Below are 144,179 nucleotides of genomic sequence, written 5' to 3' on the forward strand. Positions count from 1 at the left end.
AAATAAACTTAAGAAACAGTGCTTTAATCATTCTTTCTTGCATGGGAAGAAGATTAAGTCAGATTTTCCACAAAACTTAACTTTTTCCAAAGTAAAATCTTGATTTAAAATTGCAATTAATAGGTAAGATGCCAATAGGTCAGTTGGTTTATCTTTGGGGTTTCTATCTTGTTCCACTGGTCTATATTTCTGTTTTTAGTGCCAGTACCATTCTGTCTTGATGACTGTAGCTCTGTAGTATCATATGAAGTCAGGAAAATTGATTCTTCCAGCTCCCTTTTTCTTTTTCAAGTTTTCCTTGGCTATTCAGAGTCTTTTGTGTTTCCATACAAATTGTGAATTGTACATTCTGTGCCGACTTTCTGGAGAGGTTTATCATAAATTGGTGTTGAATTTTGTCAAAAGCTTTCTCTGCATTTATTGAGATGATCATATGGTTTTTATCTTTTAATTTGCTAGTGTGGTATATCACATTGACTGATTGCATGTATTGAAATATTCTTGCATTCCTGGGATAAAACCAACTTGATCATGATGTATGATCCTTTTAATGTGTTGTTAGATTTTGTTTGCTAGAATTTTGTTGAGGACTTTTTCATCTATGTTCATCAGAAAGGAGACAAGAATATTTGATGGGGAAAACATATTCTCTTCAATAATGGTGCTGGGAAAACTGCACAATTACATGTAAAGAATGAAGTTAGAATGCTCCTAACACCATACAGAAAAATAAACTCAAAATGGATTAAAGACCTAAATGTAAAACCAGAAGCTATAAAACACTTAAAGGAAGACATAAGCAGAACATTCTGACATAAATCACAGCAAAATCCTCTATGACCCACCTCCCAGAGTAATGGAAATAAAAACAAAAATAAATGAATCCAAATTAAACTTAAAAGCTCTTTCACAGTGAAAGAAACTATAAACAAGGTGAAAATACAGCCTTAAGACTGGGAGAAAATAATAGCAAATGAAACAATTGACAATGGGTTAATCTTCAAAATAAACAAGCAGCTCATTCAGTTCAATACCAGAAGAACAAACAGTGCAATCAATAAGTAGGCAGAAGATCTAAACAGGCATTTCTCCAAATAAGACATATATATGGCTAATAAACACATGAAAACATGTTCAACATTGCTCATTATTAGATAAATGAAAATCAAAACTATTAATAAAAGGAGGTGTCATCTCACAACTTTTGAAAGAAAAGCTATGATCAACCTGGACAGCATGTAAAAAACAGAGACATTACTTTGCCAACAAAAGTCTATTCAAAGCTATGGTTTTTCCAGTAGTCATGTATGGATGTGAGAGTTGGACTACAAAGAAAGCTGAACACCAAAGAACTGATGCTTTTGAACTATGGTGTTGGAGAAGACTCTTAAGTATTCCTTAGATTGTAAGGAGATTGAACCTAAACCAATCCTAAAGAAAATCAGTCCTAAATATTCATTGGAAAGACTGACACTGAAGCTGAGACTCCAATACTTTGACCACCTGATGTGAAGAACAGACTCATTGGAAAAGATTGTGATGCTGAGAAAGATTGAAGACAGGTGGAGAAGGCGACAACAAAGGATGAGATGGTTGGATGGCATCACCAACTCGATGGACATGAGTTTGAGCAAGCTCTGGAAGTTGCTGATGGACAGGGAAACTTAATGTACTGTAGTCCATGTGGTTGCAAAGAGTTGGACACGACTGAGCAACTGAACTGAACTGATCACCCCCCACCAGTCAGAATGGTCATTATTTAAAAATCTACAAACAAACACTGGTGAGGGTGTGGATAAAATGGAACCCTATTGCACTGTTGGTGTGAATGGAAATTGATACAGCCACTATGGAGAACAGTATGGAGATTCCATTAAAGAACAAAGAATAAAAGTACTTTTATTTTTATTAAATAAATATGACTCAGAAATCCCAATGCTGGGCACATACATTGAGAAAATCATTATTCAAAAAGACACATGTACCCCACTGTTCATGATAGCACTATTTAAAATAGCTAGGACACGGAAGCAACCTAGATGTCCATTAAAAGATTAATGGATAAAGAAGTTGTGGGATGTATACTCAATGGAATATTCAGATCAGTCACTCAGTCGTGTCGGACTCTTTGTGACCCCATGAATTGCAGCATGCCAGGCCTCCCTGTCCATCACCATCTTCGGGAGTTCACTCAAAACCATATTCATCGAGTCAGTGATGCCATCCAGCCATCTCATCCTCCGTCGTCCCCTTCTCCTCCTGCCCCCAATCCCTCCCAGCATCAGAGTCTTTTCCAATGAGTCAACTCTTCGCATCAGGTGGCCAAAGTACTGGAGTTTCAGCTTTAGCATCAGTCCTTCCAAAGAAATCCCAGGGCTGATCTCCTTCAGAATGGACTGGTTGGATCTCCTTGCACTCCAAGGGATTCTCAAGAGTCTTCTCCAACACCACAGTTCAAAAGCATCAATTCTTCGGCGCTCAGCCCACTTCACTTTCCAACTCTCACATCCATACATGAAGACAGGAAAAAAACCATAGCCTTGACTAGACGAACCTTTGTTGACAAAGTAATGTCTCTGCTTTTGAATATGCTATCCAGGTTGGTCATAACTTTCCTTTCAAGGAGTAAGTGTCTTTTAATTTCATGGCTACAGTCACCATCTGTAGTGATTTTGGAGCCCAGAAAAATAAAGTCCGACACTGTTTTCACTGTTTCCCCATCTATTTCCCATGAAGTGGTGGGACCAGTTGCCATGATCTTCGTTTTATGAATGTTGAGCCTTAAGCCAACTTTTTCACTCTCCACTTTCACTTTCATCAAGAGGCTTTTGAGCTCCTCTTCACTTTCTGCCATAAGGGTGGTGTCATCTGCATATCTGAGGTTATTGAGATTTCTCCCGACAATCTTGATTCCAGCTTGTGTTTCTTCCAGTCCAGCATTTCTCATGATGTACTCTGCATATAAGATAAATAAACAGGGTGACAATATGCAGCCTCGACGTACTCCTTTTCCTATTTGGAACCAGTCTGTTGTCCCATGTCCATTTCTAACTGTTGCTTCCTGACCTGCATACAAATTTCTCAAGAGGCAGGTCAGGTGGTCTGGTATTCCTATCTCTTTCATAATTTTCCACAGTTTATTGTGATCCACACAGTCAAAGGCTTTGGCATAGTCAATAAAGCAGAAATAGATGTTTTTCTGGAACTCTCTTGCTTTTTCCATGATCCAGCAGATGTTGGCAATTTGATCTCTGGTTCCTCTGCCTTTTCTAAAACCAGCTTGAACATCAGGAAGTTCACGATTCACATATTGCTGAAGCCTGGCTTGGAGAATTTTGAGCATTACTTCACTAGCATGTGAGATGAGTGTAATTGTGCAGTAGTTTCAGCATTCTTTGGCATTGCCTTTCTCAGTCATAAAAAAGGAACACATTTGACTCAGTTCTAATGTGTTGGATGAACCTAGATCTATTACACAGAGTGAAGTAGCTCAGAAATATAAAGATAAATATCAACATATCTGCAGAGCAGCAGTGGAGACACAGACATAAAGAACAGTCTTGTAGACACAGAGAGGGAATGGAAGGGTGGGATGAATTGAGAGTAGAATTGAAACTTATACATTACCATATGTAAAATTAGATACCAATGGAAATTTGCTGTATGATGCAGGGAGCTCAAGTCCAGTGCTGTGTGACAAACTAAAGGAGTGGGATGGATGTGAGGAGGGAGGGAGGTTCAAGAGGGAGGAGACATACATATACCTATGACTGATTCATGTTGATATATGGCAGAAACCAACACAATATTGTAAAACAATTATTCTCCAAATAAACATGAATAACTTTAAAAAAAAAGTAAAAATATTAAAAATAAAGTTGTAATTCATAAACTAAAGGCCACAGGACTGGAAAAGGTCAGTTTTCATTCCAATCCCAAAGAAAGGCAATGCCAAAGAATGCTCACACTACTGCACAAGTGCACTCATCCCACACACTACTAAAATAATGCTCAAAATTCTCCAAGCCAGGCTTCAACAACACGTGAACCGTGAACTTCCAGATATTCAAGTGGGTTTTAGAAAAGGCAGAGGAACCAGAGATCAAATTGCCAACTTCTGCTGGGTCATCAAAAAAGCAAGAGAGTTTCAGAAAAACATCTATTTCTTCTTTATTGACTATGCCAAAGCCTTTGACTGTGTGGATCACAATAAACTGTGGAAAATTCTGAAAGAGATGGGAATACCAGACGACCTGATCTGCCTCTTGAGAAACATATATGCAGGTCAGGAAGCTACAGTTAGAACTGGACATGGAACAACAGACTGGTTCCAAATAGGAAAAGGAGTACGTCGAGGCTGCATATTGTCACCCTGCTTATTTAACTTATATGCAGAGTACATCATGAGAAATGCTGGGCTGGAAGAATCACAAGCTGGAGTCAAGATTTCCAGGAGAAATATCAGTAACCTCAGATATGCAGATGCCACCATCCTTATGGCAGAAAGTGAAGAGGAACTCAAAAGCCTCTTGATGAAACTGAAAGAAGAGAGTGAAAAAGTGGGCTTAAAGCTCAACATTCAGAAAACTAAGATCATGGCATCTGGTCCCATCACTTCATGGCAAATAGATGGGGGAACAGTGGAAAGAGTGTCAGACTTTATTTTGGGGGGCTCCAAAATCACTGCAGATGGTGACTGCAGCCATGAAATTAAAAGACGCTTACTCCTTGGAAGGAAAGTTATGACTAACCTAGATAGCATATTGAAAAGCAGAGACATTACTTTGCCAACAAAGGTTCGTCTGGTCAAGGCTATGGTTTTTCCAGTGGTCATGTATGGATGTGAGAATTGGACTGTGAAGAAAACTGAGCACTGAAGAATTGATGCTTTTGAACTGTGGTGTTGGAGAAGACTCTTGAGAGTCCCTTGGACTGCAAGGAGATCCAACCAATCCATTCTAAAGGAGATCAGTCATGGGCATTCATTGGAAGGACTGATGCTGAAGCTGAATCTGCAATACTTTGGCCACCTCATGCGAAGAGTTGACTCGTTGGAAAAGACTCTGATGCTGGGATGGATTGGGGGCAGGAGGAGAAGTGGACAACAAAGGATGACATGGCTGGATGGCATCAATGACTCGATGAATATGATTTTGAGTGAACTCCCGGAGTTGGTGATGGACTGGGAGGCCTGGCGTTCTGCGGTTCATGGGGTCACAAATAGTCGGACATGACTGAGTGACTGAACTGAACCGAACTGATCCTAAAGTTCCAAACACAGAAGCTACTATGCATTCTGTGTTATTAGATTTGTGCAGGGTCAATTATAATAAAAACTGTTTTTATTGAATCCTAACTGTATTCTAGGTAATATAGGAAATTTCCATGAATTTTATAATTAAATCCTGACAACATTTAACATAGGTACTAATATCCCTGTTTTAAAAATAAGGAAAATGAGGCATAAAAAGACTAAATAACACATCCAAAAATAATGTTTCTATTAATGGCGCTAGGTTTAGTCTGAGTCCTCTCAACCTCCCTAAGCCCTTTGCTATACTACCACTGGTGGCCCAAATCAGTTTGTCTTTTGGACCTCCTAAACATTGTCTTATATGACTATAAGTATTATTCATATTCTTATTAACTTTCTATAATTATTTAGAGAATAAAACAACACTGAGTCCACAATAATGTTTTAATTGTTTTTTGTTCACATTATTGGCATTAAGAAATGTACAAAACAAATGTCCTGGGAAAATTGTAGACGGCCCTATAAATTCTTACATATTGCAATTCTCTTCTATTTAGTTGCACTGCAGAGGTTTAAAAATGTTCTGTGACAACTACATAAATGGGAAGGAGAAGGAGCGGAATTCTTGTATGATATTGAAATTAAGTTAGTACTAAACCAAGCAATTTTTTTTTATAAATTTAGGATGTTAAATATAATCCTTAGTATAAATACAAGCAATATTTTAAAATTTCATAAAGGAAATAAAATACTTTAAAAAATTATAAAACATTACTTAACCAAATTAAAAAGGTCTTAATGGAGAAAATTAAGGACAAAAAATGTAAGACTTACAGAAAACAAAATGCAAAATGGCAGAAACAATTCCTTCTTTATCAGTAATTACTTTAAATATAAATGGACTAAAGCAGTGGTCCCCAGCTTTTTTGGCACAGGGATAGATTTCATGGAAGACAATTTTTCCACAGATCATGGTAGGAAGACGGTTTCAGGATGATTCAAGAAGTCCAAGCATGTTACATTTATTGTGCACTTTATATTCTTATTGACAGCTCAACTTTATATTATTATTGATAGCTAATGGAAGTGATGGAATTCCAGTCGAGCTATTTCAAAACCTAAAAGATGATGCTGTGAAAGTGCTGCACTCAATATGCCATCAAATTTGGAAAACTCAGCAGTGGCCACAGGACTGGAAAATGTCACTTTTCATTCCAATCCTAAAGAAAGGCAATCCCAAAGAATCTTAAGTACCACACAATTGCACTTATCTCACAGGCTAAGAAAGTAATGCTCAAAATTCTCCAAACCAGGCTTCAACAGTATGTGAACCAAGAACTTTCAGATATTCAAGCTGGTTTTAGAAAAGACAGAGGAACCAGAGCAATCAAATTTCCAGTACCTGTTGGATCTGTTGGACTGATGCTGAAGCTGAAACTCGAATATTTTGGCCACTTGATGCAAAGAACTGACTCATTGGAAAAGACCCTGATGCTGGGAAAGATTGAAGGCAGGAAGAGAAAAGGATGACAGAGGAAGAGATGGTTGGATGGCACCACTGAATCAATGAACATGAGTTTGAGCAAGCTCCAGAAGTTGCTGATGGACAGGGAAGACTGGCGTGCTGCAGTCCATGGAATTGCAAAGAGTCGGACAAGACTGAGCAACTGAACTGAAATCATTTTATTGTTACATTATGAATAGAATATAATAATTGTACAGTTCACTATTATACAGAATCAGTGGGAGCCCTGAGATTGTTTTATAATGGAAAGTAGTTGTAAATACAGATGAATCTTTTCTTGCTGACCCACTGTTCAACTCCTGCTGTGTGGCCCAGTTCCTAACAGGCCATGGACCAGTAATGGTCCTTGGCTCAATGCTAGGGGACCCTTGGATTAAAGTCTGCAATCAAAAACAGAGATTAAAAAATGAATTAAAATTTATGATACAGCTATATCCTGTCTACAAGAGATTTACTTTAGATCCAAATATTTCAACAAGTTGAAAGAAAAAATAAAAAAAGATGTTCCATACAAATAGTAATAAAAGGAGATTTGAGGCAGCTGTATTAATATATTAAACAAATCAATTTTAAGTCAAAAATTTTATTAAAACAAAGACATTATATGCTGATAAAAGGATCAAATCCTCAAGAAGACATAACAATTATAAAGACACATGAAACAACAAATCTCCCAAATACATGAAGCAACATTGACCAGATTGAAGCAAGAAATAGTTCTACAATAATAACTGGAGCTATCAAAGTCTCAATATAAATGATAGTTAGAACATCTAACTAAATTATCATTAAAGAAACAAAAGATTTGAACAACACTCTAAACTAATTAGACCTAATGAATATGTATAGAATAAATTACTGAATGATAGCAGGATACACACTTCTGTAATGTGTAAATTTTAATGTGTAAATCTATCTGGATATTCTCTCAGATAGATCATATGTTAGACTACAAGTACCAATAAAGTTTACAAGTATCTTCTGGGACCACAGTGGAGTAGAGTTACAAATGAACAAAGAAGCAAAATTATGCAAAAATTAAATAGAACACAAATAAATAACCAACAGGTTAAAAAAAATCACTAGAGAAACTGGAAAAGAATCTGAAGTGAATAAAATTGAAAACATAGCATGCCAAAATTTATGTAATGCAGAAAAGCAGTTCTCAGAGGAAAGTTTATAGCAGTAAATGTCTACATTGTAAGAAAGGAAAAATCTCACATCAAAAAACTAAATTTATACTTGAGAGAACTAGAAAAAGAAGAGCAACCAAAACTAAAACTAAGAAAATGAAGGAAATAATTAGATCAGATATTTTTTAAATAGATAAAGAAAAAAATCAATAAAACTCAAAACTTGTTCTTTAAAATGACCAACAAAAACTGACAAATCTTTAGACCAACTGCTTAAGAAAAAGCAAGGAATGAACAGAAATAAAAATAGACTGATAGCTCCCCCTCCCCCAAGACTAGGAAGATTCAAAGATGCTCACTTTCACTACTGCTATTCAACACTGTATTAAAGTTCTAACCAGAGCAATTATGCAAGAAAAAAAAAAGTATCCAAATAATGAAGAAATAAATAAAAAATATGTATCCACAGATGACATAACTCTTTATATAGAAAACCCCAAGAAAGCTACATAAAAGATACTAGAGCTAGTAAACAAATTGAGTGAAATTGAAAGTTACAAGGTCAACACATAAAAATCAGTTTGTTTTCATTCATCATCAGTGAATAATCCCCAACAGGAATTAAGACATCAATTCCACTTACAACTGCATCTAAAAGAATAAAAGCTCTAATAATAAATTTGACTAAGAATGTAAAAGCTTTGTATGCTTAAACTATAAAATATTGTTGAGAGAAAATAAAGACAACCTAAATAAATAGATGGTCATGGGGCCCTGCATAGCCAACATCATATTTTAAAAGACAATTTAGAGGACTCACGATTCAGAAACAGGAATGAAAATCTTAAGATACACATGAAGACAAATGGAATAAAACTGAGAATCCAGAATTCAAACTGTATATCAATGGCCAATTGATTTTTAAAATTTATTTATTTTTAATGAAGATTACTTGCATTACAGAATTTTGTTATTTTCTGTCAAACCTCAACATGAATCACCCATAGGTGTGTGTGTGTGTGTGTGTATATATATATATATATATATATATATATATATATATATATCCCCTCTGTTTTGAACTCCCTCCCACCCTCTCCTCTAGGTTGATACAGAGACCCTTTTAGTTTCCTGAGCCATACAGCAAATTCCATTGGCTATCTATTTTACATATGGTAATGTAAGTTTCCATATTACTCTTTCCACACATGTCACCCTCTCCTCCCCTCTCCCCATGTCCATAAGTCTATTGTCTATGTCTGTTTCTCCATTGCTGCCCTGTAAATAAATCATTTACTACCATTTTTCTAGATTTTGTATATATGCATTAAAATATGGTATTTATATTTCTCTTTCTGACTTACTTCACTCTGTATAATAAGTTATAGGTTCATCGACCTCATCAGAACCGACTCAAATGTGTTCCTTTTTATGGCTGAGTTATATTCCATTGTGTATACTTACCACAACTTCTTTATCAATGCATCTGTTGATGGACATCTAGGTTGATTCCATGTTCTAGCTATTGTAAGCAGTGCTTCAACGAACAGTGGGATATAATGTGTCTTTTTCAATTTTGGTTTCCTCAGGGTATCTGCCTAGGAGTGGGATTGCTGGGTCATATGGTGCTTTTATTCCTAGTATTTTAAGGAATCTCCATTGCATTTTCCATAGTGGATGTATCAATTTGCATCCTGACCAACAGTGCAAGAGTGTTCCCTTCTCTTCACACCTTCTCCAGCACTTACTGTTTGTATACATTTTGATAATGGCCATTCTGACCAGTGTGAGGTGATATCTCATTGTGGTTTTGATTTGCATTTCTGTAAAAATGAGCAATGTTGAGTATCTTTTCATATGTTTGTTAGCCATCTGTATCTCTTCTTTGGAGAAATGTCTGTTTAAGTCTTTTTCCCGGTTTTTAATTGGGCTGTTTGTTTGTTGTTTTTTTTTTTTTTTTGGTATTGAATTGTATGAGCTGCTTGTATATTTTGGAAATTAATCATTTGTCAGTTGTTTCATTTGCTATTATTTTATCCCATGCTAAGGATTGTCTTTTCACCTTGCTGATAGTTTCTTTTGGTGTGCAAAAGCCTTTAAGTTTAATCAGGTCCCACTTGTTTACTTTTGTTTCTTTTTCCATTACTCTAAGAGGTGGGTTTGGAGAAAGCAATGGCACCCCACTCCAATACTCCAGCCTGGAAAATCCCATGGATGGAGGGGCCTGGTAGGCTGCAGTTCATGGGGTCACTGAGGGTCAGATACGACTGAGTGACTTCACTTTCACTTTTCTCTTTCATGCATTGGAGAAGGAAATGGCAACCCACTCCAGTGTTCTTGCCTGGAGAATCCCAGGGATGGGGGAGCCTGGTGGGCTGCTGTCTATGGGGTGGCACAGAGTCAGACATGACTGAAGTGACTTAGCAGCAGCAGCAAGGGATGGGTCATAGAGGATCTTGCTTTGATACACATCATATAGAATGTTCTGCCTATGTTTTCCTCTAAGAGTTTTACAGATTAGGTATTTAATCCATTTTGAGTTTATCTTTGGGAGTGGTGTTAGAAAGTGTTCTAATTTCACTCTTTTACATGTAGCTGTCCAGTTTTTCCAGCACAACTTATGGAAGAAGCTCCATTGTATATTCTTGCTTCCTTTGTCATAAATGAGATACCCTTAGGTGCATGGGTTTATTTATGGGTTTTCTATCTTGTTCCTTTGGTCTATATTTCTGTTTCTTGCCAGTACCATACTGTCTTGCTGACTGTAGCTTTATAGCATAATCTGAAATCAGGAAGGTGTTTTCTTCCAGCTCCATTCTTCTTTCTCAAAACTGCTTTGGCTATTCGGGGTCTTTTGTGTTTCCATATGAACTGTGAAATTTTTTTGTTCTAGTTCTGTGAAAAATGCCGTTGGTAATTTGATAGGGATCACATTGAATCTGTAGATTGTGTTTGTTAGTATAGTCATTTTCACAATACTGATTCTTCCTACCCAGGAACATGGAATGGCTCTCCACCTGTTTATGTAGTCTTTGATTTCTTTAATTAAGGTCTTATAATTTTCTCTGTAGAGTTCTTTTGTCTCTTTAGGTAAGTTTATTCCTAGATATTTAATTCTTTTTGTTTCAATGGTGAATGAAATTGATTCCTTAATTACTCTTTCTGAGTTTTTGTTGTTAGTATATAGAAATGCAAGAGATTTCTGTGTATTGATTTTGTATCCTGCAACTTTGCTAAATTCACTGATCAGCTCTAGTAACTTTCTGATGCTGTCTTTAGGGTTTTCTATGTATATTATCTTGTCAACTGCAAACAATGAGAGCTTTATTTCTTTTCCAATCTGGATTCCTTTTATTTTTCTTTCTTCTCTGATTTCTGTAGCTAGGAATTCCAGAATTATGTTGAAGAATTATGGGGAAAATGGATACCCTTATATTGTTCCTGATCTTAGGGGGCATGCTTTCAGTTTTTCACCACTGAGAATACTGTTTGCTGTAGTTCATCCTATATAAGCCTTTAGTGTGTTGAGATAGGTTCCTTCTATGCCCATTTTTGAAGAGTTTCAAACGTAAATGGGTGCTGAATTGTGTCGAAGGCTTTTTCTGCATCTACTGAGATTATCATATAGTATTTATCTTGTATTGTGTTAATATGGTGTATCACATTGATTGATTTGAGTATATTGAAAAATCTTTGCATCCCGGGAATAAACCCAACTTGATCATGGGGTATGAGCTTTTTGATGTGGTGCTGAATTCTGTTTGCCAAAATTTTGTTGAGGATTTTTGAATCTATGTTCATCAGTGATATTGGCCTTTAGTTTTCCTTTTGTGTGTTGTCTTTGTCTGGTTTTGGTATCAGGGTGATGGTGATATCATAGAATGAGTTTAGAAGTGTTCCTTTCTCTGTGATTTTTTGAAATAGTTTTAGAAGGATCGGCATTGCTGCTGCTGCTGCTGCTAAGTCACTTCAGTCGTGTCCGACTGTGTGACCCCATAGACAGCATCCACCAGGCTACCCCATCCCTGGGATTCTTCAGGCAAGAACACTGGAGTGGGTTGCCATTTCCTTCTCCAATGCATGAAAATGAAAAGTGAAAGTGAAGTTGCTCAGTCATGTCCGACTCTTAGCAACCTCATGGACTGCAGCCTACCAGGCTCCTCCGTCCATGGGATCTTCAGGCAAAGTACTGGAATGGGGTGCCATTGCTTTCTTTGCTCTTCCTTAAATGTTTGGTAGAATTCTCCTGTGAAGTCATCTGGTAATAAGGTTTGTTTTTTGGGGAGATTTTTGATCACAGCTTCAATTTCAGTGCTTGTAATTTGGTTGTTCATAATTTCTGTTTCTTCCTGTTTCAGTCTTGGGAGATTGACGTTTTCTAAGAATCTGTCCATTTCTTCCAGGTTATCTATTTTATTGTCATATAGTTGTTTAATAATAGTCTCTTACACTCCTTTGTATTTTTACATTGTCATTGTAACATTTCCTTTTTCATTTCTAATTTTGTTGATTTGATTCTTTTCTCTTTTTTTGTTGATGAGCCTGGTTAAAAGTTTTTTCAATTTTAGTTTATCTTCTCAAAGAACCAGCTTTTTGTGTGTGTGTGTGTATATATGTATATATATATGTGTATATATATATATATATATATATATATATATATATATCTTTACTATTGTTTCTTTCAATTTTTTAAATTTATTTCTGCTTATATCTTTATGATTTCTTTCTTTCTACTAGTTATGGGAATTTTTGGTTCTTCTTTGCCAGTTGTTTTAGGTGTAAAGTTAGGTTGTCTATTCAATATTTTTCTTATTTCTTGAGATAGGAATGTATTGCTATAAACATCCCTCTTAGAATTGCTTTTAGTGTGTCCCATAGGTTATGAGTTGTTAAGTTTTCATTGTCATTTGTTTCTAGAATTTTTTTTTATTTCCATTTTGATTTGTTCAGTAACCTGTTGGTTATTGAGAAATGTGTTGTTTAATCTCCATTTGTCTGTGTTTCTTACAGTTTTTTCTTTTCCTTGTAATTGATATCTAGTCTTATAGTGTTGTGGTGGGAAAAGAAGCTTGATAAGATTTCAATTTTTTTTTAATTTACTGAAGTTTGATTTGTGACCCAAGATGTTGTCTATCCTGGAGAATATCCCATGTGCACTTGAGAAGAAGATTCTTCTGTATTTGGATGGAATGTACTGAAGTTATCAATGAGTTCCATCTCATCAAATCTATCATTTAAGATTTGTGATTCTTTATTAATTTTCTATTTTGATGATCTGTTCACTAGTGTGAGTGGGGTATTAAAGCCTCCTACTATTATTGTGTTACTGTCAATTTCTCCTTTTATGTCTGTTAGTGTTTGTCTTATATATTGAGGTGCTCCTATGTTGGGTGCATAGATATTTACAATTGTTATGTCTTCCTCTTTGATCCCTGGACCATTATGTAGTGCCCTTCCTTATCTCTTCTGATCTTTATTTTTAGGTCTATTTTGTCAGATATGAGGATTGGTACTCCAGCTTTCTTTTGCTTCCCATTTGCATGGAAGATAGTTTTCCATCCTCTCATTTTCAGTCTATATGTGTCTTGAGGTCTGAAGTGTGTTGTAAACAGCGTATATATAGGTCTTGTTTTTGTATCCATTCATCCAGTCTGTGTCTTTTGGTTGGAGTATTTAATCCATTTAACATTTAAAGTAATCATTGATATATATGTTCCTATTGCCATTTTCTTAATTGTTTGGCATTGATCTTGTAGATCTTTTTTCTTCTGTTGTACTTCTTGACTATATTAGTCCCTTTAACATTTGCTGTAAAGCTGGTTTGGTGGTATTGAGTTTTCTTAACTTTTGCTTGTCTGAAAAGCTCTTTATTTATCCATCAATTTTGAACGAGATCCTTGCTTGGTAAAGTAATCTTGCTTGTAGATTTTTCCTTTTCAGTACTTTAAATATATCCTGCCATTCCCTTCTTGCCTGCAGAGTTTCTGCTGAAAGATCACCTGTTAAACGTATGGAGTTTCCCTTGTATATTACTCGTTGCTTCTCTCTTGCTGCTTCTAATAGTCTTTCTTTGTGTTTAGTCTTTGTTAGTTTGATTAAATATTCTTTCTTTGTGTTTAGTCTTTGTTAGTTTGATTAGTACGTGTCTTGGCATATTTCTCCTTGGATTTATCCTGTATGGGACTCTTTGTGCCTCTTGGACTTGAATGACTATTTCCTTTTTCATGTTGTGGAAATTTTCAATTATGTTCTCTTCAAAAAGTTTCTCACACCCTTTCTTTTCCTCTTTTTCTTCTGGGACTCCTAGAATTTGAATGTTGCTGCATTTGATATGGTCCCAGAGGTCTCTAAGACTATCCTCAGTTCTTTCAATTTTTTTTTAAATCTATTATGCACTTCAGATGTTATTTCCACAATTTTATCTTCCAGCTCACTGATTTGTTATTCTGCTTCATATATTCTGATATTGAGTATTTTTAATTTCAGCGATTGTGGTGCTTGTCTCTGTATGCTTCTTCTTTAATTTTTCTAGGTCTTTGTTAATTGATTCTTGCATTTTCTCTATTTTGTTGTCAAAGTTTTTGATCACTTTTACTCTAGTTATTCTTAATTATTTTTCAGGTAGTTGGCCCATTTCTTCTTCATTTATTTGTACTTCTGTGTTTCTAGTTTGTTCCTTCATTTGTGTAGTATTTCTCTGCCTTTTCATTATGTTTTTTAACTTAGTGTGTTTGAGGTCTCCTTTTCCCAGGCTTCAATGAAAGTTGAATTCTTTCCTTGAAGAAGGTTAAATTCTTTCTTCCTTTTGGTTTCTGCCCTCCTAAGGCTGGTCCAGTGGTTTGTGTAAATATAATATAGGGTGAGATTTGTGCTGAGTTTTTGTTTGTTTGTTTGTTTTTCCTCTGATGAGCAAGGCTGAGTGAGGTTGTAATCCTGCCTGCTCATGAATGGGTTTGAATTTTTCTTTCTTTTTTTTTTTTGTTCTTTAGATGACATGTCCTGCACAGGGTGCTACTGGTGGTTGGGTGATGCTGGGTCTTGTATTCAAGTAGCTTCATTTGTGTGAGTTCTCACTATATGATACTCCCTAGGGTTAGTTCAAGCTGGTATTAGAAAAGGCAGAGGAACCAGAGATCAAATTGCCAACATCCACTGGATCATGGAAAAAGCAAGAGAGTTCCAGAAAAACATCTATGTCTGCTTTATTGACTATGCCAAAGCCTTTGACTGTGTGGATCACAATAAACTGCGGAAAATTCTGAAAGAGATGGGAATACCAGACCACCTGACCCACCTCTTGAGAAATCTGCATGCAGGTCAGGAAGCAACAGTTAGAACTGGACATGGAACAACAGACTGGTTCCAAATAGGAAAAGGAGTACGTCAAGGCTGCATATTGTCACCCTGCTTATTTAACTTATATGCAGAGTACATCATGAGAAACGCTGGATTGGAAGAAACACAACCTGGAATCAAGATTGCCAGGAGAAATATCAGTAACCTCAGACATGCAGATGCCATCATCCTTATGGCAGAAAGTGAAGAGGAACTAAAAATCCTCTTGATGAAAGTGAAAGTGGAGAGTGAAAATGTTGGCTTAAAGCTCAACATTCAGAAAACAAAGATCATGGCATCCGGTCCCACCAGTTCATGGGAAATAGATGGGGAAACAGTGTCAGACTTTATTTTGGGGGGCTCTAAAATCACTGCAGATGGTGACTGCAGCCATGAGATTAAAAGACGCTTACTCCTTGGAAGGAAAGTTATGACCAACCTAGATAGCATATTCAAAAGCAGAGACATTACTTTGCCAACAAAGGTCCATCTAGTCAAGGCTATGGTTTTTCCAGTGGTCATGTATGGATGTGAGAGTTGGACTGTGAGGAAAGCTGAGGGCCAAAGAATTGATACTTTTGAACTGTGGTGTTGGAGAAGACTCTTGAGAGTCCCTTGGACTGCAAGGAGATCCAATCAATCCATTCTGAAGGAGATCAGCCCTGGGAATACTTTGGAAGGAATGATGCTGAAGCTGAAACTCCAGTACCTTGGCCACCTCATGCGAAGAGTTGACTCATTGGAAAAGACTCTGATGCTGGGAGGGATTGGGGGCAGGAGGAGAAGGGGACGACAGAGGATGAGATGGCTGGATGGCATCACCTACAAAATGGACATGAGTTTGAGTGAACTCCGGGAGTTGGTGATGGACAGGGAGGCCTGGTGTGCTGCCATTCATGGTGTTGCAAAGAGTCGGACAGGACTGAGCAACTGAACTGAACTGAACTGAACTGAGGGTTGGTTCTCTTGTAGTCTACCGTCTTGGAGTCAGTGCTCCCACTCCAAAGGCTCAGGGCTTGATATGTGGTCAGGAACAAAGATTCCACAAGTGCTTTGTTATGGCATTGAGATTAAAAAAAAAATATCCAAAAAACAGAAACCAAAGATGAATCCCACATAAATGGCAGTTACAAAATCAGGCAAATAATAATTAAAATAATGGAATATACACATATACATATACACCCATGAGCAAAATCAAAACAGTTCAACAAAAATAAAGTACAGTAGATTGACCTGGTGAATAAAGGAAATAAAAATTTTATTTACCAGTTAAGAACAAAACTAAATAAGCACAAACTGGAAAACAAAACTAAAACAAGGTTTTAAGTTAGGAATAAAAAATGAAAATAAAACTAACAAATATGTTGAGAGCAAAGGAAAGAAAGAAAGAATAGATATACAAAGTTAAATAGAGGTAGATGAAGAAGATTTATATTCATTAAAGATTAACTTCAAGGGGAAAAGAAGAGTGAAAAGGCAAACGAAAGAATAAATATATTAAAAATATAATAGTTTAAAAAATTAAAAGTTACAACTATAAATACGAGAAAAGAAAAAAAAAAAATGGAAGAAAGAAAAAAGGATAAAAAAAGGAAAACTCAAAACTTCAAAAGCCCAACCTAGAGGCAGACAGTAAAAAGTGTCCATAGCGCGGCTGAGAGGAGCCACCCCACCTCCGAGGTCAGGGTCAGAAGCCAGGAGGACCCCAATGCCCGAAGAGTGGTGGCCAAGAGGAGTTACCCCACGTCCGAGGTCAGGGGCAGCGCCTGAGAGTACCAGACTGCAACGGTGCAGGAACGGCTGAGAGGAGCTACTCTGTGTCCGAGGTCAGGGGTGGCGGCCGGGAGGAGCTACCCCATGCCCCAAGCCCGAGGCCAGGGGCGATGGGCGGGAGGAGCTACCCCACGCCCCTAAGCCCGAAGCCAAGGGCGGCAGCTGGGAGGAGCAACCGCAGGTCCAAGGAGCCGAGGCTGCGTGGGCGCAGGAGGGCTTAGAGGAGCTATCCCACATTGAAGGTCAGGAAGGGTGGCAGTGAGGAGATACCCCTCGTCCAAGGTAAGGAGCAATGGCTGTGCTTTGCTGGAGCAGCTGTGAAGGCATACCCCACACCCAAGGTAAGAGAAACCCAAGTAAGACGGTAGGTGTTGCAAGAAGGCATCAGAGGGCAAACACACTGAAACCATACTCACAGAAAACTAGTCAATCTAATCACACTAGGACCACAGCCTTGTCTAACTCAATGAAACTAGCGATGCCCGAGGGGCAACCCAAGACGGGCGGGTCATGGTGGAGAGATTTGACAGAATGTGGTCCACTGGAGAAGGGAATGGCAAACCACTTCAGTATTCTTGCCTTGAGAACCCCATGAACAATATGAAAGGTAAAATGATAGGATACTGAAAGAGAAACTCCCAAGGTCAGTAGGTGCCCAATATGCTACTGGAGATCAGTGGAGAAATAACTCCAGAAAGAATGAAGGGATGGAGCCAAAGCAAAAACAATACCCAGCTGTGGATGTGACTGGTGATAGAAGCAAGGTCTGATGCTGTAAAGAGCAATATTGCATAGGAACCTGGAATGTCAGGTCCATGAATCAAGGCAAATTGGAAGTGGTCAAAGAAGAGATGGCAAGAGTGAACGTCGACATTCTAGGAATTAGCAAACTGAAATGGACTGGAATGGGTGAATTTAACTCAGATGACCATTATATCTATTACTGTGGGCAGGAATCCCTCAGAAGAAATGGAGTGGCCATCATGGTCAACAAAAGAGTCCGAAATGCAGTACTTGGATGCAATCTCAAAAACGACAGAATGATCTCTGTTCATTTCCAAGGCAAATCATTCAATATCACAGTAATCCAAGTCTATGCCCCAACCAGTAACGCTGAAGAAGCTGAAGTTGAACGGTTCTATGAAGACCTACAAGACCTTTCAGAACTAACACCCAAAAAAGATGTCCTTTTCATTATACGGGACTGGAATGCAAAAGTAGGAAGTTAAGAAACACCCAGAGTAACACGCAAATTTGGCCTTGGAATACAGAATGAAGCATGGCAAAGACTAATAGAGTTTTGTCAAGAAAATTCACTGGTCATAACAAACACCCTCTTCCAACAACACAAGAGAAGACTCTACACATGGACATCACCAGATGGTCAACCCCAAAATCAGATTGATTATATTCTTTGCAGCTAAAGATGGAGAAGCTCTATACAGTCAGCAAAAACAAGACCAGGAGCTGACTGTGGCTCAGATCATGAACTCCTTATTGCCAAATTCAGACTTAAATTGAAGAAAGTAGGGAAAACCACTAGACCATTCAGGTATAACCTAAATCAAATCCCTTACGATTATACAGTGGAAGTGAGAAATAGATTTCAGGGCCTAGATCTGATAGATAGAGTGCCTGATGAACTATGGAATGAGGTTTGTGACATTGTACAGGAGACAGAGATCAACACCATTCCCACAGAAAAAAAATGCAAAAAAGCAAAATGTCTGTCTGGGGAGGCCTTACAAAGAGCTGTGAAAAGAAGAGAAGCGAAAAGCAAAGGAGAAAAGGAAAGATATAAGCATCTGAAAGCAGAAGAGATAAGAAAGCCTTCTTCAGCAATCAATGCAAAGAAATAGAGGAAAATAACAGAATGGGAAAGACTAGGGATCTCTTCAAGAAAATCAGAGATACCAAAGGAACATTTCATGCAAAGATTAGCTTGATCAAGGACAGAAATGGTATGGACCTAACAGAAGCAGAAAATATTAAGAAAAGATGGTAAGAAAACACAGAAGAACTGTACAAAAAAGATCTTCATGACCAGATAATCACGATGGTGTGATCACTGACCTAGAGCCAGACATCCTGGAATGTGAAGTCAACAGGGCCTTAGAAAGCATCACTATGAACAAAGCTAGTGGAGGTGATGGAATTCCAGTTGAGCTATTCCAAATCCTGAAAGATGATGCAGTGAAAGTGCTGCACTCAATATGCCAGCAGATTTGGAAAGTGCAGCAGTGGCCACAGGACTGGAAAAGGTCAGTTTTCATTCCAATCCCAAAGAAAGGCAATGCCAAAGAATGCTCAAACTACTGCACAATTACCCTCATCTCACACGCTAGTAAAGTAATGCTCAAAATTCTCCAAGCCAGGCTTCAGCAATATGTGAACCATGAACTTCCTGATGTTCCAGCTGGTTTTAGAAAAGGCAGAGGAATCAGAGATCAAATTGCCAACATCCACTGGATCATGGAAAAAGCAAGTGAGTTCCAGAAAAAACATCTATTTCTCCTTTATTGACTATGCCAAAGCCTTTGACTGTGTGGATCACAATAAACTGTGGAAAATTCTGAAAGAGATGGGAATAACAGACCACCTGATCTGCCTCTTGAGAAATTTGTATGCAGGTCAGGAAGCAACAGTTAGAACTGGACATGGAACAACAGACTGGTTCCAAATAAGAAAAGGAGTTCGTCAAGGATGTATATTGTCACCCTGTTTATATAACTTTTATGCAGAGTACATCATGAGAAACGCTGGACTGGGAGAAACACAAGTTGGAATCAAGATTGCTGGGAGAAATATCAATAACCTCAGATATGCAGATGACACCACCCTTATGGCAGAAAGTGAAGAGGAATTCAAAAGCCTCTTGATGAAAGTGAAAGTGGAGAGTGAAAAAGTGGGCTTAAAGCTCAACATTCAGAAAACGAAGATCATGGCATCCAGTCCCACCACTTCATGGGAAATAGATGGGGAAACAGTGGTAACAATGTCAGACTTTATTTTTCTGGGCTCCAAAATCACTGCAGATGGTGACCGCAGCCATGAAATTAAAAGACGCTTACTTCTTGGAAGGAAAGTTATGACCAACCTACATAGCACATTCAAAAGCAGAGACATTACTTTGCCAACAAAGGTTCGTCTAGTCAAGGCTATGGTTTTTCCTGTGGTCATATATGGATGTGAGAGTTGGACTGTGAAGAAGGCTGAGTGCTGAAGAATTGATGCTTTTGAACTGTTGTGTTGGGGAAGACTCTTGAGAGTCCCTTGGACTGCAAGGAGATCCAACCAGTCCATTCTGAAGGAGATCAGCCCTAGGATTTCTTTGGAAGTAATGATGCTGTAGCTGAAACTCCAGTACTTTGGCCACCTCATGCAAAGAGTTGACTCATTGGAAAAGACTCTGATGCTGGGAGGGATTGGGGGCAGGAGGAGAAGGGGACGACAGAGGATGAGCTAGCTGGGTGGCATCACTGACTCGATGTACCTAAGACTCAGTGAACTCCGGAAGTTGGTGATGGACAGGGAGGCCTGGTGTGCTGCGATTCATGGGGTCGCAAAGAGTCAAACACGACTGAGCGACTGATCTTATCTGATCTGATCTGATACACCCATCAGCAAAATCAAAGCAGTCCAACAAAAATAAAATACAATAGATTGACGCGAGGAACAAAGGAAACCAAAAATTATGTCTTCTGGAACAAAATTAAATAAACCACAAACTGGAAGACAAAACTAAAGCAAGGTGCCAATTGGGGAATGAATCAAAAAAATAAAACTAACAAGTATGTTGAGAGGAAAGGAGTGAAAGAAAGAATAGATATGCAAAATTAAATAGAGGTACATAAAGAAGATTTATATGCATTAGCATTTAACTGCAAGGGGAAAAGAACAGTAGGAAAAGCAAGCAAAGGGATACATGTAGAAAAAATAATAATAGGTTTAAAAATTAAAATTAAAAAAAAGAAAAGAGAGAAAAAAAAAAAAAAAAAAAAAAGAAAAGAAAGGAAATCTCCACAGAGTTGCAAAAGCCCAATGTAGAGGCAGAGGTTTCGAACAACAACAAAAAAAATGTGTCTGAGAAAGAAAAAAAAAGAAGCTAAAAAACTTAATTCAATTTCATAGTGCCAATAGAATCGATAACTACAATGGCTAGGAGGCAGGGAGGAAGAGAAAAAGAAAGAAATATCCAAAAGAATCTTCAGAACAAGTCAAAACATAAGAATAATAAATGTTTTTTCTTGAGTCACTGCTGTCAGTGTCCTTTCCCTCGCTGTAAGTCACAGTCCACCTTACCTGCCTAGAATACTCTCCAACACTGTGCTGATCTCTGGCCCTGCTATGGGGGCAGCTCTGATTCTAATCTAGTCCTACTCCTGTGTGTTCTTGCTGCCAATATCCATAGCTATCAGAACTAGTGTATTTTCTTTTGTGGGAGGTCTTAATGACCTTTTTATATATTCCATAGACACAAAGTCTACCTAGTTGATCGTGTGGCTTTAATCTACAGTTTGTACAGCTGGTGGGAAGGTTTTGGGTCTTCTTCCTTAGCCACACTGCCCATGGGTTTCAATTGTGGGTTTCTTTCCACTTCAACATGTGGGTCATCCACTGGGATTTGCTCCTGAGGCTGTCCTGAAGGACTTGGATTTACCCCTGTGAGGGCCAGGTGTGGAGGTGGTACAGTTGCTTAGATCACAAGGATTCTGTCAGCACCAGGTACTCAGGGGAGTTGGTGGCTAGGGCTGCAGGAAATATAGTGCTCTAGAAGGGTATGGCAACAAGTATTGGCCAATGCACTCCAGTATTCTTGCTTGGATAACACCCCTCTCTGATAGAGAAGCCTGGTAGGCCACAGAGTTGCAAAGAGTTGGACAAGACCGAAGCAACCCTGCACACATAGTTGCAAGACTTTTTTTTTTTTGCCTGTGTTAGCTCTGCCCCAGTGAGAGTTGAGCATGAAGGTGACACAGCTGCTTGGCTTGCAGGGACGCTGGCAGCACCAAGTGTGCAGAGACATAGACTGCCTCAAACCGCAGGCATTATGGACCTACCAGTGTCTTTTTTCAAGTCTCTTGTAACTGACAATCAGAAGGCCTCTTTGACCAGTCTTTCTCCATAGTTCTGCCCATTCATGTGGAGGGCTCCCTTGCCTGGGGTCCTTCTCTGTTGTTAGGTGCATCAGGCACATAGAGGGACCCCCTTGGCTAGGGTCCTACTTTGTAGATCTGCACATCAGGCACCTAAAGGGGCACCCTGTGTAGGGTCCTACTCTGTAGTTCAGTGCAACAGGCTGAACTACAGGCTGAACTTGATGGGCCAGCCTCTGTATTGTTCAGCTGCCAATCATGGAATGTGGGGAGAGAGAGGCTATGGTGATGACTCCACCCCCTATGCGTGACACAGCAGTATAGCCTTGCTTCCATGGCTGCCTGGCTTTCCTACACTGGCATTTCTCACCATGATCTCCTCCCTCACATCCCCTCAATCCACCTCTCCACAGTCAATACAGCCCTTACCCCCAGATTACTCCACAATCCCTAAACTCCAGCTCCCAGCTGCTGCGCCTTCCATGGGACCAGCATTCCTGTCCAGGGTATGTATGGTTATTGCAAGGACTGTCTGATTCTCACTCCATTTAGGCTGCTGCAGATTAGCTGTTTCACTTTCACCCTTAAATGTTTCTCCTCTGACTCAGACAATTGCCCGATGTGGGGATCAGACCCCTGCTTCAGTTCCCCCACCTGCCGAGGGCAGGTCCAGTCCTACTAACACTCCTGTTTTTTTTTTTTTTTTTTTTCCCTAGTTCCTTCATCCTAGTGAGATTTGCATGGTTATATATATTCTTTTCCACTCGTCAGGTATTCCTGTCCACTCTCAGCCGGTGTTCTGCATGCACTTCTGTGTCTGAAAATGTAGTCCTGATGTATCCATGGAGAGAAATGTACTCATGTCCACTTACTCTTCTCCCATCTTGTTACTCTGACTAGTTGACTTTTGACAAGGATTCCAGTATCATTCAATGGAGACAAAAGAGTGTCTTTAATAAATAGTGTTAGGACAACTAAATTTCCACATGCAAAAGATTGAATTTAGATTCTATTTCACACAAAATATACAAATATACAAAAATAAACTCAATTGGTTATTGACTTAACCTAAATACAAAAACCAAAATCTAAAACCTCTTACAGGAAAACAGGGGTAAATCTTCATGGCTTTGGATTTGGCAATAGATTCTTACATATGACATTCAAAGCATAAGCAATAACAGGAAAAATATGCATTGGACTTCAACAAAATTAAAGAATTTGTGTATCAAAGCACATTATTAACAAAGTAAGAAGACAATTGACAGAATGAAGAAAATTTAATAAACCATGTATTTGACAAAAGGTTACATACAGAATATATAAAGAACTCCTACAACTCAATAAAAACAACAAAAATTTTAAAATGGACAAAGAATTTGAAAAAAATATACACATAGCCAGTGAACTCATGAAAATGTGTTCAACATTATTAGCCATTAAGGAAATTCAAATAAACTTCACAATTAAATACCATTTCACATCAATTAGGATGGAATTAATTTTTAAAAATTGAAATAAAAAAGTTTTGGCAAGGAGGTGGTGAATTTGGAGTGAACCCTCGTGTATTACTTGAGAATGTAAAATAGTACAACTGCTATAGAAATGGCTTTGTGGTTTCTCAGAAAGTTATATGACAGAAATATATGAACCAGAAACTTCACTCATAGATAAACATGCAAAGAAATTGAAAACAGGAATTCAAACCGATATTTATATGCCAATATTCATTGTAGCCTTACTTAAAAAAAAAAAACAAAAGAGCTCAAAACAACTCAAGTGTCTGTCATCAGATGAATGGAGAACAAAATATATAGAGATAATTAATGAAGTACTATATAGCCATTGAAAAGAATGATGTTCTGATCATGATAAAATACAGATGAATCTTGAATACATTATGCTAAATGAAATAAGCCAAGCAGAAAAAAGATATCATTGTGTGATTCCACTTGCATGAAATATCTAAAATACACAAGCTCATAGAAACAGAATAGATTAGAGGTTACTAGAGACAACAGGGAAGAGGAAATAGAGTTATTGTTTAATGGCGCAAAGTGTCTATTTGGAGTAATGAAAAAGTTCTGAAAATAGATAGCATTGATGTCTACACAATATTGTGAGCATAATGTCACTTAATTTTTACTTAAACGGTTAAGTAATATATATATACATATATATTAATAAATACATACAAACTTAAAAGTTCCTATATAAGGAGAGGAGACATATATCTACAAAAGTTAAAAAAATGCACTCTATCAATTATTATTTTGCTTTAAGAATTAAAAAAAAGAGGCTGATTCCAAAATTAAATATGTGTCAACACATTTTCTACCCATTGGAATTCTGATTAGTGAACAGTTTTTCATTTGACTTTATATATCTAACTCAAACAATATTATATTGTCAATATTTGTAGTTAAGCTAGTATATAAAATCACTTTTAAGATACAGAACATGTGCCAAAGAAATTCTTCTCTAATAAAAATTATAAATTTTAATCAATAATATAGTTGTATTTAAAATAAATGCAATTTGTATAACATGATCTTTTACAAAATCAAAATAACAAAATTAAAAATATAAAGATGGAAAAAATTAACGATCAGGAACTAAAAATTAAATGAGAATTTTTGCAGCACTAAGTTTTGGAGACAGGTGAATAGCTATAAACACATGAGCAATAATTAGAAAAAAATGATAATCTGGGTATCTGATGCTAAGTATATATTCAAACATTTTCTGTATATATGTACATCTATTGTCTTCTGCAATTAGAAATAATTTTTCAAAATAGTATTCTTGAGAGCCTGTAAATCATCAATTACAAGGAAAGATTGAACTGTAATTTATTAGATTCTACTCATTAATGTTGGAAAGGAGACATACATTCTGGAAAGATTTTCAACTGATATTAAGATAAAATGAATTTTCTGTTAACTCTATTAGCTAAAACTTCAATAGACTTCAAAGATATCTTTCACCTCTTCTTTCAAATTTTTCACTCAATCATTCAACTAGTCCTGTCAATTCTCCCTTCAGATTTTATTCTACTGATTCCTTGCTTTCCATTCCCACTGTCATTGCTCTTATTTCAGGTCCTTATTATCTTTTCTCTAGACTATCACAATAGCTCCATTTCCTTTCCATATAATTGATCTTTCCCGTTGGAAGCAGAGTTATCTTCATAAATCAACCATCTGAAGATGTTGCTCTGATGTCTAAAACAAGAAACAGTTACTCAACTGCCTGGCTTAGTTTGCAAACTCTATCATTTTGGACCGTTTATATCTCTGTTATGGACTGAATGTCTGTGTACCTTCAAATTTATACATTAAAGTGTAATGGTATTTGAAAATAAAACTTTCTGGAGGTAGTTTGATTTGTTGTTTTTTAGTCCCTAAGTCATTTTCAACTAAGTCATGTGCAACCACAAGGACTATAACCCACCAGACTCCTCTGTGTATGGGATTTCCCAGGCAAGAATACTGGAGTAGATTGCCATTTCCTCCTCCAGGAGATCTTCCTGACTCTGCATCTCCTGCCCATGGCTCCTGAACTGAAGGCAGATTTTTTTTTACCTCTGAGTCACCAGGGAAGCAGGGATTAGTACTCTTATAACAAGAAATCCAGAAAAATTGCTTTCTCTCTCTCTCTGCCCCACTACATGTGAGGACACAGAAGTAGGCATCTGCAAGCCAAGAAGAGTGCCCTTACTGGGAATTGTATTGGCCAGCATCTTTATCTTGGACTTTCCAGCTTTCAGGACTGTGAGAAAATATATTTCTGTCATTTAAGTAATCCCATCCATAGTATTTTGTTATAGCAGCCTGATCTGACTAACACAGACTTCAGTACAAAAGATAAGCTACTGCTGTAACAAATACATAAAATGTGGGAAAACTAGGTAATGGTAAAGGCTGGAAGAGTTTTGAGGTGTATGTTAAAAATATGGATATTAAGGACGATTTTAGTGAGGTTTGCAAATGAAGAACATGTTTTTGAAAACTAGAGGAAAACATCTTTTTGAAAACATCTTTGTTATAAGGTGACAAGTGATTTGACTGAACACTATCCTAACATTTTGTGAAAGCAGAAATTTTGACAAATGAAACTGTATATTTAACTGAGATGTCAAAAAATGTTGGAAGAGTAGATTTGTTACTTCTGATTGTTTATATTAAAATGCAGAAAAAGTGAGGTGAACTGAAGAAGGAATTTCTAAGCAAAGAGGAACAAGAATTTGAAGAATTGGGGAAAAAAATCCCAGCTTATCATTATTATAAAACATGAGAAAGCTTGTTCTGAAAAGAACACTGAGTGTGGCTGAACAACAATTTGATAAGGAGATTATGGGTGTGACTCAGGCATCTCAACAGAAACCAGGAACAAAGATGAAATTATACCAGCAAAAACACTATGAATTTGAACTAAAGGAAATGAAGAAAGCAGGACAGAATAAAAAGGTGATTCAGAGATCATCAATATTCCTATTTCTACCACAGGCATTTGGGAAATCTGGCTTCTCTTTGTTTTCAAAAGGTGGGAACAAATTTCCTGTTTCAATACACCAGGAAGATATCATCCAGTGCCCCATAGTTGGGACTTCCTTGGCATGTAGCCAATTGGGTGGGCCCCATGTAGAAAATAGAAGGGATGGAGCTTCACCCACAGACCCATGGGAATAAAACTGCTGCTCCAGTGGGCCTACAGGACAGATTATCAAACCAAAGAATATTAACCTTGAGTCTTAAGACCTAATGGGAAAATGTAGTCAAGATGTTGGAGTAGGAAGAACCTGAACTTAGCTCCTCCCACAGGTACACCAAATTACAACAATTTACAGAGGAGCTATCAATGGAAATCAGTGGAATACTATAAGAAAAGATCTTCCACAACTAAAGTTGTAAAGAAAGAACCATAAGGACATGTATAGGAGGAAAGACACAAGGGATAGCCAAGATCCATACCATGAGGTAGTTCAGTTTAGTTCAGTCACTTAGTCGCATCCAACTTTTTGTGACCCCATGGACTGCAGCATGTCAGGCCTCCCTATCCATCACCAACTCCCAGAGTTTACTCACTTATGTCCAGTGAGTTGGTGATGCCATCCAACCATCTCACCCTCTGTCGTCCTCTTCTCCTCCTGCCTTCAATTTTCCCAGCATCAGGGTCTTTTCAAATGAGTTAGTCCTTTGTACTAGGTGGCCAAAGTATTGGAGTTTCAGTTTCAGCATCAGTCCTTCTGATGAATATTCAGGACTTATTTCCTTTAGGATGGACTTGTTGGATCTCCTTGCAGTCCAAGGGAATCTCACGAGTCTTTTCCAATACCAGAGTTCAAAAGCATCAGTTCTTTGGTGCTCAACTTTAATAGTCCAACCCTCACATCCATACATGACTACTGGAAAACCATAGCTTTGACCGGACAGACCTTTCTTGGCCAAATATTGTCTCTGCTTTTTAATAAGCTGTCTAATTTGGTCATAGCTTTTATTCCAATGAGCAAGTGTCTTTTAATTTCATGGTTGTAGTCATCATCTGCAGTGATTTTAGAGCACCAAAAAATAAAGTCAGCCACTGTCTCCACTGTTTCCTCATCTATTTCCCATGAAATGATGGGACCAGATGCCATGATCTTAGTTTTCTGAATGTTGAGTTTTAAACCATCTTTTTCACTCTCCTCTTTCACTTTCATCAAGAGGCTCTTTAGTTCTTTTTCTCTTTCTGCCATAAGGATGCTGTCATCTGCATATCTGAGGTTATTGATATTTCTCTCAGCAATCTTGATTCCAGCTTGTGCTTCGTCCAGCCCAGCATTTCTCATGGAGTACTATGCATATAAGTTAAATAAGCAGGGTGACGATATATAACTTTGACATACTCCTTTCCCAATTTGGAACCAGTCTGTTGTTCCATGTCCAGATCTAACTGTTGCTTCTTGATCTGTATACAGACTTCTCAAAAGGCAGGTAGGGTGGTCTGGTAGTCCCATCTCTTGAAGAATTTTCCACAGTTTGTTGTGATCCACACAGTCAAAAGCTTTGGCATATTCAATAAAGAAGAAGTAGATGGTTTTCTGGAACTCTCTTGCTTTTTTGATAATCCAGTGAATGTTAGCAGTTTGATCTCTAGTTACTCTGTCTTTTCTAAATCTAGCTTGAACATCTGCAATTTCATGATTCACATACTGTTGAAGCATGGCTTGGAGAATTTTGAGCATTACTTTGCTAGCATGTGAGATGAGTGCAATTGGGTGGTACTTTGAGCATTCTTTGGTATTGCCTTTCTCTATACAGTCAGTAAAAACAAGACCGGGAACTGACTATGGCTCAGATCATGAATTCCTTATTGCCAAATTCAGACTTAAATTGAAGAAAGTAGGGAAAGCCACTAGACCATTCAGGTATGACCTAAATCAAGTCCCTTATGGTTATACAGTGGAAGTCTGCAATAGATTCAAGGGATTAGATCTGATAGACAGAGTGCTTGAAGAACTATGGATGGAGGTTTGTGACTTTGTACAGGAGGCAGGGATCAAGACCATCCCCAAGAAAAAAAAAGCAAAAAGGCAAAATGGTTGTCTGAGGAAGCCTTACAAATAACTTTGAAAAGAAGAGCAGTGAAAAGCAAAGGAGAAAATAAAAGATATATCAGGAGGTAGGTGATCCACAAACCCAAGTATGATTACAATTGTACAGATTCTTCCCAAAGTGTAAGTGGTCTAAGCCCCACGTCAGACCCCCGCTAGCTTGGGAGTCCTACACTTGATAGATGTAACTACAGAAAGTCTGGTTTTGAAGGCCAGTGGGGTTTGTGAGACAGCCAGAAGGTTGTGGAAAATAGGCTCTGCTCTAACAGGGAAAATACAAAATTTTGTGTGCTCTGAGACACAGAAGAAGTAATGTGAAAGGAGCTTATATGATCCACTCACTGATCTTGAAGAACCTCCCGGAGAGTTAGGAAGCAACTGGCACTCACTCTGGTGACATAGATGCTGGCAGCAGCTGTTTTTGAAGCTCACTCCACCACCAGGGCACTGTTGCTTCCAAGCCCCATCTTGGAATTCTCTCTTGAGCTCATTAGTGCTGGGACTCATCCCCACCCCCCAGATAGTCAACACTAGTCGCCAGTCCTGGGATGTAACAGGAGAAGCAGCTACCTGGGCAGGGACACAGCCCCCACCCACAAGTAGGCTGGATGCCATAGGACCAACTGAGCCTCCAGTCATGCTGGGACCTGACTCTACCCACTTTAAGACATTATCCCCCACCAGGGAGCTAATACAAGAACTGGAATTCCTTGGGCACTGATCCCATCTACATATGGACTGAAACCAACTCTGGTACCTTCAAGGCCTTGTGGTCAGAGAATATGGACCTGGATTTTCACCAGTGGGCCAGCGCTAGCTCTAGGACTGAATATCACCCTGTAGGCAGCCACCAGGCCCAGAAAACCCTGAGCACTAGTCCTGAATACCAGCAGGCAGACATTGGCAACAAGACCATTGCAGCACTGCAGCAAACTTTGTCAGTATGTGGTGAACTCACCACTGGACCTGCACCAGCCTTACCCACCAGCAGCCTGACACAAGCTGCTGGACAGCTGGGCTCAGCAGTCAGGGACCCTAAGACATAGCTCTGCCTGGAGACTGACCTCACTACTAGTGTAAGGACATCAACACTTAAATACCCTTAGCTCCAGTCCCACCTACCAGCAATCATGGGTACCACTGTGACCCAGCAGCAAGCTATTTCATGAAATAGCATTACCAACTAGCACAGTAACACCAGCACTATGATTCTGTCCCTGAGGCCATAGACTCACACACCAGTGGTATATCACTAGCCCAAGGACCATCCAGAGTTCCAAAGACAACTGCCTAGTGATGTAACTCTATCCACCAGAGACAAGTGGCTTCTCACAAAGCAAGATCTGGCAGCCAACTGGACTGTGGGCCAGCCACACTTATTACCATGTCTGGGGAAATTAGAAGGACACATGTTAAAAATATATATATATATATATATATATATATATATATATATATATATATATATATATATGTTAAGTCACATGCAGCCACACAGAACACACCTAGAGCTTATAGCTCTGATGATTAGAGTAGAGTGCACTGCTGGGTCATATGGGCATTTTCTTATATGAAATCCCTCTTCAATGATGAGAAAACATGCAAAATACATAGAAACATAGAGAATCAAGCAAGATATGGTGGCAGTGTGTGTGTTTCAAACAAAGTGAGTGTGTTTCAAACAAAGGAACAAGATATTATCCCAGAAGTTGAGCTAAGCTATGTGGAGATAAACAATCTACCTGATGAAGAGTTCAAGGTAATGATCATAAAGATGCTCAAAGAACTTGTAAGAAGAATGAATTAACAGATTAAGAAGTTATAAGTTTAAAATCAAGAGTTAGAAAATATGAAGGACCAAAAACCTGAAGAATTACCATACTAAGTGAAGTAAGCCAAAGACAATATTTGATATTGTTATATGTGAAATCTAAAAATATGATACAAATGAACTTATTTACAAAACAAAACAGACTGACTTAAAGAATGAACTTATGGTTACTGGGGTTGGGGAGAAAGATAGACTGGAAGTTTGGGATTGATATGTACATACTGCTATATTTAAAATAGATAACCAATAAGGATCTACTGTAAGTAAATAAAGAAAAGAAAATAATGCCTGAACAGAACACGAAGTTATAAATATAAAACAAAGACAAACTATGAAGGATCAAATGGAGCTTAATAATTAAACTGCTGAAATAAAAAATACATTAGTAGGAATCAACAATAGATTTGATGACACAGAGGAATGGGTCAGCAAACTGGAAGCCAGAACAGTGGAAATTACCCAAGCTGAACAGAAAAAGCATTGATAAAAAAAGATGACCTTTTAAGAGACCTCTGGGATAATATCAAGCATACTAACATTTGCAATTCAGGAGTCCAGATGGAGAAGAGAGAAAGGGGCATAGAACATTTATGGACATAATAGCTGAAAATTTCACCAACGTGGAAAGGAAACCAGACATCCAGTTTTCAGAAACACAGAAAATTCTGAACAGGATCAACTGAAAAAGGACCACACCAAGACATTTTTACTAAAATGGCAGAAATTAAAGATAAAAGGAATATTAAAAGCATCATGGGAAAAAACAAGTTATATACAGGAAAACTTTCATAAAGTTAGCTGACTTTTAAGCAGAAACTGAAGGTCAGAAGGGAGTAGAATAACATATTAAAAGTGATAAAAAATTACAACAAAAATCTCTACTGGCAAGGATTTCATTCAGATTTGATAGAGCAATTAAACTTTTACAAAAAAGCAGAATTTAAATGAGTTCAGCACCGCCAAATCACCTTTACAATCACTTTACAAGAAATATTAAAGGGGCTTCTCTAAGCTAAAAAGAAAAGGCCACGACATGAAAATATGAAAGGAAAAAATTATTTTGGGGTATTTCCCTGGTGGTCCAGTGGCTAAGACTCCATGCTCCCAACTCAGGGGTCCTGGGTTTGATCCCTGGTCAGGGAACTAGATCTCACATGCTGCTACTAAGGCCCAGAGCATACAAATAAATAAATACAAATAAACGTTTTTTTAAAGGTAATAGTTAAAGTAAATAAACAGTATATATTATAAATCAATCACATACACAGCTTGTAAGAAGATTAAAAAAAAAAAAGTAGTAAAATCAAAATCTTCTATGTGTGTGCCCTCAATCACTTCAGTTGTGTCCAAGTCTTTGTGACACTATGGACTGTATCCTATGTCCATGTGACTCTCCAGGAAAGATACTTGATGGGTTTCCATGCCCTCTTTCAGGAAATTTTCCTGATCCAGGGATCAACCCTGCATCTCTTGAAGCTCCTGTATTGCAGGCAGATTCTTTGGTTCTGGACCACTGGAGAAGCCCCAAATTATCTATATCCACAATTAATAGTTAAAGGATACCTGAAACAAAAAGATCTAAAATATGACAACAAAAAGAGTAAACAAGTAGGGAGAACTAAGCTTCAGGACTGTTAAAATGCATACTAATTTAAGAGATCAGCAACTTAAAATAATCACATATATAGACTGCTATATACAAACTACATGATAGCCAAAAAGTAAAAATATATACTGGATACATGCATAGAAAGGTCTTCTCTGTTAGTTCAGCTGGTAAAGAATCTACCTGCAATGCAGGAGACTCTGATTTCATCCCTGGGTCAGGAAGATCCCCTGGTGAAGGGATAGGCTACCCACTTCAGTATTCTTGGGCTTCCCTGGTAGCTCAGATGATAAAGAATCCACCCACAATGTGGGAGACTATGGTTCAATACCTGGGTTGGAACGATCCCCTAGAGAAGGGAACAACTACCCACTCCAGTGTTCTTACCTGGAGAATTCCATGGATGGAGGAGGCTGGCAGGCTACAGACCATGGGGTCTCAAACTACACAGGGTCAAAAACCACACTGTAGCCCAAAACTAAAAATATATAATAGATGGTGGTGGTGGTGGTTTAGTCACTAAGTTGTGTCCAACTCTTGTGACTCCATGGACTGTAGCTAGCCAGGCTCCTCTGCCCATGGGATTCTCCAGGCAAGAATACTAGAGTGGGTTGCCATTTCCTTCACCATATAATAGATACTTACATAAAAAAGACAAAGGAATCCAAACATGGCATTAAAAATACTGATCAAATAACAGAAGCGATGAAAGGAAGTTGAAAAGACAAAAAATAACTACAAAATAACCCCCAAATAGTTCACAAAGTGGCAGTAAGTTCAGGCCTATAAATAATTACGTAAATGTTAATGGACTAAGTGATCCAATCAAAAGACATAGAGTAGCTGAATGTATACAAAAACAAGACTCATATATATATGAGTTATTCGGGTCTAAAGACAAACAGATTAAAACAGAAAACTGTACTCCATTCAAATGGAAACACAAAGAAAGTTGAAATAGAAATACCTAAATCAGAAAAATTATACTCAAATAAGGACTGTAGAAAGAGACAAAGAATGATATTACACAATGATGGAGAGATTAATTCAACAAGGAGATATAACAACTATAAATATACATGCATGCAACATAGCTCTACCTAAATACATAAGGCAAATATTAACAGTTATAAAGGGAGAAAGTGAAAATAACACAATAATAGTAGGGGGCATTAACAACCAACTTACATCAATGGATAGATTGTCCAGAGAGAAAATCAATAAGGAAACATCAATCTTAAATGACACATTAGGTCAGATGAATATATATATATATATATAAAAATATATAATGATGTAATATTAATTATATACATAAAACATCCCATCCAAAAGCAGTAGAGCACAAACAACCTTTGCAAGTGTACATAGAACTTTCTTCAGGATATATACCATGCTAGAACACAAAACAAGCCTCAGTAAATTTGAGAAGTTTTAAATTGTACAAATAATCTTTTCCAACCGCAGTATCATGAGGCTAGAAAACAACAAGTATAAAACTGAAAAACACACAAACATGGAGGTTAAAAAATGTGATACTAAAAACCCAATGGGTCAGAAATAAATAAAAACACCTGGAGACAAATGAAAACAAAAGCACAATGTTCTACAAATCTAGGGGACCCATCAAAAGTAGTTCTAAAAGGAAATTTATGTTAATAGCAATAGAGCCTTACCTTAATCAAGAGGTAAGGAAGCAAGAAAAATCTCAAATAAATGACCTAATCTTATACCTACAGTAACTAGAAAAAAAATAAGTAAAACCCAAAGTTACTAAAAAGAAAGAAATTATAAAGATCAGAGCAGAAGTAAATGAAATAGAGATGAATGAATAATAGAAAAGGTCAATGAAACTAATCCTGGTTATTTGCAAAGATAAAGAAAATGGATAAAACTTTAGCCAGCCTCAGTAAGAAAAAAGAGTGAACATCCAAATGAATAAGACAGGAAAAAAAAAGTTCAACTAACACTACAGAAATCATAAGATATTATTATGAACAGTTATGTGCCAATAAAATGGACAACATCAATTATATAGAAAATTTCCTAGAAATGTAGAATCTCTCAAGACTAATTTAGGACGTAGAAAATATGAGCAGACTAATTACTAGTAGGGCTTCCCTGGTTGCTCAGATGGTAAAGAATCTCTCAGCAATGTGGGAGACCTGGGTTCAATCCCTGGGTTGGGAAGATCTCCTGGAGAAGGGAATGGCTACCCACTAGTATTCTTGCCTGGAAAACCCCATGGACAGAGGAACCTGGAGGGTTACAGTCTATGGGGTCACACAGAGTTGGACACAACTGAGTGACTAACACTTTCACTTTCAATTACTAGTAATAAATTGAACCAGTCATTTAAAAAAAAAAAAAAAACTCCAAACAAAAGTCCAGGACCAGATGGCTTCACAGCTGAATTCTACCACATATTTAGAAAAGAGTTAACACCTATTCATCTCAAACTATTCCAGAAAAATTACAGAGGAAGGAACACTTCTGAATTCATCCTATGAGGCCACCTTCACCCTGATCCCAAAATCAAAGATTCTACTAAAAAAGGAAATTACAGGCAAATGTCACTGATAAACATTGATGCAAAAATCCTCAATAAAATGTTAGCAAACCAAATTCAACAATACATTTTAAGGATCATACACTCTGATCATGTTGGATTAATCCCAAAGATCAATGACTTTTTTTTTTTTTTTTTACAGAACTAGAACAAATAATTCTAAAATTTATATGGAAAAACAGAAGTCCTTGAACAATCAAAACAATCTTGAAGAAGATTGGAGGTATCAATTTCAAACTGTCCTTCAAACTTTCAATAATAAAATACATGCTTCAGCACAAAAACAGACACATAGCTCAATAGAACCAAATGCAGAACCCCAGAATTGGACCTACACTTAAAATGGCAATTGATTTATAACTAAGGAGGCAAGAATATATAGAGGGGTAAAGACAACCTCTTCAATAAATGATGGAACAACTGGATAGCTACATTCAATGAATCAGATTCACAGATTCAGAGAACAGATAGTTGTCATAGGGGAAAAAAATTTAGAGGGAGGACAGAAGTAAGTGAGGGAGATTGATGCAAATACTTTGTTAGACAATAACTGAGTCATGGGTATGAAGTGTACAGTGTAGTGAATAAATTTTACAATTATGCAATATCTTTGTAAGTTAATAGATGGTAGCTGGAATTATCATGCTGATCATCTTTGAAATAAAGTACTGAATTTCTATGCTCTGTATTCAGAAATAACAGTGTGGTTGCAGTCCCAAGATGGCTGAGGAATAGGATGGGGGGACCACTGCCTCCTTCACAAATTCATCGAAAGATCATTTGAATGCTCAGCAACTTACACAAAACAACTTTTGATTCTGAACACTGGAGGAGGACACCAGGCACCCAGGAAGGTAGTCCATTCTCTTCAAAAGGGTAGGACAAAATACAAAAGACAAAAAGAAGGACAAAAGTGTTAGGGACAGAGACCTGTCCTAGGGAGGGAGTCGTGAAGGAGAAGTTTGCAAACAGCAGGAAACACTCTCACCAGCTGGTCTGTGGGGAGTTTTGGAATAAAAGAGGGCAACATAACTGGGAGGTTAAAACACACACACACACACACACACACACACACACACACACAGAATATGCACCTAACTACAACTCCCAACGGAGAAGTAGCCCAGATGCTCCTGTCAGCCACCAGCAAGCGGGGCTGGACAGGGAGGCACAGGTTGCATGCTTAGCATAAGAACTGGGCCTGAATGCCTGAAGACAATGGACAATCTGAGGGAGCTAACGTGAGATACTAACTGAAACTGTGTGATAGCCAGAGAGAGGAAAAAAAATAAAAAAAATAAAAAAGAGAGAACTTTGCTTCAAAAGGCTCTGGCCCACTCACAGAACAGCCTCGTCGACTCACAGAACAAAGGATTAAGTGAATACCAAAGGAAAGCTAGCCAGCTGCATACAGGCACCTCCCCCACAGCTGGAAGCTGAGAGGCAGACGTGCAACAGCAAGAGCCAGAAGGCAAGGGGCAATCTCAGTCCCAGAGACCAGCATCCACCAGCGAACTGTGAACAGGCTTACAGTTGCCAACCAAGTCTTCCTGGGATCTTGAACGGTTGACATCTTCCAGGAGGGTCACAGCCTGAGATTAGCTCCCCAGAGGCGACACATGGAACACTAGAGACGGTGCTCTTGAGGTGCACCTGGGAAGCCAAGTAGCTGGGACTGGGGAGGTGACTAAGACATACAGCCCACCTGGGACAGTGTGCTCACCAAGCACCTGGTCAGCTGAGCTGTTCTGACCTGGGAAGAGCAAAAAACGCAGGCCCAACAGAGTCTGTGCCCTTCCGGAGTACCCAAGAACCTGTACCTGAGCAGCTCAGACCTGGGAAGTGCACAAAATGCAGTGCCCACTTTGGATAGTACCCCTGCAGAGCAACCTGGAGCCTGAGCAGTGTAGACCGGGAAAGCACACAGGCCATAAAGTGAAGTCGCTCAGTCGTGTCTGACTCTTTGCGACCCCATGGACTGTAACCTACCAGGCTCTTCCATCCATGGGATTTTCCAGGCAAAAGTGCTGGAGTGGATTGCCATTTCCTTCTCCAGGGGATCTTCCTGACCCAGGAATCGAACCCAGGTCTCCCGTATTGCAGGCAGATTCTTTACCATCTGAGCCACCAGGGAAACCCACACAGGCCATGAGCGGGGGAAACCCAGTGTGGCCCAGACACTGTGAGCATTTCCCACACAAGCCAGTGATATTTGTTTGCAGTGTTCTTCCCTCCCCACAGCACAATTGAACAAGTGAGCTTAAAAAGTGGCCCCTTTCACCCCTTGTGTCAGGGCATAAATTAGACACTGAAGAGAACTGCAAACAGAGGAAACCAAAAAAAAGAGGGAACTACTTTGGAAGTGACAGATGCAACAGATTACAACCCTGTAGTTAACATTGACTAAGTAGTAGTAGATACTGACTACTGTAACTACAGTCATTACTGTAGTTAATGACTAAGCATTGCAAGGGGCCTACAGACGTTGAGAAGAAGTACAACCTGGAACAAGGAACTATCTGAAACTGAACTGACCCCACACTGCCAACAAGAGCCCCAGAGAAATTTCTAGATATACTTTTACTATCATTTTTAATATTTTATTTTAAAGTTCTTTATTACTCCTTTAATTTTCATTTTTATAGCATACTATTACCTTAGAAAAATATTATATTTTTAAAGCAAATTATATATATATATATTTATAATGTGATTGATTTTGTTTTGTATTTTTAATATTGTATCTTTGCAAGTCTAACCTCTACTCTAGATTTTTAATCTTTGCTTTTTGGTAGTTGTTATCAATTCTGTACTTTTAAGAATCTAATCTTCAGTATCCAATTTCACTTAGAGGTGTGATTACTGACTTGATTGCTCTCTTCCCTTTTGAGTCTCCCTTTTCTCCCCCATGTCACCTCTATCTCCTCCCTCCCCCTTCTCTTCTTTACTTAATTCTGTGGATCTTTCTGGGTGTTCTAGGCTGTGGAGAACACTTAGGGAACTGATTACTGGCAAGATTGGTCTCGCCCCTTTTGATTCCCCCTCTTCTCCTGGTTACCTCTATCTCCCTCCTCACTCTTCTCTTCTCTATGTAACTCCTTGAAACTCTCTGGGTGTTCCAGACTATGGAGAGAGTACAAAGGGAATTAATTACTGGATAGATTGCTGTCTCCCCTTTTGACTCCCCCTCTTCTCCTCCTGGTCAACTCTTTTTCCCTCCTCCCTTTTCTCTTATCATGCAACTCTATGAACGTCTATGGGTGTCCCTCACCGTGGAGAATCTTTTCACCATTAACCAATATGTTTTATAATCTCGGCTGTGTGGATGGAGAAGTCTCGTGGCTACTCTAAGAATAAGACTGAAAGCCAGAGGCAGGAGGCTCAAATCCAAAACTTGAGAAAACTCCTGATTCCAGGGAATATTTATCAACAAGAGCTCATCCAAAAGCTTCCATATCTATACTGAAACCAAGCTCCACCCAAGAGCCAACAAATTCCAGAGCAAGACATACCATGCTAATTCTCAAGCAACAGAGGAACACAGCCCTAAAAATTAAAATACAGGCTGCCCAAAGTCATTCCAAACCCATAGAAACTCCAAAACTCACTATTTGACACTTCATTGTGCTCCACAGAGAAGAGATACATCTCCACCCACCAGAACACTTTTGCAAGCTTCTCTAACCAAGAAACCTTGACAAGCCACTAGTCCAATCCCACTCACAGGGAGCAAACTCCAATTAAAGAGAAAACATAAACTTTCAGCCTACAGAAAAGCCACCCCAAACACAGCAATCAAAAAAAAAAAAAAAGGCAGAGAAATATTCAACAAGTAAAGAAACATGATAAATGCCCACCAAATCAAACAAAAGAAGAGATAGAGAGTCTACCTGAAAAAGAATTCAGAATAATAGTACAGATGATCCAAAATCTTGAAAACAAAATGGATTAACAGATAAATAGAGTAGAGACAAGGATTGAGAAGATGCAAGAAATGTTTAACATGGACCTGGAAGAAATAAAAAAGAGTCAATCAAAAATGAATAATGCAATAACTGAGATCAAAAGCACTCTGGAAGGAAGCAACAGTAGAATAACTGTGGCAGAAGACATGATAAGTGAGGTGGAAGATAGAATGGTTGAAATAAATGAAGCAAAGAGGGAAAAAAGAATTAAAAGAAATGAGGACAACCTCAAAGACCTCTGGGAAAATGTTAAATGTCCCAACATTTGAATCGTAGGAGTCCCAGAAAAAGAAGACAAAAGGAAAGGGCATGAGAAAACACTTGAGATAATAGTTGAAAATTTCCCTAAAATGGGGAAGGAAATAGCACTCAGGTCCAAGAAAGCCAGAGAGTCCCAACCAAGATAAACCCAAGGCAAACACCCCAAGACACATATCAATCAAATTAATGAAGATCAAACACAAAGAACAAATATTAAAAGCAGCATGGGAAAAGCAATGAATAAAACACAAGGGGATCCCCATAAGGATAACAGCTGATCTTTCAGTAGAAACTCTCAGGCCAGAAGGGAATGGCAGGACATACTTAAAGTGATGAAAGAGAAAAACCTACAATCCAGATTACTGTAACCAGCAAGGATCTCATTCAAATATGAAGGAGAAATCAAAAGCTTTACAGACCAGCAAAAGCTGAGATAATTCAACACCACCAAACTAGCTCTTCAACAAGTGCTAAAGGATCTTCTCTAGATAGGAAACATAGAAAAGATGTTTAAACTCTAACTCAAAACAGCAAAGTAATTGGCAATGAGAAAATTCTTATCAATAATTACCTTAAATGTAAATGGATTGAATGCCCCGCTGGAAAAAGATATTTTATGCAAATGGGGACCAAAAAAAAAAAAAGCAGAGGAGTAGCAATACTCGTATCAGATAAAATAGACTTTGAAATAAAGACCATGAAAAGAGATAAAGAAGGATACTACATAATGAACAAAGGATCAATACAAGGAGAAGATATAACAATTATAAATATATATGCACCCAACATAGGAGCATGAAAATATGTAAGGCAAATGCTAACAAGTATGAAAAGGGAAATTAACAGTAACACAATAACAGTGGGAGACTTTAATACCCCACTCACACCTATGAATAGATCAACCAAACAGAATATTAGCAAGTAAACACAAACTTTAAATGATTCAATGGACCGTTAGACTTAGTTGATATCTTTAGGACATTTCATCCCAAAGCAATGAATTTCACCTTTTTCTCAAGTGCACATGGAACATTCTCCAGGATAGATCACATAACATCCTGGGCCATAGATCTAGCATTTGTATATTAAAAAAAAAAAAAAAAAAAGAAAGAAACAAATCATTTCAAGCATCTTTTCTGATCCCAGTGTAATAAGACTAGATGTCAACTACAGGGGAAAATTATTAAAAATACAAACATATGGAGGCTAAAAAACATGCTACTGAATAATCAACAAATCATGGAGGAAATAAAAATATGCATAAAAACAAATGAAAATGAAAACGACAACTCAAAACCTGTGGGATTCAATAAAAGCAGTGCTAAGGGGAAGGTCAAAGCAACAAGAGCTTACTTTAAGAAACAAAAGAAAAATAATAATAATAATAATTAAAAAAAACTTTACACCTAAAGCAACTAGACAAAGAAGAAATGCATAACCCCAGGGTTAGTAGAAGGAAAGAAATCATGAAAATTAGGGCAGAAATAAATGAAAAAGAAACAAAGGAGACTATAGTAAAAATCAACAAAAATAAAAGCTGGTTCTTTGAGAAGATAAATAAAATAGAAAAATCATTAGCTAGACTCATCAGGAAAAAAAGAAAGAAGAGTCAAATTCACAAAATTAGAAATGAAAATGGAGGAATCACAACAGACAACACAGAAATACAAAGGATCATAAGAGAATACTCTCAACAACTATATGACAATAAAAGGGACAACTTGAACGAAATAGAAAAATTCATAGAAAAGTATAACCTTTCAAAACTGAACCAGGGAGAAAGAGAAAATCTTAACAGATACATCATAAGCACGGAAATCAAAACTGTAATAAAAATTTTTCCAACAATCAAAAGCCCAGGACCAGATGGTTTGACAGGTGAATTCTACCAAAAATTAGGGAAGAGCTAGCACATATCCTACTCAAACTCTTCCAGAAAATTGCAGAGGAAAGTTAACTACCAAAACTCATTCCATGAGGCCACTATCACCCTAACACCAAAACCAGACAAAGATGCCACAAAAAAGAAAACTACAGGCCAATATATCACTGATGAATATTGATGCAAAAATCCTCACCAAAATTCTAGCAAACAGAATCCAAAAACCTATTAAAAAGATCATACATCAACCAAGTGGGCTTATCCCAGTGATGCAAGGATTCTTCAGTAGTCACAAATCAATCAATGTGATACACCATGTTAACAAATTGAAAGATAAAAAACCATATTATTATCTCAATAGATGCCAAGAAAGGCTTTGACAAAATTCAGCATCCATTTATGGTAAAAACCCTCCAGAAAGCTGACATAGAAGCAACATACCTCTACATAATAAAAGCCATACATGATAAACTCATAGCAAACATTATCCTTTGTGGTGAAACATTGAAAGCATTTCCCCTAAAGTCAGGAACAAGACAAGGGTGCCCACTCTCACCACTACTATTCAACATAGTTTTGGAAGTTTTAGCCACAACAATCAGAAAAGAAAAAGAAATAAAAGGAATCCAGCTTGGAAAAGAAGTAAAACTCTCATTGTTTTCATATGATATGATCTTCTACATAGAATACCTTAAAGACACCACCAGAAAATTACTAGATCTAATCAATGAATATAGCAAAGTTTCAGGATATAAAATTAACACAGAGAAGTCCCTTTCATTCCTGTACACTAATAATGAGAAAACAGAAAGAAAAATTAAGGAAACAATTCCATTCACCATTGCAGTGAAAAGAATAAAATACTTAGGAATAGATATATCTAAAGAAACAAAAGACCTATATATAGAAAACTATAAAACCGTGATGAAAGAAATCAAACATGACACAAATAGATGAAATATACCATGTTCATGGATCAGAAGAATCAATATAGTGAAAATGAGTATACTACCCAAAGCAATCTATAGATTCAATGCAATCACTGTCAAGCTACCAATGGCATTTTTCAGAGAACTAGAACAAATAATTTCACAATTTGTATGGAAATACAAAAACAAAAAACAAAAAACAAAAAACTTGAATAGCCAAAGCAATCTTGAAAAATAAGAATGGAACTGGAGGAATCATCCTGCCTGACTTCAGATTATACTACAAAACTACAGTAATCAAGACAATATGGTCCTGGCACAAAGACAGAAATATAGATCAATGGAACAAAATAGAAAGCCCAGAGATAAATCCATGTACCTATGGACACCTTATTTTTGACAAAGTAGGCAAGAATATACAGTGGAGAAAAGACAGTCTTTTTCACAAGTGGGGCTGGGAATACTGGTCAACCATTTGTAAAAGAATGAAACTAGAATACTTTCTAACACCATCCACAAAAATAAACTCAAAATGAGTTAAGAATCTAAACGTAAGACCAGAAACTACAAAACTCCTAGAGGAAAACATAGGCCAAAGTCTCTCTGACATTAATCACAGCAGGATTCTCTCTGGCCCACCTCCCAGTGAAGTGGCTCAGTCGTGTCTGACTCTTTGCAACCCCATGAACACCAGGCTCCTCCGTCCATGGGATTTCCTAGGCAAGAATACTGGAGTGGGTTCCCATTTCCTTCTCCAGGGAGCTTCCCGACCCAGGGATCGAAGCCAGGTCTCCCACATTGTAGACAGATGTTTTATTGTCTGAGCCACCAGTGAACCCACCTCCCAGAGTAATGGAAATAGAAGCAAAAATAAACAAATGAGACCTAATTAAACTTAAAAGCTTTTGCACAACGAAGGAAACTATAAGCAAGGTGAAAAGACAGTCTTCCGGATGGGAGAAAATAACAGCAAATGAAGCAATTGACAAAGAATTAATCTCAAAAATATATAAGCTGCTCATGCAGCTCGATTTTAGACAAATAAATGACCCAGTCAAAAAATGAGCCAATGAACTAAACAGACATTTCTCCAAAGAAGACATACAGATGGCTAACAAACACATGAAAAGATGCTCAACATCACTCATTATCAGAGAAATGCAAATTAAAACCACAGTGTGATGCCATCTCATGCTAGTCGTAATGGCTCCTGTCAAAATGTCTGCAAACAATAAATGCTGGAGAGGGTGTGGAGAAAAGGGCACTCTTTTCCACTGTTGGTTCGAATGCAAGTTCATGCAGTGACTATGGAGAGCATTGTGGAGATTCCTTAAAAACCTGGAAATAGAACTGGCACATGATCCAGCAATGCCACTGCTGGGCATACACACTGAGGAAACCAGAATTGAAAGAGACACATGTACCCCAATGTTCATCGCAGCACTGTTTACAATAGCTAGGATATGGAAGCAACCTAGATGTCCATCAGCAGATGAATAGATAAGAAAGCTGTCATGCATATACACAATGGAATATTATTCAGCTATTAAAAAGAATCTGTTTGAATCAGTTCTAATGAGCTGGATGAAACTGGAGCCTATTATACAGAGTGAAGTTAGTCAGAAAGAAAAACACCAATAAAGTATTTTTACACATATATATGGAATTTAGAAAGATGGTAACAATGATCCTATATGTGAGACAGCAAAAGAGATACACATATAAAGAACAGACTTTTGGACTCTGTGGGAGAAGGCGAGGGTGGGATGACTTGAGAGAATAACATTGAAACATGCATATTACCATATGTGAAATAGATCACCAGCCCACGTTCAATGCATGAAACAGATACACTGGGACAACCCTGAGTGATGGGATGGGCAGGGAGGTGGGAGGGTGGTTCAGGATGGGGAATTCATGTACACCCATGGCTGATTCATGTCAATGTATGGGAAAAGCCAGTGCAATATTGTAAAGTAATTAGCTTCCAATTTAAAAAAAATAATAATTAATTAAAAAAAGAAATAACAATGTGCTCAATCAGTTATATTTTTTAAGAAATTAACTCATACCAAAGGAGATCAGATTTGTTGTTACCAGTGATAAGGTGTATAAGAAGGAGGAATTGGATTAAGGTAATCAAATGTAAGATAATTAGTAGGGATATAATGCACAATAGAAAAATATAATTAGCACTGCTGTATGTTATATATGAAAGCTAAGAGAAAAAATCCTGTGTTCTCTTATATATGAAAGTTAAGAGAGAAAAATCTAAGAGCTATCTTCATAAGGAAATATTTTTCTTCAATTTTTTGCCTATTTGAAATGATAGATGTTCATTAATTTTATTATATTAATTGTTCCACAATGCACATAAGTCAAATCATTATGCAGCATATGTTGTACTTCTACATGCTCTATGTTAATCATATCTCAATAAAACTAGAAGAATAAATGATCCAATGGAATTTGCCTTGCTAGTTTTGAGAATTGCTTGAGACTCATCATCTTTTTCTTCTTTCCAATTTTTCTCTTTTTGAATGAAAAATTTAATCCCATATCTATCCACCATTGTACTTTGGAAGCAAATAACTTGTCTTATTTCACAAATTCATAGTTGAAGAGAAATTTTAAGTCAAAATGAAACATGGCTCTGCTCTCACCTATATATGGTGTAGATGAGACTTTAATGAGACTTTGAGCCTTAGATTTTAGATATGTTGCTAGAAAAGGTTAAAAACTTCTGGGCTCTTGGAATAAAATTCATGTCTTTTGCATGTGAAGACATGAGATTTAGGAGACTAAGAATGAAGTATAATGGACTGAATATTTGTTTTCCTGCAAAATTCATAAGTTGAAGCCCTATCCCCTAAGTGATGGTATGGAGATGGAATCTTTCATAGATAATTAGGGTGAAATGAGATCATGGATGTGGGACTCTCATGATGGGATTAGTGCCCTTATGAGAAAAGACACTAGAGAAGTTGCTCTCTTTCTCCTTATCTCTACCATGTGATGAAGAGCAAAGAGAATAAACCAGCTATGTACTAGTCAAGAAGACAGCTCTCACCAGGAACTGAATTGCCTGGCACCTTCATCTGAACTTCACAGCCTCCAAAACTGTGAAAAAATAAATCTTAGTCATTTAAATTGCCTATACTGTATTTTATCATTACAGTCTGAGCTGACCAGTCTGAGCTACTCTCTTTATTACTCCCTTACACCACATACCTCTAGACATATGAGTTGGTATTCCTTTCTCCAACATATGATGTTCCTTTATTCATGTTTCTTCTGTTCCTAGCTAACAAACATGTTCACTGAAAAGCATGACATAGATTAAAATGGAAGGATAGGGCAATCCATTGATCCTTTTCCTTTCAGTCCTTTTTTATGCATGAGGAAGCCCAAAGTACAGATTTATGGTAGAATGTATGTCTATCAAAGCGTCAAATCAAAGCATTTGAGTTAGTTTTGTGCAGCATTTCTCCTGCTCTGCTAAGAACAAAATACATATGTATGTACAAGATATAAAATAAGAACTGAGTAATATATAGGATCCCACATACTATTTATAGTTGCATTTAAATTGTCTTGCACAATACAAAAATGAATGGTAAAATGTATGCTAATAATTTAAATATGAATTTCCTTTACTTATAAAAACAAATAGTAGATTAAAAGAAACACCTTAATAAGTCCACAGACTAAAACTTTATATTTTAGTAAATTTAATGGTATATTTCCCCTCATATTCGAACAAGGAGTCCTCAGTTTTTATCTTTTACTGAGCCTTGAAAATTATGCAGCAGTATAAAATACCATTTGTTTTGAGGTTACATGACTAAAACTACTATTTGGTTGATCTGATCCTTATATACACAGGCAATTCAAAAAATTATTTCTCTCAAAAAGAAAGATACATTTTCTGCCAGGACATTTTCATACTTCCTCCAGTAGAGATGTAATCTTTCAGCCTAGGACTAATTTTTTTCCCTGTCACTTCAACTCACGCCTGCCTCTTTTAATTTAGCTTGTGGCAATCATTTATGTTGACACTGTAATAAGGTTAATAGTAAGCTTTGTAGTCAGTTGAATCTGGATTTGAATCTTGTCTCCACTCCTCATTTTCTGGGTCATCTTGAGCGAGTTACTTATGTTCTTTAAATGTTTGTTAGGCCCCATCCTTGGAGATTCTGATTTATTAATCAAAGATATGGTGTGGAGGAATAGGAATCTGAATTTTAAGTAATTGCTCATGTGACTCTGATATAACTAATCTGCACACTGTTATTTGGGAAGCCCAGGACTGGATAAATTTTATAAAATATGAAGGCTCCTCAGATCTTTGCTGCACGTGTGCCTTAGAATGATGTCCTTATTATCCTCTTGATAGGATACAAATGCTTCATAATAACACAATCCTCAATAGAAAGGTATGCAGGAGAATCAGGTCTTTCTTATTATAGGATTATGGAATTTCCTCAAGATAGCATGAAACACTACATAGTTCTGGTGCCTAGTGCTATAAAAACAGATAAACGTGTGACCTAAGGAAAGCATTTTTCCAAAAATAATTACCAATATATTGGGTCACGTCCTTCTAGGATATGGACATGATGAAACAGGCATAAAACACAAAAGGAAAATTTACAGGTGTATGTGTATAGACAATTGGTGATTAACAACACATAATTTGGATCCATCAGTTATCCTTTAAAAAAAATAAAACAAAGAGGAGAATAGAGTTGCTGGGGTAGGAGGATATGGAGCTCACCTCCATCCACAAACACAAAAAAATATACATCTAAGTGTGAAACACTTCTCACAGAAAACCCACTTTTGAAAAAGGCCTCAGGATGGCACTAGAACACCTGGGAGTGATCAGTGAAAAAGAAAACGTCCACATAGGCAGGGCTTCACCCTGCGGAGCCACTTTTTCTACTAGAAAGTCTGCTGGGGAGTCTGCTGGGATGAAGAGATGGCTACGGGAAGGCTGAACTCTGCTCAAGAGGAGTTATGTCTGTGGCAGATTGCTAGCAATCAGGGTGGAGAGAGACCAGTGATGGCAGGTACTGCCTCACCACACTTCCCAGTCCCAAGCACACAATGGATGGGGCTGTTAGAATATTAAGTGGCTAGGTGCTGAATCTCCAATGTACAGATTCTGGGCAAAAAACTCAGTATAGCTACACTGACGACCTGTTTTGCCTGGGGTGTGGTTTGGGCTTAATCTCAAAACCCATTTTCAGCATAAACAAAAGGTCCAGCTGTGCTGGGCATTGTTGGAGCATACACCAGGGTGGAACCACAAAAGTCCATGCTGTAGGTGGATGGCCCCTAGGGAGACCAGCGGGATCCCTCTGGCTCTGCCCAGCCCATACTGCAACTTGGAGCTGGATATGGGATAGAAAGGTTCTGGGAGAGATCTGCCACAGAGACATCCCAGGAACCAGGTGGCAGCACCACCATGTCAATTCCTGCAGCTACAGCACAATTGTCCCTAGCAAAACCCACTCTACTCCACAGCCTACCACTAAGTCTTAGAAAAACATAACAGAGAAAAGAATATGACAGTGGGGGGCACCTGGGTAGAACTTCAGATTTTTGAGTAAGCCATGCATAGGTTCATTGTGACCACACAGGCTACAATTGCTTCAGCAGTTTTTTCCTTTGGTACAGAGCATGCACTGAAGGGCAATGGTACCTTATCAAACCAGACTGTCAGGTTTTTTATTCCAACAGCTGGGGAACAGATTCCGCCCCTGACAGGGTTGTGACAGCCGTGAAGCAAAGAGGGTACCCTGCTCAACATTCATTTTGGGTTCTGGATAACACAATACCAGTCGCATATTCCATCAAGAAGATGGTGGTCAGCACATTCTGAAGAAAGACAAGGCTGGTAACCATTAAAAAAAAAAAAAAAACCTCATAAAACAAGCCCCAAAATATTGGATTCACACTGTCTACACAGGGATGCTCCCCCACACACAAAAATCTCAAGACCACAGTAGAAAACTATTTCCCCTAAATTAATAAATATAGACAAAATTAAGTAAATTTTTTAAAAATTAAGTAAGTTAAAAAGCAAAGGAACTACACCCAGTTTAGAGAAAAGAGAAATGCTCTGAAAAAAAAAAAAAAATTAAAAATAGCTCATAAGTCTACTAGACCCAAAGTTCAACAGAGATAATAAAAATGTTAAAGACATTAAGAAAGATTATTGTTTTACATGATTGCAGATTACTGTAAGGAGGAACTATTACAAAAATAGAAAATAAAAAGATGAAACAAATAAAATTAGACAACTCAATTGCAGAGGTTAAAAAAAAAAATCTAGAAGCAACATTAGCAGACTAAATAATGTAAGAGAACAAAAAAGTGACCTGAAAGATATAATAATGAAAAACACCCAATTAGAACAGTAAACAGAAAGACAATTTAAAAAATAAAGAATGCAGTATATATTAACTATGGGATAATATGAAGCATGCTAACCTTTTCATAAAATGGGTTCCAGAAGAGATAAGGAAATCAGAAATGTATCTGAAGAAATTGTGACTGATAATTTCACTCCCAAACCAAAGAAGGATACCAGATACAAGATACCAGATATCCAAGAACAGGAAGCACAGGGAGGTCTCAAACAAGATAAACCAAACATATCAACATCAAGATGTATCTTAATTAAAATGGCAAAATTTAAACATACAGAGAGGCTTCTAAGGGCTGCAAGACAAAAACAAAGAATTGGTTACAAGAATACCTCCATAAGGCTAATATCTGACTTCTTTGCACAAACTTTTCAGGCCAGAAGTGAGTGGCATTATACATTGAAACTCTGGAAAGGGAACACACTGAAATGTAAGATACTCTGCCCAGTAGGATCATCATTTAGAACAAAAGGAGAGAGAAAGAATTTTTCAGATAAGCAAAAGCTAAAAGAATACCAAACCTACCCAAAAAGAAATAGTGAAAAGTATTCTCTAAGTAGAAAGAAGGAAGAATGTACAGGAAAAAGAAAGTCACAATAGAAAGGCAAACGTATAAAAGAACTGAAGATCATTTAAATAAGCCAGTAAATAGATTAAAAAAATAAATATATATATATATATATTTTTTTTTTTTTTTTTTGCAAAAGGCCTAAACTATTCAAGATAGTGAAGTAGAAGTACATGCACTAATCTTCTGTGAGAACTCCAAAATTACAACACACTGCTGAACAACCATCTACAGTAGAATGTTGGATCCCACCAAAAAAGATATCCCACATGCAAGGGCAAAGAAGAAGCCCCAACAAGATGGTAGAAGGGGCAAAATTGTGTTTATATTACAGCTCATAACTACCAGAGACACTTGGAAGTCTCAAACAAAAGTTTGTGTGCACCAGGACCCAGAGGCCCCACAGAGACTGAGACAGACTTGCCTTTGAGTGTTTGAGTGTCTCCTGTGGGGGAATGGGTCAGCAGTGGCCTGCTGCGGGGACAGGGGTTCTGACTGCAGCAAACATGGGTCATGCAACATGTAGCATAAGCCCTCTTGGAGGAGGTCTCTATTAGCCCCACCATAGAGCCACCGAGCAGATGAGAAGCCCCAGGGAATTTGACTTCGTAGGCCAATGGGACTTGATTACAAAACTTCCACAGGACTAGAGAAACAGACTCTTGGAGTGTGCAAACAAAATGTTATGCACACCAGGAGCCAGTAAAAAGGATCAGTGTCCCCAAAAGAGACTGAGTCTGAGTTGCCTGTAAGTGTCCAGGAATATTAGTTGGAGGTGTAGGCTGACAGGTTGACCTCAGGCTAGACAACAGGGAGGGAACACAACTCCACCCATTAACACAAAATTGAGTTAAAGATTTAATGAGCATGGTCCTTCCCATCAGAACAAGACCCAGTTTCCCCCTCAGTCAATCTCTCCCATAAGGAAGCTTCCGTAAACCTCTTATCCTGCTCCATCAGAGGGCAGACAGAATGAAAATCACAATCACAGAAAACTAATCAAACTGATAACATGGACCACAGCCTTGTCTAACTCAATGAAACTATGAGCCATGCCATGTAGGGCCATCCAAGACAGAGAGGTCACAGTGGAGAGTTCTGACAAAATGTGGTCCACTAAAGGGGGAATGGCAAACCATATCAGTATTCTTGCCTTGAGAACCCCATGAGCAGTATGAAAAAGCAAAAAGTTATGAAAGATGAACTCCCCAGGTAGGTAGCTGCCTAATATACTACTGAAGAAGAGTGGAGGAATAACTCCAGAAAGAATGAAGAGATGAAGCCAAAGCCAAAACAATGCCCACGTATAGATGTGACTGGTGATGGAAGTAAAGTCTGACACTGTAAAGAACAATATTGCATAATAACTGGGAATGTTAGGTCCAAAAATAAAGGTAAATTGGAAGTCATCAAACAGGATTTGGCAAGAGTGAACATCGACATTTCCGGCATCAGTAAACTAATATGGACTGGAATGGGTGCATTTAATTCAGATGGCCATTATATCAAATACTGTGGGCAAAAATCCCTTAGAACAAATGGAGTAGCCCTCAGAATTAACAAGAGTCCAAAATGCAGTACTTGGTTATAATCTCAAAAATGATGGAATGATCTCTGTTCATTTCCAAGACAAGCCATTCAATATCACAGTAATCTAAGCCTATGCTCCAACCACTAATGCTGGAGAAGCTGAAGTTGAATGTTTCAATGAGTACTAACACCAAAAAAAAAAAAAAAAAGATGAACTTTTCATCATGGGTGATGGTAATGAAAAAGTAGGAAGTCAAGAGACACCTGGAGTACCAGGCAATTTGTCCATGGAGTACAAAATGAAGCAGAGCAAAGATTAACAGTTTTGCCAAGAAAACGCACTGGTCATAGCAAACACCGTGTTCCAACAACACAAGAGATGACTCTACAGATGGACATCACCAGATAGTCAACACCGAAATCAGATTGATTATATTCTTTGCAGTCAAAGATGGAGAAGCTCTATGTAGTCCACAAAAACAAGATCAGGAGTTGCCTGTAGCTCAGATCACGAATTCCTTATTGCCAAATTCAGACTTAAACTGAAGAAAGTAGGGAAAACCACTAGACCATTCAGTTTGGTTCAGTTCGGTTCAGTCCCTCAGTTGTGTCCAACTCTTTGCAACCCCATGAATTGCAGCACGCCAGGCCTCCCTGTCCATCACCAACTCCCAGATTCACTCAGACTCACATCCAACGAGTCGGTGATGCCAGCCAGCCATCTCATCCTCTGGCGTCCCCTTCTCCTTCTGCCCCCAATCCCTCCCAGCATCAGAGTCTTTTCCAATGAGTCAACTCTTCTCATGAGGTGGCCAAAGTATTGGAGTTTTAGCTTTAGCATCAGTCCTTCCAATGAACACCCAGGACAGACTTCCTTTAGAATGGACTTGTTGGATCTCCTTGTAGTCCAAGGGACTTTCAAGAGTCTTCTCCAACAGGTATGACCTAAATCAAATCTCTTATGATTATACAGAGGAAGTGCCAAATAGTTTCAAGGCATTAGATCTGATACAAAAAGTTACTGAAGAAAAATGGATGTAGGTTCATGACATTGTACAGGAGGCAGTGATCAACACCATCCCCTACAAAAAGAAATGTGAAAAGGTAATATGGTTGTCTGAGGAGGCCCTACAAATAGCTGAGCAAAGAAGAGAAGCTAAAAGCAAAGGAGAAAAGGAAAGCTATATCATCTGAAGGCAGAGTTACAAGGAATAGTTAAGAGAGATAAGGAAACCTTTCTAAGTGATCAATGCAAAGAATTAGAGGAAAGCAATAGAATGGGAATGACTAGAGATCTCTTCAATAAAATTAGAGATACCAAGGAAACATTTCATGCAAAGATGGGCATAATAAAAGAAATGATATTGACCTAATAGAAGCAGAAAATATTAAGAAAAGGTGACAAGAATACACAGAAGAAATATACAAAAAAGATCTTAATGACCCAGATAACCATGGTGGTGTGATCACTCACCTAGAGCCAGACATGTTGCATTGTGAAGTCAAGGGGGGCTTAGGAAGCATCACTATGAACAAAGATAATGGAGGTGATGGAATTCCAATTGAGCTATTCAAGTACTAAAAGATGCTGCTGCTTTAGTGTTTCACTCAATATGTGAGCAAATTTAGAAAACTAGGTAGTGGCCAAAGGACTGGAAAAGGTCAGTTTTCATTCCAATCCCAAAGAATAGCAATGCCAAACAATGTTCAAATTATCTCACAATTGCACTCATCTCAAATGGTAGCAAATAAATGCTCAAAATTCTCCAAACTAGGCTTCAGAATTTAGTTCAGAATGGGGAACTTCCAGATGTTCAAGCTAGATTTAGAAAAGGTACAGGTACCAGAGATCAAATTAGCAACATGCATTGGATCCTCAAAAAGCATAGAGATCTCTAGAAAAACATCTACTTCTGCTGGATTGACTATAGTAAAGCCTACTGTGTGGATGACAACAAACTGGAAAATTTATCAAGAGACTGGAAAACCACACCACCTTACCTGCCTCCAGGGAAATCTGTATGCAGGTCAAGAAGCAACAGTTAAAACCAGACATGGAACAACAGACTAGTTCCAAATCAGGAAAGGATTATGACAAGGTTATGTATTGTCACCATGCTTATTTAACTGCAGCATACATCATGGGAAATGCTGGGCTGGGTGAAGCACAAACTAGAATCAAGATTGCTGGGAGAAATATCAATAACCTCAGATAGGCAGAAGACACCACCCTTATGGTAGGCAGCAAAGAACTAAAGATCCTCTTGATGAAAGTGAAAGAGGAGAGTGAAAAATCTGGCTTACAACTCAACATTCAAAAAACTAAGATTGTGACATCTGGTCCCATCACTTCATGACAAATTGATGGGGAGACAATGGAAGCAGTGGCAGACTTTCTTTTCTTGGGCTCCAAAATCACTGCAGATGGTGACTGCAGCCATAAAATTAAAAGATGCTTGCTCCTTGGAAGAAAAGCTATAACCAACCTAGACAGCATATTAAAAAGCAGAGACATTACTTTGCCAACAAAAGTCCTTGTTGTCAAAGGTATGGCTTTTCCAATAGTCATGTAAGGATGTGAGAGTTGGACCATAAAGAAGGCTGAGCACCCAAGACTTCATGCTTTTGAACTGTCATGTTGTAGAAGACTCTTGAGATTCCCTTGGACTGCAAGGAAATTCAACTCTTCAATCCTAAAGGAAATCAGTCCTGAATATTCATTGGGAGAACTGATGCTGGAGCTGAAGTTCCAATACTTTGGCCACCTGATACAAAGAACTGATTCACTGGAAAAGACCTGATGCTGAAAAAGATTGAAGGCATGAGGAGAAGGGGATGAAAGAGAATGAGATGGTTGGATGGCATTACCGACTCGATGTACATGAGTTTGAGCAATCTCCGGGAGTTGGTGCTGGACTGGGAAGCCTGGCATGCTACAGTCTATGAGACGGCAAAGAGTCAGATATGACCGAGCGACTGAACTGAACTGAATTATAAGTACTGTGCCTAGCTGTGCTTAGTCAGTTAATTGTGTCTGACTCTTTGGGACCCCATGAACAGTAGCCTGCCAGTCTCCTTAGTCCATGGGGATTCTCCAGGCAAGAGTATTGGAGTGGGTTGCCATGCCCTCCTCCAGAGAATCTTCCCAACCCAGTCATTGAACTCAGGTATCCTACCTATAAGTGGATCCTTTACCATCTGAGCCACTAGGGACGCCCACAATCATCAAGAAAAGAATAAATCTGAAGATATAAAATAAGACATCAAAAATCAAAAAATGTGGGAGAGGGAAGTAAAATTGTGTAGATATTTTAGAATGTGTTTGAAGTAGTATGACTATCAGTTTGAAGCAAGCAGATTTAGCTATGGGTTGATTAACATACTTGAAAATCAAGTTAACCACAAAACAAAAAGATACAAAATATTCACAGAAAAACAAACATAAAGAAACTCAAATGTTAAAAAAAAAAAAAAAGGGAAAGTAAAACGAAGAAGGGAACAAAGAACTACAAAATCAATTGGCAAACAAAGTTTAAAATATCAATAAATACATGCTTACCAATAATTATTTTTAAAGCTAATGGATTAAATGCTGGGTCAAAAGACATAGAGTGGCAAATTGGAGAAGAAAGTGGGGATAACAATACTCATATAAATACAATAGGATTTAAAATAAAGTCCATAAAGAAAGACAAGAACACTACACAGTGATAAAGGTATCAATACAAGAAGAGAATGTTTTGTTTGTTAATAAACATGCACCCACTATAAAAGTACCTACATACATAAGACAAATACGAATAGAGTAAAAGGAAAAATTGATAATAATAAAACTGTAGAATTGTATAATTTAACACACCACTGGACAGATGTTCCAGACATAAAAATCAATTGGGTAATAAAGGTCCCAATGACACAATAGACCAGTTAGAATTAATTGATATCTTCAGGACACTATATACTAAAAAATGTAAATCAACACCCCAGAACAAACATTATTTTCAGGCACACATGAAGTATTCTCTAGGATAGACCACAGGCTGGGTCACAAAAATGTGTCAATAGATTTGTGTGTGTATGTGTGTGTGTGTGTGTGTGTGTGTGTGTGTACTCACACACTCAGTCATGTCTAACACTTAGTTACCCCAGAGACTATAGTCTGCCAGGCTCCTCTGTCCACACAATTCTCCAGGCAAGAATACTGGAGCAGCTTGTCATTTCCTACTTCAAGGAATCTTCCCAACCCAAGGACTGAACATGTGTCTCTTGAGTCTTTTGCATTGTCAGGTGATTTCTCTAGCCCCAGTGCCACCTCTGAGAAGCCCATTCAACAAATTTAAGAGAACAGAAAGATTTCAAGCATCTTCTCTGACCAAAATGGTAAGAAACTAGAAACCAATCAGAAAAAGAAAAGCAAGGGGGAAAATGAACATATGGAGACTGAACATACTAATACAAAATCAAATAGCTCAACAATGAAATCACATAAGAAATTAGAAAAACAGCTGGAAAAACAGCAATGAAAACACAACCTTGCAAAATCAATGGGATACAGCATTGTATCCCATTGTACCCGCAAAAGCATTTCTAAAAGGTAAGTCCATAGTCATACAGGCTTACTCAAGAAACAAGGGAAACCTCAAAACAAAAACAAAAACCTATCACATCAAAAAACTTAGAACAAGAAGAATAAACAAAACCTAAAGTCAAAAGAAGAAGGAAATAATGTAGATTAAAGAGGAAATAAATAAAGGAGTTAAAAATGGAAAAGATCAATAAAAACAAGAGGTGATTTTTTAAAAAGATAAAATCTACAAACCTCCAGCCAGGTTCATCAAGAAGAGAGAGAAGAAGAATCATTAAACCAAATAAGAATGAGAGGAGAGAAAAAAAAAAAAAAAACTGATACCATGGAAATATAAAAATTCATAAGTAAATACTGTGAACTGTTATATGCCAATAAATTGGAGAACTTGAAAGAAATCTGCACATTTCTAGAAACATATAACCTACCAAATTTGAGCCAAGACAAAACAGATGATTTGAAGAAAATCATCACTAAAAGCAAAATAAAAATTGTAAACAAAAGTCTAGGACTGGATGGCTTTGTTGGGGAATTCTACCAAATATGCAAAGAACTTACACATATCTTTCTTAATCTATTCTGAAATACTGAAGAGGAGGGAACACTCCCAAAATAATTATACATAGCCACCATTATCCAGATATGAAAATAGGGCAAATACACTGCATCAAATTATAAGTTAATGTTTTTGATGAAGATAAATGCAAAAATTCTCAACAAAGTATTAGAAAACAGAATCTGTCAGTACATTAAAAGGATCGTATATCATGATCAAGATGGATTTATTCTGGTGTCAAATTATGGTCTAACACACGCAAGTCAATCAATGTGATACAACACATTAATGAAAGTAAAGACAAAAACCATATGATCATCTCAAAAGACATAGAAAAAACATTTGACAAAATTCAACATCCACTCATAATGAAAAGTCTCACTAAGGAGAACACAGAGGAAAAATAATTGAACTTAAAGTGCCTTTGGCTTCCAGTTCAAAATGGCAAAGTAGAAGGATGTGCACCCATCTTCTGCAAGAGTACCAAAATTGCAACTAGCTGTTGAACAACCATCGACAGTAGAACCACTGTCCTACTGTCCTAAGACAGTTGGAACCCACCATAAAAGATACCCCACGTCCAAATACAAAGAAGAAGCTGCAGCAAGATGGTAGGAGGGGCACGATCATGATAAAAAGGAATACCATACCTGCTGGGTAGGTGATCCACAGATTGGAGAAGAATAATACCAAAGAAGTTCTTGCACTATTGTGAAGGTTCTCAAGCCCATGCCAGGCTTCCCAGCCTTGGGATCTGACAAAGGGACTTGGAATTGCCAGGGAATCTGGCCTTAAGCAACAGTGGGATTTGATTATAGGACTTCCAGAGGACTAATGAAAACAGAGACTCCAGTCTTGCAAAGCACAAGCAAACTTTTGTGCACACCAAGACCCAGAAGAAGAAAGGAGCAGTGACCCCACAGTTGATTAAACCAAAACCATCTGCTAGTTTCAGAGGGCCTCCTGTGGAGGAATGGATCAACAGGGGCTCACAACAGGGACAGGGGCACTGGAAGGTCCCCCTTGGTGCAAACCCTCTTGGAGTTTGCCATTAACCCTACCATAGATTTTCTAAACCTCAGGGCTGGGTCGCCTCAACCCCAAAAAAAAACTACCAGGGAGGGAGTTCAAACCTACTCATCACCAGATAATTAGATTAAAGCTTTACTGAGCAAGGCCCTGCCAACCAGAGCAAGATCCAGTTTTTCCCAACACCAATCCCTCACATCAAGAAGCTTACACAAGTCTCTTAGTCTCATCCATCAGAGGGAAGACAGAAGAATTAAGAAGAAGCATAGTCTCACAGCAGCTAAAATAAAAACCGTAATACAGAAAGTTAATCACAATGAAAAATCAGAAACTTATGTCCCAGATGAAGAGACATGATAAAATCCCAGAAAAACAGCTAAACGAAGTGGAGATACGCAACTTTCAAGAAGAATAATTCAGAATAATGATAGTGAAGATGATCCAAGACCTCAGGAAATTGATGAAGATGATGTGAGAAATGTTTACCAAAGACCTAGAAGAACTAAAGAATAAAAACAGAGATCAATAATACACTTGAAGGAATCAATAGCTGAATAATTGAGGCAAAAGAACAGATAAATGATCTGGAGGACAGAATGGTGGAAATCACTGCCACAGAACAGAATACAGAAAAAAAGAATGAAAAGAAATGAAGACTGTCTAAGAGACCTCTGGGACAACATTAAACACACCAACATTCACATTGTAAGAGTCCCAGAAGGACAAGGGGGAGAGAAAAGACCTGAGAAAATATTTGAAGAGATAATAGCTGAAACATCCCCAATATGAGAAAGGAAATAGTCAACCAAGTCCAGGAAGCACAGAGAGTTATGGAGGGAAAAACCCAAGGAGGCACACACCAAGACACATAGTAATCAAACTGACAAAAATTAAAGACAGAGATGGATTATTAAAAGCAATCAGGGAAAAATGACAGATAACATACAAGGGAACTCCCATCAGGCTATCAGCTGATTTCTCAACAGAAACTCTACACGCCAGATGAGAATGGCATGATATATTTGAAGTGATGAAAGGGAAGAACCTACAACTAAGATTACCCTACCCAGCAAGACTCTCCTTCAGATATGATGGAGAAATAAGCATTTCAGAGAAGCAAAAGTTAAGAGAATTTAGCACCACTAAACCAGCTTTACAACAAATGCTAAAGGAACTTCTCTAGGCAGGATACAAGAGAAGGAAATGAGCTACAGAAAATAAACCCAAAACAATTAAGAAAATAGTAATAGGATCATACATATCAATAATTACCTTAAATGTAAATGGATTAAATTCACCAGCAAAATGACATAGATTGACTGGGTGGAAGGAAACATGTACATGAATGCACTTCCACTTACCACATTACACTGCTTGGTCCGCCCTCAAATTGTATGTAATTATTTTATATCGATAAATTAATCATGTCCCCATTATGGCTTGCAATTGTAATTATCTTTTATTTTTTGTCTGGCCCTTGATTGTGAAAACTGATAAACATCTTTTAATGTTGTGATTATGCAACTATTACTCATATAATACCATTGTATCATGATTGGTCAACAGAAAAATAATAGAGCTCTATATCATCAAAACTAGGGTCTAATAGAAAAACCTGTAATCACTTTTAAAAATCAGATACATATCAGACTTATCTTGAAAATTTTTGAAAAATGCAAATGCTCAGATATTGCTTTTTTTTTTTCCTCCAGAGCTCCAGATATACTTCTAATGAGCAGTCATGTTTAAAAACAACTGGACTAGATGATGATCTTTTACTTATATCTAGTTTGTTTCACTTTTTGCATCTCATATTCAGTGCTCCTATTTCATTTAGCTTATATTCTCCAATATCTCCATTTCTTTTTTTAATCATCTGAGTGCTGAGCAACTTCCACAAAACAACTTCTTAAAGCTGGTGGAGGACACCAGGCACACAGAAAGGTAGCTCATTCTCTTCAAAAGGAAGTAGGACAAAATATAAAAGACAAAAAGAGAGACAAAAGAGTTAGGGATGGAGACCCATCCCAGGGAGGAAGTCATGAAGGAGGAGATGTTTCCAAACACCAGGAAACCGTTTCACCAGTGGGTCTGTGGGGAGTTTTGGAATCTCAGAGAGGCAAAATAAACAGGAGTAACACACACACACACACACACACACACACACACACACACACAGAATTAGGTGCCTTAACCACACCTCCCAGCGGAGAAATAGCCCAGACACTCACATCTGCCACTGGTGAGAGGGGGAGGTATGGGTTACATGCTTAGGGTAAGGACTGGGCCTGAATGCCCATGCCCTGAGGACAATCTGAAGGAGCTAACATGAGATAGCAACCCGAACTGTGTGATAGACAGAGAGAGAGAGAGAGAGAAGGAAAAAAGAGAGAGAGAACTTTCCCACCAAAAGCTCTAACCTAAGGCACAGCCAGGCCAGCTCACAGAACAAAGGATCAAGTAAATATCAAAGGAGAGCTAGGTGGCTGTGGACCAGCCCATTCTTTCTCTGGAGGCAGAGAGGGCAGGTGGATGACAGCCAGAGCTGGAAGGCAAGAGGCAATTTCTGCACCAGAGATGGCATTCACCACCAAATGTGAGCAGCAGGCTCCCAGTTGCTAACCACATCTTCCTGAGATCCTGGATGACTGACATCTGCCAGGAGGGCTGCGGCCTGAGATCAGCCCCCCAGAGGAGACACACGGCACACCTGAGATGGCGCTCTTGTGGTGCACCCAGGAGACTGAGAGGCTCGGACTGGGGAGGTGATAAGACACACCACACACCTGCAATAGTGTACTCACCAAGCACCTGGTCGCCTGAGCTTCTTGGACCTGGGAAGGGTACCAAAGGCAGGCTGAACCGAGTCTATGCTTTTGTGGAGTACTCGAGAAACTGAATCTGAGCAGCTTACACATGGGAAGTGAACACAACCCAGGCCCAGTTTGGACAGTTACCCTGCAGAGCAACCTGGAGCCTGAGTGTTGTAGACCCGGAAAGCACACACCTCTGTGAGCTGAGGCAAACCCAGTGTGGTCCATACACTGCGAGCACTCCCTACACATGCCAGTGATATTTGTTTGCAGGGTTCCTCCCTCCCCACAGCACAACTGAATAAGTGAGCCTAAATAAGTGACCCCCTTTGCTCCCTTGTCAGGGCAGAAATTAGACACTGAAGAGATTTGCAAACAGAGGAAGCCAAAATAAACAAAGAAGAGGGAGCGGCTCTGGAAGTAACAGGTGCAACATATTAAAACTCTGTTGTTAGCATTGACTAAGCATTGGAAGGGGCCTATAGACCTTAAGAAGAAGTATAAGCTGGAACAAGGAACTGTCTGAATCTGAACTGACCACACACCACCCTCAACAGCTCCAGAGAAATTCCTAGATATATTTTTACTATTATCATTTTTTTTTAATTTTTAAGTTCTTTATTACCCCTTTAATTTTCATTTTTATAACTTTGTTGACTCTTGCTTGGAGCCTGGTTTCAGTGTTGGTATGGAGGCTTTTGGATGAGCTCTTACTGATTAATGTTCCCTGGAGTCAGAAGTTCTCTGGTTTTCTCAAGTTTTGGATTTAAGCCTCCTGCCTCTGGCTTTCAGTCTTAGTCTTACAGTAGCCTCAAGACTTCTCCATCCATACAGCACAGATGATAAAACATCTAGGTTAATGGTGAAAAGGTTCTCCATAGTGAGGGAGACCTAACCACAGTGAGGTCTTACTTTGCAAGAAAAGACCCTATATTTAAAGCAATTTTCACATATATATTTTTTTCATAATTTTTATGACTGATTTTGTTTTGTATTTTTAATATTGTATTTTTGAGAGTCTACTCTACTCTAAGTTTTTAACCTTTGCCTTTTTGTATTTGTTATCAATTTTGTACCTTTAAGAATAAAACCTTTAGTACCCACTTTTACTTAGGGGTGTGATTACTGGCTTGACTGCTCTCTCCCCTTTTAACTCTCCCTTTTTTCCGTCAGGTCACCTCTATCTCCTCCCTCCCTCTTCTCTTCTCTATTTAACTCTGTGAATCTCTCTGAGTGGTCCAGGCTGTGGCAAACATTTAGGGAACTGGTTATTGACTACATTAGTCTTTCCCCTTTTGACTGCTCTTCTTCTCTTCCTGGATACCTCTATCTCCCTCCTCCCTCTTCCCTTCTCCATGCAGCTCTGTGAAGCTCTCTGCGTGTCCCTCACTGTCTAGAATATTTTCACCATTAACCCAGATGTTTTACCATCTGTGCTGTATGGATGGAGAAGTCTTGAGGCTACTGTAAGACTAAGACTGAAAGCCAGAGGCAGGAGGCTTAGATCCAAAACTTCAGAAAACCAGAGAACTTCTGACTCCAGGGAACATTAATCAATAAGAGCTCATCCAAAAGCCTTCATACCAACACTGAAATCAGGCTCCAAGCAAGAGCCAACAAGTTCCAGAGCAAGACACACCACACTAATTCTCCAGCAACACAGGAACATAGCCCTGAGCATTAAAATACAGGCTGCCTAAAGTCACACCAAACCCAAAGACACCTCAAAACTCACTACTGGATGCTTCATTGCACTCCACAGAGAGGAGATCCAGCTCCACCCACCAGAACACTGATACAAGCTTCCCTATACAGTAAAACTTGACAAGCCACTAGTCCAACCCACCCACAGGGAGCAAGCTCCAAAATAAAGAGGAACCATGAACTGCCAGCATACAGAAAGATCACACCAAACAGAGCAATCTAAAAAAAAAAAAAAAAAAAAAGCAGATAAATATTCAGCAGGTAAAGGAACATGATAAATGCCTACCAAAACAAACAAAAGAGGAGGAGCTAAGGAGTCTACCCCAAAAAGAATTCAGAATAGTGATAGCAAAGATGATCAAAAATCTTGAAAACAAAATGGAGTTAGAGATAAATAGAAGAGAGACAAAGATTAAGAAGATGCAAAAATGTTTAGCAAGGACATAGAAGAAATAAAGAAGAGTCAAACAATAGTGAATAATGCAATAATTGACATCAAAAGCACCCTAGAGGGAACCACCAGTAGAATAACTGATGCAGAAGACAGGATAAGTGAGATGGAAGACAGAATGGTAGAAATGAATGAACTAGAGAGGAACCAAGAAAAAGTAATTAAAAGAAGTGAGGACAACCTCAGAGACATCTGGGACAATGTTAAATGTCCCAACATTAAGATCATAGGAGTCTCAGAAGAAGAAGACAAAAAGAAAGGCCATGAGAAAATATTTGAGGAGATAATAGTTGAAAACTTTCCTAAAATGGGGAAGTCCAAGAAACCCAGAGGGCCCAAGAGGATAAACTCAAGGTGAAATACCCTAAGAAACATACTAATCAAATTAATGAAGATCAAACGCAAAGAACAAATATTAAAAGCAGCAAGGGAAAAGCAACAAATAACAAAAAAGGGGATTCCCATAAGGACAACAGCTGTAGAAACTCTTCAGGCCAGAATGGAATGGCAGGACATACTTAAAGTGATAAAAGAGAAAAATATACAAACCAAATTATAATACCCAGCAAGGATCTCATTCAAATATGAAGGAGGAATCAAAAGCTTTACAGAAGAGAAAAAGCTGAGAGAATTCAGACCATCAAACCAGCTCTTCAACAAATGCTACAGGATCATCTCTAGACGGGAAACACAGAACCAAAAGCAGCAAAGTAAATGGCAATGGGATAATACTTATCAATAATTACCCTAAATGGAAATGGATTGAATGTCCCAACCAAAAAACAAAGACTGCCTAAATGGATACAAAAACAAGACCCCTATTTATGCTGTCTACAAAACACCCACCTCAAAACAAGGGATACATACATACTGAAAGTGAAGGGCTAATAAAAGATATTTCACACAAATGGAGACTTAAAAAAAAGCAGGGGTAGCAATACTCATATCAGATAAAATAGACTTTTAAATAAGGTCATGAAAAGAGACAAAGAAGGACAGTACATAATGATCAAAGGATCAATATATGAAGAAGATATAACAATTATAAATATATATGCACCCAACATAGGAGCACCACAATATGTAAAGCAAATGTTAACAAGTATGAAAAGGGAAATTAACAATAACACAATAATAGTGGGAGACTTTAATACTGCACTCACATCTATGGATATATCAATTAAACAGAAAATTAGCAAGAAAACACAAACTTTAAATTATACAATGGACCAGTTAGACCTTACTGAAATCTATAGGATATTTCACCCCAAAGCAATGAATCTCACCTTTTCCTCAAGTGTACATGGAACATTCTCAAGGATAGATCACACCCTGGGCCATAAATCTAGCCTTGGTAAATTCAAAAAATGTTGAAATCATTTCAAGCATCTTTTCTGATCACAATGTGGTAAGATTAGATGTCAACTACAGGGGGAAAAAAACCTATTAAAAATACAGTCATACGGAGCCAAAAAAACACCTTTCTGAATAACCAACAAATCACAGAAGAAATGAAAAAAGAAATCAAAATATGCATAGAAACGAATGAAAAAGAAAACATGACAACCTAAAACCTATGGGATTCAGTAAAAGCAGTGCTAAGGGGAAAGTTCACAACAATACAAGCTTACCACAAGAAATAAGAGAAAAATCAAATAAATAACCTAACTTTACACCTAAAGCAGCTAGAAAAAGAAGAAATGAAGACCCCAGAGTTAGTAGAAGGAAAGAAATAAAAATTAGGGCAGAAATAAATGAAAAAGAAACAAAGGAGACTATAGCAAATATCAACAAAACTAAAAGCTGGTTCTTGGAGATGATAAATAAAATAGACAAATCATTAGCCAGATTCATCAAAAAGAAAAGGAAGAAGAATTAAGTCAACAAAATCAGAAATGAAAATGGAGAAATCATAACAGACAACACAGAAATACAAAGGATCATAAGAGAATACTCTCAACAACTATATGCCCATAAAATGGACAACTTGGAAGAAATGGACAAATTCTTAGAAAAGTATAACCTTCCAACACTGAACCAAGAAGAAATAGAAAATATGAACAGACACATCACAAGGACGGAAACCGAAACTGTAATCAGAAATCTTCCAACAAACACCCAGGACCAGATGGCTTGACAAGTGAATTCTACAAAAAATTTAGAGAAGGGATAACATCTATCCTACTCAAACTCTTCCAGAAAATTGCAGGGGAAGGTAACCTGCCAAACTCACTCTATAAGGCCACAATAATCCAAATATGGAAACCAGACAAAGATGCCACAAAAAAAGAAAACTGCAGGCCAATATCACTGATGAACATAGATGCAAAAATCCTTAACAAAATTCTAGCAAACAGAGTCCAACAACATATTAAAGAGATCATACATCATGACCAAGCGGGCTTTATCCCAGAGATGCAAGGATTATTCAATATTCACAAATCAATGTGATAAACCACATTAACAAATTGAAAGATTAAAACCATATTGTTATCTCAATAGATGCAGAGAAAGCCTTTGACAAAATTCAACATACATTTATGATAAAAAAAAAAAAAAACCCTCTAGAAAGCAGGAATAGAAGGAACAGACCTCAATATAATAAAAGCCACATATGATAAACCCACAGCAAACTTTATCCTTAATGGTGAAACATTGAAAGTATTTCCCCTAAAGTCAGGAACAAGACAAGGGTGCCCACTCTCATCACTAATATTCAACACATTATAGAAGTTATAGCCACAGCAATCAGAGAAGAAAAAGAAAGAAAATGAATCCAGATTGGAAAAGAAAAAGTAAAATTTTCACTGTTTGCAGATGACATGATCCTCTACATAGAAAACCCTAAAGACACCACCAGAAAATTACTAGGTTTAATCAGTGAATATAAAAAAGTTGCAGGATATAAAATTAATACACAGAAATCTCTTGCATTCCTATACACTAACAATGAGAAAACAAAAAGATAAATTAAGGAAACAATTCCATTCACCATTGCAGCAAAAAGAATAAAAAAACTTAGGAATAAATCTACCTAAAGAGACAAAAGACCTATATAAAGAAAACTATAAAACAGTGATGAGAAAAATCAAAGATGACACAAATAGATGGAGAAATATACCATGTTCATGGATAGGAAGAATCAATATAGTGAAAATGAGTATACTACCCAAAGCAATCTATAGATTCAATGCAGTCCCTGTCAAGCTACCAACGGTATTTTTCACAGAACTAGAACAAATAATTTCACAATTTGTATGGAAATACAAAAAAGCCTCAATAGCCAAAGCAATCTTGAGAAAGAATAATGGAGGTGGAGGAATCAACCTACCTGACTTCAGACTATACTAGAATGCTGGAGTCAAAACAGTATGTTTCTGGCACAAAGACAGAAATAAAGACCAATGCAACAAAATAGTAAGCCCAGAGGTAAGTCCACACACCTATGGACATCTCATCTTTGACAAAGAGGCAAGAATATACAATGGAGAAAAGACAATCTCTTTAACAAGCAGTGCTGGGAAAACTGGTCAATGGCTTGTAAAAGAATGAAATTAGAACACTTTCTAACACCATACACAAAAACAAAATCAAAATTGATTAAGGATCTAAATGTAAGACCAGAAAGTACAAAACTCCTAGAGGAAAACATAGGCAAAAGACTCTCTGATATTAATCACAGCAGGATCCTCTATGATCCACCTCCCACCATGATGGAAATAAATGCAAAAATAAACAAGTGGGACCTAATTAAACTTAAAAGCTTTTGCACAACGAAGAAAAGTATAAGCAAGGTGAAAAGACAGCCTTCAGAATTGGTGAAAATAATAGCAAACGAAGCAACTGACAAAGAATTAATCTCAAAAATATACAAGCAGCTCCTGCAGCTCAATTCCAGATAAATAAACAACCCAATCAAAAAATGGGCCAAAAACTAAACAGACATTTCTCCAAAGAAGACATACAGATGGCTAACAAATATACGAAAAGATGATCAACATCAGTCATTATCAGAGAAATGCAAATTAAAACCACAATGAGATACCATCTCATGCCAGTCAGAATGGTTGATATCAAAATGTCTACAAACAATAAATGCTGGAGAGGGTGTGGAGAAAAGGGAACCCTCTTACACTGTTGGTGGGAGTGCAAACTAGTACAGCCACTATGGAAAACAGTGTGGAGATTCCTTAAAAAAAAACTGGAAGTAGAACTGCCATACAACCCAGCAATCCTACTGCTGGGCATACACACTGAAGAAACCAGAATTCAAAGAGACTTGTGTACCCCAATGTTCATCAAAGCACTGTTTACAATAGACAGGACATGGAAGCACCCTATATGTCCATTGGCAGACAGATGGATAAGAAAGCTGTGGTATATATACAAAATGGATTATTACTCAGCTGTTAAAGGAATGCATTTGAATCAGTTCTAATTAGGTGGATGAATCTTGAGCCTATTATACAGTGTAAAGTAAGTCAGAAAGAAAAACACCAATAAAGTATATTAATGCACATATATGGAATTTAGAAAGATGGTAATGATGACCCTATATGCAAGACAGCAAAAGAGACACATAGGTAAAGAACAGTCTTTTGGACTCTGAGGGAGACGTCGGGGGTGGGATGATTTGAGAGAATAGCTTTGAAACATGTATATTACCATATATGAAATAGATCTCCAGTCCAGGTTTGATGCATGAGACAGGGCACTCAGAGCTAGTCCACTAGAATGACCCTGAGGGATGGAATGGGGAAAGTGTGAGGGGTTTCAGGATGGGGGACATATGTACACACCCATGGCTGATTCATGTCAATTTATGGCCATAACCACTACAATAATGTAAAGTAATTAACATCCAATTAAAATAAATACATTAATTTAAAATAAAGACCACTATATGAAACAAGGAAGAACAGTGCATAATGACCAAAGGATCAATCCAATAATAACATATATATATATATGCACCCAACATACCTCAATACATAAGGCAAATGCTAAAAACTATTGAAGGAGAAATCAATAGTAAACAATAATAGTGGGAGATTTTAATACCCAACTCACACTAATGGACAGATCACCATGAGAGCAAATTAATAAGGAAACACAAGATTTAAATTATACATTGAATCAGTTGGACATAATGAATATCTAAAAGGCATTTCATTCAGAAGCAGTAAAGGTCACTTTTTTTCCAAGTGAACATGAAATATTCTCCAGAATAGATCACTTCTTGGGACACAAATCAAACCTTTGTAAATTTTAAAAATTTGAAATCATTTCAAGCATCTTTTCTCACCACAACAGTATAAGATTAAATATCAACTACAAAAAAAAAAAAAAAAAACACATGGAAGCTAAACAGGATACTTTTGGATAACTATGAGGTCACTGAAGGAATCATAGAGGAAATAACAAATTACTTAAAAACAAGTGGCAATGAAAAAAAGACAGGATGCAGTAAAAGCAGTGCTAAGGATGCAGTAAAAGCAGTGCTAAGAGGGAAGTTGAGAGCAATACAAATCTACCTCATGAATCAACAGAAATATAAAGTAAGGAACCTAACTCTACACCTAAAGCAACTATACAAAGAAGAAAAACAAATCCTCAAAGTCAGTAGAAGAAAGGAATCATAAAGATCAGAACACAAATAAATGAAAAAGAAATGAAGGAGACAATAGCAAAAATAAATAAAACTAAAATATGGCTCTCTGAAAAGATAAAAGAAAATGACAAACCATTAGTCATATTTATCAAGAAAAAAAGAGAAACAATTTAAATCAAAAAGTTAGACATGAAATAGGAGAAGTTACAACAGACAATGCAGAAATACCGAGAATCATAAGAGACTACCATGAGAAAATACACACTAATAAAATGGACGACTTTGAATAAATGGACAAATTCTTTAAAAAGTATAACCTTCCAAAACTGAACCAGTAATAAATAGAAAATATGAACAGGTCAATCATAAGCATGGAAATAACTGTAATCAAAAATCTTCCAAAACAACAAAAAAGCCCAGGCCCAGATGGCTTTACAGGTGGATTCTTCCAAAAGTTTAGAGAAGAATTAACAACTATCCTTCTTGCAGAGGAAGGAAAATTCCCAAACTCATTCTATGAGGACACTGTCACCCTAATATGAAAAATATACAAAGATACCACAAGAAAAGAAAATTACAGACCAATAACAATGGTGGACATAGGTGTAAAAATCTTCAATAAAATTCTAGCAAACAGAATCCAGCAATACATAAAAAGGACCATACATCATTATCCCACTTGTATATTGATGCAAGGATGCCTCAATACACACATATCAATGTGATACTCCATATTAACAAACTGAAATATAAAAACTATATAATCTTCTCAATAGATGCAGAGAAAGCTTTTGACAAAATTCAACACCCGTTTATGATTAAAAAAAAAAAAAACCTCTCCTGAAAGTAAGCATAGAAGGAACATATATCAACATATTAAGGCCATATATAACAAACCAGCAGGATATATTATGTTCAACAGTAAAAAACTGAAAGTGTTTCCTCTAAGATCAAGAAGAAGAAAAGGGTACCCATTTTTGCCACTATTCTTCAACACAGTTTTGAGAGTCCTAGTCACAGCAATCAGAGAAGAAAAAGAAATTTAAAAAATCTAGATTGGAAATAAGGGAAACTTTCACTCTTTGCAGAGGGCATGATATTATACATAGAAAATCCTGAAAATGTCACCAGAAAATTACTAGAGCTAATCAATTAACATATTACAGTTGCAGGATATAAAATTAATACTCAGAAATCCCTAGCATTCATATACACTAACAATGAAAAATGGGAAAGAAATTAAGGAAATAATCCCAACAAAAAGAATAAAATTACAAGGAATAAACCTACCTAAAGAGACAAAAGACCTGTAGGCATAAAACTACAAGACACTGATGTACAAAATAAATAAAGGTACAAACAGACGGAGATATATCATTTTGGAGGCTTGGAAGAGTCAATATTGTGAAAATAACTATTCTACCCAAAGCAATCTACAGATTCGATGCAACCTATATCAAACTACTATGGTATTTTTCACAGAACCAAAACAAAAAATTCACAATTCATACGGAAACACAAAAGACCCTGAATAGTCAAAGAAATGGAACTGGAGGAATCAGCCTTCCTGAATATACTACAAAGCCATAGTCATCAAGACAGCATGGTACTGTCACCAAAATGGAAATATAGACCAATGGAACAAGATGGAAAATGCAGAAATAAACCCATGAACCTATGGGCACCTTATCTTTGACAATGGAGGTAAAAGTATGCAATGGAGAAAATAGCACCTCTTCTATAAGTGACACTGTGAAAAGAGGACAGCTACATGTAAAAGAATGAAATTAGAACACCTTCCTAATACCACAAACAAAAATAAACTCAAAATGGAATAAAGACTCAGATGTAAGTCCAGAAACTATAAAGCTCTTAGAGGAAAGCTTAGGAGGTTTTCTCTTTGACATAAATGACTGCAAGATTCCTTTTGACTAACGTCCTAGAGTAATGGAAATAAAAACAAAATTAAACAAATGGGGTCTAATTCAACTTTTTTTGCATAGCTAAGTATACAATAAACAAGATTAAAGGACAACCTTCAGAATGGGAGAAAATAGTTTCAAACTTGATAACTGATAAGGAATTGATCGCTGAAGTGTATAAGCAGTTCATACAGCTAAATAATTGAAAAACAAACAGCCCAATCAAAAAATGGGCAGAAGACCTAAATAAACATTTCTCCAAAGAAGACATACAGATGCTCAACAAACACATGAAAAGATGCTCAACATCACGAACTATTAGAGAACTGCAAATCAAAACTACAATAAAGTACCACCTCACACTTGTCAGAATCAGTTCAGTTCAGTTCAGTCGCTCAGTCGTGTGGACTCTTTGCGACTCCATGAATCACAACACGCCAGGCCTCCCTGTCCATCACCAACTCCCGGAGTTCACTCAAACTCATGTCCATTGTGTAGGTGATGCCATCCAGCCATCTCATCCTGTCGTCCCCTTCTCCTCCTGCCCCCAAACCCTCCCATCATCAGGGTCATTTCCAATGAGTCAACTCTTCACATGAGGTGGCCAAAGTACTGGAGTTTCAGCTTCAGCTCAGTCAGTCCTTTCAATGAACACCCAGGACTGATCTCTTTTAGGATGGACTTGTTGGACCTCCTTGAAGTCTAAGGGACTCTCAAGAATCTTCTCCAACACCACAGTTCAAAAGCATCAATTCTTCCGTGCTCAGCTTTCTTCACAGTCCAACTCTCACATCCATACATGACCACTGGGAAAACCATAGCCTTGACTAGACGGACCTTTGTTGGCAAAGTAATGTCTCTGCTTTTGAATATGCTATCTAGGTTGGTCATAACTTTCCTTCCAGGGAGTAAGCATCTTTTAAATTCATGGCTGCAATCACCATCTGCAGTGATTTTGGAGCCCCCAAAAATAAAGTCTGACACTGTTTCCAATGTTTCCCATCTATTTCCCATGAAGTGATGGGACCAGATGCCATGATCTTAGTTTTCTGAATGTTGAGCTTTAAGCCAACTCTTTCACTCTCCTCTTTCACTTTCATCAAGAGGCTTCTTAGTTCTTCTTCAGTTTCTGTCATAAGGGTGGTATCATCTGCATATCTGAGGTTATTGATATTTCTCCCAGCAATCTTCATTCCAGCTTGTGCTTCTTCCAGCCCAGCATTTCTCATGATGTACTCTGCATATAAGTTAAATAAGCAGCGGGACAATATACAGCCTTGACATACTCCTTTTCCTATTTGGAACCAGTCTATTGTTTCATATCGAGTTCTAACTGTTGCTTCCTGACTTGCATAAAGGTTTCTCAAGAGGCAGGTCAGGTGGTTTGGTATTCCCATCTCTTTCAGAATTTTCCACAGTTTATTGTGATCCACACAGTGAAAGGCTTTGACATAGTCAATAAAGGAGAAATAGATTTTTTTCTGGAACTCTCTTTCTTTTTCCATGATCCAGTGGATGTTGGCAATTTGATCTCTGGTTCCTCTGCCTTTTCTAAAACCAGCTTGAACATCAGGAAGTTCACGGTTCATGTATTGCTGAAGCCTGGCTTGCAGAATTTTAAGCATTAATTTACTAGCTTGTGAGATGAGTGCAATTGTGCTGTAGCTTGAGCATTCTTTGGCATTGCCTTTCTTTGGGATTGGAATGAAAACTGATCTTTTCCTGTCCTGTGGCCACTGCTGAGTTTTCCAAATTTTCTGGCATATTGAGTGCAGCACTTTCACAGCATCATTTTTCAAGATTTAAAATAGCTCAACTGGAGTTCTATCACTTCCACTAGCTTTGTTCGTAGTGATGCTTCCTAAGGCCCACTTGGCTTTACATTCCAGGATGTCTGGCTCTAGGTGAGTGATCACACCATCGTGATTATCTTGGTCATGAAGATCTTTTTTTGTACAGTTCTACCATGTTTTTTTGCCACCTCTTCTTACCATAATCAAAAAAATCTACAAATAATAAATGCTGGAGTGGATGTGGATAAAAGGGAACCCTCTTGCACTGCTTGTGGGAATACAAATTGATAGAGCCACTGTATGAAAAGTATGGACATTCCTTTAAAATCTAGGAATAAAACTACCATATGACCAGCAATCTCTCTACTGGACATATACCCTGAGAAACCATAATTTAAAAAGACACATCTACCCCAGTAGTCATAGCAGCATTATTTACAATAGCTAGGACATAGAAGCAACCTAAGTGTCCATCAACAGATGAATGAATAAAGAAGATGTGGTGCATATATGGACTTCTCTAGTGACTCAGACAGTAAAGAGTTGGCCTGCAATGTTGGAAATCCAGATTTGATCCCTGGGTCAGGAAAATCCTCTGGAGAAGGAAAAGGCTACCTACTCCAGTATTCTTGCCTGGAGAATTTCCCAGAGAGAGGAGCCTGGCAGACTATATACAATGGGATATTACCAAGCCATAAAAAAGAATGAGTTTGTGTTAATTTTGGTGGGATGGATTAACCTAGAGCCTGTTATACAAAATGAAATAAGTCGGAAAGGAAAAAAAAAAGATATAGTATATTAATGTGTATATATATATATATATATGCATATATAAAATATCTATTCTCATTTTGCCTTCAATCTTTCCCAACATCAGGAAAATGAAAAAGGAAAAAAAAAATGAGAAGCGGGCAGCAGAGGATGAGATGGTTAGATAGCATCACTGACTCGACAGACATGAATTTGAGCAGAATCCAAGATATAGTGAAAGACAGGGAAGCCGGTGTGCAACAGTACACAGGGTCACAAAGAATTGGGCATGAGTTAGCAACTGAACAACAGCATATGGTTTCTAGAAAAATGGTATTGATGAACCTATTTGAAGGTGAGGGATGGAGATGCAGACATGGAGAAATGACGTGTGGATAGTGGGGGAAAGGAAAGACTGGGAAGAATGGAGAAAGCAGCATCTATATATATATATATATATATATATATATATACTCCCCATGTGTAAAATATATATCTGGTGCGAAGTTGCTGTATAACACAGGTTGGGTGAGGAGGAATGGGCGACAAGGGAAGGTGACATATGTATAATTATGTCTGATTTGCATTATTGTACAGCAGAAACCAACATAATATTGTAAAGCAATTTTCCTCCAATTAAAAAATAAATTAAAAAATTGTAAAGAGAAAGCAAATAAATAAATAAATAAATGGTTTATTTTTGTGTAGTAATTTTAATATTGAACATGGAAGAATAAAGCAACAGTTTTGACATATTTTTATTTTAAATAACTAATTTTATTGACATATAGCTTACTTACATTGTTGTGTTAACTTTTTATTATGGTTTGTCACAGGGAGGGAAGGAAGAAAGGAAAGAAGTATAAATAACTGTAGAAACTAAGATAACAGTATTAACAGGAGTTGTAACAGGGGTTACAGGACATGGTGTCATTAATAGATTTGGGTTATATTTCAAGAAAGGTAAAAACACAACTGAAATACAAAAAAAAATATGCAATGTATGGAGAAGATGAAATGAATGATCGAACATGTCAAAAGTGGTTTGTGAAGTTTCATGCTGAAGATTTATCACTGGATGATACTTCATGTTTAGGTAGACCAGTTGAAGCTGATAGCAATCAAATTGAGACATTAATTGTGAACAATCAATTTTATACCATATCAGAGATAGCTGACATACTCAAAATATCCAAATCAAGCATTTAAAATAATCTGCACCAGCTTAGTTATGTTAATCCCTTTGATGTTTGGGTTCCACATAAGTTAAATGAAAAAAACCTTCTTGACCATGTTCCTGCATGCAATTCTTCACTGAAACAATGAAAACGTTCCATTTTTAAAACAAATTGTGATGAACATTGGGGTACACGTGTCTCTTTCAATTCTGGTTTCCTCAGTGTGTATGCCCAGCAGTGGGATTGCTGGGTTGTATGGCAGTTCTATTTCCAGTTTTTTAAGGTATCTCCACACTGTTCTCCAATAGCCAGGGCATGGAAGCAACCTAGATGTCCATCAGCAGATGAATGGATAAGAAAGCTGTGGTACATATACACAATGGAGTATTACTCAGCCATTAAAAAGAATACATTTGAATCAGTTCTAATGAGATGGATGAAACTGGAGCCTATTATACAGAGTGAAGTAAGCCAGAAGTAAAAACACCAATACAGTATACTAACGCACATATATGGAATTTAGAAAGATGGTAATGACAACCCTGTATGCAAGACAGCAAAAGAGACACAGATGTATATAACAGTCTTTTGGACTCTGTGAAGGGGGGGATGATTTGGGAGAATGGCATTAAAACATGTATAATATCATATAAGAAATGAATCTCCAGTCCAGGTTCGATGCAGGATACAGGAAGCTTGGGGCTGGTGCACTGGGATGACCCAGAGGGATGGTATGGGGAGGGAGGTGGGAGGGGGGTTCAGGATGGAGAACACATGTACACCCGTGGCAGATGCATGTTGATATATGGCAAAACCAATACAATATTGTAAAGTAAAATTTAAAATTATATATATATATATAAAAGAAAAATAAATAAATAAATAAAACAAATTGTGATGGGCAATGAAAGTGGATACCATATGATAATGTGGATTGGACAGGTTGTGAGGCAAATGTAAAGAATCACCACTAAACATACCAAGGTCATCTGCTGCATTTCCAGATATTACACCTTTGGATTTACATTTATGTTGGACTTTACAAAATTCTCTTCATGGAAAAAAAAATTTCAATTCCCTGGAAGACTGTAAAAGTCACTTGGAACAGTTCTTTGATCACAAAGATAAAAAGTTTTAGAAAGATAGAATTTTAAAGTTGCATAAAAAATGGCAGAAAGTAGAAGAAGCCTTGTGGGTCAGAATAGGAGAAAGAATTGCAAAGACTTGAAATGGAGCTGAGCTGTGTGTGGGGCTGGGGAGACAATATCATAGTACATTGGTGTTGGTAGAGAGAATTTAGACAACCAGAGAACAATCTGAAGAACTCTGAGTGAGAAATGGGCACAAAAAGTAAAATGGGGATGTACAATACCACTGCAATTTCAGCAAAGACCCTTGCAAAAGGAAGCCTGTGACTGCCCTTCCTATTGCTCCTTCCATGACTTACTGTTAATCAGATGTGATTGCTGCATTAATTAAAGGACATTAGAACAAATGCAGTACTGAATTGTGCCTGTTTTTGTTCTCTAATATTTCCACTTTTATCATTATGGTCATGAACAGTTCATTACTGGTAATTAATATTTATTTCATGCTTTCTAACTGAAGATATTGTCAAGGGATTGGTAAGATTGTGTTTCAGTATCCAACGATTTTTGCCAGTTTGTCCTGCTCTGCTTACTGCCCTGTTCGTTTCCTTGTTATTTCATTTCTCCTGCAACTATACTCCCATGGTGAAAGAATCAGAGCAGTTCAAGTATCAATAAATCAGCATCTCAAACAAGTCGACATTACTGTCTTTGTTGTGTGAGTGCATATTCCCTGTGTGGAAGAGCGATGTGATGAATATAGAAGATATTTTCTCACGGTGTACTTCTGTCTCAAAAACCAGATGGGTGGTCAGATACATAAAAGTGAGCTACCATTTGTATATTGCCCCTTTTGCATGTTTCATTTTGTACCAAAGCTATTAATCATATATTTCTCTCTCATTATGTAATTCTAAACCTTCTCATTGAAAACATTACATGAGAGCAAGTCATTATAGCAATATGTTTAAGAAAATAATTCAGAGCCAATGTTGTTAATCTCTGTCCAAGTTTGTAATCAAGAAATTTACTTTAAAAAGCCCAAGAAAAGTCTGGGTCTCAGATTAAGAAACATTTCACTCATAGCAAACTTAAAACTAAATGTGTGAAATTGATATTTTTAGGATTTTGTATCAATGTAGCTATTAAAAGTTCTTGATTTATTTATTTTCCTTTTTATGGAAGTATAGTTGATTTACAATATTGTGGCAATTTCTATTGTACAGCATAGTGACTCAGTTACACACACACACACACACACACACACACACACATATATATATACACACACACACACACACATTCTTTTTTATGTATCCTTTCCCACTATGATATATCCCAGGATATTAAATATAGTCCCCTGTGCTACACAGTAAGACATTGTTGTTTATCCAGTCTAAATGTAATAGCTTACATCTACTAACCCCAGATTCCCAGTCCATCCCTCTCCCCTGCCACACTCCCCCATGGCAACCACAAGTCTCTTATCTATATTTGTGAGCCTATTTTTCTTTAAGCTATTTTTTTCTCTGAAAGACTTAGACCATAGAAAACTGGGTTAAATACTAATAAGAACATACATTTTTCATTATGAATTTTAAAGATCTGAAGATGAGGCCTGATAGATCTGGAAAGTTAGAGTACATTTATGTCATATGAGGGGTAGAAGAGTGATGTTAATTAATGTTGGTTTCAGATTTATATCCTTAGCCCCACTTTTGCTCTTTCCTCTACACCACTTTCCTGGATACAAGGAAAGAAAAGAAGATGGGATACAATTTATAGGTGGCTGACATTACTTTAGGTTCTTTACTAATATTTGATCATTTAGCTGCTTTATTTTCAGTGAGATTCATTTCTGATCCATTTGCATTGCAAAGCCATGGAAGTGTTAAAACATTTATTAAGTGACAAATTGGGAGATAATTTTTCTCTTGTATTATTTTCTTAAAAGTCAGGAAGAATTGGTTTCACTTTTTATATTTTTAATTTTTTAAAATTTAATATAAATTTATTTCAATTGGAGGCTAATTACTTTACAATATTGTATTGGTTTTCCATACATTGACATGAATCTGGCATGAGTGCAGTAGTGTTCCCCATCCTGAACCCCCCCTCTCAGCTCGCTCCCTATCCCATCCCTCTGGGTCATCCCAGTGAATCAGCCCCAAGCATCCTATATCATGCATTGAACCTGGACTGGCGATTTATTTCACATATGATATTATACATGTTTCAATGCCATTCTCCCAAATCATCCCTCTCCCACAGAGTCCAAAAGACTGTTCTATACATCTGTGTTTCTTTTGCTGTCTTGCATACAGGGTTATCGTTACCATCTTTCTAAATTCCATATATATGTGTTAGCACACTGTATTGGTGTTCTTCTTTCTGGCTTACTTCACTCTGTATCATCCACCTCATGAGAACTGATTCAAATATATTCTTTTTAATGGCTGAGTAATACTGTATCGTGTATATGTACCACAGCTTTCTTATACATTCATCTGCTGATGGAAATCTAGGTTGCTTCCATGTCCTGGCTATTAAAAACAGTGCTGTGATGAACACTGGGGTACATGTGTCTCTTTCAATTCTGGTTTCCTCATTGTGTATGCCCACTAGTGGGATTGCTTGATCATAAGGCAGTTCTATTTCCAGTTTTTTTTAAGGATTCTCCACAATGTACTTCATAGTGGCTGTACTAGTTTGCATTCCCACTAACAGTGTAAGAGGGTTCCCTTTTCTCCACACCATCTCCAGCATTTATTGCCTCTAAACTTTTTGATAGCAGCCCTTCTGACTGGCGTGAAATGGTACATCATTGTGGTTTTGATTTGCATTTCTCTGATAATGAGTGATGTTGAGCATCTTTTCATGTATTTGTTAGCCATCTGTATGTCTTCTTTGGAGAAATATCTATTTAGTTCTTTGGCCCATTTTTTGATTGGGTCGTTTATTTTTTTGGAATTGAGCTGCAGGAGTTGCTTGTATATTTTTGAGATCAATTCTTTGTCCGTTGCTTCATTTCCTATTATTTTCTCCCATTCTGAAGGCTGTTTTTTTTACCTTTCTTAGAGTTTCCTTTGTCGTGCAGAAGGTTTTAATTTTAGTTAGGTCCCATTTGTTTATTTTTGCTTTTATTTCCAATATTCTGGGAGGTGGGTCATAGCAGATCCTGCTGTGATTTATGTCAGAGAGTGTTGGCCTATGTTCTCCTCTGGGAGTTTTATAGTTTCTGGACTTACGTTTAGATCTTTAACCCATTTTGAGTTTACTTTTGTGTATGGTGTTAAAAAGTGTTCTAGTTTCATTCTTTTACAAGTGGTTGACCAGTTTTCCCAGCACCACTTGTTAAAGAGATTGTCTTTAATCCATTGTATATTCTTGCCTCCTTTGTCAAAGATAAGGTGTCCATAGGTACGTGGATTTATCTCTGGGCTTTCTATTTTGTTTCATTTGTCTATATTTCTGTCTTTGTGCCAGTACCATACTGTCTTAATGACTGTGGCTTTGTAGTAGAGCCTGAAGTCAGGCAGGTTGATTTCTCCAGTTCCATTCTTCTTTCTCAAGATTGCTTTGGATATTTGAGGTTTTTTGTATTTACACACAAATTGTGAAAGTATTTGTTCTAGCTCTTTGAAAAATACCGTTGGTAGCTTGATAGGGATTGCACTGAATCTAAGGATTGCTTTGGATAGTATACTCATTTTCACTATATTGATTCCCCAATCAATGAAAAGGGTATATTTCTCTATCTATTAGTGTCCTCTTTGATTTCTTTCACCCATGTTTTATAGTTTTCTATATATAGGTCTTTAGTTTCTTTAGGTAGATATATTCCTAAGTATTTTATTCTTTTCGTTGCAATGATGAATGGAATTGTTTGCTTAATTTCTCTTTCTGTTTTCTAATTATTAGTGTATAGGAAAGCAAGGGATTTCTGTGTGTTGATTTTATATCCTGCACTTTACTATATTCATTGATTAGCTTTAGTAATTTTCTGGTGGAGTCTTTAGGGTTATCTATGTAGAGGATCATGTCATCTGCAAACAATTAGAGTATTACTTCTTCTTTTCCAATTTGGATTCTTTTATTTCTTTTTCTGCTCTGATTGCTGTGGCCAAAACTTCCAAAACTATGTTGAGTAGTAGTCATGAAAGTGGGCATCCTTGTCTTGTTCCTGACTTTAGAGGAAATGCTTTCACTTTTTCACCATTGAGGATAACGTTTGCTGTGGGTTTGTTATATATAGCTTTTATTATTTTGAGGTATGTTCCTTCTATTACTGTTTTCTGGAGAGCTTTTATCATAAATAGATGTTGAATTTTGTCAAAGGCTTTCTCTGTATCTATTGAGATAATTATGTGGCTTTTATTTTTCAATTTGTTAATGTGGTGTATTATACTGATTTGCGGATATTGAAGAATCCTTGCATCCCTGGGATAAAGACCACTTGGTAATGGTGTATGATCTTTTTAATGTGTTGTTGGATTCTGATTGCTAGAATTTTGTTAAGGATTTTTGCATCTATGTTCGTCAGTGATATTGGCCTTTAGTTTTCTTTTTTGTGGCATCTTTTTCAGGTTTTGGTATTAGGGTGATGGTGGCCTGATAGAATGAGTTTGGAAGTTCACCTTCCTCTGCAATATTTTGGAAGAGTTTGAGTAGGATAGATGTTCAGTTCAGTGGCTCAGTCATGTCCGACTCTTTGTGACCCCATGAATTGCAGCACATCAGGCCTCCCTGTCCATCACGAACTCCCGGAGTTCACTCAGACTCACGTCCATCGAGTCAGTGATGCCATCCAGCCATCTCATCCTCTGTCGTCCCCTTCTCCTCTTGCCCCCAATCCCTCCCAGCATCAGTCTTTTCCAGAGTCAACTCTTCACATGAGGTGGTCAAAGTACTGGAGTTTCAGCTTTAGCATCATTCCTTCCAAAGAAATCCCAGGGCTGATCTCTTTCAGAATAGACTGGTTGGATGTCCTTGCAGTCAAAGGGACTCTCAAGAGTCTTATCCAACATAACAGTTCAAAAGCATCAACTCTTTGGTGCTCATCTTTCTTCACAAACCAACTCTCACTTCTCTAAATTTTTGGTATAATTCAGCTGTGATGCCGTCTGGACCTGGGCTTTTGTTTGCTGGAAGATTTCTGATTTCAGTTTCAATTTATGTGCTTGTGATGGATCTGTTAAGGTTTTCTATTTCTTCCTGGTTCAGTTTTGGAAAATTGTACTTTTCTAAGAATTTGTCCATTTCTTCCAAGTTGTCCATTTTATTGGCATATAATTCCTGATAGTAGTCTCTTATGTTCCTTTGTATTTCTGTGTTGTCTGTTGTCATCTCTCCATTTTCATTTCTAATGTTAATGATTTGATTTCTCTCCCTTTATTTCTTGATGAGTCTGGCTAATGCTTTGTCAAGTTTACTTATCCTCTCAAAGAACCAGCTTTTGGCTTTGTTAATTTTTGCTGTGGTCTCTCTTTTTTTTTTTTTTTTTTTTGCATTTATTTCTGCCCTAAGTTTTAAGATTTCTTTCCTTCTACTAACCCTGGGGTTCTTCATTTTTTCCTTTTCTAGTTGCTTTAGCTGTAGAGTTAGGTTATTTATTTGACTTTTTTTCTTGTTTCTTGAGGTATGCTTGTATTGCTATGAACCTTCCCTTAGCACTGTTTTACAGTGTACCACAGGTTTGGGGTTGTTGTGTTTTCATTTTCACTTGTTTCTACACATATTTTGATTTTTTTTTTTTATTTCTTCTGTGATTTGTTGGTTATTCAGCAGTGTGTTTTTCAGCCTCCATATGTTGGAATTTTTAATAGTTTTTCTCCTGTAATTGAGATCTAATCTTACTGCATTGTGGTCAGAAAAGATGCTTGTAATGATTTCATTTTTTTTTTTTTTTAATTTACCAAGGATAGGTTTATGGCCCAGGATGTGATCTATCCTGGAGAAGATCCCATGTGCACTTGAGAAAAAGGTGAAATTCATTGTTTTGGGGTGAAATGTCCTATAGATATCTATTAGGTCTAACTGGTCTATTGTATCATTTAAAATGTGTGTTTCCTTGCTAATTTTCTGTTTAGTTTATCTATCCATAGGTGTGAGTGGGGTATTAAAGTCTCCCATTATTATTTTGTTATTGTTAATTTCCCCTTTCATACTTGTTAGCATTTGTCTTAAATATTGTGGTGCTCCTATGCTGGGTGCATATATATTTATAATTGTTATATCTCCTTCTTGGATTGATCTTTCATCATTGTGTAATGTTCTTCTTTGTCTCTTTTCACAGCCTTCGTTTTAAAATTTATTTTATCTGACATGAATATTGCTACTCCTGCTTTCTTTTAGTCTATCTTTTTGTGGAATATCTTTTCCCAGCACTTCACTTTCAGTCTGTATGTGTCCCTTGTTCTGAGGTGGGTCTCTTGTAAACAACATATATAGGGGTCTTGTTTTTGTATCCATTCAGCCAGTCTTTGTCTTTTCGATTGGACATTCAACCCATTTACATTTAAGGAAAGTATTGATAACTATGATCCCATTGGTATTTACTTTATTGTTTTTGGTTTCGAGTGTATACACCTTTTTTTGTGTTTCTTCTCTAGAGAAGATCCTTTAGCATTTGTTGGAGAGCTGGTTTGGTGGTGCTGAATTCTCTCAGCTTTTGCCTTTCTGTAAAGCTTTTGATTTCTCCTTCATATTTGAATGAGATCCTTGCTGGGTACAGTAATCTGGGCTGTAGGTTATTTTCTTTCATCACTTTAAGTATGTCCTGCCATTCCCTTCTGGCCTGAAGAGTTTCTATTGAAAGTTCAGCTGTTATCCTTATGGGAATCCCCTTGTGTGTGATTTGTTGTTTTTCCCTTGCTATGTTTAATATTTATTCTTTGTGTTTGGTCTTTGTTAATTTAATTAATATGTGCCTTGGGGTGTTTCACCTTGGGTTTATCCTGTTTGAGACTCTTTAGGTTTCTTGGACTTGGATGATTATTTCCTTCCCCATTTTAAGGAATTTTTCAACTATTATCTCCTCAACTATTTTCTCATGGTCTTTCTTTTTGTCTTCTTCTTCTGAGACTCCTATGATTCGAATGTTGGTGCATTTAACATTGTCCCAGAAGTCTCTGTGATTGTCCTCATTTCTTTTAATTTGTTTTTCTTTTTTCCTCTCTGATTCATTTCTTTCTACCATTCTATCTTCTACTTCACTAATCCTATCTTCTGCCTCTGTTATTCTACTATTTGTTGCCTCCAGAGTGTTTTATCTCATTTATTACATTATTCATTATATATTGACTCTTTTTTATTTCTTCTAGGTCCTTGTTAAACCTTTCTTGCATCTTCTCAGTCCTTTTCTCTTGTAACAGGCTATTTATCTGTGATTCCATTTTGATTTCAAGATTTTGGATCATTTTCATTATCATTATTTGGAATTCTTTATCAGGTAGATTCCCTGTCTCTTCCTCTTCTGTTTGGTTTGGTGGGCATTTATCCTGTTCCTTTACCTGCTGGGTATTCCTCTGTCTCTTCATCTTGTTTATATTGCTGTGTTTGGGGTGGTCTTTCCGTATTCTGGCAGTTTGTGGAGTTCTCTTTATTTTGGAGTTTCCTCGCTGTGGGTGGAGTTGGACGGGTGGCTGGTCAAGGTTTCCTGGTTAGCGAAACTTGTGTTGGTGTTCTGGTGGTTGGAGCTGGATTTCTTCTCTCTGGAGTGCAATTAAGTGTCCAGTAATGAGTTATGAGATGTCAATGGGTTTGGAGTGACTTTGGGCAGCCTGTATATTGAAGCTCAGGGCTGTGTTCTTGTGTTCCTGGAGAATTTGCATGGTATATCTTGCTCTGGATCTTGTTGGCCCTTTGGTGGTGCTTGGTTTCAGTGTATTTATGGAGACGTTTGATGAGCTCCTGTCGATTAATGTTCCCTGGAGTCAGGAGTTCTCTGGTGTTCTCACATTTGGGACTTAAACCTCCTGCTGCTGGTTTTCAGTCTTATTTTTACAGTAGCCTCAAGACTTCTCCATCTATACGGCACCATTGATAAAACATCTAGGTTAAAGATGAAAAGTTTCTCCACAGTGAGGTACACTGGAGAGGTACACAGAATTACATGGAGAAGAGAAGAGGGAGGACAGAGATAGAGGTGACCAGGAGGAGAAGAGGGAGAAACAAAAGAGGAGAGAGCAAGCTAGCTAGTAATCACTTCCCTATGTGCTCTCCACAGTCTGGATCCCTCAGAGATGTTCACGGTGTTACACAGAGAAGAGAAGAAGGAGGAAGGAGACAGAGGTGACCAGGAGGATAAAAGGGGGAATCAAAAGGAGAGAAACATATCTAGCTAGTAATCAGTTCCCTAAGTGTTCTACACAGCCTGGAACACACAAAGAGATTCACTAATTTGGGTAGAGATGAGAAGGGGGAGGAGGAGACAGAGGCGACCTGGTGGAGAAAAAGGAGAGTCCAAAGGTGGAGAGAGCAATCAAGCCAGTAATCTTACTCCCAAAGAAAAATGGGTACTGAAGATTGCATTCTTAAAGGTACAAAATTGATCACAAATACCAAAAGCAATGATTAAAAACCTACAGTAGAGTTTAGATTCTCAAAAACACAATATTAAAAAAAAAAACAAAGTCACAAAATTATTATATATATATATAAAATGATTTTGTGACTTTGTTCATATATATATATATATATATATATATATATATATATATATATATATATGAAGTTTGCTTTAAAAATAGAGTCTTTTTAAAAGTAATAATATGTTATAAAAATGAAAAAAAAAAGGAGTAATGGACTTAAAAATAAAAAAATAAAATAAAAATAAAAATAAATTTTTAAATGATAGTAGTAAAAATATATCTAGGACTTTCTCTGGTGTTGTTGACAGTGTGGGGTCAGTTGATTTTCAGATAGTTCCTTGATCTAGCTTATACTTCTCAAGGTCTATAGGCCCTTTCCTATGTAGTCGTTGCTAACTGCAGGGCTTTAATCTATTGCACCTGTCACTTCCAAAGCAGTTCCCTCTGTTTATTTTAGCTTCTTCTGTTTGCTGGTCTCTTCAGTGTCTAATTTCTGCCCTGATGCAAGGGGATGGTGGTGGTCACTTTTTTAGGCTTACTTGTTCAGTCATGCTGTGGGGAGGGAGGAACACTGCAAACAAATATCACTGGAATGTGTGAAAGTGTTTGCAGTGTCTCGGCCATACTGGGCTTGCCCCCGCTCACTGGCATGTGTGCTTTCCCAGTCTACACTGTTCAGGCTCTAGGTTACTCCGCTGGGAACTGTCTGGGACGGGGATGACCAGGTACTTGGCGAGTACAGTCGCCGGCAGCTGGGGGCTGCCTCTTATCGCCTCCCTGGTCCCAGCCCCTCAGTTTTCTGACTGTACAACCAGCGCACCTTCTCAGGTGTGCTGTGTGTCTCTTCTGAGGTGCTGATCTCTGGCTATGACCCTTGCAGTGGATGTCGACCGTACAGAAACCCAAGAAGTCCTGGTTAGCAACAAAGCCTGCTTTCAGTTTGGTGGATGATGCCTCTCTGGGGCGGCGATTGCCCCCTTCTGGTTCTGACTGCCCTAGCCTGCCTGTCTCCAGCAGGGGATGGGCCAGTCTGCAGTTGGCTAGCTCTGCTCATTCCTTTGTTCTGTAAGCAGACCTGGCAGTACTTCAGTTCAGTCGCTCAGTCGTGTCCGACTCTTTGTGACCCCACGAATCATAGCACGCCAGGCCTCTCTGTCTATCATCAACACCTAGAGTTTACTCAAACTCATGTCCATCGAGTCAGTAATGTCATCCAGCCATCTCATCCTCTGTCGTCCCCTTCTCCTCCTGCCCCCAATCCCTCCAAGCATCAGGGTCTTTTCCAATGAGTCAGCTCTTCGCATGAGGTGGCCAAAGTATTGGAGTTTCAGCTTTAGCATCAGTCCTTCCAATGAACACCCAGGACTGATCTCCTTAAGAATGGACTGGTTGGATCTCCCTGCAGTCCAAGGGACTCTCAAGAGTCTTCTCCAACACCACAGTTCAAAACCATCAATTCTTCGGTGCTCAGCTTTCTTCACAGTCTAAATCTCACATCCATACATGACCACTGGAAAAATCATAGCCTTGACTAGACGAAACTTTGTTGGCAAAGTAATGTCTTTGCTTTTGAATATGCTATCTAGGTTGGTCATAACTTTCCTTCCAAGGAGTAAGCATCTTTTAATTTCATGGATGCAATCACCATCTGCAGTGATTTTGGAGCCCCAAAAAATGAAGTCTGACACTGTTTCCACTGTTTCCCCATCTATTTCCCATGAAGTGATGGGACCGGATGCCATGATCTTCGTTTTCTGAATGTTGAGCTTTATGCCAAGTTTTTCACTCTCCACTTTCACTTTCATCAAGAGGCTTTTTAGTTCCTCTTCACTTTCTGCCATAAGTGAAAGGTTGTTGTTGAATCACGCGAATACACTGGGATTCTTGGCCCCCGGAGGAGAAGAATTCAATCCGGGGCCAGAGACGAGGCTTGATCGCTCAGAGCTTTTGTGTAGTAAAGTTTTATTAAAGTATAAAGGAGATAGAGAAAGCTTCTGACATAGGCATCAGAAGGGGGCAGAAAGAGTACCTGCTTGCTAGTGTTAATAATGAGGTTATATAATCCAAAGAATGTCTGGAGGTTGTAAAGACCTCCTCCGACCTACTCCCATAATTTACATTTTAAGATAACACTGTCCTCAGGCAAGATACATCCTTGTAAAGACCAGGTATACTCCCATAATTAACATTTTAAAATAACAGAAGGTTGAATCCAAAGACTGTCCTTAGGCAGGATACATTATTGGTATATAATCCTAAGGAATGTGGAGAAAGAAAAAAAGTTTGTCCTTTTTTCCTCCTTGAGAATTCCAGACCCCTCTCTCTTTGGGGACCCCTAGACTCCCTATCAACCTGCCTAGGAACTGACTCTCTCATTCCCCCCTTTTCTTTTAGGGGAATTATGTTGCCTAGGGAAAAGGGGCGTCGTTCTCATTCCATAACTGCTTCCAAGCTGATAAGGGGCGCTGTCCCTAAATTGGTGAGGCAACATATTCTCCTAATCCTCATATTGAGGATATCTGATCCAGGGGCCCCAAATAGTAGCTGGAGGAAGCTACAGCAGTAGCAGGAGTTTGAGCAACCATTTGTAACTTAAAAGCTTTCATGCGGCTAGAAACAAATCCAGTTATACAATTACAGATGTAGGGAGCAAACAGTAAAAACAAAACATTTAGAATCAAAATTAAAAGTTACATTACGTCCATAGTTAAAGTGCAAAGTGTTGCACCAGTCCATTTTCGGGTTGGTAGATGTCATCAGATGAAGAAGAGGCATCGCATGTGATTGTTGTCGAAGGTATTCACAGACTTGGAGAAAGTCTTTTCCTTGAAGTGGGGATGTCCACCATAGGAAGCCTTCCACTGACGAAGAGGGGAGCTCTCCGCAGACCCAGCAGTTAGACTGATTGTGGAATGCAGCGTAAGAGTGAGCCCAGGACAGGAATATATTGTCTTGAGGATACAACAGCAGACTCAGGATATTTGGAGTCAGCAGAAGTAAGCTCACATAGGTTATCAGGCCCATCTGCTGCCCTTTGCTTAATTCTAGAGCTCGGGTCAGGGCCACAAGCTCCGCTAACTGAGCACTGGTTCCCTGGGGGAGAGATTTTGCTTCCAAAACCTGTTCAGCAGTCACCACGGCATAACCTGCTTTACGCTTTCCATCCTGAACAAAACAACTGCCATCTGTAAATATTTCCATGTCAGGATTGTCTAATGGGATATCCTTTAGATCCTCCCGAGCTGCATAGTTTAAAGTTAGGAATTGAGAACAATCGTGATCAGGTGTTTCATTTTCCTTCTCAGGAAGGAAAGTGGCAGGATTTAAATTTCCACAAACTTTAAGCTTAGTTACTGGTCCCTCTAACAACAATGACTGATACTTAAGAAGCCTACTGTCTGTTATCCAAATATTAACCTTAGAATTTAAGATTCCACTCACATCATGAGAAGTCAGTACAGTAAGGTTTCGTTCATTAATTATTTTTAAAGCTTCAGGTGCTAATAAAGCCGCTGCCCCAATTACTCTTAGGCAGTGGGGCCACCCACATGAAACTACATCTAATTCTCTGCTTAGATAAGCAATAGGTTGCTGGTGAGGCCCTCGGGGTTATGTCAAAACTCCCAATGCCACACCTTTTCTTTCAGTGACAAACAAATTAAATTCTGACCCTGTGGGCAAGCTCAGAGCTGGAGCTTGCAGGAGAGCAGTCTGAAGAACCTTAAAAGCCTTTTGAGTTTCTGGAGACCAAACCAGTTTGTCAGTTTGGGCCTGCTGAGTTTCAGCTATAAGTTTATATAAAGGCCGGGCAAGTTCCCCATAACCCGGAATCCAAATGCGACAGTAACCTGTGATTCCCAAAAGTCCTCTCAATTGTCTTAAAGTCATAGGTAGGGGGTGATTTAGTATAGGTTTAATTCTCTCAGGGCCTATGGCCCTAGTCCCTTCTGATATGATTAGGCCCAGATATCTAACCGATTGTTGACAAAGCTGAGCCTTTTCTCTTGATGCCTTGTAACCACAGTCTGCCAGAAAGTTTAAGAAATCTTCTGAGGCTCGCGCACAAGCTTCCTCTGTCTCAGCACAGAGCAAAATATCATCTACATATTGTAACACCACTGCTTCAGAGCTATTAAAGTTTTGTAAATCCCGTGACAAACTTTGTCCGAATAAGTGAGGACTGTCACGAAATCCCTGGGGCAAAACTCTCCAGGTTAACTGAGAAGCTGGCTGGGTAGGGTCTTCAAAGGCAAATAGGAATTGACTTTCTTCCGCCAAAGGCACTGAATAGAAGGCATCCTTTAAATCAATTACTGAGAAATATTTGGCCCGTTCAGGAATTTCAGACAATAGAGTATAAGGATTAGGCACCATGGGGTGTAAAGGAACTACAGCCTCATTTATTATTCGTAAGTCTTGAACTAGTCTCCATTTACCATTCGATTTCTTTATACCCAAAACAGGAGTGTTGCAAGGACTGTTACAGGGAATTAATAGTCCCTGCTCCTTTAAATTTTCGATGATGGGTTTTAACCCTTCCTTAACTTCAGGTTTCAGTGGATACTGCTTCTTATGTGGAAATACGTGTGGGTCTTTGAGCTTAACAGCTACAGGAATAGCATTTTGTGCTCAACCCACAGATTTTCCATCAGCCCATACTCTAGGATTTACATTTTGTTCAACTAAAGGGAGAGAAAGGGAGGGCTCCATATTCATGAAAACAGAGGCATGGACCTTGCTCAGTATATCCCTTCCCAAAAGGGGTGAGGGAGATTCTGGCACGATCAGAAACTCGTGTGAAAACAGCACAGAATCCCAGTTGCAAGATAAAGAATAACTGAAATAATACCTTTTGGCTCATCCAGACAGTCCCATTATGGAAGCGGATCGGGAAGAAAGTGGGCCAGGGGCTTCAGTAAGCACAGAATAAGTTGCCCCAGTATCTAAAAGGAAATCGACGGATTGCCCCCCCACAACTATTAATACCCGGGGTTCCTCAGGTGTAATTAGGATGGGAGCTTGTGTGGGGACCCCCGGGCATCTTCAGTCCTGATTGTCTTGAGAGTCCGACCCCGGAGACCTACGCCTCTGGGGGCAGTCTCTCTTCCAGTGTGGTCCTTTGCAGACCAGACATGGAGCCGGGGGCGGCTTAGATGCCTGAGGGCAATCCCGCTTGAGGTGCCCCTCTTTTCCACAGCAGTAGCAAGCCCATCCCTTTTCACCTGGGCCCCTCTGGGCATTTTTCTCAGGCTGTTTAAGAACGTTTTTCATAGCCATGGCGAAGGCTTCCGCCTTTTCCTTTGTCTTTTTTTGCCTTTCTTTCTTTTCCTCATATTCCCTACCATAATAGACTGTCTGAGCCAGTTGTAACAGAGTGTCTAAAGACTGATTTGGTCCATACGCCTGTTTTAATAGCTTACAGCGGATATCTGGAGCCGACTGAGTGAGAAATCTATCCTTTAAGATCACTTTTCCCTCTTCACTTTCGGGATCAATCTCAGTGAATCTGCGAAGGCCTTCTCTCAGTCTATCTAGGAATTTACCAGGAGCTTCTTTCTCCTCCTGTTCTATATCTGCCAATTTGCCATAGTTTAAAGGCTTAGAACACGCCTGCCTAAGTCCTTCAAGAATACATCTAACAAAATGACTCTGATCCCATCTTCCTTTAGCTGTGTTGTAGTCCCAGTCTGGTTCTATAGTTGGGACCGCCTGATTCCCAGTGGGGAAGGCCGCCATCTCGTTCTCCCTCTTCCCTACTGATTCATTACCAAGCCACTCATCTCCATAAGCAACCGCTTTTCCCAAAACTTGAGTCTTTGACTCAGGAGTCAGCGTTTGTCCCAAGATATACATCACATCCTTCCAAGTGAGGTCATAAAGCAAAGTAACACCTTTAAAAGCTCTGATATATTTTTCTGGGTCCTCTAAATAGTCTCCCAGATCCTCCTTGATTCTTTGTATTTCTTGATAAGAAAAAGGCTTATTATCTCTCACAGACTGATTATTTCTCCCAGTGGGTGTTTCATAAAGAGGCAACAGCTTGTGTGGCTGTTCCTCAGTCTCTCTGGCTGCTCTGCGCATATGATCCCAGGGATAGATTGGAGAAACCTGTTTCTCTTCTTCTCTTTGTCTCCTGTCCTCCATCTCATCTCTTACTTCGATGGTCTGAGTTTCTACTGAAACCAGAGTACTCTGAGGTCATACTGAGACAGGAGTTGTTTGGACCTCCATGTGGGCAGTTTGAATCCCAGTCTGGAGTCCCAGGTACCGGGGCAATGTAAGAGGACAGGAGGGAGCTGAAGATTTCACGCCCAAATCTATACCCTTAGCACATAAGTCTGGCATATTTTGCAGAGAGAAAAAGGGCAACACATATGCTACTTCTACCCATTTCCCTTGTTCCTTACAGAACCGGTCTAATTGTAGAACAGTATTATACTTAAGAGACCCTCCAACTGGCCACCGTTCGCCGTCCTCCAATGGATACCGTGGCCATGCAGTATCACATAGGAAGACCAGGTGTGTCTTCTTTAAGCCCTGGGGATCAAATCTATCCCAGTTTTTCAGGATACAGTTCAAAGGAGTGAGGCTGGAATTGTTAGCTCCCATCTGTAAGAGAGAAAAAAAGCGACCAGCGCGCCATTTTTTCTACCGGAGGCATCCCTCCCTGCTCTAGATGGGGGTGTAGACAGACATTACACCAAAAGCTTTTCCTTCCTGGTCGGACTTAGTCTGTCCCTTACCGATGCAGGCGCCGTACTCGTCCCTCCCAGTTCTACCACCGAGATGGGGTGGGGATGTACCAGGGGTAGACTTGATAGCATCCCTACTTGACGTCCAGCTCTTCACCCTTAACCTTGCTTGCCTCTGATGTCACCCGGGGTGAATCAGAGTAACCATCCGGAATGCCTCCCAAGCTAAGACCGCTGTAGGAAACATTCGTCACCTGAGTGCCTGTGCACGACCCTGAGTATTTCCTGACCACAATAAGACCAACACAAACATAAAACTGAGATGTTCTTTCCAAGCATCACCACACCAGTATAACAGCCTCTTCTGATCCACTAAGAGCCAGCGTTACCAAAGAAAAAAACCCCATCGCAGTCCCAATCTGAGTAACCTTTAACCTCCGAGATGTTCTGGGAGCTAGAGCTCCATCTAGCTTCCGAACTTTCGATTCCTAGCGAGGCTAGACACTTTCTTGACTACGAATCCAAGTTTGGGACCTAAGCCACAGTATACAATAACAGTATAGATCACAAGTCCCTTGAAAGTCTATGATCCGATAGATTAGGTTAGTACTTCTAATTCCCAAGGAGTTATGAAATGGTCAAAGAGACCAAAAAGCTTGACCGAGAAAGGAGAGTTCGGTCCACACGCTTTGCCCATTTCTGGTCGGTTCCCGAAGGAGACATTGGGTGCCTCTTGGCATTGGCAGGTCGGTATAACGCCCCGACAGGTTTCTGCCATAAGCCGTATGAGATCACCGTGGAACCGCAGAGCAGGGCTCCTTACTTGTTTCACGCAGGGCATGCCATTCATTCACACAAGCACACGGTAGAGTTAGTAAAGCACAGCAGAAAACGTGTTCGCTGAGAGAACAAAGAACTAAAGCTCCAAGCATCCTTACCTTGTCCTGAAGGATCCCGGACAAGCCCCCAAGATGAAAGGTTGTTGTTGAATCACGCGAATACACCGGGATTCTTGGCCCCCGGAGGAGAAGAATTCAATCCGAGGCCAGAGACGAGGCTTGATCGCTCAGAGCTTTTGTGTAGTAAAGTTTTATTAAAGTATAAAGGAGATAGAGAAAGCTTCTGACATAGGCATCAGAAGGGGGCAGAAAGAGTACCTGCTTGCTAGTGTTAATAATGAGGTTATATAATCCAAAGAATGTCTGGAGGTTGTAAAGACCTCCTCCGACCTACTCCCATAATTTACATTTTAAGATAACACTGTCCTCAGGCAAGATACATCCTTGTAAAGACCAGGTATACTCCCATAATTAACATTTTAAAATAACAGAAGGTTGAATCCAAAGACTGTCCTTAGGCAGGATACATTATTGGTATATAATCCTAAGGAATGTGGAGAAAGAAAAAAAGTTTGTCCTTTTTTCCTCCTTGAGAATTCCAGACCCCTCTCTCTTTGGGGACCCCTAGACTCTCTATCAACCTGCCTAGGAACTGACTCTCTCATAAGGGTGGTGTCATCTGCATATCTGAGGTTATTGATATTTCTCCCGGCAATCTTGATTCCAGCTTGTGCTTCTTCCAGCCCAGTGTTTCTCATGATGTACTCTGCATATAAGTTAAATAAGCAGGGTGACAATATACAGCCTTGACATATTCCTTTTCTTATTTGGAAGCAGTCTTTTGTTCCATGCCCAGTTCTAACTGTTTCTTTGGTGTCTTACGTTAGGGCTTTTCGTGGGATTTTGTCCCACAGTCTGGTTTGCTATCTCAAGTTAGTTCCCTCAGATTGCCTTCAGGGCATTCTTGCCCGGTCCTTATCCTAAGCAATGCAGCCCGCACCTCCCTGTCCCGTCCCAGCTTGCTAGTGGTGGATGCGAGAGTCTGCTGCTTCTCTGCTGGGAATTTCTGTTAGGCATGTAATCTGTGGGGTTTAACTATTTATTTATTTTTTCTCCTGATTATGTTGCCCTCTGAGGTTCCAGGGCTTGCCACAGACTCACCAGTGAGAGTGTTTCCTGGTGTTTGAAAACTCTCTTTTTTAAACCTCCCTTCCTGGGACGGATCTCCGTCCCTACCTCTTTTGTCTCTCTTTTTATCTTTTATATTTTTTCCTACCTCCTTTCGAAGACAATGGTCTGCCTTTCTGGGTGCCTGATGTCCTCTGCCAGCATTCAGAAGTTGTTTTGTGGAATTTTCTCAGTGTTCAAATGTTCTTTTGATAAATTTGTGGGGGATAAAGTGGTCTCCCCACTTATTCCTCCACCATCTTAGGACTGACCCTCTGGTTTCATTTTAAAGTGTACTGCATAGAAACAACTTTCTTTTTCATTTTTATTTCTTACTCTCAATTGTCCTCTTTTTTTATCACTTTTTCCCTCTTTTCCCTTCTTTTCTTCCTTCCTCTCTCTCTTTTTTTTTTTTTTTCCTGGCGACACTTCTATGAGTCATCAACATATGACCATCACAAAAGAGAATAGATATGAAGTAGAAAGTGGCTTTGCATTAAGAGTTTTCCTCTCAAACAGATGTCCTGATCTTTTATGAGACTGCCACTCTTAACCATTGCTTCTTTTTTCTTTATTTTCATACTTTTTTGATATCTATAATATAATTCAGTTCAGTTCAGTTCAGTTTCTCAGTCGTGTCCGACTCTTTGTGATCCCATGAACTGCAGCATGCCAGGTCTCCTTGTCCATCACCAACTCCCAGAGTTTACTCAAACTCATGTCCATCGAGTCAGTGATGTCATCCAGCCATCTCATCCTCTGTCATCCCCTTTTTCTCTTGCCCCCAATCCCAGGGCTGATCTTCAGAATGGACTGGTTGGATCTCCTTGCAGTCCAAGGGACTCTCAAGAGTCTTCTTCAACACCACAGTTCAAAAGCATCAATTCTTCAGCACTCAGCTTTCTTCACAGTCCAACTCTCACATCCATACATGACCACTGAAAAATCATAGCCTTGACTAGATGGACTTTTGTTGGCAAAGTAATGTCTCTGCTTTTGAATATGCTATCTAGATTGGACATACCTTTCCTTCCAAGGAGTAAGCATTTTTTAATTTAATGACTGCAGTCACCATCTGCAGTGATTTTGGAGCCCCCCAAAATAAAGTCTGACACTGTTTCCACTGTTTCCCCATCTATTTCCCATGAAGTGATGGGACCAGATGTCATGATCTTAGTTTTCTGAACGTTGAGTTTTAAGCCAATTTTTTCACTCTCCTCTTTCACTTTCATTAAGAGGCTTTTTAGTTTTATCAATAAGGACAGGTAAAGGATGAAACACTGCTGAAAACATTCACATTTCCATTGTGGGAGGAAAACACCTTGCAAAAGACCCTTTTATTTGGCAGGAAGCAGAAATCAGAGACTTCTGTGAATATAGTTTTCCATTTTAAACAGGCTTTCTAGATTCTATTCTTGATACCTATTTCCACACTTCTTTTTAAACCCTCTGTGTTGATTTTATTTTCATTATAATGATTTTTAAAACTGAAGGGAGAGAAACCCAGGCTGTCTTCTCTGTGGTGAGAAAATATGTTAGCCAAGATGGTATGTTCAGGCTGTCTTGCCCTACATTTTGTAAATAATGACTATAATAGTTGAGATCATTTGTAGCACTGCTCATGCATGTCATGAAGTGCTCACTTGGTCATGGTTGTGTGCTGTATGCGTGTGTGAGCTCCACCTAGAAAGCTGCTGCATTATTGCTGAATCATGTCTGTGTCCATTGGGTCAACCAGGAGAGGAGAGAATATAGCATGCCTACTTCTATGGCTGCTGTGTCAGCCAGGAGAGATTGAGAATACTGTTATGGCTACTATGTAAGCCAGGAGACAGGTCGTGTTGTGTTAGGTTATTCTATGGCTGCTGTTACTTCTGCTACATCAGCCAGGAGAGGGGAAAAAAAATAGTGTCTTCTGTTCCTACAGCTCCTGGCATCTTCTTCCAGCCTCTGAACTCAAGTCTTGCCTACCCTGGGTTCAGCAAACAGTGCAGACAGTGTGAACCACTAGTGAGACAACTGGTGCTGTGAGCAGAATCAGAAATACACTTTTCATTATTTATTCCTCCCTTGGCTATTGGTTGCCTTGATTTTTAGAGACGTGTGTAATGCATCATTTTCCTTGATGCAGATTTGAGTACCATGGTTGCAACAGCCAATCTCCCACCAGATCTTTTGCTCTAAGGAAAATAAATATTTTACTTAAATATTAAAGGGTGTCTTAAAGTCACCTTTTAATATTTATGTATGCTTTCATCCATCATATATGGAAATATGACATCCTAGTTTCAGTAGACTTGTCTCTTTGCAAATAAGCAGAAATGACCTGTCATCCCTAGGTGACTCAGAAGGTAAAGAATCTGCCTGCCATGCAAGAGACCTGGTTTTGGTTCCTGGATTGGGAAGATCCCCTGGAGAAGGGGACAGCTACTCACTCCAGTATTCTGGCCTGGGGAATTCCATAGACTGTATAGTCCATGGGGTCACAAAAAGTCAGACACATCTGAGCGACTTTCACTTTCCATTAGTGGAACTGAAGGAAAAAAAAGGAAAGAGCAAATAAAACAAAATAAAGCATGTAGCTTGATCAATTTTGTCCAAAAGAGATACATATCCAAATACCAATTATCCTTTAGTCTCACCTCTTCCTAGAAAACTTCTCTAACCATCCCAGCCTTCATTAATCTCTGCATCCTCCAAGTTCTTATGTTGTCAGATGTTTATGGAAGGCAATTTTAGAACAACATAACTTGTCCAAGGTTGCAAAAAATAAGTGACAAAACTGGGATTTTTAACTCAAGCAGTATGGTTTCAGAGCCTGCCTGTACTTTTAGTTACCATTCTATACCATCTTCCTTGAAAGACCATAAATGAAAGTGAAAATTGCTTAGTCGTGTCCGACTCTGAAACCCCATGGACTCTATAATCCATGGAATTCTCCAGGCCAGAATACTGGAGTGTGTAGCCTTTCCCTTCTTCAGGGGATCTTCCCAACCCAGGGATTGAACCCAAGTCTCCCACATTGCAGGCAGATTCTTTAATAGCTGAGCCACAAGGGAAGCCCTCATGATATTAGAAAAAAAAAACATTGATTAGGTAAATGTATAGCTATGGAAGAAAAAAGTAGAGGGTGCTATAGATGTTGGCTTGCTTTCATCACATAATTTCCTTTAAATCAAAGTATGCTATGCTGTTAATGACTCAAATATGTTGACTTAAAGGAAGAGGAGAGCATCTAAGAAGTCCTGAATTTGTTGTTCTTTCAATTAACTCTTTAATTTTCTCGACATGTTCTGGAGGTGAAGAGACTAAGAAGAGGCATGCTGCTAGGAATCGGAAAAATGCCCCTGATAAGTGTTGTCTTGGAAGTCTCAGGGGCAGAAGACAGAGCATTAGCTATATAAACTGAAAACATTACTGGGCCATAGAGGAAATCCATTTCTTAACCCTACTCTTGCTTGGTTAGTGGGCTTTGTCTTCATTGGTATTTTCCAATTCACTGATATTTTTGTGTGTGTTTTAATCTAATCTCCCCACTCTCCTACCTCAATTCTCAGGATGTCACAATTTTTCTCAAATGATTTCAGGTTTTAAGTGATTGCCTCTGGGAATATCCCTCAATTGCCACCTATTTACTTTTTCCAACCCTCTTACAAAAGAAAAAAAAGGGTGAAAAAGTTATGAAGTTTCAAATAAAAGGAAGGAGGAAGAAATGACCCTATACAGGTTAATATTTATATATGCTATGTGACAGAACTAAAAACCATACTTCTTTTATAAAATTCAAGCTGGCCACTTAAGCTTTTCTAGGTCCCAGTCCTTTGGTTCAGCTCTGCTGGTTCATAACTGTATGACTTTTAGCAAATTCACTTTAGACTCTTTTCCTCTTTGATAAATGAGATTGTTAGAACAGCCAATCAAAAAGTCTCTCAAACACATGAATCTAGTGGTTCTTAATGTTAAGGTAAGCTCCAGCACAGAATTAACTATGAATATCTCTAACTTGTATTGAATTTTCACCTTCTAATGTCAATTTGTGCCCTTACACACACATATCACCAAGGAAAATGAAATAATAATAATAATAGCTAATAATTAGAGTGACCTTCATTATGTAGCAAGCATCATTTAAATAAATTTCTATGCATTTGAGACAACAAGCTTAGGCGATAGTCACCATCATTACCTTTGTTTTATAGAAAAGGAAAGCCACTCCCATAAGAGAGGCTAAAGCACAAATTCACATAATTAATAAGTGGTAGAGTTACAATTTGAACTTAGCCAACCTGGCTCCAGAGACTCTGCATTCAACTACTATACTATACTGACTACACTTCTTAATAGTATTTGAAAACATAACAAATGTTGATTTAAAAAGGCAAAATTATATGTCAAATAGCAAATTTTCACAAACCCGCTTCTCTTCACAGAATTCCAGGGGATACACAAATGTCGAAGTATTTATGCATTGCTTTCCTTTCCCTAAAGTTGAAAAGCAATCAGCATTACTGAACCTTTTGTCTGTGTGTTTTACATTTTCAAATCTGCCTTAATGGGAACACAGTAAAACTCTTAAGGGACTGGATTATACAGGTCAGATTCTATCCATCCATTTGTAAATAGCCACATCCTTATACAGAGAATAGGTTTACTGTTTAGATATGGCTAACAGGCAATGGCACCCTACTCCAGTACTCTTGCCTGGAAAATCCCATGGATGGAGGAGCCTGGAAGGCTGCAGTCCATGGGGTCACTGAGGGTCGGAAACGGCTGAGCAACATCACTTTCACTTTTCACTTTCATGCATTGGAGAAGGAAATGGCAACCCACTCCAGTGTTCTTGCCTGGAGAATCCCAGGGACGGGGGAGCCTGGTGGGCTGCTGTCTATAGGGTCGCACAGAGTTGGACATGACTGAAGTGACTTAGCAACATGCCTATTTGCAGGTGAGTTCTTGTCTAAAAATAGGCCACAGTGTATAACGTGTGATGTGTAAAAGCCACATATCTTTAACCATTTTTAAAAAAGCCATTGGTCTTGGTTATTCATAACAAAAAATATTTGCAACTAAACTGAATCTCTTCAATCAAAGAACATACAAAGCCATCTTGCTCTCTTGTATTTAGGTAGTGCTTGGACTCCGATGGCTGATTTCTATGACATATGTAATTGCTTGATTTAAATTGATTTCATGCACACACAAGTCACACACTCCATTTCACCATTTTCTATTCTTTCTGGAGATACTTAAAAGTCATTCCAATCTCTCTACTGTACCTCTCTTAAGCTGCCTTTAGGTTCACGTTTCAGTTCAGTTCAGTTCAGTTGCTCAGTCGTGTTCGACTCTGCAACCCCATGAATCACAGCATGCCAGGCCTCCCTGTCCATCACCATCTCCCAGAGTTCACTCAAACTCACATCCATTGAGTCGGTGATGCCATCCAGCCATCTCATCCTCTGTCTTCCCCTTTTCCTCCTGCCCCCAATGCCTCCCAGAGTCAGAGTCTTCTCCAATGAATCAATTCTTCGCATGTTACTGGAACTATTTTACAAGGGAAGAGATCAGATTAAAGTCAAGTAGCGATAATTATGATCTCTCTGAAAGACTGAGTCTACACACACAGTGAGGTGGATAATTGAGACAACTATCAAGATAATTCAAGGCAAAAAAAAATATTGCTTCAATTACCTATTTCAGATGAGTGTGTTTTGAATTAAATTGCCTATCTAATTGCTTCAATTTTTCCACTTCACTTTGTGTGGGGTGCTGCCACATTGCTAGGGTGCTAAGCTGATGAATATACCCCCCAAATCTACTGTTTACTCCATTTAATATACCTATTTTTCCATTAGTCTGCCTTTTTGGAAAATAGTCTTCAGAAATAATTGTAAGTTGTTTCAGACTTAGAGATTTGAATTCCAATGTAACCTTGGGTAGTTAATGGTATCTCTCAAGACCTTAAGGAAAATTTAATAATCTCATAGGACTCTTTCAGTTCAAACATTCTATGAATGATTTTGTTTAATCAAACTAGTCTTAGATAAGTCTGAAAAAACAGCAAAGCTTAGTGTTAGGTCACTTCTGTCCATACAGCTGACATTCACATTGATGGTGATGGAAACTGACAATCTGTGGCTGGATTGTCATCTCCAGAGCTGCTCTTCCAGGAACAATCACTCCCTTGCTATAGAAAGTTTCTGGCTGCCACCCTGCTCTGAAATTTGTCTAGGAAAGGGCTATCATTTTCAAGAGAAAAAATATCCTGTGTTTGTGCATACATACATTAGAGTGTCTGCTGCTCTTGCTGTTCCTGCAAAGCATTTCCTCACCAGAACAGTGAATGTTAAGAAGTAGCAGAGGCTGGCTACAAGGAACACAAAGAGGAAAATAAAAAGTGAATCAAGTAGAGTTCCTGGAGGTGTCAAATACTTATTAAATGAAACTGTCAAGCTGATTTTTAGAAGGCTCTGTTTCAGAGACCTGTTAATGGGTTAAATTCATTTTTTGTGCTAATTATTTGGAGTCTAAGTTTCTACAGTAGCTTATTGTTAGACTTTTATGTAAACACTATCAACTGCTTATTATTATGGAACCAAGCAGATTCAACAACTGAAGTATATTTCACTTTCTAGCAGAATACTGTATCTGTAGATTATTCACCTTTACATTGAAAAGATAGTCATTAAACCAATTATCTCTCCCTAGGTTCAACTTGTTTAAGTGATATGTTAATTAGCTTGTTGATGAACTATAATCATATTAATAGAATTTCCTGAACTGAGTTGATAGCTATATTTGTAGGCATTGTCTTAACCATCTTAGAATCATTTTGATGTGGAAGGGAAGTTGATGAGACATCCTCAGACCACATGCAAATGATTCATGATGTTGTCTGAACAGATAGTTGAATATATGATCACATTTTCCAAACTTTTTGTTCTTTTTTTAATATTTTCTCCATGGTAAATTGAAATTCAGAGGTAAGTTCCAGATTAGAAAAGGCAAAAATGCAGCTTTTCGTATTTCCTGTCTTATACTCTCACCATGAGGCACAGAGTTTGAAAGATTTTTCTTGTTACAAATTTATAAGAGAATGAGATGGTTGGATGGCATCATGGATTCAATGGACCTGAGTTTGACCAAACTCCAGCAAATAGTGAAGGACATGGAAGACTGGGATGCTGCAGTTCATAGGGGTCTCAAAGCGTTGGATATGACTTAGTGACTGAACAACAACAAGATGTAATGTATCCCTCTACTATTAGATAAAATAAAGGCATCTATAATTGTGGATGATATACAGTGGTAGTTGGTGTATTTTCCTAGAGTTCAAAATCTTGTAAGGAATCAAATGACATAGTAAAATTATTTTACAAAGAATCTCCCCAATACCTTAAAAGATCAACATCACTATGGATTGGATAATCATGAGAAAGTGGCAATAATTGTTTTCCTTTGATGAAATATAACATTGATAAAATTTTTATAAAATCTTCACTTTAAGCAACTATGGATTGGTAACTTTTTCATTCTGATTCTAGGAACAGGGAAGGCATTATATGCATGCTACTAGTATAGTGGTACAGGACACCACACTCAGAAAGTTCCCAGCACTTAGGGTTTAACACACTGAAAAAACTGTCTTAAAAGTCTAAGTAATTTTACCTTTAAATTGTGTTTTGTACATAGAGTTCAAAGAAACAGTGGAATATGTTATAGGAGTTTGGAGCTTGGCTTCATATTGTAATGATTCTTCTCAGTGCTTCTCTGCCTCCCCAGGATGAGTTCTCAGTACCCATGGCTGCCCAACAGCCACTGTTACCCTCTGACCTTGTGGAAAAGATTAAGGCCTCTGTAATTCTTAGATTAGGGCATGGTGGCAGCCATACTTTCCTTGGGCTGATGATATCATGACTTTGCTTAAAGTGAGACTTTAGCCCATCCACCTCTCCCAACTCAGGAATAAGTCCTAGTGCTCAGTCACTTTTGGAAGTCCTTTACTCACTGAAGGTAAGATTTTAGGAAAGAAATATGCATTGCTGGACTCTCCTCTCTCTACAAAACATATGGCACATTGATTTAGAGGCTAGCAGTAGGAAGACCCTGCAGCCGATGGGCCTCTACCAAGTAGCGCACTTACCCCACAAGTATTTCCAACTCTTAGGCATTGCAACATTAGAAGTTAAATAGGAAAATACCATGATAGGTCAAGAGAGATAAAGAAATAAGCTTTAACAACATATTTTCCCACTGTTAAACAAGAATTCTCACATTTTAATTTTGTACTGGGACCCACAAATTATGCTGCCTGTCCTGCTGAAGAGGTAGTCAAACCATCAAATTTTAGGTGGTAGTCTAACTGACTAATTGGCAAGTTTTGACCATGTTAATAAGATTTCCTGATTGAACATGCTATGGTGGTTCAAATCTTATGCAGGAGTCAGCAGATCTGGATATGAGACAACTCTGTCAATTACATCACTGTGTGATTGTGAAAAAGATTATTATCTGATCTTTAATGTCTTCATTAGTAAAATGAGAAGGTTATTTTCTGTGTTTTTCTACATCCTTCCAATGTTAAAATTCTGTGCTTTCTGTGAACATTTTGTCAGAAATAATTTTGCTTTAAGAGCCAAAGGACAGTATAGTAATTATATTATCTCAAATCAGTGGATCTCAACAGGGGCAATTTTGCCCACCAAAGAATGTTTAGAAATAACAAGACATGGTTTTATTGTCACAGCTGGAAGGCCATGAATACTGCTAAAGTTGCTGTCCTGCAATGCACAGTGAAAGCTCATACAACAAAGAGTTTTCCAGCCCATGATGTTAAGAGTGCCAAAGTTAAGAACTCCCGGTCTGTATGAAAGACATGCTGTCTCCTTGGGTTTCTATCAATTTCACTTTTTTTTTTTTTTTCCTTTAACTATGGGGTAAGGCATGATAATGTTAGAATCAAGGCCCAATAACCAAATAAAAACACAAAAGATCTTGACTAAAGCCCTATCAGATTCTGGCCTCTGGAAACAGGAACATCTGTCTCCTATAATCTTTTGTTTCCCAATATAGGAAGAAAATAGTAATTAAGTGTAGTTATAAAGCTCTCTCATGCATAAATTCTGCAGAAGAATAAAAAGTTAGGACTGCTTTATTAGGCTAATAGCTAAAGCAATTTTTCCCACTGATGAACGTTTTTATGTTGGTAGAATGTTGAAGGTGATGATTTCTTTGCAGCAACCATATTTTTACATAAGAAATAAGCAGAGAGCATTCTAAGAAAGCTAGCCATCACTAATAGCACAAGGAATTACAAGGCAGTTACTACTGACTCACTCTAAGACTTATTTATTAATTAATTCATTGATACATTCATTTTTAAATAATTTTATTAGGAATATGCAATTTTCATGATTTTATAGAATACAGTAACTAATGCTACTACTAATCATAACTCTAAATAGGTCTTTGTTTGCATCCCAATAGTTGTTGTGAGGTATACACAACAACTAAACAAAACTTGTAATATATGAAGTGATAGCTACAAAGAAAGGGTGGAATAAGTGCCATAGGTTGTAAACAAAAGAGAGAGTTCTTTAGGCATACAGGGAAAAAAGAGGTTGTTTTTGATAGGGGTGGTGAGGGAGTCTTTGTGTAATTGGTGATTATTGATCTGCATTTTATTCACATAGTAGAATTTGAATAGCTCTATGACCTGGCATGTAGTGAATACCCAAGTGAGGAAGGTAAAAAATGCAACACATTATTCGTGATCAATCAGCTTTCCTTAATGAGGTTGTGTATAGACAGGGCTTTTTTTATTACAACTATTAGAAGCCCAAATCAAACTAAAGTAAGATTGGAGAACAGTTTTTATTAAGAATCCTGGGATATTTCAAAGAAACTGAGAACAAAACTTGAAGAAAAATGGAGCATATGTGTAGAAAGAAGCAGAGAGTAGAGAAGGATCATCCTAGTTGTTTCAGACTCCAGTTCTAGTGATTCTTGAAACCCAGTTTCATTTCTTCTGACTCCCCAAAACTGGGCCTTATTTTGTGTTGGTGCTTGTCCTAGATTATGTATGGTTAGAAAAGGAGATATACATTATGCTCATAAGTCAGCACTTTCAGCTGCTATGAATGGTGTTGGGATGGAGTGGCGATTTCCAGAAGGAAAACATTCTATAGCCATAGGGGAGAAGTATACTGGGAAAAGCTGTCTATTGAACATAGACAGTTCTAAACCATTCCTATGGCCTCATTGAATCCACTTTGAAATTAGATGACATACCTTACATTTATAGAAGGATAAATACAAACCAATGTGTACAAACATAACTTGTCTCACCTAAACTTTAGCAGAGTCCTCTGAAGAGTGTTATTTTATAACCACAGTACTTATAGATAAGCAAACTCAATCTCCCCTGAAGGAGGGCATGACAACCCACTCCAGTATTCTTGCCTTGGAGAATCCTGTGGACAAAGAAGCCTGTCAGGCTACAGTCCATAGGGTCACACAGAGGCAAACACGGCTGAAGCAATGGAGCATGCATGCATGCAAACTCAGTATTTAAGAGGTAAAAATAACTTGATCAAGGTAATATATAAGTTAGGTAGTCAAGATTTAAACACATGTACTCTGAATCAATGACTACACAATACTTTCTAAAACATTATTGTAAAATAGTTGCAAAGCCAGCTTCATGTGTACATGATCAATACAGTCATACAAGGCAATAAGCGTGGAAGTTCCTCATTCTTGAGGTTTATTGTTCTGTGATATTGTCTTGAGATTATTAAAACCTTTCTCTTTGAATTTATGTTTTGGAAGTTATATCCAGTGGGGCAATGTAGCTTGTGCTAAGGGCTTGGAATCTAAGCTCATATGTGACCTAGCCTCCTCCATCTAAATATTTTACAACCACATGGACTGTTACCCACCAGACCTCTGTCCATGGGATTCTCCAGGCAAGAATACTGGAGTGGGTTGTCATTTCCTCCTCTAAGGGATCTTCCTGACCCAGGGATTGAACTCATGTCTCCTGCTTGGCAGGGGGATTCTTTAACTTTGAGCCACCTGGGAAGCCCTTTTCCTTATAAATATCTCTGTGCTTGAGGAAGCGTGATATTCAATAACAAATAAAAAATGAATCAGTTTGCAGAAGAGACTGCAAAAGCAAAAGAAAATGTATATTTTAGTTTCATATGCTTATGAATACTTTTCCCCTTACTGTTTGAACAAGGGGTTTTTCATGTTCATTTTTCTTGATTACTGAAAAGTAGGTAGCCTGTGCTGAATAGTTGTTAAGAATGTTGCATTGGGCCAAACAGAGCTTCCATGTGCCAAAACTAACTGCTTAACAAAGTGATAAAAACATTATCTGTAGTCCAGCTATCTCAGACACTATCCAAGGGAAAAAATAACTAATACTATCCTATGTAATTAAAGCAGCTACTTTAAGCTCCATGACTAACTATCCAGAAGCATCATAGCATAGTGATTTTGAGTGCAGATTCTAAAACCAGTTGCCTCAGTTCACATCCTATCTTCTTTGATGTGCATCCCTGAGCAAGTTAACATCTCTGTGTTTTCACTTCCTTAAGTGTAAGGATGATGATAATAATACTTATTTATAGAATTGTTATAAGGATAAAATGAATTGATCTATGTAAATATATGATATATATATCATATATTTACAAAACATGCTCTGAACATTGCCCAATACTTAATAAGTACTCAGTAAATTTCACTGTTTTGAATAGTTATGGACCCAACATACGAGGGCAATTCTATAGTATAATTAATAAATATTATCACAGAGCTTGTGTCTGAAAGTACTATTAGCTTCAACTTGAACTTTAAATATCTCAAGTATACAAGCTTACTAACACTGTTATTAATTAAGAAAGCTGTGGTACATATACACAACGGAGTATTACTCAGCCATTAAAAAGAATACATTTGAATCAGTTCTAATGAGGTGGATGAAACTGGAGCCTATTATACAGAGTGAAGTAAGCCAGAATGAAAAACACCAATACAGTATACTAACACATATATATGGAATTTAGAAAGATGGTAACAATAACCCTTTAAGCGAGGCAGCAAAAGAGACACAGATGTATAGAACAGACTTTTGGACTCTATGGGAGAGGGAGAGGGTGGGATGATTTGGAAGAATGGCATTGAAACATGTATAATATCATATATGAAATGAATTGCCAGTCCAGGTTTGATGCATGATACTGGATGCTTAGGGCTGGTGCACTGGGATGACCCAGAGGGATGGTACGGGGAGGGAGGAGGGATGGGGGTTCAGGATGGGGAACATGTGTACACCTGTGGCAGATTCATGTTGATGTATGGCAAAACCAATATTGTAAAGTAATTAACCTCCAATTAAAATAAATAAATTAAAAAAAATAGTTGCCCAGAAAATGTTTCCAATGCATAATAAATCATGGAATACACAGTTCAGGTAATACATTTTCGTAAAGAAAATATAGTAGGAGCACTATGTAGAACATGCAGTTTTGAAAAGTATTTAAATTTGAAGCAAAAATATCCTAAATTAGGTTGAACTTTAGTAGTAAGCTTCAATACACAATGTTTTTGTAATTGTATGCCTTTAGTCTTGCAGCCCAAGAGGTGATGACTATAAATACACACTGAAGAGATCTTTGCTTAAATGAAATTACTTATATAAAGCATCTAGCATAGTTTCAGGAATAAAATATATGTTCAACAACTGATAGTCATTATTAATATTGAAGTATTTTTAAACCTCAGTGACTAGTGGGTAATGCACTTTCTGACCACTGGGTCATCTTTTGGGAATAATTTGAACTGAGCTCTTTTAAAGGATTTTAGATCATCCTTTACCATGCTGATTTTAAGGCTGAATAAATCAGTGACTATTACCTTTTGGGGAAGAAAATGCAGAAAGGATGTTATGAGAAAGGACACAGATATTAATTTTATGGGAAGTTTTGTGAAAAAGCCATTAGATGTCAACTGTAGTTCACAAAGATATTCTGCTTTTTAGTAGTGTTACATATAGGTGCTGACTGACAATATAAAATCACAGAAGCATCAACTCCCAGAGCTTCAAAAACATGTGGATACATATAACACAGTGTCAGGTATACAGAAAACACTCAATAAATGCAAGCATCCTTGCTTTCTTCCTTTGAGATTTCATAGTTCAATGCTCCCCCTTGCCACACTCAGTTTTGCAAAAAAGGAAATGAAAGCGAATAACATGCAAAGATTATAAAGATAATTTTCTGATTGAATAGGAATTAGAATATCTATCAAATGTCTCAGAAGATTCAGATGATGTTCTTCTCCAAGATATTTGGCAAAACTAATACAATTATGTAAAGTTTAAAAATAAAAAAAAAAAAAAAAAAAAAAGAAACAAACAAGTCGACCCTAAGAGTTGAGAGGAGAGCTTGGGATATATAACAACATGAATAGTGAGAGCTCCCTTTATGTTACATATTTTCTTTTTCATATATATATATATATATATGAAATCAGCATATATTAAAATCAGCATGTGGTATATATATATATGTTTATATATATATGTTTTCTTATATATATTGTCTTTCTCTTATATATTTTCTCTTATATATATTTCCCTTTCTTTTGTATATATGTTCCCTTATATATATTTCCTACAGTTAGAACTGGACATGGAACAACAGACTGGTTCCAAATAGGAAAAGGAGTATGTCAAGGCTGTATATTGTCACCCTGTTTATTTAACTTGTATGCAGAGTACATCATGAGAAATGCTGGACTGGAAGAAACACAAGCAGGAATCAAGATTGTGGGGAGAAATATCAATAACCTCAGATATGCAGATGATACCACCCTTATGGCAGAAAGTGAAGAGGAACTAAAAAGCCTCCTGATGAAAGTGACAGTGGAGAGTGAAAATGTTGGCTTGAAGCTCAACATTCAGAAAATGAAGATCATGGCATCTGGTCCCATCACTTCATGGGAAATAGATGGGGAAACAGTGGAAACAGTGTCAGACTTTATTTTGGGGGCTCCAAAATCACTGCAGATGGTGACTGCAGCCATGAAATTAAAAGACGCTTACTCCTTGGAAGGAGAGTTATGACCAACCTAGATAGCATATTCAAAAGCAGAGACATTACTTTGCCAACAAATGTTCATCTAGTCAAGGCTATGGTTTTCCCTGTAGTGATGTATGGATGTGAGAGTTGGACTGTGAAGCAGGCTGAGTGCCGAAGAATTGATGCTTTTGAACTGTGGTGTTGGAGAAGACTCTTGAGAGTCCCTTGGACTGCAAGGAGATCCAACCAGTCCATTCTGAAGGAGATCAACCTTGGGTTTTCTTTGGAAGGAATGATGCTAAAGCTGAGACTCCAGTACTTTGGCCACCTCATGTGAAGTGTTGACTCACTGGAAAAGACTCTGTTTCTGGGAGGGATTGGGGGCAAGAGAAGAAGGGGACGACAGAGGATGAGATGGCTGGATGGCATCACTGACTCGATGGACGTGAGTCTGAGTGAACTCTGGGAGTTGGTGATGGACAGGGAGGCCTGGCGTGCTGCGATTCATGGAGTCACAAAGAGTCAGACACGGCTGAGCCACTCATCTGATCTGACCTGATCTCTTAAAAGCAAAACAACCAAAACCATCCTTTACAACTCATAGAAACTCTTCCCTATGAACAAAGACTCAGACATCTCTGCCCTAGCAACACCACATCCCCTTTTCCCCAGTCTGTTAAACAATATTCCCTACAAGGAAATTTCTAAAATAATCATACACTCTTCTAGAGCTAGATGATACTTTACCCAAAATTTTGCCCAAACTGCAATTATTTTTCTACCATCTCTAACAGACTTTATCTTGTGAAGACTAAAAAATGGATGAAACTGGAGTCTATTATACAGAGTGAAGTAAGCCAGAAGGAAAAACACCAATACAGTATACTAACGCATATATATGGAATTTAGAAAGATGGTAACGATAACCCTGTATACGAGACAGCAAAAGAGACACTGATGTATAGAACAGTCTTATGGACTCTGTGGGAGAGGGAGAGGGTGGGAAGAAAAAAAAAAAAAAAAAAGAAGTGTCTGTGGATCTTGTTGTTTTGGGAAAGAGCATTGTAGACAAAGAGAACCAGAAAATTAAAAGATGCTGAGTGTAAAAAAAAAAAAAAAAATTTCAATTCTTTCAACAATTCATTTTATGTTTCTTTTGAAACTTCTAGTAATACTGTAATTAAGCAGAGTTGATATTGATATACCCAACTATAATATAGCTGAATATTGGTTCTGATATTTCCTTTTCTTGTTAGTGGAATCATGCATCCACATACTTTGCCAGGTACATTTATAGTATCCTCCCAATATGGGTGAAGTATACTTGGCTTAGTGGTTTGCCTTGGCCAGTTAAAGTTTACTAGAATTTATGCCAGTAAATGTTCAAAACGCATGGGCATAAATTGGCTTGTCCTCTTGCCCTCCTGGGATAAGTCTTGAGAACCATATGCCCTGAGTATCTTCCAGTCCAACAAGAAAAATAGAGAAGATGAGGAACAGACTTAAATACAATCCTTGATCTAACCAAGCTCAATCAACCCAAAGTGAAAGAAAGTGAAGTCACTCACTTGTGTTCTACTCTTTGTGACCCCGTGAACTGTAGCTCACCAGGCTCCTCCATCCATGGAATTTTTCAGGCAAGAATACTGAAGTGGGTTTCCATTCCCTTCTCCAAGAGATCTTCCTGACCCAGGGATTGAACCTGGGTCTCCCACATTGTAGGCAGACGCTTTACCATCTGAGTCACCAGGAAAGTCTAAAACATAAGTGAAAGCAATTTTAAAAGCAACAGTAAATGGAAAGACATCTATCTTAATGGATTGGAGGAATTAATATGAGCAAAGTGTCACTACTACCCAAAATGATCTAGAGACTTAACGCAATCCCTATTTAAATGTCCCAATGGAACTTTTTGCAGAAATAGAAAAATATTATCCTAAAATTCGTATGGAAGCACAAGCAACCTGAGCAAAGCAGAAGGGATCACATTTCTTGCTTTCTAAATATATCACAAAGCTCTAGTAGTCAAAATAATATGGTCTGGAAAAATATACAGGCATATTAATCAATTGAATAAAACAGAGAGCTTTGAAATAAATCCATACATTAATGATAAATGGATATTTATCAACAGGGCAATAACACACAAAAGGGAAAGGATGGTGTCTTCCTTAAGTGGTGTCAGGAATGTTGGATATCCACATGCAAAATAATAAAATTGTACTTTTATTTTACACCATACACTAAAACCAGATCAAAATGGATTGAAGGCATAAACATGACATGAAACTTTAAATCTTCTATAAGAAAACAAGGATAATGATTCTTGATATTGGCCTTGGCAATGGTTTCTTGGATATGACCCCAAAAGCAAAAATAGGCAAGTGGTACCACACAAATGAAAAAACTTCTGCACAACAAAGGAAATAATCAGCAAAGTGAAAAGGAAACCTACAGGATGGGAGAACATATTTTCAAACCATATGGCTGATAAAAAGTTAATATCTAAGATATATAAGAAACTTCTATGACTCAAAATCAACCAAACAAACAAAAATCCAAATTACAAAACTACATTTTTCCACTTCATAGGTGTTCATTATATGTAACTTTTCATGGGCTAAAAAGATCCCCCACTGGACTCCTGACTTAATCTTACACAATTTGTCATAGTACAATACAAAATGTAAACTCACCCAAATAGAAAGTTTCTGTATAAAAGTGTTTTATAAAAGGGAGATCGTCATTGTCTACTTTGAATCTTTCATTGCACATTGATATAGTTTCAGCAGAAATTGATTTCAAGTTATTTTTCTTTTATTTTCTTTTTTACTTAAGTACTATAGTTGTATTTTAGACCAAATTAACTTTTACAAATTTCCATACAATTTCTGACAATGGAACTAAGGGAAAATTTTAAAGAAGATTTGATTACAAAGGCAGTAAGAAAGAGTACCTATGACAGATTTATTCAAATTCTCCATTGTTCTATTAAAATGTGCCCTTTGACCTTCCCATAGCTAGTGCTGAATAATAAAAGTGGCCAACCCAATATATATATATATATATATATATATATATATATATATATATATATATATATATATTATTTGGCTTTTGATATTATATATATAATACCAAAAGCCAAATAATTGCAAGATCACAATTAGGCTTCTATTTTTTTTGCATTTATATTTCAGAGGCAACTAATTATTAGTCCCAAAAGTGTACTTGCGTTTTGCCACTGAATATGAAAGAAAGTAAAGAGGAACTAGAGCCTCATGACAAGGTTTAACATGAAGAGGAGGGTGAAAAACCTGGCTTAAAACTCAGCATTCAGAAGACTAAGATCATGGCATCCGGTCCCATCACTTCATGGTAAATGGATGGGGAAACTATGGAATTAGTGACAGACTTTATTTTCTTGGGCTCCAAAATCACTGTAGACAGTCACTGAAGTCATGGAATTAAAAGACACTTGCTCCTTGGAGGAAAAGCTATGACAAACCTAGACAGCATATTAAAAAATAGAGTCATCACTTTACCGACAAAGACCTGTATAGTCAAAGCTATGACTTTTCCAGTAGTCATGCAGAAATGTGAGACTTGGACCATAAAGAAGGCCGAGGGACAGAGAATTGATGTTTTCGAATTGTGGTGCTGGAGGACAAGACTCTCTAGAGTCCCTTGGGCAGCAAGGAGATCAAACCAATAAATCCTGAAGGAAATCAACCCTGAATATTCTTTGGAAGCCTTGATGCTGAAGTTGAAGCTCCAATATTTTGGCGACCTGATGCAAAGAGCCTTCTCCTTGGAAAAGACCCTGATGCTCTTGGAAAGAGCATAAATTTGAATAAAACCGTTGGAAAGACTGAGAGCAGGAGGAAAAGGGTGTGACAGAGGATGGAATCACTGAATCAATGAATATTTGTTTGAGTAAATCCCGGGAGAGAGTGAAGGACAGGGAAGCCTGACATGCTGCAGTCCATTGGATCACAAAGTGTTGGACACGACTTGGCAACTGAAAAATAACATGTATGCATTTGTTTTTGTTTTTTAATTAACCACTGTGCTATGGATTCTGGAAGGCAAAATAGACTCTGTTTCTGCTTCAAGAAACATAGAGATTTGATGAGATACTGAGGTGTCTTAAATTAGCAGCATTCAATGTCCACTATTAGTTTAAGAATTATATACTGCTCCAAACCATGCATAAGTTCTGTAATTTGAAAGCAATATTTATTTATTTACACAAATTAGATTGAAACATTCTTGACAATTTACAAGAAAAATAGGGAAACCTTGTGGTCTCTAAAACTTAATTTTTTTGGAACCTTCCCTGAGTTTTTTTCAGTTCAATTCAGTTCAGTCACTCAGTCGTGTCTGACTCTGTGACCCCATGTACTGCAGCATGCCAGGCTTTCCTGTCCATCATCAACTCCTGGAGACTGCTCAAACTCATGTCCATTGAGTCGGTGATACCATCCGGCCATCTCATCCTTTGTTGTCCCCTTCTCCTCCTGCCTTCAATCTTTCTGAGCATCGGGATCTTTTCCAGTGAGTTAGTTTTTCCCATCAGGTGGCCAAAGTATTGGAACTTCAGCTTCAGCATCAATCCTCCCAAAGAATATTCAAGACAGATTTCCTTTAGGATTGACTGGTCTGATCTCCTTGCAATCCAAGGGACTCTCATGAGACTTCTCCAGCACCACACTTCAAAGGCAACAATTCTTAAGCACTCAACTTCCTTTATGGTACAAATCTCACATTAATACACAACAGATTAGACAAAACAGATTAGACAATTGACAATACATGGAACAATTATAAGCAGCACAAACATGGCATAACAAGGACTAGTAGGGGCATTAGCCAATTCCAAATTCCCATCACCAGGATGGCTCAAATCCCTCCTTGTTCAGGGATCAGAAGATCTAGCTCCTGTCTGTTTTGGAGTACAATCCCTACCAAGCTGTGCTGGCTCTTTAGAGCTGTCCTGAGAAATCTTACTTCCAGAAACTAGATTTTGGGGGTGTTCATTAGAATGGCACTCATTTAGTTCAGTTCAGTCAGTTGCTCAGTCGTGTCCAACTCTTTGTGAACCCATGAATCGCAGCACGCCAGGCCTCCCTGTTCATCACTGACTCCCGGAGTTCACTCAGATTCACGTTCCTTGATTTGGTGATGCCATTCAGCCATCTCACCCTCTGTCATTCCTTTCTCCTCTTGCCCCCAATCCCTCCCAGTATCAGACTTTTTTCCAGTGAACCAACTCTTCGCATGAGGTGGCCATATTACTGGAGTTTCAGCTTTAGCATCATTCCTTCCAAAGAAATCCCAGGGCTGATCTCCTTCAGAATGGACTGGTTGGATCTCCTTGCAGTCCAAGAGACTCTCAAGAGTCTTCTTCAACACCACAGTTCAAAAGCATCAATTCTTCAGCGCTCAGCTTCCTTCACAGTCCAACTCTCACATTCATACATGACCACTTGAAAAACCATAGCCTTGACTAGACAGACCTTTGTTGGCAAAGTAATGTCTCTGCTTTTGAATATTCTATAAAGGTTGGGCATACCTTTCCTTCCAGGGAGTAAGTGTCTTTTAATTTAATGGCTGTAACCACCATCCGCAGTGATTTTGGAGCCCCCAAAAATAAAGTCTGACACTGTTTCCACTGTTTCCCCATCTATTTCTCATGAAGTGATGGGACCGCGTGCCATGATCTTCATTTTCTGAATGTTGAGTTTTAAGCCAACACTTTCACTCTCCTCTTTCACTTTCATCAAAGGCTTTTTAGTTCCTCTTCACTTTCTGCCATAAGGGTGGTGTCATCTACATATCTGAGGTTATTGATATTTCTCCCGGCAATCTTGATTCCAGCTTGTGCTTCTTCCAGCCCAGTGTTTCTCATGATGTACTCTGCATATAAGTTAAATAAGCAGGGTGATAATATACAACCTTGACATACTCCTTTTCCTATTTGGGACCAGTCTGTTGTTCCGTGTCCAGTTCTAACTGTTGCTTCCTGACCTGCATATAGGTTTCTCAAGAGGCAGGTCAGGTGCTCTGGTATTCCCATCTCTTTCAGAATTTTCCACAGTTTATTGTGATCCACACAGTCAAAGGCTTTGTCATAGTCAAAAAAAAGAAATAGCTGTTCTTCTGGAACTTTCTTGCTGTTTCGATGAAACTGCGGATGTTGGCAATTTGATCTCTGCTTCCTCTGCCTCTTCTAAAACCAGCTTGAACATCTGGAAGTTCATGGTTCACGTACTGCTGAAGCCTGGCTTGGAGAATTTTGAGCATTACTTTACTAGCGGGTGAGATGAGTGCAATTGTGCAGTTGTTTGCATATTCTTTGGCATTGCCTTTGTTTGGGATCGGAATGAAAACTGACCTTTTCCAGTCCTGTTGCCACTGCTGAGTTTTCCAAATGTGCTGGCATATTGAATGCAGCACTTTCACAGCATCATCTTTCAGGATTTGAAATAGCTCAACTGGAATGACATCACCTCCACTAGCTTTGTTTGTAGTGATGCTTTCTAAGGCCCACTTGACTTCACACTCCAGGATGTCTGGCTCTGGGTGAGTGATCATACCATCGTGATTATCTTGGTCTTGAAGATCTTTTTTGTACAGTTCTTCTTTGTATTCTTGCCACCTCTTCTTAATATCCTTTGGTTCTGTTAGGTCCATACCATTTCTGTCCTTTATCGATACCATCTTTGCATGAAATGTTCCCTTTGTATCTCTAATTTTCTTGAAGAGATCTTTAGTCTTTCCCATTCTGTTGTTTTCATCTATTTCTTTGCATTGATCTCTGACGAAGGCTTTCTTATCTCTTCTTGCTATTCTTTGGAACTCTGCATTCAGATGCTTATATCTTTCCTTTTCTCCTTTCTTTTTGCTTCTCTTCTTTTCACAGCTGTTTGTTAGGCCTCCCCAGACAGTCATTTTGCTTTTTTGCATTTCTTTTCCATGGGGATGGTCTTGATCCCTGTCTCTTCTTCAATGTCACAAACCTCTGTCCATAGTTCATCAGGCATTCTGTCTACCAGATTTAGTCCCTGAAATCTATTTATTACCTCCACTGTATAATCATAAGGGCTTTGAATTATGTCATACCTGAATGATCTAGTGGTTTCCCCTACTTTCTTCAATTTAAGTCTGAATTTGGCAATAAGGAGTTCATGATCTGAGCCACAGTCAGCTCCTGGTTTTGTTTTGCTGACTGTATAGAGCTTCTCCATCTTTGGCTGCAAAGAATATAAACAATCTGATTTCGGTGTTGACCATCTGGTGATGTCCATGTGTAGTCTTCTCTTGTGTTGGTGGAAGAGGGTGTTTGCTCTGACCAATGTGTTCTCTGGGCAGAACTCTATTAGCCTTTGCCCTGCTTCATTCCGTATTCCAAGGCTTAATTTGCCTGTTACTCCAGGTGTTCCTGGACTTCCTACTTTTGCATTCCAGTCTTCCATAATAAAAAGGACATCTTTTTCTGGGTGTTACTTCTAAAAGGTCTTTTAGGTGTTCATAGAAACCATTCAACTTCAGCTTCTTCAGAATTACTGGTTGGGGCATAGACTTGGATTACTGTGATATTAATGGTTTTTCTTGGAAACAAACAGAAATCATTCTGTCGTTTTTGAGATTGCATCCAAGTACTGCATTTCGGACTCTTTTGTTGACCATGATGGCTACTGCATTTCTTCTGAAGGATTCCTGCCCGCAATAGTAGATATAATGGTCATCTGAGTTAAATTCACCCATTTCAGTCCATTTTAGTTCGCTGATTCCTAGAATGTTGACGTTCACTCTTTTCATCTCCTGTTTGACCACTTCCAATTTGCCTTGATTCATGGACCTGACATTCCAAGTTCCTATGCAATATTGCTCTTTACAGCATCGGACTTTGCTTCTATCACCAGTCACATCCACAGCTGGGTATTCTTTTTGCTTAGGCTCCATCCCTTCATTCTTTCTGGAGTTATTTCTCCACTGATCTCCAGTAGCATATTGGGCACCTACTGACCTGGGGAGTTCCTCTTTCAGTATCCTATCGTTTTGCGTTTTCATACCATTCATGGGGTTCTCAAGGCAAGAATACTGAAGTGGTTTGCCATTCCCTTCTCCAGTGGACCACATTCTGTCCGACCTCTCCACCATGACCCACCCGTCTTGTATGGTCCCACAGGGCATGGCTTAATTTCATTGAGTTAGACAAGGCTGTGGTCCTAGTGTGATTAGATTGACTAGTTTTCTGTGAGTATGGTTTCAGTGTGTCTGCCCTCTGATGCCCTCTCGCAACACCTACCATCTTACTTGAGTTTCTCTTACCTTGGATGTGGGGTATCTCTTCACGTCTGCTCCAGCAAAGTACAGCTGCTGCTCCTTACCTTGGATGAGGGGTATCTCCTCACTGCTCCCCCTCCTGACCTTGAATGTGGAATAGCTCCTCTAGGCTTTCCTGCGCCCATGCAGCCACCACTCCTTGGACGTGGGGTTGCTCCTCTCAGCCACTGCCCCTGACCTTGGACGTGGGATAGCTCCTCTTGGCCACCACCGCTCGGGCATGGAGTCCTCCCGGCTTCTTCCCCTGACATCAGACGTAGGGTAGCTCCTCTCAGCCTCCCTTGTGTGCCGTCACACTCATAAGTAGTTTTGAATAGGTATCTGAGATCTCCCAGGGGTTCACAGGTATATTGAGTGTTCTCTTCTGTTTTCTTCCATGGCTTGACTCATGAGTAGTGAATCCAGAAGTCATGTCATGGTACCTTGACTGCTGTGGGGGTAGAAAGTATTACAGGGCAGGGTCTCTTCCATGTGGACTGGAGTTGAGCCTTTGGGGACCCATCTTTCCAGACTTTAATTAGGACTTGCGTCCCTAGAGCATACAGTGGTGACTCCTTAGAATCTTCTGGGTCCTGGTTCACACCCCACAAGTGTATATCCTGTTGGAATTGCCAAATTGCCATGGTATAAGACTGGAGGGTCTGAACCTCTGAATCTAGGAAGAGGTCATTGACATAAATAAAAGGTCTCCCATATAGCATCTCATAAGGACTAAGAACAACTTGTTATTTAGGGGCAATACGGGTGTGGAGGAGAGCTATTGGTAAAGCCTCCTTCCATCCCAGAGAGGTCTCCTGGGTTATCTTTTTTATCACTGATTTTAAGAATTGGTTGGCTCTTTCTACTTTTCCTGAAGACTGAGGCCTCCAGGCATAATGGAGATAAGTAATGTCCAATGACTTAGAGACCCCTTGGGTGACCTTAGAAGTAAATGATGTCCCATTATCACTTTGTAATGACGTGGGCAGACCAAATATTGGAATGATTTCATGGAGCAGTTTTTTTACCACCTCCTCAGCCTTCTCAGTCCAGGTGGGAAAGCCTTCAATTCATCCTCTGAATGTATCTATCATGACTAATAGGTGTTTATACCCTTGAGAAACTGGCATCTGGGTAAAGTCCATCTGCCAGTCCTCTCTTGGGTAGGTCCCACATTGTTGGACGGGCTGGGCAAGCTGGGGTCTTCGAGCTCCTTGGGGGTTGTTTAATTGGCAAGTGGGACAAGAGGAGACCACTTGCCTTATAGTTGTTTGGATACTTGTTCCTCTGAAGGACCTTTCTAGTAATCTTTGGAGGGCCTTTTCCCCTAAATGAGTGGTGACATGTAAGGAGTTAATCAACTTCCATTGCAGGTTCCAAGGCAGAAAAAGGAGTCCTTCCTGTTGGAAGCACCCCATATGATCTTCTTAAAAGCCCTCACTTTTAGCTTTAAGAGTCTCAACTTCAATATATGAAAGAGTTTCTGGCAAATTAGTCTGTGGAACTAGGGTGGCAACCCCTATTAGGTCATTGTTCTGTAATACTGCTCTCTTAGCTGCCTGATCAGCTGCTTGGTTCCCTCGAGCCACTTCCATGTTCCCTTTTTGGTGTTCTTTACAGTGGGAGACTGAAACTTCAATGGGCAGATGGACTGCCTCCAAGAGTCTAAAAATTTGATCACCATATTTGATTGGTAACCCTTGGGTGGTCAAGTGGCCCCTTTCTTTCTGAGTAGCAGCATGTGCATGTAGCACCAGAAAGGCATACTTGGAGTCAGTGTAAATGGCTATTATTTTTACTTTTCCCAGCTCTAAAGCTTGAGTCAGGGCTATGAGCTCAGATAATTGGGCTGAAGTACCTGATGGCAGAGGCTTAGCTTCTATGGTCTCAAAATTGGAGACTACTGCCTATCTGGCTCTTCTTTTTCTATCCGAGAGAAAGCTGCTTCCATCAGTGTACCAGATTTCCTCAGGATTCGTCAGAGGATCTTCCAACAATCCCTTCTGTGGTTTTGTCCAGTGGTCCAAGGTTTCTAGACAAGAGTGAAAGGGGAGAGAACCCTCGGGGGTAGGCAGGAGGGTGGCTGGGTTAAAAGCCTCACAAGGGGATATAGTGGCCTGGATTTTCCAACAGCACTACTTGATATCTGAGGATTCTTTGATTAGACATCCATAAATGGCCTCCCCCATTTAGGAGTTGTTTTACTTGGTGGCTGGTAAAAATAGTTAGTTTGCCCCCAAAGGAAAGTTTTAAAGCATATTCTATCATGATTGCAATAGTTGCAAGATTTCGAAGGCGGGGGGGTGGGGTGGGGGGCAGCCTTGGGCAGTTGGATTGAGCCTCTTGGATATGTAAGCTACAGGCTAAGGCTCAGATCCCAGCCTATGAGTTAACACTCCCAAGGCTATTCCCCCTCTTTCATGGACATAAAGTTATAATGTTTTTTTTTTTTTTTTTTCTGGTTCTGGCAACCTCAAGGCAGGTGCCTGAGTTAAGGCTTGTTTTAGTGTAGCCTCTGCCTTCTTTTGAGGAGTTCCCCACATTGGTGGGATTGATTCATCCCGTCCCTTTAAGCTTTCATATAACGGCTGGGCAATTAGACCATAGTTAGGTATCCAGATTCTACAATACCCAGTTAGCCCCAGGAAAGCTATCAATTATTTTTGAGTCATGGGGGAGGGCAACTGGAGGATTCCTTGTACCTGACCAGAGGACAATCCCCTGGACCCATGTGTAATCAGAACTCCCAGGTAAGTGACCTTTGTCTCGACAATCTGTGCCTTAGCATAGGAGACTTTATATTCTTTTTCCGCCAAAAAGTTTAGAACCTGAGTTGCATGTTGTTCGGCATTTTTCTCATCTGGAGAGCAGATTAGTAGGTCATCTACATATTGTAATATTTTCCCATTAGGTCCCAGATCCAGATCTAGTAGATCTCAGCTAAGGGCCTGTTCAAACAGATGGGGGCTATCTCTAAACACCTGAGGTAATACTGTCCAAGTCATCTGTTGGTGTTTTTCTCCTGAAGCCTCCCACTCAAAGGCAAAGTTATTGGGATTCTTTAGCCAGTGGTATGCAAAAAAAAAAAAAAAAAAATGCATCGTTGAGATCCAAGACTGTAAACCACTTGGCATTGGGTGGGATTTCTCCCAAAATTACATAGGGATTGTGTACTTTGAGATGGAGGGGGACTACAGCTTCATTTACAATCCAGAGATCTTGAACCATTCGCTAGGTTCTGTCCTTTTTCTTTACTGAGAGGATTGAGGTGTTACATGGAGAATTGGTGGGGACCAATAGCCCACAAGTATGGAATTTATTTATTAAAAGCTGTAGTCCCTCCCGAGCCTCTCTTCTGAGGGGATATTGTTTCTGGTTAGGAAACCGAGTGGGATTTCAGAGTACAATGATGACCAGTTCAGCTTGGTGGGCTCTTCCAGGAATCCCCTGGTCCCACACCTGGGGGTTAATTTTGTCCTCCCATAGTTTTTGGTCCATCTCTATTGGAGAAGGTGTAATGGGTTCTTCAGTAGTAACCAGAAGCTCTAGGGCTCTAGGGGCTGAAAAGTTTCCAACCACAAGGGTGGTCCCCAGTTTATTGAGTATATCTCTTCCCAATAAGGGAGTAGGACACTAGGGACCACCAGAAACTGGTGGGAAAATATTTGTCCATCCCAGAAACAAAGAAGTACTTGGGTGAATCTTGTAGTAGTTGTTTTCCCTGTAGCACCCAAAATGGTACAGGTTTGGGAGGAGAAGGCTCCAGAGTAGGAGATCAAGACAGAGTAGGTAGCCCTCGTGTCAACCAAGAAATTCTAGGACCTACCTGCCACATCCAGTTACACCCTTGGCTCCAGCCCACTGATGGTTATCTGTGACAGGCCGGCTGACTGGAGTGGGCCGCTTCAGTCCTGTTGAACCATCATGAGGGAAAGCTTGGTGCTTGACCTTGAGGCTCTTGGGTCCCGAGGACAGAGTGCCATTCAATGTCCCAGTTGATGGCATTTTTAGCAAGCCATTTTAGGAGACTTGTCACCGTTTGGACACTCTTTGGCCCAATGCCCCACCTGTCTACAGATTAGGCATTGGCCTCTTGCCTTGTCCTTCAGGGACTCGGGGTTAGTCAAAGTCTTTATTATTGTCAGTGCAGCAGATGATTTTCTGGAACTCCCTTGCTTTTTCTATGATCCAATGGATGTTGGTAATTTGATCTCTGGTACCTCTGCCTTTTCAAAACCCAACTTGAACTTTTGGAAGTTCTCTGTTCACAAACTGTTAAAGTCTAGCTTGGATAATTTTGAATATTACTTTGCTAGCATGTGAGATGAGTGCAATTGTGCAGTAATTTGAACATTCTTTGGCATTGCCTTTCTTTGGGACTGGAATGAAAACTGACATTTTCCAGTCCTGTGGCCACTATTAAGTTTTCCAAATTTGCTGGCATATTGAGTGTAGCACTTTCACAGCATCCTCTTTTAGGATTTGAAATAGCTTAACTGGAATTACATCACCTGCACTAGCTTTGTTCATAGTGATACTTCTTAAGGCCCACTTGATTTCACATCCCAGGATGTCTGGGTCTAGGTGAGTGATCATACCACTGTGGTTATCTGGGTCATGAAGATATTTTTGTATAGTTTTCTGTATATTGTTGCCACCTCTTCTTAATATTTTCTGCTTCTGTAAGGGCCATACAATTTCTGTCCTTTATTGTGCCCATCTTTGCATGAAATGTTCCCTTGGTATCTTTGATTTTCTTGAAGAGATCTCTAATCTTTTCCATTCTAATGTTTCCCTCTATTTCTTTACATTGATCACTTAGGAAGACTTTCTTATCTCTCCTTGCTATTTTTTGAAACTTTGCATTCAGATGGGTATATCTTTCCCTTTGCCTTTCACTTCTATTTTTTTTTTTTTTTCTCAGCTATTTGTAGGGCCTCTTCAGACAACCATTTTGCCTTTTTTGCATTTCTTTTTCTTGGAGATGGTTTTGATCATGGCATCCTGTACAATGTTGTGAAGTACATACTTCTTCAGGCACTCTATGAGATCTAATCCCTTGAATCTATTTGTCACGTCTATTGTAAATTGTAAGGGATTTGATTTAGGTCATACCTGAATGGTCTAGTGGTTTCCCTACTTTCTTCAATTTAAGTCTGAATTTTGCAATAAAGAGTTCATGATCTGAGCCACAGTCAGCTCCCCTCTTGTTTTTCCCAACTCTGCAGAGCTTTTCCATTTTCCGTTGTAAAGAATGTAGTAAATCTGATTTCGGTATTGGCCATCTGGTGATGTCCGTGTATAGAGTCATCTCTTGTGTTGTTGGAAGAGGGTGTTTGCTATGACCATTGCCTTCTCTTATCAAAACTGTGTTAGCCTTTGCCCTGCCTCATTCTGTACTCCAAGGCCAAATTTGCCTATTACTCCAAGTATCTCTTGATTCCTACTTTTATATTCCAGTCCCCTATGATGAAAAAGATATCTCTTTTGCGTGTTAGTTTTAGAAGATCTTGTAGGTTTTCATAGACCCGTTCAACTTCAGCTTCTTCAGCTTTCTTGGTTGGGGCATAGACTTGGATTACTGTGATACTGAATAGCTTCCATTGGAAACAAACAGAGATCACTCTGTCATTTTTGATATTGCACCCATGTACTGTATTTTGGACTCTTTTGTGACTATGAGGGCTACTCTGTTCCTTCTAAGGGATTCTTGCCCCCCAGTAGTAGATGTAGTGGTTATCTGAATTAAACTCACCCATTCTGATCAATTTTAGTTCACTGATTCCTAAAATTTTGATGTTCACCCTTGCCAACTCCTGCTTGACCACTTCCAATTTACCTTGATTTATGGACCTAACATTCCAGTTTCTTATGCAATATTGTTCTTTACAGCATTGGACTTTATTTCCATCACCAGTCACTCCACAATAGGTCATTGTTTGTATTCGTTTACTCCTTTGGAATGTATGTCTTTACAAAACAATAGAGAGATATTAAGGACTTTGAAAGAGAGAGAATTATTATTTTACTTTACTTATTTTTATACATCAAAATATGGTTGATATACAATATTATGTTATTGTCAAGTGTATAATGTAGTGATTCAACATTTACATGCATTATGAAATGGTCACCAGTATAAGTTGAATAACCACTTGTTACCATACAAAATTATTATCATGTTATTCATTATATTTCTTATGCTGTATAGCACATTCTATTGACTTATCTTTTCAATAACTGGAACCTTTTACTTCTTAATGCCCTTCACTTTTTTCACCAAACCTCTCACATCCCTCCCTTCTGGTAACTACTAATTTGCTTTCTGGATCTGCAGTCTTTTTCTGTTTTGTTTTGTTTACTCACTTGTTTTATGTCTTATATTACACATATCAGTGAGATCATATGGTATTTTCTTTGTCTGTCTTATCTTGCTTAGCATTATACACTGTATGTTGTGTATAATCCATGTTGTGACAAGTGGTAAGATTTCATTCTTTTTATGGCTGAGTTTGTTTACATTTATGTTTACATTTACAGATCGTATCCTTTTTGTCCATTTATCTATCAGTGGACACTTAGGTTGTTTCCATGTCTTGGCTATTGTAAACAATTCTGCACTGAACATGGGGGTGTGTATATATATTTTCAAATTAGCCTTTTTGTGTTTTTCGGGCAAGTAGTCGGAAGTGGAACTGTTGGATCATAGGGTGGTTTGGGGCTTCCCAGGTGGCACTAGAGGTAACGAACCCTTCTGCCTATGCAGAAGATTCAAGAGACAAGATGTGGGCTTGATCCCTGGGTTGGGAAGATCCCCTCAAGTAGGAAATGGCAACCTGTTCCAGTGTTCTTGCCTGGAAAATTCCATTGACAGAGGGGCTTGGCAGGTTACAGTTCATTGAGCTGCAAAGAGTTGGATATGCTGATCTATTGAGCACACACATGATAGTTTTATTTTTAAAGTTTTGAGGAACCTCCATACTGTTTTCCATAGAGGCTTCACCAATTTACATTCCTACCAAGAGTGCAAAGAGCTTCTCTTTTCTCCATACCCTCACCAACACTTGTTACTTGTTGTCTTTCTGATGTGAGACGATTATGTCATTGTGGTTTTCATTTGCATTTCCCTGACAGTTAGTGATACTGAGCATCTTTTCACATCCGCTGGCCACTTTTATGTCTTCTTTGGGGAAATATTTCTTCCAATTTTTTGTCCATTTTTAAATTAGATTTTTATTGACTTCTATGATATTTTTACATAATTTGGTTATTAATCCCTCATCAGATGTGTCATTTGTAAATATTTCCTCCTATTCAAAACATTGCCTTTTCATTTTTTTTGATGATTTCCTTTGTTGTAAAAAGCTTTTTAATTTGATATTGCCCATTTGTTTAGCTTTGTTTTTGTTGCCCTGTCTGAAGTGACAGGTCCAAGAAATTCATTTCTAAGACTGATGTGCATATTGTCTATATTTTCTCCTAGAAGTTATGTGGTATCACATCTTGTATAATAGTTTTTAATCTATTTTGAGTTCATTTTTTTATTGTGTAATAAAATGGTCCAGTTTCATTTTTGCATGTAGATGTCCGATTTTCCCAACACCATTTATTGAAGATGTTGTTCTTCTTCCATTGCATATTCTTGCCTCTTATCCATCCCCTCTTTGATATTGAATAAAACCTATTTTCCATTCCATTTAGAAGGCTTGAAAAAATACTTAAAACATCATATAGAGCACAAAACAGAGCAAGCAGGCACTCAAGAAGCTATGGGTTCCTTTAAAATTTAACTTTTTAGTGTCAGAAACAAAAGTTGCTTTGTTACTGGTCCCTTCGTTAATTTAATCTAAAATCTTGATTAATGTGACAACCAACCTGTAATTACAAGCAGTGCATATAAAGCTTCTGAGTTATTAGAGGTGCCACCTGCAAATTGGCACCTGCCATCTACCTCCACAAGGATTAAATTATGAGCTGCTATAACCTGCTGACCTTCAACACCCCCTGAAAAGAGTTCAGTGTAGAGATCAGAAATGAGGCACTCTGTGCTCTGGGAAAAAACTGTAAGGTCTTTAGATAGTTAGAAATTCATGAAACAGTTTTATGAGCCCAGCTCTTGTATCCCATCATGGGCTTCCCTGGTGGCACAGACATTAAAGAATCTGTCTGCAATGCTGGAGATCTAGGTTCGATCCCTGGATTGGAAAGATCCCTTGGAGGAGGGCCTGGCAACTCACGCCAGTATTCTTACCTAGAGAATCCGCATGGACAGAGGAGCCTGGTGGGTTACAGTCCAAAGGGTTGCAAAGAGTCAGACACAACTGAGTGACTAAGCACAACACAGCACAACTCTTGTATCTGATCATATCTAGAAAAGAATTAAAATGCTTCATGGTGACATCTGTTCCTTGTGACTAGCAATAATCTTCAAGAGACTAGCAGAAATCTTCTACAAAAAAATGTGTGCTTTTTTGAGAGAATGTTTTTCTCTCAAATCATCCCATCCTTGCCTTCTCTCACTGAGTCCAAATGTCTATTCTTTACATCTGGGTCTCCTGTGCTGTCATAGGATCATTGATACCATCTTTCTAAATTCCATATATATGTGTTAATATGCAGTATTTGTCTTTCTCCTTATGGCTGACTTCATTCTGTATAATAGGGTGCCATATGTAAAATAGATGACCAGTGCATGAAACAGGGCACCCAAAGCTGGTGCTCAGGGACAACCCAGAGGGATGGGGTGGGGAGGGTTCAGGTTGTGTGGGGAACACATGTATACCTGCAGTCAATTCATGATGATGTATGGCAAAAACCATCACAATATTGCAAAGTAATTATCTTCCAATTAAAATATATTAATTAATTTTTTAAAAAATATATGTTTGATTGCATGTGCTGCACTCAATATGCCAGCAAATTTGGAAAACTCAGGAGTGGCCACAGGACTGGAAAAGGTCAGTTTTCATTCCAATCCCAAAGAAAGGCAATGCCAAAGAATGCTCAAACTACCGCACAATTGCACTCATCTCACACTCTAGTAGAGTAATGCTCAAAATTCTGCAAGCCAGGCTTCAGCAATACGTGAACATGAACTTCCAGATGTTCAAGCTGATTTTAGAAAAGGCAGAGGAAGCAGAGATCAAATTACCAACATCTGCTGCATCATGGAAAAAGCAATAGGGTTCCAGAAAAATCATCTATTTCTGCTTTATTGACTATGCCAAAGCCTTTGACTGTGTGGATCACAATAAACTGTGGAAAATTCTGAAAGAGATGGGAATACCAGACCACCTGACCTGCCTCTGGAGAAACCTATCTGCAGGTCAGGAAGCAACAGGTAGAACTGGACATGGAACAACAGACTGGTTCCAAATAGGAAAAGGAGTACGTCAAGGCTGTATATTGTCACCCTGCTTATTTAACTTATATGCAGAGTACATCATGATAAACGCTGGTCTGGAAAAAGCACAAGCTGGAATCAAGATTGCCGGGAGAAATATCAATAACCTCAGATATGTAGATGACACCACCCTTATGGCAGAAAGTGAAGAGGAACTAAAAAGCCTTTGATGAAAGTGAAAGAGGAGAGTGAAAGTGTTGGCTTAAAGCTCAACATTCAGAAAACGAAGATCATGGCATCTGGTCCCATCACTTCATGGGAAATAGATGGGGAAGCAGTGGAAACAGTGTCAGGCTTTGTTTTTTTGAGCTCCAAAATCACTTCAGATGGTGACTGCAACCATGAAATTAAAAGACACTTACTCCTTGGAAGGAAAGCTATGACCACCCTAGATAGCATATTCAAAAGCAGAGACATTACTTTGCCAACAAAGGTCCTTCTAGTCAAGGCTATGGTTTTTCCAGTGGTCATGTATGGATGTGAGAGTTAGACTGTGAAGAAAGCTGAGAGCCGAAGAATAGATGGTTTTGAACTGTAGTGTTGGAGGAGACTCTTGAGAGTCTTTTGGACTGCAAAGAGATCTAACCAGTCCAGTCTAAAGGAGATCAGCCCTTGGTGTTCTTTGGAAGAAATGATGCTAAAGCTGAAACTCCAGTACTTTGGCCACCTCATGCAAAGAGTTGACTCATTGGAGAAAAACTCTGATACTGGGAGGGATTGGGGGCAGGAGGAGAAGGGGACGCAGAGGGTGAAATGGCTAGATGGCATCACCGACTTGATGGATGTGAGTTGAATGAACTCCGGGAGTTGGTCATGGACAGGGAGGCCTGGCATGCTGCAATTCATGGGGTCGCAAAGAGTCGGACACGACTGAGCGACTGAACTGAACTGAACTGACTCCTTCACCAAAATCACATACCTGCTGACTTTTCTCCTCTGTCTCTTTGAACCAATTTCTCAGAGCTGTCTGAAATGCTGTCTCCCAGGCTATTGTCCTTATTTTGCTCCTAATAAAATTTAGCTCACAACCGTTAACATATGTGAATACATACACAATGGGAATTTGATGTATGTCTCAGGAAATTCAAATGGGGCCTCTGTAATAACGTAGATGAGTGGGAAAGAGATTCAGAGGGAGGAGACATATGTATTCCTATAGTTAATCTATGTTGATGTATGACAGAAGCCAAATATTGTAAACCAATTATTAATCAATTTAAAAAAATGTATGACAGAAGCCAATATTGTAAACCAATTATTAATCAAGAAAAAAAAAAAAAAAAAACCTTAGCTCACAACTCTCACGGGTTGTGCATTTTTTTTAGTAGACAGAGAGTAACTTATCATGCAATTCTGAATCACTTTCTTCTGCTCATAATACCCATCATTCAGGGAGACTGTATTATGATGCTAATATCACAAGAACAGTCTCTTGGAATATTCTTCCAACGCATTTGTTGTTCTATTAAAGTGTAAGTAGGCCAGGGAAGAGAAATGTTTTTAAGGACCTTAGATTTTATAGAAGCATTTATTGAGCTGCTGCTACTTATAAGTCATTGTTGTTGAAAAGAGGAAATAAAATGCAAAGTTCATGATTTCAGAAAGCTTAACACAATGCTATCATTCACATATATAGCTAGAATTACCTTATTCACATGATCAAACATTTTTTTTTTCAGTTTAGAGAATCCCCAACAATGTTTATCTGGTTTTTTTTTTCCACTTTATTCTTTTTCTTTCTCTTTTCATCATCCATATCTATTTAGAACTGAGAAATATTTCAGAATCAGAACTAAGAGAATAAACTTGGTCAAACCTGCTCATCCAGGTTGGAGGAAAATTGATCATTTAGACTTTAATCCACCTTTGCAAAATAATGTAATGAGAAGCACATAGATTTTGGAATATAATGTAAGCTTGAATGATGATTCTGTCAATTAAGGGCTTCCCTTGTGGCTCAGCTGGTAAAGAATTTGCCTGCAATGAGGGAGACCTGGGTTTGATCCTTGGATTGGGAGGATCCCCTGGAGAAAGGAAAGGCTACCCACTCCAGTATTCTGGCCTGGAGAATTCCATGACTGTGGAGTCCATGGAGTCACGAAGAGCCAGACATGACTGACTGACTTTCATTTTTATGCCAATTAAATTTTGCATACATAAATTAAACTCTGAACCTCAATTTTTCAATTTCTAAAGTGAAGATAATGATAACTAGCTTATATTTAGGTTGTTAAAGGATTCAATATAATGTATCTAAATCATGTTGCACAGTGACTAATACTAAGTAGGAAGCATTACTAGAACATTGTTTTGTTATTCAGTGTACTTATTGAATACACTTATTCAGTGTACTTATTGAGTATCTATTATGTATATCTATTGTGACTCAGTCATGACTCTAGATTCTGGAGAAATAAGTTACTTCAGATCTAGTATTGATTATCTAACCTGAGACAAGTAACTGAAACTTTATTGTTTTAGCATTGATAAGAAGTTAAAAATAATTCTGTAACAAATAAAACTAGATCATATTTACTTAATCATTTAAAAATTGATTTATTAAATGTGATGTTTGTATCTTCCAAATCTAAAAATTCAAATGGAAGTTTTGAAGTTGTTCAATTAAAGATACAACACATATAGACTTTGGGAAACCCCCAGCTTCTAGGCTTTGGGTCAGCAACACAGGTCTCAAGCATAAGAACTTTCTAATTTTTAATTAATTATATCATTTCTCAATCTTGGAAATTTAGGATACCCTGTATTATAGGAAGCACACATATACACCTAATATGCATATATGAGGAAAATATCTCCACTCAAAGAAAAAATCAACAGGAACAGTTGAAGACTCAAACTGAACTCATCTAGTTTGTGTGAGTACACTTACTGTTGGAAAGCAGTGTAGTACAATATTTATGAGCACACACTATAGAGCCAGATGTCCAACTTTGAAGCTCACTCTAGCATGTATTAGCTATATGACCTTAGGCATTTTCTACAGTCTCTCTAACATAAGTTTCTTTATCTGTAAGATGAGAATAGCATTAATAATGCCTATATTCTAGGATTGTTATGATAATTAAATCAATCAATATATGTAAAGTACTTAATGGTTCATAATGTGTTATAAAAGCATAGCTATTGTTGGTTATATAAGAAGTATAAGGTAAATATGAATTAACTGGGTTTCCCTCATGGCTCAGTGTTAAAGAATCTGCCTGCCAATGCAGGAGATGCATAAGGAGATGCGGGTTCGAACCCTGGGTCAGGAAGGTGCCCTGGAGAAGAACATGGCAACCTACTCCAATATCCTTGCCTAAAAAATCCCACGGACAGAGGAGCCTGGTGGGTTACAGGCCATGGGGTCACAAAATAGCTGGACAAGACTTAGCGACTAAATAACAACAACAACATGACTTAACTAAATTCACACCCCTTTGATAAATATCTGATATTAAAGTGGAAAAATAGGAATCTTTTCTGACTATTCCTAATTGGAGAGCAGGTGGGCTTGCGAGGCAGGGGCAGAAAGATATAGAGAATCCTCCTTGAAAATGGGCATAATACTAAGAGGATATCTGATTCTAAGATGATGAGTAGATTCAATGAAGGGATGGTCTTTCAATGGAGTGATGAGGAGAGTGGAAGAAACATTTATGTGATAGGCCTTGGCATGTTAGTATAAGGCTTGGACACTCAAGAGTAACCATTCAATAAGCCCAGAAATAAATGCCTACAATGAATTTTACCCTCTTAAAAATATTTTTTTAAGGTTTTGAAAAATTGAAGTATAGTTGAGTTACAATATTATGTTAGTTTCAGAAGTACAGCATAGTGGTTCTGCATTTTTACAGATGATACTTCATTAAAAGTTATTAAGATAATGACTATAATCTCCTGTACTGTATAATATATCCTTGTTGCTTATCTATTTTATACAATGTCATTTGTATCTCTTAATCCCATACCCCTATATTGTCCCTCTTCTTTTCATTTCCCCACTGGTACCCATTCTTAGGGGAATCTATTGGCCCTTAGTGTGAAAATTTTGCTATTAGTTCATTCAATATACTAAATATTTTTCTATTAGAATGAAGCTTCTAAAGATGGAAGTGTTCTAGGAAACAGTTCAGTTCAGTTGCTCACTAGTGTCCGACTCTTTGCAACGCCATGGGCTGCAGCACACCAGGCCTCCCTGTCCATCACCAACTCAAACTCATGTCCATTGAGTCGGGTGCCATTCAACCATCTCATCCTCTGTCGTCCCCTTCTCCTCCCACCTTCAATCTTTCCCAGCTTCAGGGTCTTTTCAAATGAGTCAGCTCTTTGCATCAGGTGGCGAAAGTATTGGAGTTTCAGCTTCAACATCAGTCCTTCCAAAGAATATTCAGGACTGATTTCCTTTAGGATGGACTAGTTGGATCTCCTTGCAGTCCAAGGGACTCCCACACCACAGTTCAAAAGCATCAATTCTTTGGCGCTAAGTTTTCTTTCTAGTCCAACTCCCACATCCATACATGATTACTGGAAAAACCATAGCCTTGACTAGACGGACCTTTGTTGGCAAAGTAATGTCTCTGCTTTTGAATATGTTGTCCAGGTTGGTCATAAATTTTCTTCCAAGCAGTAAGCGTCTTTTAATTTTGTGACTGCAGTCACCATTTGCAGTGATTTTGGAACAAAAAAAAACAAAACAAAAACAAACAAACAAACAAAACTCTGCCACTGCTTCCACTGTTTACCCATCTATTTGCCATGAAGTGATGGGACCAGATGCCATGATTTTAGTTTTCCGAATGTTGAGTTTTAAGCCAACCTTTCCACTCTCCTTTTTCACTTTCATCAAGAGGCTCTTTAGTTCTTCTTCACTGTCTGTCATAAGTGTGGTATCATCTGCATATCTGAAGTTATTGATTATTCTCCTGGAAATCTTGATTATAGCTTGTGCTTCATCCAGCTCAGCATTTCTCATGATGTACCTTGCATATAAGTTAAATAAGCAAGGTGACAATATACAGCCTTGACATACTCCTTTTCCTATTTGGAACCAGTCTGCTGTTTCATGTCCAGTTCTAACTGTTGCTTCTTGACCTGCATACAAACTTCTCAAGATGCAGGACAGGTGGTCTGGTATTCCCATTTCTTGAAGAATTTTCCACAGTCTATTGTGATCCACACATTCACAGGCTTTGGCATAGTCAATAAAACAGAAGTAAATATTTTTCTGGAACTCTCTTGCTTTTTCAATGAACCTGCGGATGTTGGCAATTTGATCTCTGGTTCCCCTGCCTTTTCTAAAACCAGCTTGAACATCTGGAAATTCATGGTTCATGTATTGTTGAAGCCTACATTAGAGAATTTTGAGCATTACTTTACTAATGTGTAAGATGAGTGCAATTGTGTGGTAGTTTGAGCATGCTTTGGCATTGCCTTTCTTTGGGAATTCAATGAAAATTCACATTTTCCAGTTCTGTAGCTACTGCTGTTTTCCAAATTTGCTGGCATATTGAGTGCAGCACTTTCACAGCATCATCTTTTAGGGTTTGAAATAGCTCAACTGAAATTCCATCAACTCCACTAGCTTTGTTTGTAGTGATGCTTCCTACGGCCCACTTGACTTCACATTCCAGGATGTCTGGCTGTAGGTGAGTGATCACACCACTGTGATTATCTGGGTGGTGAAGATGCTTTTTGTATAGTTCTTCCATGTATTCTTGCCTCCTCTTCTTAATATCTTCTGCTTCTGTTAGGTCCATACCATTTCTTTCCTTTATTGACTCCTTTGCATGAAATATTCCCTTGGTATCTCTAATTTTCTTGAGGAGATCTCTAGACTTTCCCAGTCTATCTCTTTCCTCTTATTTCTTTGCATTGATCATTGAGGAAGGCTTTCTTATCTCTCCTTGCTATTCTTTGGAACTCTTCATTCAAATGGTAATATCTTTCCTTTTCCCCTGTGCTTTTCACTTCTATTCTTTTCACAGCTATTTGTAAGGCCTCCTCAGACAGCCACTTTGCTTTTTTGCATTTCTTTTTCTTAGGAATGATCTTGATCCCTATCTCCTGTACAATGTCATGAACCTCTATCCACAATTCATCAGACACTCTATCAGATCTAGTCCCTTAAATCTATTTGTCACTTCCACTGTGTAATTGTAAGGGATTTGATTTAGGTCATACCTGAATGGTCTAGTGGTTTTCCTTCCTTTCTCCAATTTAAGTCTGAATTTGGCAATCAGGAGTTCATGATCTAAGCCACAGTCAGCTCCTGGTCTTGTTTTAGGAAACAACGTGTTAAAATTGTGTCATTGTGATAGTCATATATTCATTTTCATTTTCTTTCTGACCTCTATTCTGACTTGAGTGGTTGTCTCCAAAACTGCTGGAAACAGAAAAAGAAAATGACAGAATTTAAAAGCAGCTTATATTACTATCTTTTGAAATTACGTGCTAACAACTAGATTAAATTTTGTTAAATGCTCAGTACTCAATTTTTTCCAAAATGAAAGAGGATAGCAATGATATCCTCAAAATGACATAATTTTAAGTATATGTTGGTCAAACTGCTAACATATATTTCATTAGTCTTATATAATAAAATTGTAGTTCCAGAGAACCTAAAATATTTCTTCATTTCTCTTTCTCTTTGGCAGAAGTAACTTCACTTGTAACAGTATTTTTCTGTTGATGATTTTGCTGAGGTTTGTAGTAATATTGAAAAATCTTACTAAATTCACTTTCAAAACAAAAGAGATGGATTAATGTATTTTAACCAAGACCAGTATGACAACAGCTGACATCTAGCAGTCTGTTTTATTTACATTATGTTTTAGCTTTATTTGAAATAAGAGTCCTAAATATAGTTGATTTGAATGAATATAATACATAGGAGACTTTTCATTAAAACAAATATTTGACCTAATGTTAAGACAAAAGCACGTTTTTGCATAACATATTAAGTTATGAAACTCTAGATGTGCAAAGATTTCATCCAAGCAAACAGAAATATTTTTTAAATATAAAAGAGACATGCAAATAATAGCACATTCAACTATATCAGTTGTATGACAAAAGAAAATCACATCAGTTATCAGTCTTTACCTAGAAAGGAGTCAGTTGGTTCATGGTTATGCATTTATGGTAAGTTCAGAAATATCTTACTTTTCCCCAAAGCATCAAATGCAAGATGTCACTCGTGACTAGACTCCGTGATTTTTTTTTTCAGTTCCTTAATAATTTCTGTCTCCACCATAATGATGGTTTAGGTTTGTACTATTTTCCATAAAAGTAAAGTTTTTGTCATGGGAATGAATGAATATGTATTATGCCATTTTATTGTCTTATTACAAATTTTGCCTTAAGAATGGAATTATTTTGCCCACTTCTTTCTTGTTGCAATGTTTATTGCCAGAATGAAATACAATAGTTTTGATGTCCAGTTCAGTCTGTGAAAGACTGTAAACATTTAATAGACTCATAAAAACAAACTTCAACCTTTTCAATATTCTGCATTTTTATTGACTGCTCATACTACTTTATCCTTACAGGTTACTGAGACTGTAAACAGGAAGAAAAAGAATGGATGGTGAATCAAACTGAATCAAACCTTGGAAAGGTCAAAGTTGTTTTTTCACCTGGAATATATAAGGCTCCACAGTTTCAGGGAAAATTTTATTGGATTTAATCAGAGATGAATATAGACATAGGATAATGTGATTTTTTTTAAGTGATGGTGAGCACAAAGAAGGTATTTAACCCTCTTTTCTAGGAATACTTGCATTATTATAGTAGAGTTACTTTTAAATTCTCTCCGTTAATGAGAATAAGACATATTAATGGTTAAAATACTTAAGCCAAGAGACTAGCAGTGTAATGTGCCTATGCCTTAGGTTAGGAAATCCTTGCACATCTCTGTGTGCAGGCAATTTTCAAAGTCAGTGTGAGAAGATGTTACTGTTTTTCCATGTACTGTGAGGTGTGTCACAAAGAATGTTACTAATGGTAGTTGTAATATCAAAGTATATGAATCACTTGCCTCTTTCAAAAACAAATCAGAATAGACTCCAGGTTGTCTTGATGATATCACTCTTAAGTTCTTGCATTATAGTTAACATCCAGGGAATTATACATAATCTGCTCATTTAAGTGTCAACTGCCACGTGTATTATAGTGGGGGTAAAGCACTGCAATAGTAGATAATAAAAAGGGAATTTTCTTTTCACTCGGTTTAGATACATTTCAACCATATTGAAACATTTCTTGTATAGAATGTGGAAAATGAGGAGAAATGAACAAAGCAATAAGAGCTAGTATCTAATGAGTACTTCTCATGTGTCAGGAACTAAGGTAAGCATTTAGCATAATAACAACTGTATTAGAATGTGCAATTATTATTATTCTGATTTTACAAATGAAAAAATTAAACACAAGTTAAAAGACTTGTTCAATGTCCCAGAGGTAGTTAATCTGCAGACTCAGAACTCAACAGCTCAAAATCCAGAATACAAGAAAAAAAAAAAAATCTCCAAAAGCAATAGTGATTTTAAAATTCTTGGATGTGGAATGTACTCAATAAATGTTTTTTGAGCTAATGAATAGGTTTTGAGTCATTAAAAACATATCTCCCCAGGAAATCCATACCTAGCTTTTAAGGAATTATCCCTTGTGTACCCACTTAATTGCATCATCTTTCCCTGGGTGGATCTGGGGCTGGTTTTGTAAGCAAGCATTTTACGGGAGAAGATTGTAAACCAAACCAGAAAACATCCCAGGTAGATAACCAGAGTTTCCATAGTCGGAGTGTATGTTTAGAGGCACTACCAGCACCAGAGACAGGAGCCTAATTCTGGTTAAAGAAAACTTAGAACAGGCAAGTTTTATTCAGACACTGCTAAACTCAATACCAAAAAAAAAAAAAAAAAAACAGAAAAAATTAAAGTTTAGATTCATGAAAATTACTGAATGACAAGAATATAATTAGTACCAAGTCTTTTTTTAATTATGAAAATTGTGCCTTGGTTTTTGAAATTAAATTTTTTTAAATTTTATTTTATTTTTAAACTTTACATAATTGTATTAGTTTTGCCAAATATCAAAATTTTTATGGAGATAATTGTAGATGTACATGAAGTTGTGGGTTTCCCTGATTTCTCAGACAGTAAAAAAGTTGCCAGCAATGTAGGAGACCCTGGTTTGATCCCTGGGTTGGGAAAGTCACCTGGAGGAGAAAACGGCTACCCTTTCCAATATTCTTGCCTGGAGAATTCCATGGACAAAAGAAACTGGCAGACAAAAGAAACTTTGAAGTCCATGGGGTTGCAAAGAGTCAGATATGACTAAGAGACTAACACTTTCACTTGTCACATGAAGTTGTAAGAAATACTATAGAAAGACCGGTGTACCCTTAACCTAGTTTCATCCAACAATATTTGATATGCAAAACTATACTGCAATATCATAATAAAGATGTTGACATAGATATATCTGGATTGGCTTTCAACAAACTCAAAATCCATTTGTTTGGTCAATTAGGGTCCCTTTGGAGAATTGCTTGTCATTGCATTTATGTGACTCTACCCAAAGTTTATCTCTGTTCCCTGAAGATCATGAACAACAGTGGCAGTGCATCCTATAACAGTTAGGCAGGAAAAGAGCATGGTCTTGAGACTGTACAGTGTTCCCAGGCCTTTCCCTTTAGATAATTATGCTCCTGTCTCCCATTACTCTGTGCTCATTTGAAAGTACAAATGTAGACCCACAGAGAATAATTTTGTTGGTCCTCTGATTATTTAATAAGTGTTAGGGAATATATATTAGAGAGTTCAAAACAAACAAACAAACAAACAAACATCTATTTCTGCTTTATTGACTATGCCAAAGCCTTTAACTGTGTGGATCACAATAAACTGTGGAAAATTCTGAAAGAGATGGGAATACCTGGCAACCTGACCTGCCTCTTGAGAAACCTATATGTAGGTCAGGAAGCAACAGTTAGAACTGGACATGGAACAACAGACTGGTTCCAAATAGGAAAAGGAGTACGTCAAGGCTGTATATTGTCACCCTGCTTATTTAACTTATATGCAGAGTACATCATGGTAAATGCTGGGCTGGAAAAAGCACAAGCTGGAATCAAGATTGCCAGGAGAAATATCAATAACTTCAGATATGCAGATGACACCACCCTTATGGCAGAAAGTGAAGAGGAACTAAAGAGCCTCTTGATGAAAGTGAAAGAGGAGAGTGAAAAAGTTGGCTTAAAGCTCAACATTCGGAAAACGAAGATCATGGCATCTGGTCCCATCACTTCATGGGAAATAGATGGGGAAGCAGCGGAAACATGTCAGACTTTACTTTTTGGGCTCCAAAATCACTGCAGATGGTGACTGCAACCATGAAATTAAAAGACACTTACTCCTTGGAAGGAAAGCTATGACCACCCTAGATAGCATATTGGAAAGCATAGACATTACTTTGCCAACAAAGGTCCATCTAGTCGAGGCTATGATTTTTCCAGTGGTCATGAACGGATGTGAAAGTTGGACTTTGAAGAAAGCTGAGCATGGAAGAATTGACGCTTTTGAACTGTGGTGTTGGAGAAGACTGTAGAGAGTCCCTTGGACTCCAAGGAGATCCAACTAGTCCATGCTAAAGGAGACCAGTCCTAGGTGTTCTTTGGAAGGACTGATGCTAAAGCTGAAACTCCAATACTTTGGCCACCTCATGCAAAGAGTTGAATCATTGGAAAAGACCCTGATGCTGGGAGGGATTGGGGGTGGGGGAGAAGGGGACGACAGAGGATGAGATGGCTGGATGGCATCACTGACTCAGTGGACATGAGTTTGGGTGAACTCTGGGAGTTGATGATGGACAGGGAGCCCTGGCATGCTGCAATTCATGGGGTCACAAAGAGTCGGACACGACTGAGCGACTGAACTGAACTGAGGGAATATATTTTACATTGACCATACTTGACTCTAGATAATTGAAAATTTTAAATAGTGCTACAAGCTTCACTTTGCTGAACACATTTGGAAGATAGGAAAATGAATTTAAGAATACTTGGGGCTGGTGCACTGGGATGACCCAGAGGGATGGTATGGGGAGGGAGGAGGGAAGAGGGTTCAGGATGGAGAACACGTGTATACCTGTGGCGGATTCATGTTGATATATGGCAAAACCAATACAATATTGTAAAGTTAAAAATAAAATAAATTTAAAAAAAAACAGAAGACACTCCACACTTAATGTGTTTTTGTTAAATTCAGATTTCTTCACACTCTGAAAATCATCCTAACAAGTCAACTAAACAGTCATGCTTTAAACATTAGTGTCATTTCGCCACAGGTTTCTGAATTCATAAAAAATGATTTTTTTCCATTGCTCATCAACCAAAAGGCACTACAGAAAAGCTCAATGAGGCTGGTTTTAGCTGGGAACAATTTGATTACAAAACGTGCTTGCCACACTTGTAGGGTTTTTTTTTTTTTTTTTCTCCCTTCCCTGTTTAAATCACCATATCCTTAAATTTACCAACAGAAATTTCCAGTTTGAAAATGTATCTTCCATGCTCTTGCCTATTGTTTTTACCATGTCATTAATCTCATACAATGAAACCCATAGTGAGAGTAGAACAGTTGCACAGAATCTCATTTTGAAGTATGACTCTAAGAACCTGCTTGTGAGACTTTCATTTCTTTTTAACTCAAGCACAACTTGCTGAACTGTGCATAGACTAATCCTCTAATAGTGGAGGTGATGAAAATAAGAGTAGGGAAATGTTTTGCATTCCTCATGTTACCTGTCATTTATTCCAAGTTTTCAATGTATAGAGGAGGGACAAAAAAGAAAATTTCAGAAGCTTTCAATGTGTTTTTCCTTTTGCACTTTATACCTGTGTAAAATTTACCTTACAAAAATAATTCAAGCTCACTAGGATTTAATTCAGTTTTAGAAATTTGCAAATAATGCTGACACTCAGTGTCTATATATGTAAATCAACTAACAATTGCATTTACTGTGGTTCAACAAAGATGCACAATATTATCAAAATAGCACAAATAACTGCTGTGCTTGAGTACTACAAAAAAGTAACAATAAAAATATAAAGTAGCTCCAAATTAGGCAATAGTACATATCTGCAGCACTCTCAGTTCTTATTTAATTAATAGTTAATTGTGCATATTTCTATCTTATTTTTATTTTCTTAGCGATTATTAGCTCCTCAAAGCAAGGTATATACTTACTCCGCACCCATGATACCCCTTTGTCCCAGAAAGTGATCTGCAAATAAAATGTTTCCACTAGGACAGTACTATCCAATAGCAATAAAATGCCTTGCAAATAGTATACACTCAATAAAATATTTATTAAATTAAATGTTGTTGCTATTTCTATTATACCAAATTACACATAAAATCTGAAAATATTTATTCAGTTAAAAATTACTGGGTTTTGAAATTCAAATGTTTGTATGTTGAAAGGTGGAGAATAGCTTTAAGCTATTATTATGCTGCCTCGTTCTTGTCACTTTTTAATTTGACATTGAGCTTTGAGCAGGCACTGCACAATTCTGACAGCCAGAGGCATGGAACAGGGTCAGGGAAGGCACAAAGAGTTTAGAATAATAGATATTTTCCAGTAAATACACAGCTTCTTTGCAGGTAAGTTGATTATTTTTGGTGTGTTTTCCAGAAAATTTAAAACAAAAATGTTTTCATACTATCAGAAGGTAATGATAATATAGCTTGTGATGCTTTTACTAAAAAAAAGAGTTGCCATTTATATCACATATCTCATGTCAAAAGAGTTACAAGTGAGCCAGAAAATAAATTGCTTTTTATTTAAGTATTAAGGATCTTTGTCATAAAAGTACCCTTTAATATATTTAAGACCTATCAAATCCACCTCTCTTCATCTGAACAGCTTGGTCATTTTTACAAAATACAGACTTAAATGTATGTGGTGTTAGTGGAGGGGTGGGAGGAGTTACTGCCATGGTGATTTTAAGCTTAAGAACCATTTCAATGGTTACTTTTAAAACAGTTACTCCAGAGTGTGTGTTCTAACTGTGTGTGTGTGTGTGTGTGTGTGCTCGCATTTGTGTATAATTAGAAGCAGCCAAGAGACTGTGATTTTGAAATTGGCTAGTCTTCTATTTAAGCATTTTTAACAGATGTGAATAACAATTTTAATTTGAAATATTACGCATCTTAAATACATAATTACTTTTGAGTATCACTGGTCTTTCATTTCCTGAATAGCTTATTTTTCTATGAAACTCTTGAAGACAAATTTAACCATCAATTATCAAATATACATAAGTTAATTTAATCTTTTTTTCCTCCTGTAAGACACAAGTGTAGAATGTAAGGTTTATTCTTCTGCAGTGTGAGCCCATATACTTTCATACTGTCGTACAGCAATGAATGAGACCCATGGCATATACTGCCCTTCAGTTGTGCACAGAACTCTTATTGATATTAATGAATTTTTGCTTGAACTAACTATAGTCATTTTATGTGGCCTGAAGTGGTCATTTTATTGTGATTTGCATATTAGTTGCTGCAGAGTATAGTGTATATATCATTTCTAAAGTGCCTAGGGATCTTAACAGAGGAAAGTAGTACATAAATTGAAAATATTATTACTCTTTATTTTAAATGCTTCTATTTGTGAGTCTTCTAAATCATGCCTAAATATAGTAAAAAGTGAAAATAAGATATGCAGAGAAAACTCCAAGAAGTAAAATTATTTTAAATCAACAATTTTGAAATTATCCACTTGTAGAAGTATTTTTAATCCATTGAAAACAAGTTAGTTCATTTTATAGCTTAACAGACAACATCAAAGTAGCATATGCAGACGCAGAGAACTAAGGGGGAGAAGCGAAAATAGGACTTGAAATTTCACTCTGGATGAGACTGGAATTCTCAGTGTGAACCTTTTTCTTGAGGTCCCTTCTATACCTACTTCTTTAGTTCTGCCCCAAGGAGGTTAGTGAGGTGCACCAAAAAGAACCCATATCATCCACTAATCCATGTACAGGGATGAAAGGAGAACTCAGAGTGGATGAAAGAGCTACTTTGTAAAGTCACTGTAGTTTCACTTTTAATGTAAAATCTGGAGAAGTTAGGCTTTTCTCTCCCAGGATACAACATGAAAAATGCAGTTTATTAAGGAAAATATGTTTTAGAATTTCAACCCTTCTCACCTTAAAGGCTCAGAATTTTGGGTTAAATATTCTTGGCTCCTCTTCCCATGATGAAATAAATTCATTTGTAGAGTATTGCTGTTTACTATTGAGCAAGTCAATCCTTATCTCTCAACAGTGCCTGTTGTACTCTATTTTGAACATAGTCCCTGATTATTGCAACAAATATAACAAATCTGACTTTTTTTGTTGTTGTTATTTTTGTAGGCCATCACAGGTTCAAGACAGACCTCTCTTTGATTCTGGTCTTTTCTACATGTGTATATACATGCACTTCTGTGGCAGTAAAAAAAAAAAAAAAAAACAGATGTTAATTAAATATGAATATCACCAACACCACAACAAGTAGACTGTGGATAGTAAGAGATTTATATATGTGTACAAGTACTGGAGTGGGCTGCCATTGCCTTCTCCAATACACATATATAAATGATATACACATCTCTGTGCAACACATGCACTTAAATAGCTTTCTTTCTACAATGTGGAATCATATGCCATTTGAAGTCAAATAAACAACTGCCCCTGGTCCATAGTCTTCTATTTTCTGTGCTTTAAAAATGTGACATCAGGCAGGGATTTTAGCATGTAGGATGTGTATGTATGTGATTTTCTGTGCTCAGATTGCAAGTATTAAGGAAGAGATAATCTTTCAACAGATATTCATTCTATATAACAAATCTCTTTTTAATGTTGATCTAGTGGGGAGATACAGACATTACTTTCCATGCTCACTTTTATAGGAAGTTTTCCATGTTTATGAAAGAGGGACAGAGCAAAGATTGGCCTCAAATCTGGCAAATCTGGAAGGTAATCTGTCACATTATAATGATATTGTTCTGTATGTGAAAAATGACTGGGAAGATGAGAAGCAATCAATATGAAAAACGTTTATGACCCCCATTCCTGCCAAGAATCTCTTTTTATAAAAAAGACATTGTTTACAAGACGAAAAAGCAAGAGGTCAGTTCAGTGTGTGTGTGTGTATCATAATTTGTGGGAAGTTCACCCAAATTAGTCTTTTTTGACATTATAAAAAAAAGCAAATTTTGATAGAGAGTGATTTTGTTGCTGTTGTTTTCAACTGGCTATACCAGAAAAGTATGGACATTGAGTAGGTGGAAAGATGAAAAGACCTACTTAATGAGTTGGTCAATGAGTTAATTTCTTTCCTGTCTTTGAGCACAGTCTGTTTTCTGTTAAATCACCTTGTCTGTGTGCAAGTGAAGGGATAGAGGGAGGGTGTAGGAAGACGGGGCATGTTTTCAGTTGTATGTGTATATGCACATGTATTTAATACTGTAGAATTTCCATCACAAGCAAGTTGTCCCATGATTCCCTTACAGAGTGAAGCCACCTCATAATAAGACCTTTTTGATAATTAAAAAGCCAATCAATTAGAGATACCAAGGGGACAGTTCATGCAAAGATGAGCTCGATAAAGGACAGAAATGGTATGGACCTAACAGAATCAGAAGATATTAAGAAGAGGTGGCAAGAATACACAGAAGAACTGTACAAGAAAAATCTTCCCGACCCAGATAATCATGATGGTGTGATCACTCACCTAGATCCAGATATCCTGGACTGTGAAGTCAAGTGGGCCTTAGAAAGCATCATTACGAACAACTAGTGGAGGTGATGGCATTCCAGTTGAGCTATTTCAAATCCTGAAAGACGATGCTGTGAAAGTGCTGTACTCAATATGCCAGCAAAATTGGAAAACTCAGCAGTGGCCACAGGACTGGAAAAGGTCAGTTTTCATTCCAATCCCAAAGAAAGGCAATGCCAAAGAATGCTCAAACTACCACACAATGGCACTCATCTCACACGCTAGTAAAGTAATGCTCAAAATTCCCCAAGCCAGGCTTCAGCAGTACGTGAACCGTGAACTTCCAGATGTTCAAGCTGGTTTTAGAAAAGGCAGAGCAACCAGAGATTAAATTGCCAACATCCGCTGGATCATGGAAAAAGCAAGAGAGTTCCAGAAAAACATCTATTTCTGCTTTATTGACTATGCCAAAGCCTTTGACTCTGTCGATCACAATAAACTATGGAAAATTCTGAAAGAGATGGGATTACCATACCACCTGACCTGCCTCTTGAGTAACCTGTATGCAGGTCAGGAAGCAACAGTTAGAACTGGACATGGAACAACAGACTGGTTCCAAATAGGAAAAGGAGTACGTCAAGGCTGTATACTGTCACCTTACTTATTTAACTTATACGCAGAGTACATCATGAGAAACGCTGGTCTGGAAGAAGCACAAGCTGGAATCAAGATTGCTGGGAGGAATGTCAATAACCTCAGATATGCAGATGATACCACCCTTATGGCAGAAAGTGAAGAGGAACTAAAGAGCCTCTTGATGAAGGTGAAAGAGGAGAGTGAAAAAATTGGCTTAAAACTCAACATTCAAAAAAAGGAAGATCATGGCATGTGGTCCCATCACTTCATGGGAAATAGATGGGGAAACAGTGGAAACAGTGTCAGACTTTATTTTTTTGGGCTCCAAAATCACTGCAGATGGTGACTGTAGCCATGAAATTAAAAGACACTTACTCCTTGGAAGAAAAGTTATGATGAACCTAGATAGCATATTGAAAAGCATAGACATTACTTTGCCAACAAAGTTCCATCTAGTCAAGGCTATGGTTTTCCCAGTGGTCATGTATGGATGTGAGAGTTTGACTGTGAAGAAAGCTGAGCACCGAAGAAGTGATGCTTTTGAACTGTGGTGTTGGAGAAGACTCTTGAGAGTCCCTTGGACTGCAAGGAGATCCAACCAGTCCATTCTGAAGGAGATCAGCCCTGGGATTTCTTTGGAAGGAATGATGCTAAAGCTGAAACTCTAGTACTTTGGCCACCTCATGCGAAGAGTTGACTCATTGGAAAAGACTCTGATGCTGGGAGGGTTTGGGGGCAGGAGGAGAAGGGGACAGCAGAGGATGAGATTGCTGGATGGCATCACCGACTCATTGGACGTGAGTCTGAGTGAACTCCGGGAGTTGGTGATGGACTGGGAGGCCGCAGTCCATGGGGTTGAACAGACTTGGACATGACAGTGACTGAACTGAACTGACTTAGAAAGTATCCAAGATGAGCTCATCTTATACTCAGTCTTCCTTGATAAGAGAACCCAGTGTTATAGGTAGTGAGTAAGATAATGTGTGAATAGGTGTAAGTTCTATACCTATATAAGTTTCATGGGGTCACAAAGAGTCAGACATGACTGAGTGACTGAACTGAACTGAACTGAAGCAAATCAATCCTGGAGGAAATCAGTCTTGAATATTCACTGGAAGGATGGATGCTGAAGCTGAAGCTCTAATACTTTGGCCACCTGATGCAAAGATCTGACCCATTGGAAAAGTGGCCACCTGATGCAAAGATCTGACACATTGGAAAAGTCCTTTATGCTGGGAAAGTTTGAAGGTAGGAGCAGAAGCGGGCGACAGAGGATGAGATGATTGGATTGCATCACTTACTAGATGAACATGAGTTTGAGCAAGCTCTGGGAGTTGGTGATGGACTGGGAGGCCGCAGTCCATGGGGTTGAAAAGACTTGGACATGACAGTGACTGAACTGAACTGACTTAGAAAGTATCCAAGATGAGCACATCTTTTACTCAATCTTCCTTGATAAGAGAACCCAGTGTTCCAGGTAGTGAGTAAGATAATGTGTGAATAGGTATAAGTTCTATTAATATAATCATATCTATGAAAGAAAGCATAGTGATCTAATGTATTTTTCACTGGAAAGTGCAAAGTTTTGATTTTGTGGATTCTGTTTACAAGAAAAATAGTCTAGGGTCTTTGTATATGATCCTTCTGTCTCCACCTTTTTAGAGGTAGGAGAAGTTAACTGGATTTTGTTTTCAAGATTGTATTTCTTTAAATAAGCCTCTCATTTTGGAAATGTCTCATCAGGAGTGCCCTTGAGAAGAGATACTTTTATTTCATCTTATTAAAAAAATGTTAATCAATTTCAATATATGTTCACTATTCTTAGTGTTTTAAAAGTTAACATCTACAAATGAGTAAGTTGGAGGGTTGTTATTTTTGAAACTACTATTTTAGGACATACATAAAGAATGTTATATCCTTTTATTTTACAGAATAGATGAGTGGTGTCTATTCACATAGTATCGTTTTGCATTGTTACTTTTTCTTCAAGACTTTTTTGAAAGGGTCACATGTTTGGCTTTTTAAATATCAAGTCATAGAAATAACATTCACAATTCTGAGCTTCTATATGCATCTTTAAAAATATCTGACAGGTAGAAAAACACATTCTTTCCTTTAGAAAACTATGTTTTAACCTCTGACCATTTTCTATTTCTGTATTCTCCCCTTCTCCTCTCTCCTTACTAAAAATATATTTTGTATAAAAACATAAAATTATGTTTCTACTTATAGCTTGCTACTACTACTGCTAAGTCACTTCAGTCGTGTCTGACTGTGCGACCCCGTAGATGGCAGCCCACCAGGCTCCCCCATCCCTGGGATTCTCCAGGCAAGAACACTGGAGTGGGTTGCCATTTCCTTCTCCAATGCATGAAAGTGAAACGTGAAAGTGAAGTCGCTCAGTCGTGTCTGACCCTCAGCGACCCCATGGACTGCAGCCTTCCAGGCTCCTCCGTCCATGGGATTTTCCAGGCAAGAGTACTGGAGTGGGGTGCCATTGCCTTCTCCGACTTATAGCTTATATGCAATTAAATCAACAACAGCATACTGACTTGGGAGCAAAAGAAATATCTAAATGCTAAATACTTCCAAAAGAGCAGTGTTTGATTTTATTAAAGAAACACATAGCTTATGTACTAATTTAGGCAACAGTTTCCCCTACTCTTTTTGTTTTAAAGATAAGAAACCAATTTTCAGGTATAATATTCTCTTCATTTATTGTTGGAAAGATATGCTGAAATTTCGTATGCATGCAGAAATTTGTTATGTATGCAGAAATCCACAAACAGATTATCAACCTATGTCTACATACAAATGCATACTTAATTCACATATTTGACTTTGTTTACCTATCTGCAACACCTAAACAATTATTCTTTTCACATCTACCCCCCACCCCCATACTCACTTTATTGTCTACTGCTCTAACCAGGTAATGGAAATGAAACATGTTTGCTTTCACACCATTAAATATAGTTAACCATTATTTTTCTTTTTTCACCCATGAATTCTTATTATGGGAGGGAAAGACACTGCTGTGAAGAATTGAAAGTAACTGAGACTAAAGCTGCTTCTCCTACAAAGGTCTTGGTTTGGAATTGGGTGGTGTCAACCTTAATACAAAGAATATCCCAGGCAGAGGCACCAACATCCCCTGAATTTTAATGAAAATATCATGTTTAAGATATAACAAGGTTGATAAGGAGGTCATCAGAAAAGCCAACTAGGGCTTAGTTATATGTTAAGAGAAAGAAAGGCAGTAAAAGAACCAAGTCTCATAAATATGCATAAATATATGTAATCAATAATACATAGTAAAATACTGATAAAATACTGTGTCTATATGTGTATATTTATACAAGTATTTCCTGAAATATCTGCTTGTGGCTCCATTAAAATGTTCAGAATGTACTGCTAGTTGATTTCTGTGCACTTTAGTAAGCAAAGGTATAACTTTCTAATCAATTCAAAATTGTTCATAGGATGTTGAAAGAGAAATAAATTAGGTGGTAAGAATGGAAACAGAACCAACAGGTTTAAGACTATGGCTTTTGTGCTTGTAGTTACATCTCTATAAAACCGGTATCATTTATAAAGAGAGATAGGCCTATTAGTATGCATGTAACATACATAACCATATTTGTATGGTGCACTGTAAAACTTTAATTTATTAGGCAATCTGAAAAATTATAATAATTATCTATTAAAAGAAATAATTTTGCTCTGTCTAATGAAAAAATGCTTCAGAGTATAAACTGAAGAGGATTTTACTGTTGGAAAATTATAGTTAAATGTCTTTTCTATTACTTTAAAATGCATCTACATAAATGTTGTGTAAGGCATATGTGTACATACAAAGCTTTAAAATAAAACTGCTTATAATTTAGTGCATTATTCTTCAGCCATCACTACAGGTAACTGTCCCTTATTTTATTTAAGGCCTTTTGATAAAACAATAGAGGTGAAATATTATATATGAGTGAGAAGAAGAGTAATTCACCAAACTTTTACTCCAAATATCTCCATGTAATCTATTTTTATTCCCCCCAAACTCACATAGGAATGGACAGAATTCAGCCTTTAATGGGCAATACTAAGTGTACAACAGTTTACCCAAGTTTCTGGGCCCAGGGAAAGCCTTAAGAAAGAGAGTACTTCCATTCCTCATCAGAGGAATGGGGGCTCACCTACTAGAAGGGCATCACCAGATAGGAATGAAGAAGAAGAGGAAGTGGGGTTGCTGCAGCTGGGTGAAATGAAAGCCTCAACGAAGGACTGGGTCCAGTTTCATGAAAGGGAGCTCCAGAGAAGGGTCTATCTACTGGACAAGAGGGATCACACACTCCTTTTGTAGAACGTTATTAAGATTTCACCTCCTGAAATGAACCCCCTGCCCCACTAGCTTTCCCCAATACTGGGTGTGTGTTTGCATGATCCTGGGTGTGATAACAGGCCTTGTTGTGTGAGTGTATGAAAGGCCAAAATTCAGTGAGAGAAAATCAAAATTAAAAAATTACTAATGATTTCTAACCTGAAGCAAAGCGGATGTGATGCTTATCTGGAACCTGCTTCTATTTAAATGCTTCATTTCATGTACCACACAATAAAAACCAGGAGAAAAAGACATTTTTTTTGAAAAATGTTTTATTTAAACCTTTTAAATCTTATACAACAATAAAATATTGTGTCAATATAAACCCCTTGACTGAAACCATTCACAACAAACATTACAGCAAATTGTTTTATTTTTGACACCCAACGCATCTTTGAAAGAATTTCCTTCTAATCACAATGCAGAATTTATTGAAAATAAATAATTGCTGGAAAATTCAATAGGCAATTTGAATAAAATAGTTGTAAAAGCAACTCTTAATGAAAATAGCATTTATTA

This window comes from Bos mutus, chromosome X (assembly GCF_027580195.1).
Source record: "Bos mutus isolate GX-2022 chromosome X, NWIPB_WYAK_1.1, whole genome shotgun sequence".
Classification (NCBI taxonomy): domain Eukaryota; kingdom Metazoa; phylum Chordata; class Mammalia; order Artiodactyla; family Bovidae; genus Bos; species Bos mutus.